The following is a 113223-nucleotide window of genomic DNA, read 5'->3' on the forward strand; positions in this document are numbered from 1 at the left end:
ATCAATTTTAGGTTTCTACATTACATGATATACTGTATATACTATATATTTTGATAGGCGAGGGCCTAAACGGATTGTTGTTGTGAAGTGATTTAAATTAGTGGGATGTCATTTTTAGTTGACCGTTTTATATATTACAAAGGGTTTTATTTTCTACCCTGGTTTTATAAAAATTGTTTACCATTTTTATTAAATTCAATCTATTGTATTGGTTTATTCATTTTCGAAAGAGTCTTACTTTATAGTTATATTATAGCTAGACAATTGCCATTGTTGAAATTACCTTTGTATATTGTTTTCTTAAATTTTTAAATTTTTAAATTTTTAAAATTTTCTAAATTGTTATATATTGTTTGAACCATTTTCCCGGTTCTTTGCCATTTGCTCTATGTGTGATGTATGCTAACTATTGTACTGCAACTGCAAATACGCATTACCTTCTTCTTGCTCAATTCTAAAAGTGCTTACATTCCGGTTTCTGAAAACTCATTTCAGTATATCAAGAAAAACCTGTCGGTCGATAGTTTCAAGCATCGAGATTCAACTTCATTAACTGTAAAACTTGGTCAGATCAGTGGCGTAACGTTGCCTGTTGGCGCCCCCGCCGAAAATGCGCCCCCCTGTTGGCATCCCCTCCCCTGTTGACGCCCCTCCCTAAAATCGGTCAGAAAAGGAGGCTCTATCCCGGGACACCAACATTTTTTGGGTTGGCACCCAGGAGAAAGCTGCCTTATTCTTTGTATTTTGTCTCAAGTATTATAGCATCTTCTACCACTCTGTTTTTTCACCGTCTGTAGACTTGTATGTTGCCCAGATAATAATTTGACATGACTGTATTGGATTTTCTGTAACATCAGTTACTGTTCTGCAGTAAGCTTTTTTAATAATTTTGTATTGTATATTGAAGTATTCAGATTGTTTGTATATTTGGAGTTCTATATATTCTTATAGAAATTTTAATATTTTATGATTTTTCATCTTTATTATCTTGAATATCATTTTGTTAGTCTGATGAGTCTCATACATAGATTTCTTGTGGTCATCATCTATTTTTCATATGTTTTGTTAGAAAACCTGCTAACCTTTCTTGGATATCTTCTTACATTAGGTGTATCTGCCTTATTTAGTCAGGATTTAACTTGCAGCTATAAACTTCCGTTTTTACTCCAGTCCAAGGCGAGATGCACGATCTCTACTGTCATTTAGGTATCATTTACAGCTGAGCATAAGGGTTAAATTTAAATTATTTAACCTTTTGGTGCTGTATAAAAATAACATTAATTTATTATTAATATTATTAAAATTGAACAAATTAGATGATTTAAGAGAATACGCCGGTAAAATCTATAAAAAATGTGTTTCCAGAGCAAAACGCGCAGTTTTGCTAGTACCTCAGCTAAGTTTTTCAAAATTGTTCCACATTCATACGACGATTTTGCGCCCCCCTCAGATGGCGCCCGCGCTAAGGGCGTGCCCAGGGGGGGTGATGCAGGCGGTCACCACCTCCTTTTTGAAATGTTGACCTATAATTTTTGTAGAAAATTTACTTTTATAAAACTTTTCACAAAACGACATCAAACACAAGTATTATTTTAAAAACAAATGTACTAAGTTCGAACTAATTAATTTAGGCCGTTACACATACCTTGTGCATACATTTTCCACGGAATGGCTGCCCCAATTCTAGGTAGCCACTTCTTGATGGTTGGGTGGAAATCGATGAGGCTGATGACCCATGAGGCTCGAGATCCAATGAGTCGTTGTAACTGTCAACTACCGTCACACGTAGACTCAGCAATTATCGTAACAAATATGATACAATATGAGAAACCTAATTTTAGACTATTTTTTGGTCTAAAATTTATTAATGATTAATTACAATGTTTCTCGATTATCTCTAATGACCAAGTGTGTTATTAACTGCTTTGAACCTTCAGTATTGATATCCTATTGGTTTAGCATATAATTCAGTTAAAAAGTTTCCGGGGGCTGCACCCCTGGGCCTATGCCGCTGCTCGTGGCGGTAGCCTCGGAGCCTGCACTTTGCGCCAACTCCTTGCCTACCCCTTTGAAAAATCCTGTGCACGCCCCTGCCTCGTGCACAGTGGGGTCAGCGGGGCCCTTCGTTACGCCACTGGGTCAGATTACACTACCAAAACTATAATTTGATTTAATTCAAACCAATTATCGAATAAAATTAAATTACTTAGAAGACTGCTTTGCAAAAGTATTACATTGAGGCTCAAATTAGCATATTGCTTTTTCTGTCACTGAGTGACTTGCTATCACAACTCATTCGAGGAATTATATGTATCACATCTTAACTATTGTTTGGTGTGTTACTTTTTTTTGGCTTTAGCTTTACTTTAAGTCTTATTGGTTTTATCCATAAAATTGCATTTTCATTGACATTTATGTAACTTGGAGTCGGAGAAACTTTTTCTGTAGCTTATAATTATTAGCTTTTATCCTTCCTAGATACCAAGACATCTTGTCGCTGAACTTTACCTCGGCCTATTAAAAAACTAAGACAATTTCTGTAGGAAATACAGCTACTGACAGCTGATATTATGACCTGATGTCCCCACTCAGAGATACCAGCTTAAATTATTATTTTGATGATGAATTAATGCCTTTTCTTGTTCTGTCCAATAAATCACTACAAACTCGATAGGTCACAGAGAAATGCTTGGCTGTACCAGAACAGCCCTGAAGAGAACTTCCACTCTTATCTCTCAATGTCGTCACTATGCTTATACAGCTGAACATGAGTCCATGAAAGATAATTTGACGAAACTCATAGAGAGAGAAATTAATCCGCATTGTGACAAATGGGAGAAAGATGAGATATTTCCTGCTCACGAAGTTTTTAAACTTCTTGGTCAGTTACTCATTAAAATCAACTGAACAGATATAATTTCAGTATTTAATTTGATTAGATGAATTAAATCAAATCAAATATTTGATCCAGACCCTTGATAATCATTCAACCTTCTAAGCTTTATTTGTTATTTATTAAATGTATTAAACTGATCGAAAATATACAGGTGATAATGGATATCTTGGAATTTCAAAACCTGTCGAGTATGGTGGCCTTGGTTTAGATTATAGCTATGAGATTGTTGCTGCGGGGGCATATGCCTCAATCAATTGTGGTGGTGTATCTATGGCCATTGGTGTTCAATGTGATATGGCAACCCCTGCATTGGCAAAATATGGATCTCACCATGTGAAGGAGAATTTCCTCAAACCAACTATTGCTGGTAAGATTTAAATCAATTATAAAAGAATTCTAATTGTTTTATTAACTTGATTTATGTTTAAAACATCAGCTCATATTACTTAAAACATCACTTATTGTACACGTCATTTTTGTAATGGGCCCACTTTAACTAGCCCAGATTAACTAATTATTGTGAAACAAAGAGCGAATAAGTCTATTATAATTAACTTAAAGGATGAGGGGACCTTAGAAAAAGTTTTTTTCTCGTGCAAATCCTTTTATTACATTAATCGTATAAACCACTTTAGTGAAATCCGCAAAGTTGTATTTCATTCGCGCGCCGAGATATCCAGCCAAAACAATTCGAACCTGTGACGTCAATTATGTGAGTTGCTCTGATCCGCGCATATAGAAATACAGGTAAAATGAGCGTGCGGGCCGACTAAATTACTAATTAAGAATAAATTAACAATTCACGATACTAACGAGCCTATAACCAATGGAGAGGACACTTTTTATGACCGGTTGAAAAAAGAATTATCACCCTACGATAACCATGAGCCGAGATACACCTGGAATAAGATTGAAGTCACACAGAAAGGCATGTAAATTATGTATATTTATAGCTCCCAACGTAACACCTAGCAACTCCCTGTTTCGTACCACAGTTGATATATCAACATGTCATATCAACACAACACGGTCCTAATAAAAATGGATCGGGTAGGTATGAAATGCATGTCTTCATTCCAGTTGGACAAGCACCAAGCACCAAGCACCAAGCTTTTAAGTTCTAACTCACTATGTGACACTACTTATAACGTAAGCAAGATTTGCAACTATTACACCAAGCAATATTATACCAAGCATAGCAGACGAACACATCCACATTTGTTACGCTTTACACTCAAGTCACAGCAAACTAAAACGGTAAATTATAAATGAGTGTACAACTAAAGGCCGGTACCCGCACAGTGTCAAACCGCACGTGCGTACTCAGATAGGACTAGAGGCGCCGAGGGCCAGCTAGTAAAATGTCTTCTACTACATCATAAATTCTTTTTAATTGTGTCCATATCGGGTTTCAAACAAGTCAAAACAAAATAGCAGTTTGTGGTTTAGTTAGCGGATGCTACTTATCTTAGCTATTTATAAATAGAAATACCTATACTACAACTACAAGAAAGCCTTTCTGAGTTACATTTAACTATTATTATTAAAGAGAATTATTCGTAACCTAGACTAATTCAGTGCAACCAAAGATACCGCTCTCGCAAACGCCAAAGGTAACACGACGTAATTAAAACAGAACAGAACGAAATGTTGACACGAGCAAAGGGTGCGCGCGCACGTTGGTCTTAACACATAAGTGACGTCACAGCCCAAAATTGCTATCAGCCAATAGGAGCGCGGCGTGATATTGCACGAATTATCGATTTCACAGTCCGGCGTATTTTTTGATTCTACACACTTTCCAGGACTTAAACGCGAATATTTGGAAGTAAATTCTAAGGTCCCCTCATCCTTTAATTATTGTTTATAGGTGACTATGTAGCCTGTCTTGGAGTGAGTGAAGTAGGGAGTGGATCTGATGTTTCAAGCATCAAGAGTAGAGGTGGGTTAATTGTTTTACATTTCATTGATATTCCTATGCTTTTTCTTCGTTTTAATAATCACTGTGCATTTATGATAATACCTATTTTGCAGCTCATGTTGATGGAAATGAGTGGGTAATAAATGGCGGGAAGATGTGGACAACAAACGGTACTCAGGCAGACTGGATGTGCATGTTGGTGAACTCAAATGATAATCCAAACCCTCATCGCAGCAAGTCTCTGATTTGTGTGCCCATGAACACTAAAGGTGTTAGTGTTCACAGGTAACCATTTATTTTCAGCGTGTAAATTTGCTAATTTATCATTTTATTTAAGTCTGTTTCCTTTTTAGTGTTTAAGATACATTATGTAAAATCAACTTATAGATACTTAATCGTGTTATAGTGGTTATAGAGGTAATTTACTTGCAATGTATTCAGAAAAATCAAAAAGATGGGCATGCATTCGTCAGACACAGCTGAAATAACAATGGAGAATGTGAGAGTTCCTCTTGAAAATCTCATCGGCGAGGAAGGCAAAGGTTTCCAGCAGCAGATGAACCAGTTCCAGAATGAACGAATGTAAGCAGTTCTTTTCTCTTTTGACAATATTTATTACAGATCCTTAATTTTCTCTTTGCAATTTCGCACTTTCGTTCAAATATCAATATTTATTTTTAATTGTAGTTGACAAAATGAGAGTCTCCACTCAGTGTGTTAAAACATAATTCTTTGTCGACGTTTCGGCTACATGCCTTTGTCATAAACAATTCCTCATAGCACTACAAACATTTTACTATGAGGAATTGTTCACGGCTTGTTGCGGTGTGGATTCTTTTAGCCGTTATATTTTATGTTTCTTTTGGACAAAAATTTGTGATCGTTGTTGGGTTTCAAGATGTTATTTGTTGTTGTTATATTTCGTAGTATTAATAGATTATTTTAACATTGTATCTTTGCAGCTATGTAAGTTTTCAGTACGTCCTGTTTATGACAAAGGCATGTAGCTGAAACGTCGACAAAGAATTATGTTTTAACACACTGAGTGGAGACTCTCATTTCGTCAACTACAATTAAAAATAAATGATTGACCCACTCATAAGAGCAAAACAAGATTACAAATATCAATATTGTTGTGAATGTTCACATTACATTGCTTATTCTACAGTAAAAATATTTACCGGCAAAGCATCTTAACCTTTTGAATTTCCAACTTAATAAAGTTATCTTCTCTCAGCTACGCAGCTGCTGGAGCTCTCCCTGCGATGGACAGAGCCATACAGGAGACAATTGCATACACTTCACAACGCCAAGCATTTGGAAAGAGTATACTTGATAATCAGTACGTTCACTACAGACTTGCTGAGTTACAGACAGAGGTTGAATGTCTCAGGGCTCTTTTAAACCAGGTTAGTTTCAATTTCGAACCTCAGTAAAGTAAGTAATGATTATAAGAGTGACAACAGTTTATTAATTCTACTTTTTTTCTTCTTTTTTTCAAATTATTTCCAAATAAAATATTAAATATGATTATATTCTGATGTTCTTATGAAAATATGAAGTCAAATTCTTGCAGTGTGTTGAACAGCATGTAGCTGGTGAAGACATTACTCCGCAAGCAACCATGCTGAAGTTGAAGAGTGGTAGACTGGTTAGAGAAGTAACGGATTCCTGCCTGCAATTCTGGGGAGGTTAGTTTCCCAAGTACTTCCAAGGGTTAAATCTTTTTTTTTGAGATCTATTTGGTCACAGCTATTTGGTCACAGCTAAAATGAATCTTGATAAATGCCGAGTGAACTTTACTGCCATTACAAGACATGCTCCATACTTTTTCAATGAAATTATTGAAGGAATGTATGCAGTTTTAAAGTTTGTAATTTTGCGAATTTTTCAGGTATGGGCTACTCAGACGATGTTATAATCTCCAGGCTCTACAGAGATACCAGACTCATGAGCATTGGTGGCGGAGCTGATGAGGTCATGCTCAATGTCATCTGCAAATATATGGGGATTGATCCTAGTTCCAGAAGTTAGAGACAACATTGTTAATTTATATAGATGTTTATTCACATTTGATTTAAAATGTGGTTTGTCTTCCTGCGAGAAATAAATAAGTAACATTGATGATCATGGAGTAATCATTGCTTCAGATAAAACTGTTGATTTTTGTGCTAATTACAGACAGGCGTTTAATTGTTATATTATATTCTACCTACCATGACCCTAAACGAGTTTATACATTTAACAGCTTGTTGATTAATTTATAAATGGAATCCTTGAATGATAAACCAGAATTGAAGATATTTGATGTTTGTAAAAATACAACATATTTTGTTTTACTTTATATTACTCCATTACTACTAAATAATCAAAGTTCAAGAGCAATAAAATTTTTGAATGAAATTAATTCAACCTTTGTTTCATGTGAATGGTTAGACACTAGCTGATTAGCCGATCTACTGATAACATTTAATTTTTAATTTTGTTAAACTATAATACTTCAATCTTTATGCCAGTAACCTAATCACATTTCGAAGGTTTTTACAATTTACATGCTGATTAAGAACTAAAGACTGATGAATTACAAAGTACCCTGCATTCTCCTGCTGATATCTGTCTCACTATACTACCTACTATCACCTGCTCCACCATTGTCAGATGAGCAACTCACCACTCATCTTAAGGACAAAGTAGTCCTCATCTGTGGAGCTAGTAGTGGTATCGGAGAAGAACTGGCTTATCAGTTAGCTAGGCATGGAGCTAAACTAGTTCTGGTAGCAAGAAACCAAGATAAGCTAGATGTGGTAAAGGAAGGAGTGGTAAAGTTGGGAGCAATTGATGTTCAGACCATTTCCTTTGATTTTTCTGATGTAAAGGGTAGCAGTGGAGTCATCAATCAAACCATAGCCTGGTTCGGAAAACTTGACTATTTGGTTTCAAATCACGCTGCTATGATCCAAGGTGCATTCTTAGGGTTTCCTCATCAACAGGAGCCAGACTTCATTGAAAGAATATTCCGGGTGAATTTGTTCAGTCAAATTGAACTAGCAGTGCATTCTCTCCCACATCTTGAAGCAAGTAAGGGACATATGTTTTTCACATCTTCAGGGGCAGGAGAAACCCCTTTTTTTTCGATGGCAATTTACTGTTCCACTAAACATGCACTGAATGGTTTTTTCTATAGTTTACAGCAGGAATTGATGGCCAGAGAATCACCTGTGTCCTTAACCATCGGAGCTTTCGGATTCATCCAAACGAAGGATCTTAGTCAAGTGATGATTAATGAGGATGGTGAGAACGCAATGAGTATTCCTGCATGGGCTACAGGTGATGTAAAAGAATGTGCTAGAGGGATGATAGAATCTTACATCTCGAGACCATCGACCATGACATACCCTAAATTATCTAAAAATTTGGGTAGAGCTATGTGGTACTTTTTTCCAGTTCCTACATTCCATAATGCAATGATGGGTGCCTTCAAGCGTCCTGGTACGGTTGGTAATGGTTATCAAGAGTCACTGGATTTTGTGAATGAAGGGCGTGAAAAGAGGGAGAAGTTAAAATTCCAGCAAGGATATGGTATTTCTGATGTGTATATCGAAAGAGAGAAAAGTTGACGGCTGGAACACAGACACGAAAACATTTGGTCGTTGTCCGTTGAATCTGCATAATTTAAACATAGGCCATTCTGGAGGGGGATTTGTTTTAAAACATATAAAGGCATGATTTATTTACTTAACAAGATAAGGTAAATTAATTTTCTTTGTTATTTAGATTTATGTTTATAACGCAATTATTTTGTCTATGAATTGAGATGTAGCATTAATCGAACTCTTTGAACATGTTGAAGTGTGAGTTTTATCACGGTAGTGGTGCTAGCTTTTAAAAACGTAGCAGCTATTAACCAATCAGCGTGCAGTATGGCTGTCAGGTCTTAACACGACATTGATCATGTCCAGGATGTAGAAATACATTGGTCTGTGTTGAATTAATTCTCTTATCATTTTAAATTATTGACAAGTTTTCGTTCCCGATATATACCTACATTTTTTTCATTGAGAAATTTAGATTGTTCGGTTCTTTTGCCTTAGCTTTAGTGTTGGTTTGAAAATTGAAAATTATCTTTCAATACCCCCTCGTCAATCTACAGTACAGCAGTTTCATCAAGAGACAACATTTTTAAACAAGAATCGATACATTTGAATTTTAATATTATCAGGATTTGCTTTCGTTAATTAATTTTACAGATGATACCTTCATATTAATAAGTTTTTCATATTTAGAATTCATAGCTTATTCGTTTTCAATTCAAGTTTCAGTTATAAAGTTATAAATTGAAGATAAGGCATCATGTAGCCGGTGGGCCCGACATGATACGACACATCTCGACACGTCGGGGTTTTGTCGGGGTTTTGTCGGTGTTTGTCGGTGTTTGTCGGGGTTTGTCGGGGTTTGTCAGGGTGTGTCGGGGTTTGTCGGGGTTTGTCGGGGTTTGTCGGGGTTTGTCAGGATATGTCGGGGTTTGTCGGGGTTTGTCGGGGTGTGTCGGGGTTTGTCGGGGTTTGTCGAGCCTGGAGGCTACATGATGCCTAAGATATTTGATGTTTGTAAAAATACAACATATTTTGTTTTACTTTACTCCATTATTACTAAATAATCAAAGTTCAAGAGCAATAAAGTTTTCGAGTGAAATTGGTTGAACCTTCGTTTCATCTGAAGGGTTAGAAATTAGCCGATCTAATGATTACCTGTTATTTTTAATTTTCTCCATCTTTATGCCGGTAACCTAATCATATTTTGAAGGTTTTTACATGCTGATTAAGAACTAAAGACTGATGAATTACAAAGTACCCTGCATTCTCCTGCTGATATCTGTCTCACTATACTACCTACTATCACCTGCTCCACCATTGTCAGATGAGCAACTCACCACTCATCTTAAGGACAAAGTAGTCCTCATCTGTGGAGCTAGTAGTGGTATCGGAGAAGAACTTGCTTATCAGTTAGCTAGGCATGGAGCTAAACTAGTTCTGGTAGCAAGAAACCAAGATAAGCTAGATGTGGTAAAGGAAGGAGTGGTAAAGTTGGGAGCAACTGATGTTCAGACCATTTCCTTTGATTTTTCTGATGTAAAGGGTAGCAGTGGAGTCATCAATCAAACCATAGCCTGGTTCGGAAAACTTGACTATTTGGTTTCAAATCACGCTGCTATGATCCAAGGTGCATTCTTAGGGTTTCCTCATCAACAGGAGCCGGACTTCATTGAAAGAATATTCCGGGTGAATTTGTTCAGTCAAATTGAACTAGCAGTGCATGCTCTCCCACATCTTGAAGCAAGTAAAGGCCACATGTTTTTCACATCTTCAGGGGCAGGAGAAACCCCTTTTTTTTCGATGGCAATTTACTGTTCCACTAAACATGCACTGAATGGTTTTTTCTACAGTTTACAGCAGGAATTGATGGCCAGAGAATCACCTGTGTCCTTAACCGTCGGAGCTTTCGGATTCATCAAAACGAAGGATCTTAGTCAACTGATAATTAATGAGGATGGTGAGAACGCAATGAATATTCCCGCATGGGCTACAGGTGATGTAAAAGAATGTGCTAGAGGGATGATAGAATCTTACATATCGAGACCACCGACCATGACATACCCTAAATTATCTAATAATTTGGGTAGAGCTATGTGGTACTTTCTTCCAGTCCCTACATTCCATAATGCAATGATGGGTGCCTCCAAGCGTCCTGGTGCGGTTGGTAATGGGTATCAAGAGTCGCTGGATTTTGTGAATGATGGGCGTGAAAAGATGGAAAAGTTAAAATTCCAGCAAGGATATGGTCCAAATTAGGATATCTGATGTGTATATATCAAAAGAGAGAAAAGTTGCTACACAGACACGAACACATTTGGTCGTTGAAACTGCATAATTTAAACATAGGCTTGATTCTGGAGGGGGATTTGTTTTAAAACATATATATTATATGTAATGTAATGTGATGGAAATATTTTAAACGGGCATATCTTGTCCAAACCAAGGATGCACTACATGAAGAATTCGTTTTAATTTTGTTTGAAAAGCATTAATATAAAGGCATGATTTATTTAGTTAACAAGATAAGGTAAATTAATTTTCTGTGTTATTTAGATTTATGTTTGTAACGCAATTATTTTGTCTATGAATTGAGATGAAGCATTTATCGAACTCTTTGAACATGTTGAAGTGTGAGTTTCATCAAGGTAATGGTGCAAGCTTTAAAAAACGTTGCAGCTATTAACCAATCAATGTACACAATTTACTAATCAATTCCAGCATGGCTGTTGGGTCTCAATACGACATTGCTCATGTTTAGGATGCAGAAAAACATTGGTCTGTGTATCATTCAATTAATTCTCTTATCATGGAAAAATGGGCGATTAGGTTTGGCCTCTATACGGCCACTATACGGCCTCTATACGGCCTCTATATGGCCTTTATACGGCCTCTATACGGCCACTATATGGCCCCTACACGGCCGTATAGTGGCCGTATAGAGGCCAAACCTAATCGCCCAATTTCCCATTTTCCCCGTTACCTCTATTACTTTTACTGATGATAACATACCTAGAAAACATACCAGTTGCAACACGGTGTTGTTGAGCTGATATTCCCATGGAACTTATGAACTGTTATATTAACAGAATTGTGTCTCGCCGTTGTGTTTTATTAGGTATAGTGCTAACAAGAGACAATGCATTTGAATTTTAATATCATCAGGATTTGCTTTTGTGAAATAATTTTACAGATGGTTTCTTCATAAATATAACTTTTTCATATAAATTCATAGTTCATTCCTTTCTTTTTCAGTTCAAGTTTTGATTATAAAATAAGTGTTTGATTATTATCATTTTTATTAAATACATACGTTTATAGGTAATAATATAGTAAAACCCCGATTTACTGTGAAGTTCTGGGGAAAGGAAACAACTCTGGTAAATCAGGGTTTGTGGTAAATCGCGATTTTACTGTGCAGTCAAACTAATCAGATGAATTAAATGTTTTGAGTTTGATGAATTTCCGTATTTTGTATGTTATTTTATTCCAGTAAAACTTTCTTATGAAATGTGTTATTTTCATTGCTTAGTACTAATACTGTAATAATGTACTATTTTCCGTTATTCTAAGAAATCGGTTACTTATAAACACCTTAGTTTTGGGTTTAAAAATACACTTTGATTAAGAACCCCTCTGTTTAGTGGTGAAAATTTTCTAATGTCGCAAAATTTCACCAGTCATATAATGGGCAGTCACGTTCTATCTGTTTAACTGCTTAAATCAATCTTAACACTCATTAGTATTTCAGCCTAATGTCTGTATCAGTTCAACAGTGCTTGGAAAACGAGACTGTGGTAAGCGCAATATGTTATGCTTACTCTGTCGATTCTTACTCCCCAACATACCTAACAAGAGGTGACAAAATATTCAATATAAATCCTGCAGAAGACATCTCCATTTCAATTAATGAAACAATAGACATGAAACTACAATACTCGGACAGTAACTTTACTGCAGCTCAGTGGGCAGCTGGTAATATGAAGGTAGGGGCTCTTTACAAAGCTTTCTCTGGAGCTGCTAGTATGGCTGTTGAGACTACTGGAGAGTCTCAGTTTGAAACTGTACGAGTTGATGCTATTGGGGTGTGTACAAAGAACTGTATTACTACTAGAGGCAGCTTCAGGACTTGTCCAGAGAAGTTTCTGACAGAGAGTTTCAAGTCAGCTGTTCAAGAATTGACAGTGGAGGAGATTGAAAGTAGAATAGGGGTATTTTATGCGATCAGACTTCAACTTGGTGGGATGGTTAATAGATCCTATGTAATGGAGGCGACTGAAGATGACAACGAATCTAAGGTAACTGCAGAACTGCAAGCTGCATTTGGTGCGGAGTGTCTTGGAGCAAGCATCGAGGCTGCATCTACGTTTGAAACTGGACGTCGTTCATCTAACAGAAATGCAAAGGTCAGACGTGAGTGGAGGGCTCAAGGAGGTGATATTGATCTTTGGTTTCAACTTGGTACTAGTGGTGCAGCCCAACTTGGTACTAGTGGTGCAGCCCAACCCGAATTTTCATCAGCTATGGACATTGCTAGAGAATGGGCTCAACCTATCGACAGTACTAATGTGTACCCGTTTAATTTTGAACTGAGGCCCCTCTGGGAGCTGATCAAAGAAATCAATCCTGAGAAAGCAACAGAATTCAGGTTGTATCTGGAAGGCAAATGGGAAAAGGATGGAAGCAGACATCTACCTACAATGTTTCTTCCTACAAAGCTCAGAGTAATCCAGCTTCCTGAAGCATCTAAAACGTTCATAATAAACACATGTAAAGCTCACAAGTCTGCACTTGTTGAAGAGTCCACCAAGGCTCAGAGTTACTTAGACAGTCCCATGCATTTCATGGACAAGAAGTGTTCCAAGAAGTGGAAAGAATCTGCTGAGTCTGGTCAAGAGGAAGTTATGGAAGTTAGAGATCTCGTGTCTAATGATCCTGATATAACAGTTGAAGAACTCATTGAAAAGTTAGAGTTTAAATCACATCACCGATACGCTGAGTCCAACCGTTATCATGGTTTATGGGGAAACGATTCTAAACATTCAAACAAGGTTGAAAAGCTAAACAAAATCTTCCTTGACAAGGTAATCAAAAGATTAAATATAGATTTAAACAGACAGGTTGCAGTTGAAGAATGGCATGATGATTTAGACGAGTGTCAGCAGCAGGTATATGAAGCTACGGAATGGTTTAATGATAATCTGGGGTGTATGGACTCTGAGGATAAAGTAATGAATGTTAACAGGGCGATTGAACAAGTGAAAAACATTCAGGAATCACTGGATGGGTTCCTAAAGAGGCTTACAACAGAAATACAGGGAGAGACTACTGCCAAGAACTCTTAGTTAATTAATGAAGTTCGCCTTGGTGATACTGATAAGGGTATTGTATTATTTGTAAGGATATTTAAATACTGTATATTTGAGCGTGAGATTATAGAGAAGAGAGACAACCACAACATGGGAGGGCTGGCCTGACAAAACCACCCTATCAACTTCAAACAATGATTGCTACAATTCCAAAAGAGGTATTTAGGGCCTGTGGTAAATTTATTAATATAGGTCTTGAGATTGAAAACTGTTTCATTTCAATTCACACAAAATGATACAAAAACAGTGGATTTATTAATTTCAATAAGCCTTAAAACAAGCATTGTAAAAAATCAACTTAAGCAAGCTTTACTTCATAACCTTTAACCATCACATAGAAAATCCGCAGGATTGAATTGTAGATGACTACAACAACAATAAAATTTGCCAACAAATTACAGTTCTCTTGAATAGAAATTCGCTAACATGCATACCTCTTCAATGCTTTTTAATTTTCAACTTAGCCAATGCTGTGGATGTCAATTGCTACGTTTGTGAAATGTGAAGTACATACTCTTTGTATGTAGTAGACATATCATTTGTATCATTTTATTTAGATCTATATTGTTTCAAAGTTTATGAAAGTCATCTATAAAGTTTAGATAATTTTAGATAAGTTTTGATAATTTTAAATAAAGTTTTTTTGTCTTATCTGGTGTTTGATCTTTGCATAATATGTTTAAGTACCATTTTCTGGCTTTAGGGGTGGTTCACATATTACGTAATCAATATTTTAGCAATTTTTACCCCCCTCCGTAATCAACCGTAATCAAATCAAGACCTAACCCCCCCCCCCCCCCTTCTGACAGCAATATTAAGTAATCATGGCCTGACCCCCCCCCCCCCCCCCCTTCCCCTTTGACACTTTTCTTTACGTTTGATGCTACCCTGATCATAATGAGCCGAAATCATTGTTATTATATATCCGACCAAGCACCTTTCAAACTACTTAAGTTATAGTCGGATATCTGATCAATTTCTAAATTTTATCACTATCAGAGTGAAATTGAGTGGAATTTGAATTAAAAAATTGTCAAATTGTTATTATTCTAGAGGGTAAAAAATAAAATGTTGATTACATAATCAACAGCCAAATATACGATATATTTTCAAGCATAAGTTACTTTTCTTAACTTAGTATTCATGTTATTTTCTGGGATGACTAGTTTAAACACTGCTAAGTATAAGTTTTATCTTAAAAGCGGTGTTATTAAATTTCAATTAATCATTATTAGAACATTGTTGATAACATAAATTATTCACCATATAATTTTCTACCTTAAATAGTTAACACCCAAAAAAATATATTTTAATTTCTTTGAACTAATGAAAAACAACAGCTCTTGCCTAAAAGCAATCAGTCATACCATCATATAATTACTGTCTCTTAATACTGTCCTTCCTTGATCCACAACCCCTTAACCCAAGCCTGACACTTCCTTTCTAAATCTCAGAAAAATATTGTTGCCATTGTGTGCACATGAAAGCGAATAGCAAGAGTGCCCCTTTTTGGCCCATCAACTATGAGACCATCTGCAGTATGGTATGCAAAAATTACCCCAAATTTCTTTTATTAATTGTAAAGATTTTCAATAAAATTGGTATGAAAATGATAACTTCCATGCTATCCATTTTCCAAACAGCACTCAGACTCTTCTTCCTTGTTTTCAATCAGAACATTGTCCTTAGTCTCAGTATCCCAAAGCATGGCCAAAACAAACTGCACCACCGCAGATCCAACCATCAGAGAAACAACCGCCACGGGACTAACAGGGTAAATACTGTACGTCATAAAACTACCCAAAATCGCCCCAACCTCTCCGAAACAGCTGGTGAATCCTGAAGAGGTACTTCTCAGAACTGTAGGGTAAGCCTCCACAGCGATGTAGAACAGTGTTTGTCTGAATGCGGTAACGCATAATCGAACCATCATGTCGACTATGTTATTCAAGATTGTGTTCAGGTCAAAGTAAATCGAGATTGCATTCAACATGGTTAGAAATCCAAGACTCTTCAACATTAAAATTCTCCCTATTTTTCTTCCAGAAAGTCCTGCCACTATACTTCCCAATGCATCACCTGAAAATGCTACCAATGTTCCAATCAAGGCTTCTTGGTTTAAACTATTATCACATTTGTGCAATCCATGGGAACTTTTGTTGTAGATTCAAGACTTTTGTACGAATCTAATGGCAAATAAGCTGCAAATGTTAACCAAATGGAGTAGTTCAGAGTAAACATTGCAGTAACAAAAATTGTAGTTTTAGCATAGCCCTGACAGAACAATGCACAAATTTCCGCTCTTTTTTCGAGCTTCACTGCACCCTCCCGGAACACGACTCAGGAAAAGATCTGCAGTTCCATCTGTACAGCGTCCTCAAACTAAGAAGAGCCTCTTCTGTCTGTCCTTTTACAAACAGATATCGCGGTGATCCAGGGACAACTAACAAACCAAAAAGCCCTGGTAGCAATGGAACCATCAGAGCATCAGAGCTGCACACAAATAACGCCAGCCTATTTCGTTGAGAAGAAAGTATGCCATCAACGACAGAAATAATCCACCAAGTTGGGAAACTAAACGAAATAACAGAGACCGCAAGTTCCTTATACTCAAAACCGACAATCTCTACAGAGAGCACATACGAAACGTGGCCACTAACCCCATTGCAGATCCCTTGCAAGATGCGAACAAGTAAAAAAACCATTGCATTAGGCGACAGGGCTGCGATAAATCCACACAGAAGATGGGTTATCGATGTGATAACGAGAATTTTTTTGCGTTCATAGTTATCAGCGAGATTGCCAAGGAAAATACCACTCAAACAGAAAGTAATAGAAAGTGATGATCCGATAGCAGATTCAAAAGTGCTGCTCAATTCCCATTCACAGCTCAAATAAGGCATTAGAACAGTTGTTAGCATGTATACCATATTTTGAATCACCATAATGGATGCGAGGCTGCCCCAAACGAGACAGTGAGCCCTTCCTAGGCCTAATTCGTGGGTTAGCTCATCAAGGCTTTTTTCCGTGCTTATCTTTTCTCGTTCTACTTCGGAACTCCCGTATTTCACTGTCATATCTGAGTATTTATTGCTAAATCTTGATATTTTTTATTTGAAAATTCAATTAATTATTATATCTAATATAAATCAAGTGTTAAATTTCAGCCATGCAAAATTACAGTGACATATTTGGATATACTAATTGATAAATGGTACTGCAATATAAGTTACTTATTGTGTGGCCGGATGACAACTAACTACACTAGAAAAATAAACTTGATTATATGATAATTAATTCGGCTGAACGGACACATAGCAAGAGCCACATTAACGTTGGGGCCGTCTACCAAATTTGAATGACAAACATCAACAAGAAATCAAACATATCATAAATAATTATAAGTATTTTGCTCATTACAAAGTTACAATTCTGTCACAACTGAGAAGAACAATACTCAGACCCACTAAACTATAAAACTGTGCGCTTTAGGGTTTTCTTCGACAAAGACTAAGTAGGTGGTAATCCTGCGCGGTCGATCGCTTATTTCGAGACGTAATACAGCTTAAAAGTTGAAGACAAGTTCAATCAAATGGATCTTTAGACACTTATTCATCTTTCGTGCAATTATCTTGAAGTAAAGTTTTTTAGAATGGAAATACTTTTAGCTTTACTGATGGAAAGTTTCACGATGTTCTAGAGTCAGATCAACGTCATCCATTTAAGTGACAAAAGGACGCTACATGTCACAGAATGACTTGATTTTCCGTTAAAAGTAGCCATTAGGTAACTTCATGGCCTTAGCAATGTTTATTTCGTGTTGGAAGTAAATTATAAGCTCTCTGTGGAATTTGGCTAAACGTGGTATTGACGAAATTTACGAAATTACGTATAAATTGACAAAATGGCGACAAAATGGCGTACAAGGTCAACATTTGTAACGGAAACGAAACAGCGCGCCAAACAATGTAGACTGACTCGAACATTTCTCACGTGCGAGAGCTCTACTGCGCGTTCCACAGACTCTCTGGCGCCATTTCACCGAAACTGCAGTTGTTTTGCGACGTTTGTAGCTCGAGTTATAGTTCAAAATGTGTGCGAGTAGGCGTGTTTCTGACTTGACTCATATTATTGCGTTTATCAAATACACGGATATTTGTAAACTTATCATACTTGATGCTATCGTTTGGAAAAGTTATTTGTACATAGATTCCAGAAATTTTCATGATTGCATCATTTTATTACAATTTATCATGAGCTTTTGAAAACAGTCCGACGCTGAGCCCAAATTTCAGCAAAATAACGCCGTTTTTTCGTAACACTTTTTTTGATTCAAGGCCGTTTTAAAATCACGATATTCCAACAATGCAAGTTTTCCCAGAATTATGGCCGTGTGTTCTGATCTCATCATCGTTAGAACTATACCATGATACCAAAAATTTATAAATCCGAGAAACAAAATAATTATTGATTATCACCTAGACTAAGTGGGACTAAGAGAAACGAGCACGTTATGAAACAGATTTAAACTAGTGTAGCTGTGTAGTATATTTAACAGTAAGAAAATGGGAGCTATCTGTTGAACTTCTTTAAAGTGACAAAACTCTCTCAAAATAATACGAGGCTGTGCTGATTAGAGCTGCTTGATTCAGCTTAAAAAGACACGTCCAATTATCGCGCTTATCTCAGTAATCATTCCTACGATAATTATCTCGGGCATCCGGTATTAACCTCGGGCATCCGGTATTAACCTCGGGCATTCCATTCTCAGCAATAATTCGATTTTCATGCATACAATATCATTGTCTTCGCAACTGCGGCTATCGATCCTAGTCTCGCGTCCGCGGCTATCAATCAACTTTTAAATCATCGGACAACTAGCTCCTAAAATTCCGTTATCTTTAAAATTTATCGTTATCAGTATTTATCTTTATTCTTAGAACCGGGCTTTGGCCGTAATCATTCATCAATCATTTTTCAATCATTCGGTATCGTACTGTGTCATGCTGTTTAATAAATGATTCCGCTTATTTGACCAAAGTTTGAATCACTCCGGTTCTCTCAAAGAATTTAACATTATTTCATGATTTAAGATTAAAGGGAGATTTATCATTTTATTGTCTAAAAAAACTAAAATTACTAAAGAAACTAAAATTAAAAATCTAAATACACATGCGAACTCGATCTCTACAAAACTATGTGCCTCAAGCTCATTGGAGCATTTCAATGGTGCTAATCACCAGGTAGATAGTTAACAGGTAGCGAGGTAGTTGTTCGGTAACTATAGTAATTAGAGAATGATACTATCGAGAAGTTTTCAAAGGGAGAAACGGCAAACAAAGAAATCGGGGAAGGGAGAAAAATAACGACCTCATAGAAACACACATGAGACACACATGAAACACACATGAAAAGCAAACACACATTCAATGAAACAAGTGCGAAAAGCCCCCAATTAGATAAGGATCTTGGTCCATGCTAATTGCAGTACGGGTAAACCCCCCCTAAAATGTCACCCACCCCTTAAACGCCACTCTTGATTGATTGGATCCCATCTTCTTAGAAAGTATCTTACCTAATCATTTGTAACTCCTAAACATAAAAAATATCATTCAGACCCTGCCACATCCTGAAATTGAATCTAAATGATGCCATAAGGGCATTTTTTTCATTTTGTACGAATTTTTTACTTTTGAAAAAAAAAAAAACTCTGGAATTCATTAATATTAACTCAGTTTTGGTCTAGGATAGTGATATTTACATATTTTAGCAACTTTGTACATATGACTGGAGATATGGAAAGTTATACATTACTCAAAATTACTACCCTCCCTTAAAATGTCACCTGGCCGCCCCCTAAAATTTCATTTTATCAGATTCTGGCTTTGAGACTACAAGCACCATAAAATAGAGGTATCAGCCTATTAAACATCATATTTAGCATCTAATGGTAATATTGGAAAGCTTTGGCAGCTCAAGGAATTAGTTTTATTTTATTAATCGCAATAAACATCCCCTAAAATGTCTAATTATCCCCCCTAAAATGTCATTTTAACCTGATCAAATTACTCAGGCTTTTCCTAAGATGCAATGCATACTCACATTTCGTTAATAGTTGATGTTAATAATTAACAAGTGCCAACACAAGAGCTATTATCGCACACCATGCGAACAAAATACAAATTTGACATTTTAGGGAAGAAAAAAATGACATATTAGGGGGCATATCATAGGTTTACCATAAACTAGTAAGTACCAAAAACCGTAGTTTTTGACATTCAATTTTGCTAAAAGCAGTCAAATCTAGTCTATAGAGAAGGTCAGATCGATTACTGGGTTGGCTTAGTTAACTACAGGTCACTAAAATTGCCAAGATGCAGGATGATGTTAAAAATCCCAAAACATGCAATTTGCACAAGGTTAAAATCACGTTGAATCCATTTCTTTTGTGCCAATTGTTAGTTTATATAACTAGATAATCTAACTTCAGGTGTACATTTTGTTGACTGAGTTACTGTTTTGCCGTAAGTTCTGGGTATTCAAAAAAAAGTCCCCAAAATGTCACAAAAAGTAAATTGACTAAATTCCACCATTTTTTTTCAACAGAGAGAGAAATTCTGGTCGACACCTCTCAGAAATAGGTTATATTAGTCCCAGAAGTGGTTAAAATTAATAATTGAGCAACATTCTGAGTGCTACACAACCTGTTTTAGCTGACGTTTTAGGGGTAGTGCACGTGACATTTTAGGGGGTGATTACGGTTTTGAGGTACTTACTTTAGTGAGTGAATGTTTTCAAGTAGCTTAATGTTTTAATAAGACAAAACAAATAGTACTAGTGACAAAAGATAAATCAGGCCTCCTGTACATTTTGTAATTATCACACATATAGAAATGACATTTTAGGGGTGGTGTTTTAAAACGAACTCCATTTCAACGTCAAAAAAATTGTACCTGATTTTATTTTCAAATTTCCAAATCTTCCTGGCAGGCTAGAAAAAGGTTTAAATATTATTCCTAGACACTTCAGAACCCCGTAAATTTAGCCCTAACTCGGCAATCTGGGCCCAAAAAACAGGTGACGTTTTAGGGGGGGGGGTTTACCCGTAAGGAGTCGTTTAGGGGGGGGGGGGTTTACCCGTAAGGAGTTGTAATAAAGACCCAACCCCCCCTCCTGACAGCAATATTACGTAATCATGGCCTGACTTTTTTTACTTTGTTTTTCCCTGGAAACAGTTTTCTTTATGTTTGATGCTACCCTGATCATAATGAGCCGAAATCGTTGTTATTATATCCGGCCAAGCACCTTTCAAACTACTTACTTTAGCAGCCGGATTAGATAATATAGGGGGGCCAATGGCATAAAATGGAGAATTTAAAAATAAAAAAAAACCCAATTTTTTACATAATTTACTAGTAAAGTACGAAATAATTTAAATCAAATATTCATCTAAAATATAAATATCATTTCGAACACCTAAAGGACAATTTTTTGCCGCTAATCATATAATATTTCGACTTTCAACAATTTTCCAGCTTGAACACAAGAGTCCCCCCCCCCCCCCCCCCTTCAGCTCAGTAATGAACACTCCGGTAACGCAACTGACACTTCAATTTCAGTACCCTCCTCAGTTCTAGAAAGATCTTGAAAGCTGCAACGTCAGCAAGTAATTCAGTTCCGATGAAACATATCGATAAGAATGAATCCCCGTTCATCATTTTTGCAAAAATGTAAAATGAAGGTTACAAACAGACGTTTTTTTCAGAAAAAGAGGGATTTTGGAGATAAGATGGGGGGGATTTTTGAGATAAAATGGGGAAAGGCAGGTTTCGATTTCGTTTCCGTTTATCACACTTTGCAGTTTGTCATGACTAAAAAAAAACCGCGCACAGTTGCTTGCGGAGGGTTGCTTGCTTGAGATTTGTACTTGTATGTAGTACTGCAGTAGTCAGTGCATGGGCAGCGTGCCTGTATTTTAATGTGACACATGTATTGTTCACTAGTGTACTGATGTGTATAAAACATGAGTATAGTTCAGTTACTTCTTCCAATTTCTTAAATTACAGATACGGCAATTGACTTGGAGCACAAGTGTTTCCCTCTAATATGCGCTAGTTGAGCAAATTGAGAATCTCTGGCGCGGCGGTCAACTGGAATGTTAAGGAAAATGAATTACAAAGTGCCCTGCATTCTCCTGCTGATATCTGTCTCACTATACTACCTACTATCACCTGCTCCACCATTGTCAGATGAGCAACTCACCACTCATCTTAAGGACAAAGTAGTCCTCATCTGTGGAGCTAGTAGTGGTATCGGAGAAGAACTGGCATATCAGTTAGCTGGGCATGGAGCCAAACTAGTTCTGGTAGCAAGAAATCAAGATAAGCTAGATGTGGTAAAGGAAGGAGTGGTAAAGTTGGGAGCAACTGATGTTCAGACCATTTCCTTTGATTTTTCTGATGTAAAGGGTAGCAGTGGAGTCATCAATCAAACCATAGCCTGGTTCGGAAAACTTGACTATTTGGTTTCAAATCACGCTGCTATGCCAAATTTTGCATTCTTGGGGTCTCCCTATCAACAAGAGCCAGATTTCATTGAAAGAATATTCAGGGTGAATTTGTTCAGTCATATTGAACTAGCAGTGCATGCTCTCCCACATCTTGAAGCAAGCAAAGGACACATGGTTTTCACATCTTCAATGGCTGGAGAAAAAACTTCGTATCGGATGGCAATGTACTGTTCGACTAAACACGGAATGAATGGTTTTTTCTACAGTTTACAACAGGAATTGATGGCGAGAGAATCACCTGTATCCTTAACCATGGGAGCTTTCGGCTACATTGCTACCAAGGACCTAAGTCAAATGATGGCTGGTGAAGGCATTAAGATTCCTGCATGGGCTACAGGTGATGTAAAAGAATGTGCTAGAGGGATGATAGAATCTTACATCTTGAGACCACCGACTATGACATACCCTAAATTATATGCATATGTTAACAGAGCTTTGTGGTACTTTCATCCATCATTCCATAAGACAATGATACAAGCCTTCAAACATCCTGGTTCAGTTGGTAATGGGTATCAAGACTCGTTACATGCTGCAGATAAAAAGCATGAAAAGGCAAAGGAGTTGAAATTTCAACAAGGTTATGGTCCAAACGAGGGCGAGGGGAACTAAAACCGTTTGCGGCAGCACTTAGACATTTTATTGTGTGGTGTGAGTATTTATGCATTCGTCTAATTTTAGTTTATTTCAAACTTTTAAACAAAAAAGAAAAGAATACAAATTTTGCAAATTTATGAAAATGTAATCCAAGCACCAAATTAGAATTGGCAGTTTTTAGAGATTCTCAGAAGGGTCAGTCAATCAAAATTGAAAATACACATTACTGATTACACATAAAAATAAATCCAATCATTACCGTACCACTTTTATTTGATTTTACGGTCAAAATACGTTTAGTAAAGTAAGTTCAGAGTTCTTAGCGTATTTAGTATAAATACTACGAGGCACTCTAACACAATTAGCCTATCCGCCAATGCCCAATTCGAAATCAGTGCTCTATAGATAATTTAAGAGGGAAATTTCAAGTATAGGATAACAAGCTCTTAAAATAGGGTGATAGGATAAGGACCAAAACATTGACCCAATAAATTATACATCATACGAACTTTCATGGTAAAAATTATGTCATGTTGTAAAGAAAAATTTTGGCTGGGTTTAAGTTTTACAGACTGTTCGCACGAGATCCAATAATATTCGAAAATAATCGTACGGTGATTATAGCTCTTTAGATTACAGACATTCATTTAACTTTAAGTACAGCCATATTATATATATATATATATTCCAGCCGTGTGTTGCTTTAGAGTTTAGAGATCATGCCGCACGGTCTTTTAGTGCTGTAATAAAACTAAATCTATTACAATGGGACGTAACCGGATTAAGATCTAACCCAAAACCGGAAATAATCAAATTTTTGTTTTTTAAGTAAGGTTCAAGTCTGAAAATTATTAACGGTACATTTTTACTTCCTTCCTAACTTTCTAACTCGCTGTGATAATGTGTTTAAAGCTCTCTCGCACCAGTTAGACAGTTTGTAATATTATTTCAATGCAAGTTGTGTTTCAATAACGGGTTTTCCATTATCATTATTATTTGGTTTGTGATCTGTGTTAGGGTTTTTTTTCATGATGAGTGTTTTTTAAAGTGTTATATAATATTGTTTTGTTCTGTCGCCTCGCTAAGTTAATAATAAGAAGGCTGGTTTATGGTTTTGCCGCCTTATCTCCAATCTATTTACAGTACAGTGAAACTTACATGAATAAATTAATGATGAAATAGATTCAAGATAAAAAATCCAGAGCAGTTCATTGCAAAATTATCAGAACTAATTCTAATGAAGCACTTTTGTCTTTGTAACTAATGGTTTATTTTAAACAGGCTGTTCCATGAATTACAAAGTGCCCTGCATTCTCCTGCTAATATCTGTCTCACTATACTACCTACTATCACCTGCTCCACCATTGTCAGATGAGCAACTCACCACTCATCTTAAGGACAAAGTAGTCCTCATCTGTGGAGCTAGTAGTGGTATCGGAGAAGAACTGGCATATCAGTTAGCTGGGCATGGAGCCAAACTAGTTCTGGTAGCAAGAAATCAAGATAAGCTAGATGTGGTAAAGGAAGGAGTGGTAAAGTTGGGAGCAACTGATGTTCAGACCATTTCCTTTGATTTTTCTGATGTAAAGGGTAGCAGTGGAGTCATCAATCAAACCATAGCCTGGTTCGGAAAACTTGACTATTTGGTTTCAAATCACGCTGCTATGGGAAATAGTGCTTTCTTAGGGTTTCCTTATCGACAAGAGCCGGATTTTATTGAAAAAATATTCCGGGTGAATTTGTTCAGTCATATTGAACTAGCAGTGCATGCTCTCCCACATCTTGAAGCAAGTAAGGGACACATGCTGTTCACTTCTTCGATGGCAGGAGAAGCACCTTTGTATCGGATGTCTATTTACTGTTCCACTAAACACGGAATGAATGGTTTTTTCTACAGTTTACAACAGGAATTGATGGCCAGAGAATCACCTGTGTCCTTAACCATCGGATCTGTAGGCTACATTGCTACTAAGGACTTAAGTCAAATAGTTGCTGGAGAGGGTATGACTACTCCGGCATGGGCTACAGGTGATGTAAAAGAATGTGCTAGAGGGATGATAGAATCTTACATTACAAGACCACCGACCATGACATACCCTAAATTATATGTATATGTACATAGAGCTATGTGGTACATTCTCCCAGTCTCATCGTTCCATAAGACAATTATACAAATCTTCAAACCCCCTGGTACAGTGGGTACTGGCTATCAAGAAGCACTGGAGTTTGTCAACAAAGGGCGTGAAATTGCAAAGAAGTTGAATTTTCAGCAAGGATACGGTCCCGACGATGGGAAATGATATCAAATCTATTTCCAAGACAGTGCAACCGATATTGTTCAGCGGTAGATCCCATTTTCCAGCTGTAATTTGATTTAAACTGATGCGCCGTTCCAGAAACCGAAAAATCTCAAATTTCATCAAGGATAATATTATGTTCCAAACGAGGGGAACTGATATCATCTAACTCCCAACCATAAACTTTTGTACATCCATTCAGTCCTATTCAACCACTTGATATGCAGGTTGTCACAAAAAACACTTTAAATGATTTTCAATTGATATTTTTAATGATTCTTTAACTCTAAATGATAAATCAGTAAATGATTCTTTTAAATGATTTTCAAAAACGATTTCTTTCTGAAACAATGTTATGAGTTCCTGATCGGCTAATTATATTTTTGGATGATTTTTAAATGATTTTTAGAATTGAACAGATTTGTTTATAATATATAATATTACAAGGTCCTTTATAAGGTCATACTGGATCAAGGTACGCAATTTCTATCAGTAGTTCCAACCCTAGGGGGAAAATTTCTAAATGACCCTCAGGTGCAAATATATGACTTTTTGTATCTCGGCTTTTGAACTTTGTAGGGGCCTCTCTTTTAGCTGAAACTAACAGCTATGACCACATTAATATACAAGCTATAATCATAAAGCAACATAGGGTTTGTAGTGAGCTAGGTTTTGGAGAAATTCATTAAAAACTGTTTTATTACCTTCGTGCATCCTGAAATAGTGACATGAAACATGTACTTAATTTTGATATCTCGGGCTAAAAATGTCTTACAGACACTTGCAGCACAACAAAACGTTCAGCATGAACACATTCAGATAATTTTTATGGAGCAACACAATTCAGTTTCAGAAGCTTCTTCCAGCTATCTTATCTTATTCTCTAATTTATACCTCTAACCATACCGTTATTATAGCTACCACGAGTTGGGCTCTTGTCTGAAACTCCAACTAAGGTTTGGATCTTATTTCTAGATAGATGATGCTACCCATAATCTTGGTTTTGTAGCAGTATTTGTATTTATTTCTTATCTGCTTTAATAAAATTTAAATTTTACAAATTATATAAGACACTGACTATTGTATCGAAATTCATACCTTTTTGCTTATTTTAAGATGATATTATTATAATTCTCATTCCTATTGTTATTCTGGAAATAAAACTTTTGTTTTAGCGTAAGATAGCAACTCTAACTCTCTCAGATAGATGATTTCAAATAAAACAATCAACAACTTTAGGGAGTGTTATAAAGTTGTTGTTATCTATACTTGTGTATATTCACCTACAAGCATAACTGCTTGGCGTGATGAGGTAGATCTTTGATTGGTCGAAGGTCTTTCAACAACACAGCATCATCACTTCCATAGTAGTCCCGGCTTATGACGGGTTCATAGCGGTATTAAGCATGTTTTTCTGGGCCCAAACATTCTACGCTCCTACTATGCTATTGCTGGTCTCTTGACTAACTCCCCATCATCTGTCCATATGGTAGTGTTTCTGGACAAATAGATGGTATGCGATGCCCTCAGGCTGATCTCGGCGATCTTCTTGCAGGCCTTCTTCTCTTTGTTCTTTACGTTCAGGTGGTTCATAAAGGTTGGGAGGCTATAGTTGTAAGTGCCTCGAGCTCCCACTTCTACTGTCTGGAGCTTGCAAGCCCATCCGTTGGCTTCTATCTCTTCTGTCAGCTGCTGATATCTCTTCATCTTTCGCTTAAGATTGCCAAAATATGCAAATTAAATCCCTACAATCCTACTCAAAATATATTTATTTTCCTATCTTCAGGTATGTAGACAGAGTTACGAATCAACAATTGTACTCATAATGGAGAAAGTGGTTAATTCTGTACTAGCTAAAGTCGAAGAAGTGGACATGGAATTTGATTACATAAAAGTCGAAGTGAAGAAAGAAGAGTTGAGAAGTAGGACTGATGTCTTTGTATGTCCGACCTGTAGCGAACAAATTATCACTTTATCAGTAAAAATTATTTTATTGAGCATGTCAGGAACCGTCACCATAACGCTAAATCCCCAAAACGGGAATTGGAAGATAGATTCTCGAAAGAATCTATTGAGGTTTCTAGAAATGAAAACAATAACTCTAGATTAGAAAATGTTCATTTTGTTGAACATGATCATGATGATTTTAAAATAGAGATGAAGACAGAAGAGGGGGAAGCTCAGGACAACAATATGGAGTTTCTTTGTCCTGATTGTGGTGAGACATGTTTGGGGGAAAACACATTTATTGAACATATTATCAGGGAGCACCAAATTGACTATGATTCTCGAGAAATAGCAATTAATGAACCTCAAAGTAGTTCTGATGCCAACAAGGAACTTTCTAAATTCAATAGTAATATAAATGCATCCTCTGAGGATATCAATGCACTCATAAAAGTGAGAGAAAACCTCATCTCTCCAGGGATCTTAACATTCACACATTGGAGAAACCGTTCAAATGTCCACAATGTTCTTATGCAGCTGCTACAAAATCATCCATCAGAGTTCACACTGGGGAGAGACCGTTCAAATGTCCAGATTGCCCCTATTCAGCTACTCAAAAATCATGCCTCAATACTCATCTCAAAACTCACACAGGGGAGAAACCGTTCAAATGTCCAGATTGCCCCTATGCAGGTACTAAAAAATCATCCCTCAAAGGTCATCAGAAATCCCATACTGGAGAGAAACCTTTCAAATGTCCAGATTGTTCATATGGAGCTACTCAAAAATCATCCCTTAAAACTCATCTCAAAACTCACACAGGGGAGAAACCGTTCAAATGTCCAGATTGTTCTTTAAATGCAGCTGCTCAAAGATCAAGTCTTAAATTTCATCAGAAAGGTCATAAACCGCTCAGCAAGGGTACGTTCCAAACGAGGGGAACTGATATCATCTAACTCAAAAACCATAAACATTTATACATCCATTCAGTCCAATTCAACCAATGATTCTTTTACTGTAAATGATTCTTTTATTGTAAATGATTCTTTTACTGTAAATGATTCTTTTACTGTAAATGATTCTTTTACTGTAAATGATTCTTTTACTGTAAATGATTATTTTACTGTACATGATGGAAAGCTGTTTTTAAGAACTCAGCACGGGATAACGAAGTTCCTATGGAGCTACTGAAGAAACCAGTAACAGCTCCTTGTACTTCTTTTGAAGACCCAGCCATCAAGTCTGCATAAGACAACATTGTCAATTTTGTAGACAACTTCAAGCCCAGAAAACTTGAATCTAATATGAACCGCTATGAGAGTGAAGGGTATATGTGGTTGAAGAAGGCTGTCAAGGATGGCTTAATAGCCATAACATCGGCTGATAAGGGCGGTGCGATAATCATTGTCACCCCTCAGATAATCAAGGATATCACTTCTGCCAAAGTTGAGGACCCTTTGAGATACAGACCTTTGCAAACTGATCCTACTGGATCTTTGAGAGGGAGGTTGTTAGAGCTGTGGTCATCTGGTTTGGAGCGGAAGTATGTAAGTGGTGAACAGTCTAAGTGTGTGGTTGGTTTGATTCAGAAGTCTGATCGGGACACTCTTTCGCAGAGCACTTCAGATCTAGTCAAGCCCGATATTCCGTATGGTTACCCATACTGAAAATTCACAAGCTGACTGAGACTGAAATTAGAGAGAAAAAGATTCCACCCAGTCGATTCGTGACTGATCTCTCTAGAGGAGTAACTGCAAGATCAGATAAGTTTGTTGTTTGGAAGTGGTTGGGACCTCTTGCCAGGGATTACTGTATAGATCTTGTTAAAGATTCAACTGCAGCTCTCATAAAACTCGAGGAATTGACAATTAGTCGATACTTGGATCAGCTTCAGTATTGATATTGTTTCTCTATACGATTCTCTGCAACATAGCTTGGTGATGTCAGCCTTAGATGATGCTATGGAGTCGTGTAGACCAGATTGGTCTGAGGAGTTCAGGACTTGGCTGAAGGGACTGATACAGCTTAGTTTTGATTCGGCAGTCTTGAAGAATGCAGACAACTGGTATGAGGTCGTTAACGGTGTACCCACTGGAGGTATCAATTCAGTGGATTGCGGTAACATTGCTTTGTTCTTTGTCCTAAAGAGTCTGGTTTACGACCCGGTTGTTAGACCAGAGGAGCTCAAGAACCTTGATCGGTTTGTGGATGATATTTCGGGCCAAGGTATGTGGAGAGGTTCTATGATTGGTTTTGAAGAATGGGTAGGGTCATTACACAGTAAGATGGTTGATAACTATGGCTTAGATATTACATACGAAGTGAAACCAATCACGGAGTTCACTCAGTTCCTGGACATTCAGTACAAGTTTGTTGGAGGGAGACTCACAACAGATCTGTTTAGGAAACCTACTGACGCCAACAGGTATCTTGAATTCTCAAGTTTCCATCCACGACATACCTTCCGGAGTATAGTCTTCTCACAGGCACTTCGATACAGAAGGATAATCAATGATGACGTCTTGCTGGATGAGAGATTGGCAGAGCTTCAGTTGTTTTTTTAGCGGTCTTCATATCCTACTGATATGGTGAGAGAGGTCATCAGTGATGTCAGATCGATACCAAGAACTTTACAGTACAAGGCAAAGGACCAGGGTCCCCCTTCTTTCACACCATGGATTGTTACATTCGGTGCGGGCTATGAGGAAACCAAGGAAAAGGCTAAAGAGGCCAGTAACATCATCTCAAATAGCCGTACATGGAGCAGTGAGAACCCTGAGAGGATCCCTAAACTCCAAGTGGTGACCAGGCGAGCCCCTAACTTAAAGGACAATTTATTCAAGAGAAAAAAGCTTGCCTTAGGTTCAGAGTCAAGAACAACTGATCCATGCACCAAACCTGGTGAGAAGAAGAAAGGCAGACCCTGCCAAACTTGTCACCTTGTTAGTGGCAATTCCATGGTCTCCAATAATGGACGCTCAGTCAGAACTCAAGGTGGTAATTGTGTACGGCGCGACGTGCAAACTTTGTACTGTTAATAACGTATACGTGGGAAAAACAGTCACCAGCCTCAGCCAACGTGTGAATGGTCATCGCAGTAAATATTATGAGATTTTAGAGGCGAGTAGTAAGGGGAATGTGGAGACCCAAAGAGATTTTGATGACGAGAATGTTTTAGGGGCACATCTTTTTTCAGTTCATAATTTGAGGGAGAGATCTGATTTCAATGAAAGTTTCCATTTTGATATTTTGTGTTCTACATCCCCAGATAATATTAGAAAGTCAGAACAGTTTTATATTAACAAATTGAAGACACTTTATCCGTATGGCCTGAACAATGTGAATTCCATTTCTGGAAGCTAATTTTTCATGGTGTCCCGAATTTTATTTTTAATTCGTCCATTTTTTGTTTATATATGCAGTCTATCAATTTTTGAATTGCGTCTTTTTGATTTAATGAACTACTGCAGACTCCACATTATTATAGTATATGCCATTAATTTTGTTCCGATTTTAAACTATTCCATTTTGACGAGATGCTAAATTAATTTTTTGAGACTTTACTACATTTTTGATGAGAATTTTTGACATTTTCAAACTAACCATTGATGTTCTCAGATTATGTGACTGATTAAATGCTGAAGATAAAAGAAATATATTCATTTTGCTAAGATTATGTTGGCGTTTCATTGCTCAACAGCTGTTCGAAGGATCAAATTTAAGAATGATTCTTTTAAATGATTTTCAAAAATAATTCTTTCTCAAACAATGTTTTGGATCGGCTGATTATATTTTTGGATGGTTTTTAAATGATTTTTAATTGATTCTTTCACTGTAAACTGTTCTTTTAAATGTTTTTTTTTTAACAATTTTTTTGTCAAACGATGTTGTACATGATCGATGAAACAGTAGTTTAATCTTTGAGTCATTTTTCTTGCAAACATTATACCCATTGAATGGTGTGGTGTTCGTGAAGCAATCCATGAAGCTATTTAAGAGAGTTAAAGCATTGCTATTCAACAATTAACCAAAATTAACCTCTATAATAATCATAATGATAAGTTGCTTCATTCTTGCATAATTTATGAAGCAATAAAACATCCCAAAAATAATAATCATGTAGTTCACTATTAGCGGATGTGAGCGAGAAAAAATCGGAAGATAACAGAGCGGACACAATTATAATAGCAGTGAATGGTACGATACAATAGAGTGATGGCAGATGACCCCGCCCTGCTCCCACATGATGTTGACACTGACAGACAGAGGTTCCCTCATGCTGTGGTCTGGACTCCGCTCCCCCTCCTCAGGTACACAAGTACTTTCCCTTCTCAGGTACACAAGTACTTTCCCTCCTCAGGTACACAAGTACTTTCCCTCCTCAGGTACACAAGTACTTTCCCTCCTCAGGTACACAAGTACTTTCCCTCCTCAGGTACACAAGTACTTTCCCTTCTCAGGTACACAAGTACTTTCCCTCCTCAGGTACACAAGTACTTTCCCTTCTCAGGTACACAAGTACTTTCCCTCCTCAGGTACACAAGTACTTTCCCTTCTCAGGTACACAAGTACTTTCCCTCCTCAGGTACACAAGTACTTTCCCTTCTCAGGTACACAAGTACTTTCCCTTCTCAGGTACACAAGTACTTTCCCTACTCAGGTACACAAGTACTTTCCCTTCTCAGGTACACAAGTACTTTCCCTCCTCAGGTACACAAGTACTTTCCCTTCTCAGGTACACAAGTACTTTCCCTCCTCAGGTACACAAGTACTTTCCCTTCTCAGGTACACAAGTACTTTCCCTCCTCAGGTACACAAGTACTTTCCCTTCTCAGGTACACAAGTCATGCCGGTCACTCCTCAATCAGTTGTAAAATTAACACTTAACAGCGTAGAAATACTGGTATATGTAGACGAACAGTATGATATTATCCTTTACCACCACATTACAACCCTCGCACCACCCCTCCCCCCTTCTTCTTTACCACCACATTACAACCCTCGCACCCCCCCCCCCCCCCCTCCCCCCTTCTTCTTTGCCACCAAATTACCAACCTCTCTCTCTCTTCAGCTGGCTGTTCCCCCTGATCGGGCACACTGGTATCTGCACTACAGAGGGTGTTATCAACGACTTTGCGGGTCCCTACACCGTCACTGTGGACAACATGGCCTTTGGTGACACCACTAAGTACTGGCAGTTAGATCTTAGTAAGGTGGGAGACGTGGAGTGGGATGAGGCTGTGACAAAGGCTTCTCAGGAGTATCGCAACAGGATGGTGAGCATTCCACTTGCTTTCATCAGAACTTTGGAACTTTGTTCTTACCAGAACTCTAGAACATGTAATAGATGTATCATGACAGTCTATGATAAATTATAAAGTGTTGATAATTAAGAAATTGTATTATTCCCAGCACAATATATGTTGTGACAACTGTCACTCGCATGTAGCATACGCTATGAACCTGATGAAGTACGATGGGAAAAGTAACTGGAATATGGTTCACATTGCTATCTATCTGCTCATTTACGGAAAATATACTGGGTAATTTATAGACTCAGATTGATAATCGTATACTTGAGTTTTGGAAAAATTTAGGTGCTGAACTTCAAATAAAGTATCATAACCTCTCTAATTAACGCTGGATCAATGATTTCATTTCGACCTCATAAGATAGATACAAGGATAGATCCATTATATGTATCGTCACTAACATTTTCAAAATTTCAGATTCGGTGGATTTTTGAAGACTTGGTTACCTTTTATTTTGGTGGTTGCCGTGATTCTGATTGTTATCTTTGTGTTTTGAAGAGTTTGTCTTGACCCAAAAAAAGAGGAATCCAACGAGAGGGATGAATGTTATGTCGTATGATATTTTTACCTTGACTAGAATTTGGGTAAAAGTAGGTGGTAAATATATGAAAGTTGGAGTAGATCGAATATATTTATCTCTTAATAGAATTTAGCTCGCTATCATAATTCTAGTATAATGGTTCTTAAATCTTTAAATCTGGGTCCTCACTCCTCGATTTTGATTTCGTTTAAACTTGTTTATTATATAGTTAACATAATACAATTATGCTTATTATATTCTACTAGTATAGTTAAATGTTACTTTCAGATAGATTTTTTGTAATATAATCAAATATACATAACAAACTTACTCAGTCACTTACTGTGATGCTAAAACCTTAACAAGAGATATAATAAAACACTTACTCTCTAGTGATTTTTATTTGATATTATTATTTGAATTCGAAGTTGTAAATTATACGTAGTATTCGAATTAAAAAATGCTCGGGAAAAGAGAGCAGTTTCAGAAGTTTAGGTTAAACATTTAACAGTTCTTGCTTTTGAATTTATCTGCTGTTATCATTTGAAATTGAATTTCGTAACGATCTGTTAGTCTAATTAGAAATTTGTCGAATAATTAGATAAATCGAAATGTTTGTTTCCCAAATAAACAACCATAAAAATTAGAATACTCCCCACATGGTTTGTAAAACCATAAACCATATTACACTCTTTAAAATGTTATTTAAACACTCATTTGATTGCAGTTCACCATAACTAAAACGAATGTTATTGAATAGGAAGAAAACAAATGAAGAAGGGAAGATCTAGAAAAAGAAAAGTAACCAGCTGATAGTTATACTAGGGAAGAAGTCTGTAATATGGTCTACGTTATAAACATGATCCAGTAATAAAGTAAAATGCCGCAATGTATCATGGTATTCAGAATATTAAGGAAATAATGAATTTGTACCGCACATATTGTTACCACTGAGAATGACTACTTGAAGAAAACTGCCCGTTGCAGAATAAAAAGGTGAGGATGTCGTCAAGTTCACGTTGTTATATTTTAGTTCCGCTTCATGTTAAAGTCGGGGGAGCAATGTTTGTGGTATTTTTTAACGTATGTTGCAGTGGAAGTAAAACGTGCGGGTTGTTACTCCTGACATGAATGCAAAATCGCCCACGTTATCTTGGAAATAATATTTAAACGTCAGAAGATATCAGATTACTAATTCGGTAAAACGTTTCTACCTGCCTCTTGTTTCTACCTGCCTCTTGTTTTACGTCTTTTATTCTGTATAAAAGAGTATAATATGAAATTAGGGAATATGATATAATGAAACCAACTGCTAATTGGCCGTAGCTCTATTACCACAGTAACATATTGTGTCAGTTTTAATAGTTAATACCTGTATTAAGCTGTAAACCTCAACATTTGTCATGTTAAGACTAAAAATACTGATTGTTGGATAATATCCGGTTGGACAAGTGAAACAAGGAAGTTGTTTCACTTGTCCTTGTCTCTTCCAACCGGATATTATCCAATTATCAGTATTTCAATCATGAGACTAATAAACAGCGAACTACTCCGTTATTTGATAAGACTAAAAATGTAAACGATTGTTCTAATCGTATAAAACTTTCAGGTTGCAGTTCCGCGAACAAGAAATCTTACATGAAGCAGTTATTTTAATTGTTAATCTGAAAACAAGATTTGATGCAGAAGTTCAAAGAATTGGACTATTTGGAGTTTTAGGGGCGTGGTTACTCGCTATTCTCCCATTGCTTCCTTTAACTTTTTGTCTTTCTTGTTTGTGATAGTCTTTAATCGGGATTCCTTTTAAAAAGGGTTTTCTGCAAAGATAAACTATATCTTTTAATGAAACTTAGGTGGCGAAAACAAGAAATTGAACTTCACAAAACCTAGATTTTTTATTCGGTTTACAATATGTCTTTAATGACGAAGGCTGCGAAATGTTCTCAGTTCTGATAATGTAGAAATTAGGAATAATGTTTTTAAAAGTGGTGACGATGTTTAATGTTTATGTCATTATTCTTGATTTGATAGTGTGTATTTTTGTGGTTAAATTATTGATTCGTTCAGTAGTATAGCTTGTCGATTTTTTTATTCCTGTTTAACTTTGATTTCGGGACTTATTAGTTTCATCATCGACATTCGTAGTAATCTGAGCTTTATTAAACATATTTTATTTGGGAAAATGTTGATACTTGGGTTTCCACCAAATACGGGGAGGAGACATCACGTAACAAACCAGAAGTCTCACTACCGACACGTTTTTGTAACGCGCGGAACTTAAGATATTGATATTAACGCGCGCACGCGTGTTCGTTATATTTAATTATTACTGTATCTAATTTATTAAGTGCATAATCTAACCCTTACAAAGTTGCAAGTCCAATATATTGACTATTATGTAGGATTTTATATTTATCCTTCCAACATGTCTAGTAGATTACGGCCTGATACGTATCAAAGAGAGGTTACGATCGTCTGATATCACATAATAATATCTTGATGTGTAGTTCACTCAAAGAGACAGTATCTTGTATGCCTTTTGGCATAGCTGATCTTTCATCTTAAGCTTTAAATACTAGTCTGTATGGGTCGACATATTAAAAACCGATTAATTTAAAGACTCGTCTAATTAAACTTTCACTCCATTTGAACAATTATGCTCTTCTTGATCACTAATCAACATTATAACACTGCTCCATCGGTCCTCTTAGTATCTACTGATGAAGACAGCACCTTCACATTACACGGTTACCATCCAAATTTAATCTCAGAACTCTGATAGTAGGCAGGTAATCTCAAATGTGAAAATCTTGAGTATATTGGGTGTCGTTCACATTAAGTAACCACTTTTTGGCCAATTTTTACCATACATTTATTGAGTTATTTGTTAATTGACGAATAAATTGTGTTATTATAGCTAGTCGATGTCTCGAACGGTCGGTTTCGTTGCTAACAACGCAGCTAGAACAATGTCTACCATTACACCCGGAAGTAAAATAGACCCGGTAAGATACACAATTTTCTGAAATAAATTCTTAATTGTTGACCTTTAGCAATACATAATTTAAGGTCGACTAATCGATTGATAGATTGGATTGATACACTGTTTTATGATCAACTTTCAGAAAGAATTGTTCGTTGGAAGCGACCTATCAGAGAGATACGTCAAATACCGTCCTAAGTTACCAGTGGAACATGTTAAAACTATTGTGGAACTGCTCGGAAGAAGACCGGAAGTCTGGCTTGATGTAGGATGTGGACCTGGTACCAGTACTCAACAGTAAGTCCCCCTCTTAGCCTCCTCTCCTTAGATTACACATAACTATTGTATATAAATTAGATCAGAAGCTTTTCCAAATCATTTCCTAAGGCGAATTCTGATAATTTTTGGACCAATGTGTTCTGGTTATGTGACTTATGAAAATTCAAAACTTTTAGGATTATTGGTCACACTGACAAATTAGTAGGGATTGATGTAAGTGACACACAAGTAGCAGTCGCCAACAAAACGTTCCAACATCCTTCTTTATCTTTTGTTCAGGTTTGTTGTTCGAGAAACAATGCTATCCAGTCTTATATCATGATATCTTATTTCATTTCATTGAAAGATTTGTTCGAAGTATTGATGTGATTACAGGTCCAATGAAATTATATACAATTTTCCTCTTAAATTAGGGTTCGTGTGAGAAGTTGCCTGCTGAAGACTGCTCTGTTGATGTGATAACAGCTGTCCAAGCAGCACACTACTTCGACCTACCGGCGTTCTTCAAAGAGGTAAATTAACATTATCATCCTTGATTCGCATGTTCAATGAATACCGCATGATATTGGTGAATAACGGTGCTGAATTCAGGTGGGTAGGACCCTAAAGAGCAAGGGAGTTGTGAGTTTGATCTGTTACCCCGACCCTCACTTCCCCACTTCGCCCACCCTCACCTCCGCTCTCGACCACATCAACCACACCTACCTCCGTCCTTACTTCCCTGATTCCCGCAGCCACTACTTCTCCACCAAGTACTCCAACATCACCCTCCCCTTCACCCAGCACCACCAGCACTCTCTCCAGATAGGACTCCCTATCTCCTACCCTTCTCTTCTCGACATCTTATCCACCTGGTCTGGCTTCCAGAACTTGTGCGATGAGAGGGAGATAACCCTGGAACAAGGAGTCCATGTCCTGGATCAGGAGATGGCTGGGTTCATGACTGAGGAGTAGCCCGGTTCATAAAACAAAAATTTATCCAATAATTACGGCGATAGGCTTATCTGTTGTTCCTTAGGCCAAATAACTACCAAAAAAATTTTGAAGCTTCAACTCCAACCGGAAACACCCCCACATGCCACGCCCATTTTTTTCATCAATTTTTAACAGGTAAAAATCTTCATATCATCAATTTAGGCATGAAGGAGTGCTTTTAGTGCTCCAACAGTTTGGGGTCTAATAGTAATGGTAGAAAAAGGTTAACTTTAGTCAAAATCTCAAGTCTCCACGGCGCTTGGTTTAGGCGCACCAGATCTCGCGTCTCCGCCTCCGCTGCGTGATTGGTGGCGCCAGAACTAAAGGTCGTAGAGACATGAGACTTCAACTAAAGTTAACCTTTTCCTACCATTTATATTAGAGTAGCACAGATTCAGAGCTCTAAACACATTCCTTCATCCTTAAAACGACAATCATATGAATTTTGCCTGTAAAAGTTGATATCTTGATGTCAATTAACATCGTAAGCTTTTAAAACTAAAATTAATTAAATGAGTCATAATACTTCACACAATATTTACACACAATATGAAAATATAAATACAGGAAGTCTTTTGGATTCCACGTCTCCACACCCTGGAACTGTCAGAGGTAAGAACACTAGAACAGTCTTTTATTAATAATCCAACAATCATATTATATGAACCTTTTCAGTTGAAACTTCGTTGGTTGCATTGTGTTGCAAAATTTCTTGCATTACAATACTAGTGAAAATAAACATTACTGGGGGAATTTGCCCTCTTCCAAGCTCTCTTACAATGAAGTCGCATTCCGGAGACTAATGTTTATGAATGAGCAGTCACTGTCGAGAACGAGCTGGTCGAGTATTGGGAATATGCCATCTATGGCGTGGAGAATTTCCCCTCTTAGATACCGTGGAGAATTTCCCCTCTTCATGAATCCTACAAGAATTTAACAAGTATTCCCCCATCTTGGAGAGGGAATCAGTCCTTCAGCTTCAAGAAATTCAGTTTACAGAAGAGATTCATTTAGATGTTAGATCCATTACTGATAACTTGGTAAAGGAATTAGAACCAGATGCTACTTTGTTAGCTAATGCTTGGATATTTATAGTTATTTACTTAACTTTGTCTTGACGTATCAGTAAGAGATTTCTGTACCTCGTTATTTACGAAGAAATCATCAGACCTTATTAATAGTGATCGGTGACCCTGTCAGTGACGACTGACGAGCTATGAAGGAATCATTGGATCTCATTGATAATGATCCTGTCAGTGACGAGCTATGAAGGAATTATTGGACCTCATCAATGCTGATCCTATCGGTGACGAGTTATAAAGAAATAAAGACCTCATTTAAATCCTAGTTTGACGAAAATATTCCTCTGGCAACAAAATTCCTTTTGGCAACGAAGATTAGACAGCTTGCTTGTGAAGACTTGGCGATCCGAAAACCAGGGTACCTAAATCAGAACCTGCTGACTTCTTTAAAGGATCAGTTCCACTTTCCAGTGCAGGGACCGAGAAAAGTTCAATGTCGAATCCAAGAGACTTCCTGTATTTATATTTTCATATTGTGTGTAAATATTGTGTGAAGTATTATGACTCATTTAATTAATTTTAGTTTTAAAAGCTTACGATGTTAATTGACATCAAGATATCAACTTTTACAGGCAAAATTCATATGATTGTCGTTTTAAGGATGAAGGAATGTGTTTAGAGCTCTGAATCTGTGCTACTCTAATATAAATGGTAGGAAAAGGTTAACTTTAGTTGAAGTCTCATGTCTCTACGACCTTTAGTTCTGGCGCCACCAATCACGCAGCGGAGGCGGAGACGCGAGATCCGGTGCGCCTAAACCAAGCGCCGTGGAGACTTGAGACTTTGACTAAAGTTAACCTTTTTCTACCATTACTATTAGACCCCAAATTGTTGGAGCACTAAAAGCACTCCTTCATGCCTAAATTGATGATATGAAGATTTTTACCTGTTAAAAATTGATGAAAAAAATGGGCGTGGCATGTGGGGGTGTTTCCGGTTGAAGTTGAAGCTTCAAAATTTTTTTGGTAGTTATTTGGCCTAAGGAACAACAGATAAGCCTATCGCCGTAATTATTGGATAATATTTTTGTTTTATGAACCGGGCTACTGAGGAGGATAGAACCATGGATCATGTGCTAGGGTACAATTGTACCATGGTGTCCGCTGTCAAAGATTGAGATGTGACAAATTATATCCCTGAACTATTTCATCCCGCTGTTTATTATAAATTATCTTTGAACCTGAAGCAAAGATTGGAAACCGTGTTTCATACCTTTCCAAGCGATTTAAAACTCTATCTTAAGGGGACATATACAAAAAGCTTTTATGTCCCGAACAGGCTGTAACTTCATATTAAGAAAGTATACATTAAAACAATAAGATTTGATACATTAAAAATTATTTTTGAGGAACCGCACTTCCGAAAAAATAAATATTTTCTTTTTCGAAAATTTTGAAAATTTTGAGAAGTCTGTCACTGTTATACCGATATTTCAGTCGTTTTTAACGTTTTTTGGCCGATTTTTTTACTGAACATTACTGACACTCCGTACAAGAAGCCCTTCAAAGGATTTTATAATTAAAATATAGATGACGAAGTTACAGACCAAACAATGTCGAGAGAAGCAAAATTGAAATTTTTGTAAAAATCAAAGTTGTATATTTTACCATTCACCCAGGTCATAAGATATCGCTTTAAAAATTCTTGTGAGTGTAGCTGATGATCATATCCAACTTTATGGAACATGATTTCTCTCAGTTTTGAGTTTTAAGGTATGAAATGTGGCCTAAACGACTTAGTAAAATTCATCGTAAAAAAGGGCCAAACATGGCAGATTTAAGGCTTAAAATGCCTATAACTCAAAAAGTATCAGTTTTTTTTGAAATAATTTTTACAGGATCGTAATCAGCTTGGTAAGACGAATCTTTTAGTACCAAATTTATAATAGTTAAAGACACAAAATTTGTAAAAAATGTGTACAATTTGTACAACATTTATACAAGGGGGGACCCTTGTGTTCGAGCTGGAAAATTATTTAAGACAATTTGTCTTCTAAAATCACCTATTTGGTACTAAAAGATTCGTCTTCTCAAGCTGATTACGATTCTGTAAAAATTATTTCAAAAAAACTGATACTTTTTGAGTTATAGGCATTTTAAGCCTTAAATCTGCCATGTTTGGCCCTTTTTTACGATGAATTTTACTAAGTCGTTTAGGCCACATTTCATACCTTAAAACTCAAAACTGAGAGAAATCATGTTCCATAAAGTTGGATATGATCATCAGCTACACTCACAAGAATTTTTAAAGCGATATCTTATGACCTGGGTGAATGGTAAAATATACAACTTTGATTTTTACAAAAATTTCAATTTTGCTTCTCTCGACATTGTTTGGTCTGTAACTTCGTCATCTATATTTTAATTATAAAATCCTTTGAAGGGCTTCTTGTACGGAGTGTCAGTAATGTTCAGTAAAAAAATCAGCCAAAAAACGTTAAGAACGACTGAAATATCGGTATAACAGTGACAGACTTCTCAACATTTTCAAAATTTTCGAAAAAGAAAATATTTATTTTTTCGGAAGTGCGGTTCCTCAAAAATAATTTTTAATGTATCAAATCTTATTGTTTTAATGTATACTTTCTTAATATGAAGTTACAGCCTGTTCGGGACATAAAAGCTTTTTGTATATGTCCCCTTAAGCTGCGTCAAAATAAGTAAAGGCCACTAATTTAAAATTAAATGTCACCTAAGCTTCCGGCTAAGGTCAGAGTCAGAGCAGGACTCATTTTGCACCACATTCGCTGTTACCTTAATCTGCTACACTCTCAAGAGTCACAATTTGGGGAACACGGTTATTTTTCGTATCCTATCTTATATTTCAGGTAGATCGAGTTTTAAAACCAGGAGGAATAGTTGGACTCGTGTGTATTAACGGACCAAAATGTGTAGATTCCATCAGCATGAAAATGGCCTCAAAATGCATGTGGGATTTGATAGCTCAGTACGGTATGCCAGACAAGGTGCAAATGTTACAAGATAACTACAAGGATCTTGTCCTACCTTACCCCACCCGGAGAGATCACATGTTCGATATCCGGACCTCCTGGTCTCTTAGAGATTTCCTGGACGTTATCATGACATGGTCTCCGGTGAACAACATGATAAAGAGTCTGGGATTGTCGGTGGAGGAAGGATATGATCACGTGACTGAATTGATGAAGGAGAGAGGTATGACGGAACTAGACATGAAGTCTGTGTACACGTGGTCTCACCGTGTGCTCTGGTTACAGCTAGTAAATCTTAGTAACTCTCAAGTTTTTGGCATGTGGTAAATTTGGGCAGTCGTGAGGTCATTTACAATTTACATCTATTAATTTCAAATAGTTCATTTACAAAACCTGTATTTAGCTTATTCCTGAGGAACAAGGCTTCAACCAAAACCATTAAATTATGTTATTATGAATTATTACCTTCTGAATTTTAATAAAATTGTGCAATTCATCATTTTTCTTTCATTTGAACAATATGTATACGTTCATTTAGTTTAAATTGACTCTCAGTAAAATATACTATATTCTTGCCAAAATCTGAAATTTTCATGCAGCCTGTCTCATGCAGCCTGTCTCTTGAGGCAGTTTTATCTTCATAGATTTATCAAAAGTATTGTGTCTCCTCATGTTCTGAACCCGTGATAGGATTTCCCATCTCCTACCCTTGTCTCCTTATTCTCTGTAGTCAGGGTTTCAGAACTTATATCATGGCAGCAAACTATCCCCGGAATGCTATATGTCCATATCTTCTGCGAATAGACGGCCTCCACTTTAAGATTTAATTGTTAAACAAGCTTCCTGTCAAGCTGTAAGTCAGAGGTCAGGACTCTTCTTGCATAATATTCACTGTTATAAAACCTGCTACATCCTCAGAGCCACAATTTGGTGAACACAGTTGTTTGCTGTATCCTATCCTATATTTCAGGTAGATCGAGTTCTAAAACCTGGAGGTATAGTTGGACTCGTGTGTATTAACTTACCAACATGTGTAGATTCCAGCAGTATGCACAATGCCTCGACATGCATCTGGGATGTTATCACCCAATACGGTTTGCCAAAGAAAGTAAGACATGTACAAGAGAACTACAAGAATCTCGCCCTACCTTACCCAAATCGGAAGGATCACATGTTCGATATTCAGACCTCCTGGTCTCTTAAGATTACCTGGACGAATGTTTGACGTCCTCTCCGGTGAACAACATGATAAAGCATCTGGGATTGTCGATGGAAGAGGGATATGATCACGTGACTGAATTGATGAAGGAGAGAGGTATGACGGAACTAGACATGAAGTCTGTGTACACGTGGTCTCACCCGTGTGCTCTGGTTACAGCTAGTAAATCTTAGTGACTGAAGTTTTTGGAATGGGGTAAATTTGGGCAATTGCGATTGAGTTTAGTTTTAATTTAGTATTTTCATTTATATCTGACCAAAACAACTTATCAATTATGTAACCGTGGGCCAACTGGATTCAAACCTTTAAAGGAACTTTTACATTTTAAGTCCTAATATTAAGCTTCTGAGAAGTTAGTGAATTCCTTAAACAAAAGCGTTGTTTTTAACTTGTTAAATTTGACTTTCAATGAGATTGAGTACTTCATAATACTTTCCAGCCTTTTTATCTCAACAATATTTGTTTCTTTAGTTTTAATTGATTATCAGTTATATTTGACATTCGGAATGGGCGAAAATATCCAACCTTCTCATGCGAAATTGTCTCTTAAGGCAACTTTAAATTTAGAACTTGTGAAATTTGTGGGAACTCCCCGTAACAAGGGGGTCAGTGTCTTGAGAGATGATGCCTCACTGTAAGATTTAGAAATAAACTGAGCTTCTTGCTCAGCCCAAAATCAGAGTCAGTTCAAGAATCCCCTTGCATGGTATTCGCTGTTACCTTGGTCCTTGACCTGATACACAACTTGGCATACGGTTTTCGTATCCTATTTTATATTTTAGGTAGATCGAGTTCTGAAGCCCGGAGGAATAGTTGGTCTAGTGTCAATTAACTTACCAAGATGTGTGGATACCAGCAGTATGCACAGTGCCTCGGAATGCATTGACAACGTGATCGCTCAGTACGGCATGCCAGACAAGGTGCAAATGTTAGAAGAGAACTACAAGAATCTCGTTTTACCTTACCCCACCCGGAGGGACTACATGTTCGATATCCGGACATCCTGGTCTCTTAGAGATTACATCGACGTTGTTATGACGTTTTCTCCAGTGAACAATTTGATAAAGAGTTTGGGACTGACGTTGGAGGAGGGATATGTTCACGTGACTGATATGATAAAGGAGGAAGCTCTTATGGAACTAGACATGAAGTGTGTGTACACGTGGACTCAGCCATGTGCTATCGTTACAGCTAGTAAACCTCTAAATTAACTCCTATCAGTATCCGGAGTGTTTCAAATTGGAGGCTATTAGTTTTAGACGATATGATTGTGAGATCGGGGATGCCATCCAATAATGGGTCAAAATCAGTTGAAACTGACTTTAACGACAGAGGGATTAACAGATACCCTACCAGTCCCGTCGAAACTGGTAAACGAAACGGGTAACAATTAAGTAGAAACTGAGTAAAATATAATTTTATTTTGAATTTTAGGGATTGTACGATTTGGTAGCATTATTTATTTATTTTAATATTAGTTAGCATTGGTTTTAGTTTTGTGTATTACAATTTTATATTTCATAATTATTTGGTTATTGTTCATGGTTATAGTTAAAAGTATGTTATCGGTAGGTTTCAATGGTAATTAATTATTAAAAACAGAATAATTGTTTCACCAAATGTTTTTCTAACTTACCCACTTTACTGTCGTTTACAGATCAAGAATTCTATTAATGCTTTTCATGCAAACAAGATAAAACAAATTCTTTATGTCGTGCATCCTGGGTTTGGACAAGATATGCCCGCTTAAGATACTTCCATCGCGTTACATATATATTATTTTAATGAAAGTTATCCCATATTAACCCTTAATATCTCAAACTACAGGATGTACAGAAAATTATGTAGAAAGGAAGTGTTTTCTAAATTTCGGGGATCATCCGTCTTATCCAAGGCTAACTCTACTCAGGAATCTCTTACTTCCACATGGAACAAAAGGTAAGGCTCATGGTTAGATCTCGCACACGAGCGATAGAAAATAGAAATGATGCTCTGGCGCTAAATAATTTCCCTATTCAGAAATAATGAAATTAAATAATTTCATTATTTAATTTCACTGACTTCACTTTGTATTGTTATCCAGTACGGATGTACTCTTCACAAATTCCTCCCCTACACTGTACACTAACTGATAGCCTCTCTCTGATGTCTCGTCCCTTACTAGCTATCCCCTCACCACTCGCACATTTCGCACTCACAGTTAATTGCAGGTGGGAACAGTGTAAAGCAGGAGGAGGAGAGAAGGCCACTCAGCGTCACGTGATCAAAAACAAAAAGCTGCCTGTACGTGAGAAACTACAAAGACTCCTAGACCCAGGTACCCCCTTCTTGGAATGGGGACGACAAGCAGGGTTGGATCTGAGGTATGGAGATGTGCCTTGTGCAGGGAGTGTTGGAGGAGTGGGGGTGATTGGGGGTGTGTTGACCCTGGTCATGGCTAGTGATGCTACTGTTAAAGGTTAGGAACCACCATGTTAAGATTCGTCGTGTTGAAATTTACTGTTTTAAATTCTACTGTAAATACATATTATGCTCTATTGTGAACATGTATAGTTATACAAGTAAAATGTGTGATGAATGTATGGCAGGATGTTGTGTTACTGCTATTTAGAGTCTTGTATTCCCGAATATTCCAGGAGGAACAGTGTTTCCCATCACCCTGAAGAAACAGCTTCGTATGCAGGACATTGCTGACAAGTTTAACTTACCCTGTCTGTTTGTGGTAGACAGTGGAGGTGCCTACCTTCCTGAGCAGGTATGTATTTTATGTTCCACATTATCTGAACATGAACATGTAGATTTGTTACTTTTATTTTATCTGGTGTCGTTACAATTCCAAATAACGCTATGATATTTACTCCTAGGTGGAAGAAATTAACAGAATTCTGGGAATTTATTAACACCTGATATACGTTGTTATGTAGCCAACGAATTCATTTTAACTATGGATAAATTTTACAAACTTGAGGGTTTTTACCGTCGTATTTATATTTGACCGTTATTAATTCATGTCTGGGATCACCAAAATCAAGTACAAGCCGTCGCAAAAATAATGGTCAATTCTCTACCTGCATCTCTTATTACAACATAATATATTCATAAGCAATATGCAGTACCGCCAACCGTTTTTTGAAAATCATAGCGCATACTGAGATACATAGACACTAGCATCCAAAATGTCGGAGACACAATAATTGTTTCCACAATATGCCTACCGAAATCTGGAGACAGACTGCAACATTTCCGTCGTGCATGGAAATATATTTTTCCGTGGTGGATACGTAACGGTAAAACATAAAATCAGGTCGGTATATTTGCACCATTGTTTTTACTAAGTCACTATTTTGGGTGAAAATGGCATTTCTATTAACGGTTTCTGTTTTCAAGACATTCTATAATAGAATATTTCTCTAGATTTCATATGCATTCAGTCGTCCCATTAAGATTGTTTAAAAATTTGGAAAATCTAAAACATGAAATAAGGGAAATCTAGTTACAAATTGTAGCTTACCACTGATTTCCCAGGCTAATATATTCATCGAAGGTGGCAAATCATTCTACAGACAAGCTGTGATGGCTGCTAGGGGTCTCCCTCAGGTTTGTGCTTTAATTTATACATAGTATGTATAATGTATATTGTATATAGTTGGATTGGGAGTGTCAATATTGAAAGGTGTAATTACCGTTCACCATTTATCTTAAATATGTCGATCTTTGCCATTTTCGCTACATTCCTCCACAATGGTGATTCAAATTGTTCGCCATTTCCCGTCAAGATGTACAATTTATAATTTGACTATTTAATAACCACAAATAAATCACACCACCGAAGTTATGTGGCTAAACTAGATAATATCCCCTAAAGATATCTCTGGTATGTGGCTCCTGTACAGCTGGAGCCGCCTACTCCTCTGTCATGCCATCTCACTGTGTAATAATGAAGGATATTGGTAGTCTCTACCTCGCTGGACCCCCACTTGTTAAGGTTAATTTTCAAACACTTTCACTTTCACTTTGAGTTTTACGGATGCCATTAATATTATTATCAACATGGCATATCTTTCTAGTCTCTAATTGCGTCGCGTGGTCCTCTTGTATCTGTATTGTTTTTCCTTACTATTTTTACATAAGAAATAATCGTTCATATCAGTAGATTTTGTTATTAGATTTTTATTTATAATTCAGGCAGCAACTGGAGAAGAGGTGACCGCCGAGGAACTGGGAGGAGCTGATCTCCATTGTCGAGTTTCTGGAAGTACAGACTACTTCGTTAATGACTACGATGAGGCCATCAAGACTGTCAGAGACATTGTACATTTGCACTCAAAACTCTTTCCAGGTAAGATAATGCATTTTTATTGATTACGTATGGCGAAACATGTAATATTAGCGTTAGTCGAAGAAAAATAATTTCTGTCAAACAATAATCCTGTTAAACAAGAATTTCGCCGCGGTAACACCACGTACGATCAATTTTCTCTACAATGTAGTTGTGCCAGTGAGCACTTGAGCAGTTATTGTTTTAAGTAGAAAGTGTGACGCAGGTGACAATCGCGTGTTTGTTTTAAGCCATAAGCGTGCAGAATGTCACTTCATATTATTGTATCGTATGCCTGATGCCAGCTTTATCGACTGTTATTCTGTTTCATCTTAAATATTATTTGTAACATTCACTTATAAATTTTGATGCTAATTACTCGACACTCTCACGGCACCATCCGGACCTTGCCGCAATCTTATTTGCTTCCTAAACGTAAATACATAGTAACCTACCTATGTGACCTATGTTGAGTTTCGTCAAGACTTGACGGGGCCATCACATCTTCTGACCACCCCATACCGAAGTAGAGTCTCGCTCGTTGCGCCAACACAGCAGAGAGTTCGTATTTGGAGGAGTATATCCCCTGATCGGCGGCTTATCAGGGAGAGACAACATGAACTTTGTGAGCTTATCTTTGAAGTGCTCTAGATCTTGAATGACATTCAGATGGTAAGGGATTGCATTCCACAATTTAGGTCCCTGAACTGCAAATGAGTTGTCAAACAAGGTGAGGTTTGCTGTTGAACTGGTTCTACGTTTTGATGGAATTACTTCAAGGTTTCCAAGCCTTGGGCGTGAAACAAATAGAACGTTCAGATCATTGCTGGTCTTTCCGTGGAGGATTTTCCACATATGGTGAATGATGAATCGCTCCCGCCTTCGTTGAAGAGACATCAGAGATAGATAGACCAGGCGATCCCAGTAGTGGAGATCGCGCATTCCTGATATTCTGGCGGTGAATGCTTTCTGTACACTCTCCAGTTCTTGGATATCGCTGATTTTTGAGGGATGCCATAATGATAATGGACAGCAATATTCAATCAGACTTCGAACCATTGATTTGTATAGCGTCAGCATGATGGAGTGAGATCGTGTGTGAAATACACTGAGAACCCAGTTCTTGGATATCGCTGATTTTTGAGGGATGCCATAATGATAATGGACAGCAATATTCAATCAGACTTCGAACCATTGATTTGTATAGCGTCAGCATGATGGAGTGAGATCGTGTGTGAAATACACTGAGAACCCATGATGCTTTTTGGCGAGCTTTATCTGCAATGGCTCGTATGTGAGGGGACCAAGAGAGATCACTTGACACTATGACGCCTAAATCCCTGAGCTGATGTATTGGCTCAAGTGTAGTGTCTTTGGAAACTGAGTATTGATAGTGTTCAACCACAAATGGAAGTTCAGATAGCACATATTGGTGGTTGAATTTATGACACATGTACTCAAATTTGTCTTTGTGAAGGGCCATATTATTTCTTTCAGACCAGTCAATGACATTTTGCAGATCTTCTTGGAGGAGCTTGACGTCATGCTCCGATTTGATAGCAATGGATATACGAGTGTCATAGTACGATCTTTTTCAATTTTTTATTCTTAGTGCCATACTTAAAAAGTTATTACTAATCAGCCATTGCTAAATTTATCAGTTGATGCCTGATGTTATAATGGAATTTTTTGACAGCTTAACTTAAGCACCGGGTAATTAGTTTCACTAAAATAATACTTACATTGGTGACTAATACGTTATACTCCTGGAATCTATTTAAAACCGGTGTTGAGTTGTGTGCATGGTGTAACAGTTTTCAACCACCAAAAACTGGTTGCTATGCGTGTAATTAATTAACACATAACTTGCGCAAAATATACTCCTTCTAGATACACATAATTATAAGCGTGTGGTCTATATTGCGAGCAAGCAGACTTTTGTCGTCAACGTAGCGCCGTCGGGCCACCTCATATATCAAACGATATTTTTGCCTTCGGCAATAGTATGGAAACAAATTTATGTTTATCATTACATACTCATAAATCATAAACTTAACATAAAAATAAAATCGCCCATTGACATAGACAGAAATTAACATGAATCGACTAGAATTCGGTAAAATGTACATACAAAAGAATAATTGTAAGTTAAAAAGATTATCATGTTTTCATGCCGTTCATTACAGGACAATACAAAGAAAAACCCAATTTTCATGAAAGTGTATTGTCTTTACTTTTTAATTCAAGACTTTATTTGAATCAATTGATTAATTGTTTATGATACTCATTTTGTTTAAAAAAACCCAAGCTACATACTATATTCCATGCAATGGATAAGAAATGCGTATTGAGTATTGACCATTAACCAAAAAACGAGCCTTATAACAGATGAAATCTGATGAGCGCATGACTTGAACTCGAAAATTGGGCTTCAGCTCTATCAAAACTGCCTCATTGCTTTCTGTAAAAGATCCTCCCCTCTCTGACACCCCTTACCTTTCAAATATTTACAAATATCCTCATGCTCCTCTCTGATGGCGTCATCAAGAGCAGTGCCCTGCCACCTGTCAAGGAAGTTAACATCCACCTTACCCCTCTGCACCAGGAACTTGACAACGTTAAGATGACCGTTACTCGCAGCTAGGTGGAGAGCTGTTCTGTTGTCGTAGTCGGGCATGTTGAAGTCGACCCCGAGCCCAAAGTACCTCATGAGGAGGACCATGTCATTGTTGCTAGCAGCACCCAACATGTTGTTGATCTGCATCTCTTTCGTCTCCATCCTGTGCTTCAGTCTGGGGTCTATCTTATTGGCGTTTTCTAGGACCGTGTCAAACTGGTGAAACGCAAACTTCTCAATCAGTTTCTTGGCGAACAGGATGCCTCGGTAGCTATTACCAAGCTCATCTAATGGCGGACTCCACACACAAATGCCCATCAACCCAGGTACCACTATAAAGATACACCCAGCAACCCCCGACTTGGCAGGGATCCCAACATCAAAGGCCCATTCTCCCGAGTAGTCGTATATTCCACAGGAGTACATTAGGGACAGGGTGTTCCTCACAGCGTCCGCCGTGACACACTCTACCTTAGTGGTGGGACAAACCCCCCCGTTAGCGAGAGTAGCAGAGATAACAGCAGCTGAGTCTGTTGTGGCCTCTACAGAACATAGCTGGAAGTATAGATCTAGAGTTCCTGTTAGACTAGTGTTGTCCGGGAACACTCCGTGCTCTTTGAGATAATATCCAATAGCAAAGTTCCTGTCTGCCTCAGCCTTCTCTGATAAAAATGTGGCATTATTGAACCCAATGAATTCTTCGCCCGCCATTTTCTTATACTCCTCGGTAGCAAAATCAAACCTGTCTGCTATACTCTTATCTTTCTTCATTACACTACAGCAACTAATAGCCCCTGAGTTTATCATAGGATTGTGAGGTAGCCCATTCTTGTCTAGTCCGATCTGATTATATCCAACTCCACTGGGCTCCTTGCCCAAGTACTTGTGAACAAATTCTGGACCGTGCTCTGATACATTGATAGCATAGTTCAGTGCCATGCTACACGACTGAATACAGAAGGGTATATAGGTATCACCGAAAGAGCATCTCTGACCGTCCACAGTGCAAACTGATATCCCCAAGTAGTTTGGGTTTACTCTGGACAGCTGGGGTATATAATCCGCATTCTTCCCTCCTCGAACTGTCTTTAAATCCTCCCAAATCTTCTGAATCTCACCTTGAAACTCCTGAAAATCTGGAATAACCAGTTTTGAGCTTAGAGTTTTGTTGAGAAGAAGGGCACAGCTGCGACTAGCTTCCTTGAACTCCTCGACTGACACAGTTTTCTTCACGCCTATAAGGCTCGATATTTTCAGTCCTTCAGGATCAACCGACAATCTGTTCATCATCTCCTCAAGTCTGATGTCGGCAAAGGGTCTGATACCATTTCCCTTCAGCTGATTCAAGACTTCGTGAACCATAATACATTTACCATTTTCTTCGACAAATAAGTTCAGAAGCAAAGGACTGATTGTTATCTGATCGTTATGCTGCGTGCGAGGTGGTATAACCCCATCTTCCTCTACCCCATCTTCCTCTACCACAATTAGAGGCACTGTCATCACTGAGGCAGTATAGGAAGTTTTCAAATTAATAAAGCGGAAAATGTTGGAGAGGCCTATCAAACGCAAAATGTGTTTTGAGAAAATGAAAAATAAGGTAAGGTTTTGTAAACCTACAGTTTCTATAGTTACAGCTTAGAGATGATTGAAGTTGGCAATGGTGTGACACCGGCATGTAATAAGTGCTTTACTAAAAGTTGGGGAAGAACACATTTACTGAAATATATTCCCACTTTTGAGGATTGCATCGATATTAAGCGGACATATTATAACATAATGCATTCGTAAAATTGAAGATACTCGTTCCCTTTGTGTTCTTTAAATTTGAGTGCAAGTACTTATAATATCATATTATGATAATATATGCATATGATAATCTTCATACTATTGGTCTAGATTCTTATATTTTACTGCACGCCTTCGCAACCAAGCCTATTATAGTTTTTATACGTATTTACAAAAAGTTCACGAAACAAATAGCTAACAGATTAACAGCGACGTCACCTAATCCCGGTCGTTAACATCCAGTAAAGCTTTATTGTCTTTTCGATCAGACAACATTAATTGTTGAAAAGGGAATATCACGAAAGAATATCAGCTAATCAAGGAAAAAAGTTACATTAAAAAGTATGAACGGTTTCAACTAATGAGCTAAAGGTTGGACCCTATAAGTATGACGGACGTGTGACAGTGATTAGTCAAGTTTTAATTGGTCAATGGACAATACTAGAAGCTGATTGGCTAACCGCTGTCACGTGTACAATAATACATAGCATGAGGGAGAGGTTTAGATTAATGGTTAAAACAAGCAGGCTGAGGGCTCAACCCTCACTGTGTATCAGTTCACACAAAACCTAAAACTCTCCACTCTTATTGATAATGGTTCCACATCAGTGCTCACACAAGTTAACACTGAACATTACCTTTATATTATAAACTGGCAGGCTGCGATAGTATAGGGACTTGTCATCCCATGAAAATATAAAACTCTGCAACTTAAGAAAATTTGAGATCTGGCAACACTACACCTTAGCTACGAATGAAAAATACGGATACTATAATTAAACACTCGCAAATGTAAAATAGATTGTAAATTTCTTTATAGCATGCAGAAATAGCCGAAAACATAAATACAACTACATTACATATTGTTGTAAAAATACAGTAAACGCACAGTGACGGCACTGTGGCTAAAAAAACGTCAGAAGCTCTTGAAGACAAGGAAAATATACCAGTAAAAAGGATCCTATTGTGGGGTGTAACTGATCCTGCAAACCTAAAACTATATTTAGCGTCGTCATGTGTATGTTTCGTTGTCGTACGTCCTGACATTAAGAGATCATCGTCTTATAATGTGATTATTAGTATTTCATTCAGTTTAATGTGTTATACCGTATACGATCTTTATAATCAATAATTGTTTATGAAATGAAATGAAATGAAATAATGTGCTTATAATATATGATAGTGATAAAATATATATAATAATGATAAAAATGTAAATACCGTTAACATATTTTAAAATATTTACGACACATACACAGTATAATACTGCTAAGACAAATTTAAACGAGCTTAGTCGGGGCAAGAATAGAAATTTATGGGACCATCTGTGAATACATTCGTAAAAAAGGTTTCTCTAATTATGCGCATTTTAGCCGATCTGACGACCGGAAAACTGGTTTATAAACTGCTTTTCAAATTCAAACTACTTATTCTCGCTTTTTATATCGTTAAAATACAAAGATTTGGTACTGAGTTGGATACTAAATAGCACTTCGTCTTCATGTTTCGAGACACTATTCAGATTAGGGAAGTTTCTGGGGACACGGACCGTTGGATTGAATTCTAAGATCTGCTATCAATCCATCGGTAGCAAAGTATCAACTAAGGCGTATAAACCACCGCGAAGGCACAATTGTTCCCGCGTATAATAATGATACATTACTTTGGATGGAAGCAAGTGCAATTGCACTGGATTGTGGAGACAAACAGGCGGTATGCACAATGGCCCCCGCTTTAAGGATAATCAATCGACAGTAAAACTTATACTTCATGTAATACTTACTAATAGGATTTTTAGACAATGTTGGAGAAATCTTTTGTTTTTTGCACAGTTTACGGTGTGAAGCAGAAGATGTTTTTACCACGACCTAGATTATATTTGTACTGTGTATGATCCTGTTGATAATAATAATGATAGGATTTTTGAGCGCACAAAATTGTATACGACCCTGTTTACGAGCAGAAAAGGCCGCTCTCAAGTTTGAATTTAGCAATTTTTTGAGAATTTCAAATCACAGAATAAACATTTTTGGGCCTTAAACAAAGGGGCCATTAGCTGCAATTGTTGCTGTATTTAAGCATTCTGCGGAATACTGCTCAGATTAAACAACATTACCGCCGCGAGAATTATCGAAAAATCCCTGTTCAATTTTGCCTAACTAGGAACAGACCGAGGTTTAGGCTGCTGGACCAGAAATGGCCGGATATCAATCTAATTCCGGTTTGCCGGATTTTTCCGAACCGGGTGTTTAAAAGAGGAAATTTCAGGCTACCGGATCTTGCCGGAAATTTTAAGTTATTCTGACCTCTGATTAAATATCAAAGAATTTAAGAATTTTGAAATCTCCGATCTCAATCGATGAACTATTCGTTCATTCGTTTTCCACTTATCTCATGTTGTTTTCGATTAAGCCTTTCAGAAACACGTACATAAACATTAATAGTAACACAGCAACAGTTAATAAAGAAACGAATGTCGTTGTGATCCTTTAAGTTTAACTATTCACACAAAAGATTAATTATGAACCATCGGATCAAAAACACCGACCAATGATCATCTTGACCGGCAACGTATTTATATTCAGCCGAATTATATGCTTGATGGTAAATGGCTTAGTGGCGCAGTTCGTTAGTCGACCTGTCTTAAACGTGATATGCTGCTCAAATACGAGGTTGCGGGTTCGATCCCCGCCAGTGCCACTAGCCATGGGGTGAGCGGCGTTGCCGTTCTGCTAAGGGTTCCGATGGACCTATGCAGCCCCCCGGTCTACTCAGCCGAATGCTCGAGAAATCGTTTGTGAGGGTTAAATAAGATTGTCCATTGTCACTCTCCATGATCACCAAAAGTTACTAGTTTTGATGTATCTTACTCGCCAAGTTTAATAAAAGTTACTAGTTTTGATGTACCTTACTCGCCAAGTTCACCAAAAGTTACCAGTATCAATGTACCTTTTTCGTCGTGTTCACTAAATGTTACCAATGTTAAAAAATGTTACCAGTTTCAATGTATCTTTCTCGCCATTTTCACTTAAAGTTACCAGTTTCAATGTACCTTTCTCACCATGTTCGCTAGTTTTGAAGAAAAATGGTGATTGATAGTTTTGGTGAATCGAGTTTCCGAATTTTAAAACCTAGACTTTCTTTAAATATAATGAAACACATGTTTAAATGTTTCTTTTTATACTCAAAATCTGAGTTAATAACCAAAATATTGTTTTAGAGTGCTCATCGAAAAATTGGTGAAATTTTACAATTTGGAAACCCGATTCACCATAAAAATAATTCACCATTTTTCACCATTTTCACCATTGGATACCCGGCCCGCCACGTACACAGTACACGCCCAACACATTTATTGGGATTATTAGTATAGATGTAATACTAATAACTAACTAAGAGTTAGGAGCTGATTCAGACGAATGATCACTAAAAGTTAGTGTTGAGCTGACCTAAACAAGCGAATAGATTGAACAAATCATTATTACTTTATTAATAACATTTAAATTAATAATCAATCCCACATCTAAGTTAGTGTGTATGCCGTATGATGTAGAGATGAGAGACAGAGAGAGACAGAGACAAAGAGAGACGGACAGAGAGACAGAGAGATAGATAGATAGAGAGAGAGAGAGAGAGAGAGAGAGAGAGAGAGAGAGAGAGAGAGAGAGAGAGAGAGAGAGAGAGAGAGAGAGAGAGAGAGAGAGAGAGAGAGAGAGAGAGAGAGAGAGAGAGAGAGAGAGAGAGAGAGAGAGAGAAGAGAGAGAGAGAGAAAAGAGAGAGAGAGAGAAAAGAGAGAGAGAGAAGAGAGAGCATGATACACTTATTAAATTAATGGGTTGTCAATACCTATGCAATTACTAAAGATAACAACTAAAAGGCACTCTGGTGAGTTAAACCGGATTAATTATTTATACACAGGTGACAGGTGGGTACTACACTCTGGGTAAAAAATCATAGTAAGCTAGCGATCCAAAAATTTTAATTTTGTTGGGTTCTGATCCCGGTATGGCAGATATTGGAAATGAAAGCAGACAAGATCAAAAATTCCCAGTAGAACGTGTGTAATGTGTAATGTGTTAATGTGTAATGTGTTCACTGATAGTAACTGTTAAAAAGGACAGCCGTCACTTTTGAGTTTTGCATCATTTTGGTCTAAAAACACAACAAAAGTTTAAAAGCGTTTACAAACACAAGTACAACCAACAGATCTGATCAAGAGTTTCGGGTTAATGATTTGTCCACGTCATGATTGAGCCGCTCCTTGACAGGGTCTAGCTCTAATTAGGTATAATGATATCTTGCTTGCATGCCATGACGAAATAGATATCTCAATTACTTCACTTTGTATTATATCACAGACCCAAATCCATTACGTAAATGATTACTCTTTCAAGAAAATGATGACGATGTTATAATAAATATCGTCATCACTGAGTATAAGAAGAAACAATCAGGAATTTTCATGAAAGAATCATCAATTAGACTACAATTAAATTAGAATAATCGATTACCTAACTTATCGGGTATCGTCCCTGATAAACCACCTGTCCTATAAAATTACGGTTGCCAAATAGGAACCCCTGCTTAATAAGAACCCCTGCTAAATAGGAGCACGTTAAAGCGGCTGCTACGCTGACAGAGCCTCTCTAGTCCTCTAGAGCAAGGACAAAAGGAAATCGCAGCACGTGCGGAATTGCGGTTTTCCCATTCTCCGCGACAAATCGCGATTTTTGACGTTTGTAGCGACAAATCGCGATTTTCTCAGATCCTCGCGACAAATCACGGTTTGGGGCGACCAAAAATTTGAGCGGGCCTCTCGCCCAAATTTTTTGCAGACCAAATTAATTGCATAAATCTTTTCTGTCTGCTAAATTTTTTGCTAACCAAACTTTTGGCATTTGGCCTGTGGCCCTGAAATCTATAGAAAGATGGCTTTTTCTTCATATCCAAGTGAAATAATATTTGAAATTTTAGTTTTCTAATCTGTCATTCATGGCTTGACCAGGTAAAAAGGCTTATATTTTAAATGAATAGAAATAACTGGAATTAGACTTCAAGACCTTTGGTCCGGGTTTACAATAGTTCGCTACACACAATTATGTACACCTTTGTTTCCCCCAAAGCTAAGCGTATGTGCCGCTTAGTTTGATAGATCATGATGTAAACCTTCTAATTTTCTTCCAAACCTTTCGACCATCTGTTGAGGCGTCATAATGATAATTGTATGTGAAAGGGGTATGATAAGATATGCTGAGTGTAAGTAGACTAAACTATCTGATTGAGAGACTAAATATCACTATTGTATATCTATCATTTTGTACTGTGCCTGGTGCCATCATCACTGTATTTTTTAGTAGTTACTGGGCAGATCGTAAATTTCATAATGTGAAACAACTGAGACTACCACCTACATGCTTAATATTGAAAGCAAAATGACTGGAATAATAAGGAATAATAATGAAGTAAGGCAAATATCTAACTGACATTTTAGTGGAAAATCGTTCATTTTTCGAAGAATTTGTGCCCAAATTTTCGGTCGCCCAAATGAGTTCAAATTTTCTGCCCAAATTTTTCGGGCTCAAATAAATTGTGCTCAATATAATGGCACACAAATTTTTGGGAACTAAGGTATTTCAGTTCTCCGCGACAAATTTGCGCATTCTCCTTTAAATCTTCAGGCCAAATATCACGTTCTTTATAAGTATATGGAACCAATCACATCCACAGCCTTCCGAATGTATGTAGTTGTACGGACTGCAGAAGCTCATAATGATCAAGGTAGCATGAAACATGAACAAACGTAGTTTCCAGAAAATCTCGACTGAATTTTCTGTCCGAGTAATTCTCGATATGTACCTCTGACAGAGCTCCCGCCTGCATTCCGAGATCGAATTACAAGGAGGAACCCTCGAGTCCAAAATCGTATATCGAGAGGTAGGTACTACTAAAAGGTACGGACTTCAGTAATGTAAACCGAAAAAAATATGTCAGGCTCATAATGATCAGGGTAGCATAAACTGTGGAAAACAATTGGTTTCCAGGAATCCACTTTCACAAGCATTTCTTAACCCACTCGTCTGCTGACGTTACATTGTTAGCCAACAACGTCCCTAAAACTTGACACTAGACATAAACATGACCACTAGACACCCTAATCAATGTATGGAAAACTGCAAACATTCACAAGACGATGACTCACCCCTAATTGTGCGAGACTCACCCCTAATTGTGCGAGAAGATGAACAAAGGCAAAGAAGAGGAAATAAAATAATGTGTAATGTGTTAGAAATAAGGTTAGTTAGGAGTTAATTTATTAAGTGACATTGAATCATGAGATGTGGAACCTTGAGAACATTGATCAATTGTTAAGATAATCTATGCCGACAATACAACAGCTCATAAGATTAAGGGTAAAGGAAATATATCTACGAACGTCGAACATAGTGATCAGGAGTGTCTGCTTTATACTAGGACAATGAGCCCTCGGCCCTACAAAAGATGATCTTTAGAATTATAGTTAAGACGACTAGTAGTACAATTTGTGTAAACAGTAAAGGAACTCATGGTCAGTCTATAAAACCCATGAAAAGCAGTGTGCTCCATAGTCAATACCCCTTAGTCTCTAGCTTTGGTATCAAAACACGTGATTCGATCAAAGGTAATGTATTTGCAGAGCTAAGTTAGATGTCATAAATTCGTTAACTAGCTTGTTAGGGTACCGCGACAATTGACCCCCCGACAATTGGCCCCTAACCCTAACCCTAACCCTAACCCTAACCCTAACCCTAACCCTAACCCTAACCCTAACCCTAACCCTAACCCCTATGTAATTACACTGGGGTCAATTGTCGCGAAATCTAGGGCTTAGTACGACAATTGACCCCCCGACAATTGACCCCCTTTGTAATTACACTGGGGGTTAGGGTTACTGTTAGGGTTAGGGTTAGGGTTAGGGTTAGGGTTAGGGTTAGGGTTAGGGTTAGGGTTAGGGTTAGGGTCGGGGGTCAATTGTCGTCGGGTTAATTGTCGGGGGGTCAATAGGTCTGTGTGGCTTCTAGTGATAATAGAAAATTATTATAATTATTACGTAAGAATTATTATAAAAGTTATGTTTATATAGAAACAAGGAGAGTAACTTACATATTGAGGCACTTTCCTTGTACCTATCGAGAATGACTCAACCGAAATTTTTATAAATCGAAATTATTTTCAAAGTTTTCTGGAAACTGCTTTCGTTCATGTCTCATGCTATCTTGATCATTATGAGCCGAAAATAATTTGTCGGTCCGTACCTACATTCGGAAGGCTGTGGATTTGATTGGTTCCATATAATTATAAAGAACGTGATATTTGGCCTTCGGATTTAAAGGAGAATGCGCAAATTTGGTCCTCAGAGAACTGGAATAATCGCGATTTGTCGCGAGGATCTAAGAAAATCGCGATTTGTCTCGGCAAACGGGCAAGCGTCAAAAATCGCGATTTGTCTTGGAGAATGGGAAAATTGCGATTCTGCACGCGCCGCGATTTCCTTTTGACCTTGTTAAGTCTAGAATAGCTCGCTAGTTGTGATCAGACAGACCCTAACCGACTCGTGAACGGTGCTCAGTGTTTGAACTATAACCCCAATATTCTTTCTCTCAGTTCCACAAGTCACAACCCCACTGTAATACACATTTTTCAGCTCCAGAGGGTTGGAGCGAGAAGGTGGAGGAAAAGTGTTCCTTTTCTTCTGATGTGTCTCAGGTGAGCTTTTACTTAAATCTTTATATATTATATCTTGTTGTTAGCGACCACCATATATAGGGATATGATATCTGACAAAAGACGACATCGAATTTGATTTTTAATGTATACTAATTATACACGACCAATCTTTTATTATTTCACGAAGTTCTTTGACAAAGTAGCACTAGATTTGTCTCTTTCGGTGTTGAAAAAGAAAAACAATAGGAGTTGTCACTTCACCATAATTCTTTAGGTTCAATATATGACAATGGTACATGGAAACAATATCATTTACATATTCGACCATAACTTAGTAGATTACTAAATGTCGTCATTTTCATACCATAAACACTAGTACTACTATACACCCAAAACAATAGTTCGGTTATAGCCCCACTTTATTGTTAAAGTTCCGATTTGAAACAAAATGTAGCGACGTGATATTTTCGTCATTGTTGGAATATTCTGACGAAATTCTTTTACATCTTTTTGTAGATTCTCTTAGCTTGTGTACCCTTTGGTGATTCCAGGTGCTGAAATTATCTTTGTTCAGCCAATAATTAATATAACCTAAAACTGTTAATATCATTCGGATCATTGAAAAGCATTGACCAGCTATAAAATATCTCAAAAATTCACCACAGAAAATTAACATGTTTGTCAAACAATGCAAACGATCTACAATCTTAACAAGCTGAAGACGAATACACATGTATTTTGAAAGCTCCTGCTAAAACAAACTTTTCGTATCACTTATATATGTTTTAAATAATCCCCCTCCAGGTTAACACCCCTGCTATAATAATAAGGTCACGTGACAATAACTCACCAGGACCATGGTATTCTCGTCTTGCAGCTCTCTGAGAAGGGTGTAAGTAAAGTCCCCCGCGTTGTGTATCTCCTTGATCCGCGCCCCGTCCCACTCTGTACTGACCTGGCGGTCACGCAGATTACAATACAGCAGCTTACGATACGTTAACATATTAGAGTGTTGTAGATAAACTGTAGTAGTTGTAGAGTAATAGTAAGGTAAAGGGATTACTACGGAGTGCGGACCCTCTACCGGCCAAACCTTGTTAACAAAGCCGCAGTCAAGGTTCGGTGAACCATTTTACCTTCACACAGACATCGAACGCTGTAAGAAGATCAGACCTCGTTGTTGTAGGTAAACGTACAGAAGAGATACGAGTCACTAAAATCCAAAAAAACTAAGAAATGTTTTAAGTAAAATGTGCTCACCTCTGCTGTATCTCCTGTTACTTCCTGCTCGCTGAAGGACCCTCCCACGCTGTACTCTTGTTGTTTTCCTTTCTGACCTGAATATGAACATCGTTATAAGTTTTTTATGAATAGATACTGCTTTGGGATCATTTTTCAATAATGAAGCAATTTAGGTTCAATTTTAATTGCACAGGAATGTTCCTGGATACCTTTATTTATCTAATAAACTACAATACAATCAGGCTCTTAGTGCGAACATTGCTACTGGAGACAGCTCACTTTGACAGTAGTCTAACATTGCTACTGGAGACAGCTCACTTTGACAGTAGTCTTACATTGCTACTGGAGACAGCTCACTTTGACAGTAGTCTAACATTGCTACTGGAGAAAGCTCACTTTGACAGTAGTCTAACATTGCTACTGGAGACAGCTCACTTTGACAGTAGTCTAACATTGCTACTGGAGACAGCTCACTTTGACAGTAGTCTTACTGCAGCTTGTACTTCCCACACCCATAAGTAATAAGTATGACTATCATTTATCATTATTATAGTTTTAGCTATGGAACACTAACCTGTTGCTACGACAGTGACTGACATCTTATCCCCATCCTGCACGATGTGATGTTCTGAGCTGACCATCTTAGCAGCTTGTCTCTTCAACAGTCCCACGTCTGAAAATTGTGTTTTGATATTTTCGCAATAGATTTCTTCATGGTGAATAAAATTAGGGGATAATTAAGCGATGGGTGGGGACCGGGGGATACTCTAAGCGATCGTAAATGTAAATGCCATTTCCCGATTCCTGATAAGTAGCGAAAACTAAAAAGGTGTCGAATAAGTAGCGATTGGCAGTGGCACCTCTTTAGTTAGTTATTTACTGGTTTTTTTTATAAGGGCCAGACCGCGTGGTACCTAACTCAGAAAATTCAAAATTGATTAAAAGAAACCCGAGCCACGTCATGTACTAGAACTGCATATCGATTTCATAAGTATGCAGCCGTTCCATTTTCCCTAATTAAATTTGCGGGTATTAAGGATTCTCTTCCTGATTTTTCTCAATGTATATTGCTGAGTGCAATATTCCGAGAGATATTTTATATGAGCACATCTTGACGACAAAAAATAATGGATGATTTGATTTTATGAGCACCATTGCTCTTATAAGAATACTGTTAAGACTGAAGTGCAAAAACTTAAATTAGTTCTTTTCACAAAAACAAGAAGTAATCGCTGGAAATCTGTCTGACATGGGAAGTGTACCAACCTATGGATTTGAGAAAATCTTCAAAATTTTCAGATTTGTGCAGTTTCCAGTTTCCATTAAAGTTCGTCATCTTAAAGCTGGAGCTGTGATTTTTGTCAAAAATATCTTGACAAAATTTAAATGCTCACCGCACTCAGAAGGTTCAGGATACGAACAACGTTAAAATTAATACGATAATATCGATATTACAATAATATGACACCTCGACCCTATACATGATAAAATGACAAGTTCCTCTGGTACAGTCAGGGCTATCATTTACTACTACTATTACTACGGCTTGTATTCCATGCATGTGCCGAAAATATTCCATGATCAGTGCTCGTCGACAATAAAGAACGACTGAGATCATTAATTAATATTTAAGGGAAAACAACACAGATTTTAAGAAACAAAACAGGGCTAGGTAAAGACTACTCTCATATTGGCAGTACTGTGAACTTTAAGACGTGTAACTCGATCGTACTGCAACATTCAGGAACAATTCAGCACATCAAAGACGTTCCAATCCAGCCACTCAGATCAACTATCAATCGCCGATCAGCCTACTTTCAACCACTATCGACTACTGTGCAGGACTGATTAAATTTAATTGAACTTGAAGAAATATGAACTTTGATAAGTGATAACTGAAAAATTGATGCTATAAAAGTTTTTCTCAACCTTCATTGCCTAGTAACAAAAGCATGAAGCATTGTGCCGTAAAATGCGGTGGCTTTAAAATTGAATAAAATCACTGCTGCTGAGTACTGAACCTAGCACCTAGTCACCAGTGGTTTTGTGTACTTATTACTAGAAAGATTGCAACATGTGCAGCATGTAATAATAATACACAAATCAATAGAACAGCTGTTTGATTTAAAAGGAGCGAGTTCACGTTTAACGCGTATACGACATACGTGCGTCTAATTGGTGGATGATGTAACAAAATCCCTCAAACCATGAATATGAAAGATTACGTGGAGTTTTTACGGTATTTAACCGACGTCCCTGCTAAATTACAGTTCAGATAAGAAAACGATAAGAGCTCCCTCTTCTTCAGAAACAGCATCTTACTGGCTGCTGTATGATAAATTAAATATTTACCGCCCTGTTTATCAAGATGTAAATTTTAAAAACCCGCACCCTGGCACTGCCGGTTCTAGCATAATGTTTAATTAGGTGTGGCCCGACAGCTTTTTCATCAGACGATGGTAATCACATGATTTTAAAAAAACTTTTAAACAAAATCTTTATCATAATCGTATCAACCACGTTAATATCTTCACATGTTTCCAAAACTTTCTGCCGACTAACGCTGTTTTCAGGAAATAGGACTGGTATCGAATGTCGCTATGTAGACATCAGGAATTTGATACTGAGCATGTTTTGTATCTAGCCCTTATCCAAACTGAAAACCATATCAAATTGATTTTTTTTTAATAATTAAGTTATTCGAACTCAGCAAGCCTGAAAATGTTAAAGCGAACACTGGCTGATTTACAGCAGATCAGAATATTCCCGGTAAAGACCTGTCTGGTACGGGGCTCTGAAAACACATACTTGAAATGATAAAGATTTTGTTCCAGAAGCCTTTGAAAATCATGCGATTACCATTGATAGCAGACAAGTAACCGGACCCTTCCCGCATATCCCCTGGTTCTACCAATTGCTGGATATCTTACAACTTCTCCCTCAGTACTTACTTATGTCCTTTAGAAACCCGTCGAAGTCCCCATCTGTAGTAGTCCATTTCCAATTTCCGTCGAAATTAGTCATTTTACTGATAAACTGATATGGAATAGATAAAACGAAGGAAATTATTCGAACAAACTTCACAATTAAATTAAGCCAGCTAAAAAATGTTGAAAATATTTTATAATATTCATTTGAAGACTTTTACAATGCAAAGTGCTCGACTACAAGTTGGAGCGATATACAAAGGAAACGCCGAGACTAGCAAAGTTTGAACACGAAATAGATTATTTTGTGTAATTTAAATATCGCCAATCTTCGCGTTCTATTTGAATGTGATTTATAATTATAAACATGTTGCCAAATGTAGCCAATTTTCATGAATAACAGATCATGTGCTGGTAAACCTCTCGTACGGACAATAATACTTTGGGCAATATAATCAACATTTCAACATGAGATACAAATGTTATTAGGATAGATCTAGTATTCGGATCCCAACCGTTCTAAAAGGCCACCCGTTAGCTTTTCAATATCACCTCTCTAGATGATGCGTAAAACATTTGGTCACTATTGGATTTTTGCAATAAATGCAATGGGGGCGTTTTCGGCCACACCCTTTTTCAGGGTTTCGCGGTCACTCGAATTTTTGTATTTCAGTCCAAGAACAATGACGATACTCACAAATGGGCTATTGGACTGTTAACTAGAAAGGTCCTAAAGACTCATGAGCAACATAGCTTAATATGCGATGAAATAGTGAATATACATATATATAAGCATTATAAGGTATATATATTGCTTCATAAGTTGTATATAAATATGGCTATTAGGCACATTTTGGTGTATCCGGTATCGGAATAGTCTCTACGATGTTCTTGGGCTGAAATACAAAAATTCGAGTGACCACGTAACCCTGAAAAAGGGTGTGGCCGAAAACGCCCCAATTGCATTTATAACAAAAATGCAATATTGGCCAAATGTTTTACGCATCATTGGCTGGGTGGCCTAGTGGTTAGAGCTTCCGCCTTCTGTAAAGAAGGTTCAGGGTTCTAATCCCAGTGTCACTCAGTCTAGGGAGTAGCTAAGGATTCATTGGATCTATGCGATCTCCTCGGTCGACTCAGCCGAATGATAGGAAACTTGATTGAGGGTTAAATGAGGAGGGGTGCCTGTGCCAAAAGATCAAGAATCTTAGGATACTCCTTCAGAACATCTACAATGTAGTGTACTGTAAAACAAGGGCGGTCGAACTATTCGATGACCCTGTAGAGGAATCTACGAACTTTACAAATTAAATTATTATTATAGAGAGGTGATAGCCGTCGAGAAATCGCTTTTAACACAAAAAGCTGACGAGTTTCCCTTTCGTCTCGGACTATAGAGCAGCTAAACACAAGAGATCTGGGTAGAGGAAGTGAGGGATTATCGTCACCGCCGCATGAAGCATAGTGATGTGATTAATTTATACTCAAGGACATATTGTGTTTCAAATTTCAATTTAGATCACAAATTACATCTTAGATCACAATTCATTGGAACAAAGATATTTAGTTCAGTGACGATTGCCTACAATCCTATTGTATCTAATGTACTGGTGTATTTGTTTTGTTATAGCTTTATAGCACTTGGTGATGTTATTATGTAAGCCAATTTCTAAGTGCCAATATCCTGATCGCATCAAGCCTGTTTCAAATGATTTCATTCTACAGTTATGACTCTCCTCAAGGAATAACCCGTCAACCGCGCATTGGCTAGAAATTTCATCGGTAGAAAATGTTCCTGAAGAGTTTATACCAGAGAATGTATTCTAATAATATAATATAAATTCTAATTTCAATAATTTATTATACTTTGAAAATTGAGATGTTTCAGCTGTCTCCTTCAGCTTTAAAGTTAAACACTATTAAAAATTTGAGAAGTCTGTTGCATACTCATTGAATAGTTAAAACAATGTAGCTTGTTATTGGTTGGGACTCAGTACACTTAAGTTCGGACACGTGACTCTTCCGAACCAATCAGCTTGATGTCACGTATCTTACTACATTACCCACAAACAACAAGTAAATGCTATTTTCTATACTCACTGCAATCAGCCATGAATTCCTCGAAGAGATAAGAGTCTCTGAGTTTCCATTTTCCGGTAAAGTCGGTAGGCATTTCTTATCTCCTGTACCTATCAGTGATCTTTTCAGACTAAAAACTTACGTCGAACAATTATATGAATAATTAATAAGCCAGACAGAGCTAAATTCACTGTGAGCTAACATATAAGTGGGCAAAAAACTATATAATAATACAAATACAAATTGAAATACGGTACAATAATAGCGGTTGTACATGTGTTAGAAACACAATATGTCTCGACTCTCACAAGTTCCGATGACTGTGAGACTGTCCCACTGGTAAGAGAAACACAGGATTATCCCTGGTTTGATAACTAAGTTACATAACCAGCTTCATTACTCCCAACTCAATCTGCAGCCACTAAATCCCTCATCTCTTGAGCTGGTACTGGCATGGAACCACGCCACGTGGGACATTGCTCTAATATTTATATCGGAACAAATGTTGCTCTAACTCTGTGACACCTGATTTAGCGTGGCTGTATTTCAAAATTATTTGCTGAATTTTAGATTCCTCAAATTTTGCAAATGATTGTCTTTCGGGTATTGTCTTACGCGCGATACCAATCTCGCCAATAAATATCCTTAAACTATTACACCCGACTAACACGTGTCTTACTCCGCAAAACCATCGATAATCTACTACGCTAATCTACCTACGTAATCTTACACTTAAATCCAACGGTCTTTTCACTAATCTAAATTACAATATCCTAAAGAATGCTAACTACGCTTAAGCCGCTGCTGTAACTGGCTTATCACATTACACTATTCGCAAGTTAATATAATTATATCACCTCCTTAAGTTATAATGACGTAGTGTGACGTAGTGTGATGACGAGTGTGACAAGGAATATGAGCGGTCAGGCTTACTAAGATTCAATTACTGTCATATCAGTTGATACAAATTAGAACACCGGGCAATAGTCAATAAACGTCAACGGTCAAATAAAGGAACGTCCACGGAGACTGGAAAATGGAAAGTTTGAATGGTATCTTTCTGAAGTGCAAATGTCAAGTCTCTATACTCCAGACATATAGAGACATGGTTTTAATCGTTTCAATACACTGATACTTGGTGAAATTGACCGCAATTATACTATTATAGTTAGATTAGAATAAATTCTCTTTGTCACGCAACCAACAAATGTCGAGTAAATGTGTTAAATTAAAAATTAAAATTGGCCAAGGAATAAGAATTTTAGTGCCCAAAATTTGGACCCCCAAGTGGTGTAAAAAACGCGAATTAAATAGGTAATAATTATTTTAGTCTTTAGAGTCTTCCTGCTAGTATATACTAAACTGTACAACCAACATAACATTAACATATGTCATAACACGTGCAAAGACACTAAATTAGACTTCGGGTTGGACTAAACTGCAATCAGTGTCACGCGGGATGATTTTTTTTAAATGCTTCTGCGCTGGGAAAATATCCATTACGTTCAGCACTAACGATACACCAATTAACAAGTGAAACTAGCAGTAGTTTTCCACCTTAGGGGGGGGGGGGGGGTTGACCTGATTTTTTTGTGAAATTTGATTTCGAGATAGCAATTGACTTACAAACTAGGGCCTGTAACCGAAATTTTGAGGGGGTTCTGATATCGCTCAAAACAATAGAACTCAATAGGGTTTCAATGGTTTTTCAGAATCAACGTAGAATTGCATAATGATGTTTTGGAGTGGAATTTTGAGTCAAGCCATCAAAAAAATTTGGCGGCCAAATTCTGAAAAATGCCCGCCAATTTTTTTTGAAAATTCACATACGAGTTCAGGGTACCACTAGTTACAAGTAAAGCACCCAAAATCTGGGTTTTGTGCATGTTAAGATGATTTGGCATAATTGGGACCAAAAATGGGCGTGGCTGTCCGGTGGGCACCCGGAGTCTGGAACCCCCTCAAAAGTTTGGTCACAGGCCCTAGTTTGTTGGTCAATCGCTATCTCGATATCAAATTCCACAAAAAGATCAGGGTGATCCCCCCCCCCCCCCTACTTAATATTAAATTTTTACGACAAGCGCGATCCCTGGTAGTTAAGAACTACCGTTAGTTTCAATGTTTACCCCGTTAGTTGATACTCCTAGTTCACTCAGTTACCCAGAAATTAAAAATTAACCGCGTTGAAGCCCTTCCTAACCCTGTCGAAATGATCTTGAACTTAGCGTCTCATTTTTAATAATAATAATAATAAATTAAATAATTTGTGGGTCAGATTCAGCAATACCCAATGGGTACTTGCTGAATCACTGTTTTATACACTCTGTAGCCAGTTCCTGTATTCCGTCCCTTGTCCTGCAAGCCCTGTTTCTTGATTATACAGCATTTATTTATCGTGTATTACATTGTAGTATGTAATAAACATCTGTAGTAGTGTAGGATTGTTTGAATTTCTTTTTGCTAGGTTTTATAATTTTTATTTGTATAATTTGTGATTGTTTCTCCCGGTTTTCTTCCCTTGCGTAGCAAGCCCTGTCTCTCGTAAAAACAACCTCGAAAGATTTGTAGATACACATAGTCTCTACACCTTTACCCTCTGGTCCCTAGGGTCAGCTGATCCCGGGCCAGAGGAAAACTACCGACTGCCAAGGTTTGACGCCTAGGCAGTCGAGACCTCTTATTGAGACCCTTTATAATAATAAATAATAACTAAACAGTAATTTCTGTAAGTTATTTCCTCGCAATCTCCAGCCGCTATCTCATAGCGTTAAGTAAAATCACCGCTCAACAAGACCTCCAGTTAAACTACCCGTGAGATCATTACAAGCTTGCTTGTAGTTATACAATTTCACCGGTACCACCATATCATCTCTTTCCGTGTTCATTTAACGTATAATTGCAACTTTCTCAGATTGTTGCGGACATCGCAGACGAGGGAAATGTACTGAAATTCAAAGAACAGTTCGGTGCTGGAATCCAGTGTGCTTTTGCTAAATTAGGAGGGTAAGTGATGGAATCCAGTGTGCTTTTGCTAAATTAGGAGGGTAAGTTGACAACAAGAAACTAACAAAGTTGATTTCAAAAACATCGTTTTAACATTCTATAAACGAGCATATGGCATCTTCAATGATCGTGCTTTCTGAATAATCTTACATATTGTATAAACAATAAAAACAGTCAACAACATTGCACGATCCCTGGCGTGCTCAGAAATCAGTACCCAACCGTACTGTTAATTTTTTAACATGATAACAAACTAGTACTACATTAGTCATGACTAACACTTGGTCAAGCAGCTTTGTATCGTCAAAATCTTCTATTTTCCTCTCTACTTTAAGTTTCAATGAAAACTCACAGGTTGAAAGTTGGTATCCTAGCCGGTGAAGGAGAAATTGACGGGAAAGGTGCTCTCAAAGCTTCAAACTTCGTCCAGATCTGTCAACAGGTGATCTTTTCATCTATTAATCGGATCAAGAAATATTTTCAAAATATATGGGCTCTAAATTCTATTTCCAAAGTAAAATCTCACATTCAAAATTTAGTCGGCAATTCAATTTCCAAATAAATTGACTACGCATTCTCTTACAGACAGATATTCCTCTCATCTTTATACAAGGTGACGTCACAACTTCCTATACTCGAGAGTTGGCTTCCTTGATGAGAAGTGTTGCCATAGCAACCGTACCTAAGATAACACTGGTTACAGGGAATGCTGCAGGGCACGCTTATCTTGCTATGGTAATTTCAAATTTTAATACCGTGCAGCACTTCTAAAATTATAATCGTTAAATAGAGGATTTACCAATTTACTTAGACGGACAGATTAAAAGTTTTAATCCACAATGAGAAATGAAACTTCTAGTGCAACAAACTGTATAATTTCATATAAAGACTTAAACATAGTTAAAGATACTCAATTTCTATTTGAAAATGGAAATTTTGCAATAAAACCTACCGTTCAGTGTGGAGGTGGTCTATTACCTGATTTGAGTTACCAGTGGCCAGGAGCAAAAGTAACATGTGATGACGGTGAAAGTGATGACGTCAGATCACTTGACGCGTGGGATTGTTCGTCCAACATGGTATGTGATGACGTCATACTACCAGGGGAGACGCGGGAGACTCTAAGATTGAGCCTGTTAGCTGCATTAGCTTTCAGAAACACTGATCTGAGGACTGGGACTAATTCTGTACTGAAGTTTTAGCGCGGCCCCGATTTGTATTAAATTATTATTGAAACGAATGTTTAACCTTGATTTTATGTGTTTTTAATTATCAAACCATGATTTGTAACTCAAATGCATGAAGATTTGGGTATAATTTTCAAATGTTTAACTTTTATAGAAGTTTAAGGTAAAATCTATCTCAACATATAACTAACTATAACCTTGTATAATCTTTGTCAGATTTCAGTCAAGACTTGTCTCGCATTTTATTGTGCATGAACACAGATTTGAATATTTAATTTGTGCTATTTACTTTTATAGTGACTTATAAGTCACTTTCAACGAAGATACATCATAAAAGGTGTTTATTTTTACATGTTAATCATGATGTTTACAGATAATCCAATTGATAATGGGATAGTATTTATCATTCGTATGAAAGAATTTCGTTTCATTGCTCAAGAGCTGTTAAAAATCCAAATAAAAATGAAATGGCAAGAAAATGTAATTAATGAATTCTATAAACGAGCATCTGGCATCTTCACCGATCGTGGTTTCTGAATAATCTCACAGATTGTATAAACAGTAAAAACTGTCAACAACATCACACTCTTTAGGAATGAGCACTCATCGAACTGTAAGTTAATCATAATGTCTCTTAGATAACAATTAAGAAAAATTCTATAAACTCAGAAAGTTTTAGATAACAAATAAAAAGTCCTGATTCACACTTGGAGAAGCATCTTTTTCATCCTCGGATTGGTTTATATCTGCCTCCTCGGATACTTCATGTTGAGGTCCGGGTAGGGTGGTGCTAGTTTAACCTCAGGTTCTCCCTCACCCCCAGCTTCTAATCCCTCCAACTTCTCAAACATCTCCTCAACCTCATTTTCTTTCTGTTTCACAATCAAATCAAACTCAGGTGTCATAGCGAAGTCTGCGTTATCCTTTACTTTGTACCTGTGGGGCAGAAAGGGTTCAGTATCCATTTCTTTGTTGTATTCCCTCCACAGTTCCTCGTATTCTCTTTCAGTTCCAACCCTGACCATCTTCAACATCAGTGATCTGAAACCTTTGCTTGACTCCATATGCTGCTGTCTACGGGCGCTGGGTGCCAAGGATCCAGCAACAGCAGATACTAAAGTCGTGATAGCTCCCAAAGTGGCTGCTACGTAATGGGTGATAGGAAGAAGGGTCATGAGAGGGTCGTCATCGCAGAGACCGCAATCAAAGATAGACTCATAATGTTATGTGAGCTGTCCCATTATTGTGCCACTTTGGAGTGAGAATCAGCTTTAGCTTTTGTCATGTTTACGAATGATAACCAGTTTTTGGAGATACCCATGATTGTACACACCCTAGGGTTAACCAGTATATTAAAATGTTCGTTGGATTAGTGGAATGTAAGTGATTGGAAAACAAATGTGTATGAAATCGCATTCACGAGCCTATTAGACAAAGGCTTATATTATTATTATATATCAGACAAAGAAAACTGTGTACAGTTTGAATTACAAGAGCCTCTTTTCTATTCCTGATCACTCTTCTCGGTATCTATTCGGTATATTCCTCAGTGGAACTGGAAGACTGTAATCGTGACATGGCATGGCTACAATTTTCAGAAGATCGAGAAGTCTATCATCGATCTTGAGCTTGAACAACTAACACTAACACTAACAGTAACAGTTGGCGACCACTTATCCAGATCCTTACACTCATACAGTTACATTGTCGGACTCCTGATTCTATTTAATTGGAAATTGATCGGGCGTTAGACTTAGAGAGCTTAAGAGCCATCTACTTAGGACGTCCGACAAATAGGGAGGGGGTGGTTTTGGAATTTCAGACAAATCTGGACACTGACACCGACAGGGGTTGGGGGGTTTCTGAAAATCTGGACGTCCGGAAATTTGGGCAGAATTAACGAAAAAGTCCCATTTATTTATTTATTTCGACTCTTTGACACTAATTACTTTGTAATAATAATATATATAAGTTTAAATCCCTTTATTTTGAACGAGAAGTCGATTCCCAGAGCAGCTCATGAGACCCGAGACACAACTCGCATATTCTCCTACTGCCTTTTATACTTCATGTTGCCAGCCAGTCTGGCGACAATCCGGACGTCCGGGGGAGGGAGGGTGTTTTTTTTTAATTCTGACACACCGTACCCGGACAGGGGAGGGGGGTGACCAGGGACAAAAGGATTATTTTGGCCAAAAATCACGATACCGCGAATTTTAACCGACTATACATTAAATTATACATAAAATTTGTCGCAAATAATGGGGAAAATCGCGATTCCGTACATGCCGCGATTTCCTTGTAGGTCGATAACCTACCAGGACGCGCGCCGAGTTGGACTCGTCGACGGTCCAATATATGGAACAGATATTTTACCATTTACGAGTGTCGCCCGTTAACGATTTCCTTTTGTCCCTGGGGCGGGGTGACGTATGAAAATCTGCAATTTTGGCGGACGTCCTTACTCTTAGTTTTAGTACTACTAGATGGCCCTTAATATTAAAACTAAGTAGTGCACCATCGACAGTGAGCCGCGCATTGCATGCCGACTGTAGGATGGTTTTTTAGCGCTAATTTCGGCCAGCACAAAATTCTTGAAACACATGCTTATTGAGTAACTTTCCCTTGATCCAATTTTAACAAAAATTGGTAAGCTTACTCATAGACTTACAAGGAAAGTGTCCGAAAAATTTAAAGCATATCCAACCATTAGACATTTTGTTACAGCTAAAAACAGCGTATTTTGCCCCATTTTCATCACTTTATCAACTCCGATATCCACCAAATTTTTCGGACAGTTGTGAAAGCCCTATTGGAAGGTCGTCACCAATTTTCAGAATGATCTCATTCATATCATATCAAGGAACCGAAGATATATCAGAATAGTACGACAAAAATCAACGAATTTGGTCAAATTACGCGACTTTTAGTTTTACAGCTACTTTTGCTCCAAAAGCCACGCACCATCAAACATCAAATATGGATTATGGCTCCTATCCTGGGCAAAACTCACTGATCTTTCTAAAAGAGTATGAAAAATTTGGTACTGTGAAAATTCTCACAGTCTCTTGATCATTGATTGACGATGTTTGTAGGTTTACAACCTACCAGGACGCGCGCCGAGTTGGACTCGTCGACGGTCCAATATATGGAACAGATATTTTACGAGTATCACCCGTTAAGACGATGTCAACCCATCGAGATCGTTGCTCTGCGAATTGATTGACGATGTCAATCCGTCGAGATCGTTGCTCGACGATCGATGCGAAGCAAGAATGCTAGTTTGCGCGGCGCGTCGAAGCGGCGAAGTCCTCCAACTCTGCGAAGCAAGAATGCTAGTTCGCGCGGCGCGTCGAAGCGTCAAAGTCCTCTAAACAGTTTTTAGAAAACAATGGTACAAACATTTTAAAAATCCGAACAAGTTTATTTTATCGTGCACCCCCTATAATAAAACATGCACGCATTAACTGATTTGAGAAGCAGTAACAAGCATGACACCTTGAATTGGAGGACTTCGCCGCGCCGCGCGAATTAGCATTCTTGCTTCGCAAACTAGCATTTTTGCTTCGCATCGTCGATCAACACTTTGAACAGGGCTACTGAGTTTGCCTTGAGTCTTGGTTACTTTAACGGATTACGCTTAAAACATAAAATCTGGACAGGGGGCTAAAATAAAAGGCAAACTTTTTTATTTAGGCTTCTAACATTTTCAAATATTTTTTCGGTTTTCAAAGTCTGCACCTATGGCTATAATACTAATAGGGCCCCCGACAGTTGAAACCAACTTCAATCGTTGTATTTTCGGACGCTGATTCCGAATCACCCCCATGACATAGGGTTAAAATGCTCCCCTAACGAGATATTGGCGAAAAACTTGGAGGACTTCGCCGCTTTGACGCGCCGCGCGAACTAGCATTCTTGCTTCGCATCGTCGTCGTCATCGTCGTCGATCGTTGCTCTGCTTCGCAGAGCAACGATCTCGACGGATTGACATCGTCAATCAAGCGAAAAACTGTCTCGATCACTTGATATGACCGTATAAGGAAGTTAATAGTCTAATTTCTCGTTAGGGTTAGGGTTTCAGTGTATGCTTTTGTTAAAAATTGGGTTAGAGTTAGGGTTCGGATCAGATTAGAGGGCTAGGATTTCGAAAAGTCGTTCAGAACCAGCTAGAGACTGAGAACGGGTTGAAAAAGTCACGTGACAGTTGGTTGAGTGTACTTGTAGAGTGATTAATCATCATCCGGTTTCACCTCGTAATGCGATCTCGCAAGGTAAGCCTCCCCTTCGTAGTACGAGCTCGGAAGCGGGAGCTCTGCCTTCAGACTCAGAGCTAGGTACGTATGGAGAATGACTCGGACCAAACACTTTTGTGTTTTGATGACTTTCTGAGTCAAAATTGTTCAAAGTTTTTCTGAAAACTATTTTAGTTTATTATATGTTTTATGCTACATGCTACCCTGATTATTATGAGCCGAAAATTTTTTTTCGGTTTTCTGAAGTCCGTACCTGTAACATTCGAAAGGCTGTGGTGTGTGGGTGTGATCGGTTTCATAATCATATACTTATACTTATAGAAAACGTTATATTTGGGGGGGGGGGGGGGGGGGGGGGGTGACATGTCCGCCAATGTCCGCCTATGTCCTGTCCTTTTTGGATTCTATGAGATCACAAGCGGACATGTTTTTGGGCAGGGGTGTAGGAAGCGTAGCGGGGGGGCAGGGGGCCATCCCCCCATGAAATCTGGGCAAGGGGCCAAAAAGGGCCAATTTTTTAATTTAGGTTTGTAAGAACATTTTTAAGTCAAATATTTATAAGTCAAACATTTTTAAGTCAAAAATTTTAGAAGTCAAAATTTTTCAAAGTTTTTCTGGAAACTACTTTTGTTCATGTTTCATCTTGATTCACGATGTCATGTCAATCCTTCTCATCTCGCCGATCTGTGGTTGCGAGAAGCATTATTGGATGCGCGCAAGTTTCATGCTACCCTAATCATTCTGAGCCGAAAATATTTTTTCGGTTTTCGAAGTTCGATATACGATTTTGGAATCTAGGGTTCCCCTTTGTAATGAGATCTCGGAAGGCAGGCCTCCCCGGCCCTTCGCAATACGAGCTCGGAAGCGGGAGCTCTGCTTTCAGAGGTACGTATCAAGAATGACTCGGACCGAAAATTTTCTAAGTCACAATTTTCAATTTTTCAAAGTTTTTCTGGAAACTACTTTTGTTCATGTTTCATGCTACCCTGATCATTCTGAGCCGAAGATATTTTTTTCGGTTTTCGAAGTTCGATATACGATTTTGGACTCTAGGGTTCCCCTTTGTAATGCGATCTCGGAAGGCAGGCCTCCCCTTCGCAATACGAGCTCGGAAGCGAGAGCTCTGCTTTCAGAGGTACGTATCAAGAATGACTCGGACCGAAAATTTCTAAGTCACAATTTTTCAAAGTTTTTTTGGAAACTACTTTTGTTCATGTTTCATGCTAGTGCTACCCTGATCATTCTGAGCCGAAAATATTTTTTTCGGTTTTCGAAGTCCGCACCTACATTCGGAAGGTTGTACTTGTGGATGTGATACTGATCGGTTTCATATTGATATACAGTATACTAATTTTACTTATAGATAAACGTGATATTTGGCCCCGCTCCTTATACTAAATCACTCTCCCAAATTTTAAGAAAATTCTTGTGAAAAGGCCCTTTGGGTATGAAATTGATCTCCATCGGTGTATTTTTGGACGCTGATTCCGAATCACCCCCCATGACGTAGGGTAAAAATGCCGGCCCCGCTCCTACTAAATCGCTCGCCTGTAGAATGAAACGTGGAAAAAAGTGGTTTTCATAAAAACTTTGAAATAAGGCAGGCCTCCCGGCCTTTGTAACACGAGCTCGGATTCGGAATCGGGAGCTCTCGATACGAAAGGTACGTATCGAGAATGGCTCGGACCGACAATTTTCTATCAGAGTGAAATTGTGTGGAATTTGAATTAAAATATTGTCAAACCGGAATCAACCGTAAGAATTTAGAAACCCCCTCCCCCTCGGCTGTTTACGTAATACGTGAACGATCCCTTACAAAGGGGAACCCTCGTGTCCAAAATCGTATATCGAATAGTAGGTGCGGACTTCGAAAAAATATTTGACTTACAAAATCTTCGGTCAGAGTTTTTTTTCCCTAAATTTTTAGAAAACTTAATAAAAAATGTTGCCCTTTTTGGCCCCTATACCCCTGACTTGATCCTGAACTTCGCAAATTATTCCCTATTCTACTAGCTTAGCTAGCTATGTGCTTGTTCATTCGTCACGCCTCTCTGGCTCAACTGACTGATACGGGATATCAAGGTCACGTGACTACATACTGGACTCTAGACAGTGACTCAGCTATAGACGGTGATTATCACTGTTTCAGAGTCCACACTGACACAGTGGCTGCTTGCCAACATGAACAGCCCTTCCAAGCGCAGAACCGCTCCATGAGTTTTTACATCACGTGATATGTAGCGCATGTATTTCTAGTTCTTGTACCCAAGTAAAACAGTCCTTGACATCTCACTTCGCACCTCAAAATACCTTTAAAACAGGATCGGGGGGGGGGGGGGGGCCAATGGCATAAAAATTAAAATGGCATAAAATGGCATAAAATGGAGACTTTTTCTATGGAGAAAATGGAAAAACCCATGAGTAATTCTCCATTTTCTCCATTTTATGCCATGAATTTTGTCTTCGAAATTTCATCTTTAACACCATTTAACACCTAAATTGGACATCCTAACATGTTTATTTACGGTTACTAGGGGCGTAACAAGCTTATGAAAGCTCATAGTAGGCTACTAGATGCTTATACTAGGTTAGTAGAGGCACACTTCAGGCAAACTCATAATTACTCAGCCTATAGTGTAAAGTTATTTCTACAGGCTACAGCAGGAGTGAGTAATAGGGGAGAGTAATAGGCACTGAGAAGTGAGACATACATCCTCGACAGTCGAAACAAGCTCGCACTACAAAGGGGAGGCCTGCCTTCCGAGATCGCATTACCAGGGGGAAGTCCTCGAGGGGTAGGTGCAGACTTCGATAAACCGAAAAATATTTTCGGGTTATAATGAAGAGGGTAGCATGAAACGTGGAGAAAAGTGGTTTTTAGAAAAACTTTGAAAAATTTTGACTTAGAAAATTTTCGGCCCGAGTCATTCTCGATACGTACCTCTCGTATCGAGAGCTCCCGATTCCGAGCTCGTGTTGCAAAGGGGAGGCCTCTGAGATCGCATTACCAGGGGGAAGCCTCGAGTCCAAAATTGTGTACCGAGGGGTAATTTTCTAAGTCAACATTTTAAAAAGTTTTTCTGAAAACCGCTTTTATCCACGTTTCATGCTACTCTGTTCATTATTTACCGAAAAAATTTTTCGGTTTTTCGAAGTCCACACCTTCCCCTCGATACACAATTTTGGACTCGAAGTAATGCGATCTCGGAAGGCAGGCCTCCCCTTTGCAACACGCGCTCGGAATCGGGAGGTACGTATCGAAAATGACTCGGACCGAACATTTTCTAAGTCAACATTTTTCAAAGTTCTTCTGAAAACCACTTTTCTCCATGTTTCATGATACTCTGTTCATTATTGGCCGAAAATATCTTTTTTTTTAAATAATTTTTCTCGAAATTCTAAATTTTTCAGGTTTTCAATGGCATAAAATGGCATAAAATGGAGACTATTTCTATGGAGAAAATGAAAAAACCTATGAGTAATTCTCCATTTTCTCCATTTATGCCATTGGCCCCCCCCCCCCACAGGATCTATACTCTAAAGGGTGAACTACATAAAATGTGACTTTTTTGGAAAAGTATAAAACAAATTTTAACAAAATTCAGCTTATTTTCTTGTCCATTTTTGTCCGCTGATGTCCACTTTTGTCCTGTCCTTTTTGGATTCTATGAGACAAGCGGACATAGACGGACGTGGCCCCCCAATGTTAGGGGTCGTCCACATATTACGTAATCATTTTTACCCCCTCCGTAATTAGTTTTACACATAGCTATTGTGTCAAAATTACACTAGCGTAATCATTCGGAACCCCCCCTCAGCTGATTACGTAATATGTGAACGACCCCTTATTAAAATTCCAACCACTATTTGGTTAATACGCCATCTATGCTACTATTGATTTATTAAACCACCCTGGATGGACAGTTCACTGTCATTTATATGTAACGTCCTCTTTAGTCTCATCGTATTTGTCGTACCATATTCGTTTGTCCAGTTACTTCGGCCATGTGTTTAGTGCGTTTTCCAGATCAATTCCTGCAGGAAACACTATACTGCATTCCACTACATATTTCTCTTGGCATCGCAATGTGCATTCCAACGCTTTCAATATTATATCATCGATAGCGCGCGCACAGGGTCTACATCTACAATTGCTTAAAACTGCACGGCTGTTCTAGCGTGGATTCTAATCCGATAGGATTACGCCATTCCTGGTTGGACGACGTTCGCTGTCCTAGGGCGATCCGATCGCATTTCAGATCGTCGTCCGATCGCTCCTGATCGCTAGGCGCTCGGATTTTATTTTTGAGAGGCGATAGGATAAAAAAATCCGAGAGCCTAGCTCTAGGATTTTACGTTTCCGAGAGGTGTGCTCTCGGATTTATCATTTCCGGGAGATAAAATGCGTGTTGCGCGTTTCCGAACTCAAATAAAATTCCATCGAGATCGAAAACATGAAAAAAAAATTTAAAATATTAACTTTTAGTATGTTTTCATTCTTCCGTAAAATTAATGAGAAAATATAGAGAAGCAAAATTCATCATCATTGGATACGGCCATACTCGGTTGAATACACCCCATCTCGTTCGATCTGGAAGTTAAGCAACTGCAGGCCGGGTTAGTACTTGGATGGGTGACCGCCTGGGAATTCCCGGTGCCGTATCCTTTTGTTATATTTCCGAAGAATTGTTTTACTGAACAGAAGAAATTGTGAATGGCTTTTTCAGAATTGCAGTGGTTATTAAGAATAGCATTTTATCCTTAGCAATATAGTCTATGTTCAAACGCAAGGAAATGTTTCCAAATGTCAGAATAACATGGCTTAGAATAGCTACAAAGTTTTGTCTGAAAGGGCTTTGGTGTTTCATTCTAAGATCTATCTGAAACATTCTTATCTGCTCAAAATTGATTAGAATATATTCTTAAGTTAACTTGAAGAGTACTACAAGGTATCCTGAAGTTAACTTGAAGGGTACTACAAGGTATCCTAGAGTTAACTCAAAAATTACTACAAGTTATCCTGAAGTTAACTTGAAGAGTACTACAAGGTATCCTGAAGTTAACTTGAAGGGTACTATAAGGTATCCTGAAGTTAACTTGAAGAGTACTACAAGGTATCCTGAAGTTAACTTGAAGAGTACTACAAAGTATCCTGGATTTAACTCAAAAAGTACTACAAGGTTATATCCTGAAGTTAACTTGAAGAGTACTACAAGGTATCCTGAACTTAACTTGAAGAGTACTACAAGGTAACCTGAAGGTGACTTGAAGAGTACTACAAGGTAACCTGAAGGTGACTTGAAGAGTACTACAAGGTATCCTGAAGTTAACTTGAAGAGTACTACAAGGTATCCTGAACTTAACTTGAAGAGTACTACAAGGTAACCTGAAGGTGACTTGAAGAGTACTACAAGGTATCCTGAACTTAACCTGAAGAGTACTACAAGGTATCCTGAACTTAACTGAAGAGTACTACAAGGTATCCTGAACTTAACCTGAAGAGTACTACAAGGTATCCTGAACTTAACCTGAAGAGTACTACAAGGTATCCTGAACTTAACCTGAAGAGTACTACAAGGTATCCTGAACTTAACCTGAAGAGTACTACAAGGTATCCTGAACTTAACCTGAAGAGTACTACAAGGTATCCTGAACTTAACCTGAAGAGTACTACAAGGTATCCTGAACTTAACCTGAAGAGTACTACAAGGTATCCTGAACTTAACCTGAAGAGTACTACAAGGTATCCTGAACTTAACCTGAAGAGTACTACAAGGTATCCTGAACTTAACCTGAAGAGTACTACAAGGTATCCTGAACTTAACCTGAAGAGTACTACAAGGTATCCTGAACTTAACCTGAAGAGTACTACAAGGTATCCTGAACTTAACCTGAAGAGTACTACAAGGTATCCTGAAGTTAACTTGAAGAGTACTACAAGGTATCCTAGATTTAACTTGAAGAGTACTACAAGGTATCCTGAAGTTAACTTGAAGAGTACTACAAGGTATCCTGAACTTAACTTGAAGAGTACTACAAGGTATCCTGAAGTTAACTTGAAGAGTACTACAAGGTAACCTGAAGTTAACTTGAAGAGTACTACAAGGTATCCTGAGTTAACTCAAAAGTACTACAAGGTTATCCTGAAGTTAACTTGAAGAGTACTACAAGGTATCCTGAACTTAACTTGAAGAGTACTACAAGGTATCCTGAACTTAACTTGAAGAGTACTACAAGGTATCCTGAAGTTAACTTGAAGAGTACTACAAGGTATCCTGAACTTAACTTGAAGAGTACTACAAGGTATCCTGAAGTTAACTTGAAGAGTACTACAAGGTATCCTGAAGTTAACTTGAAGAGTACTACAAGGTATCCTGAGTTAACCTGAAGAGTACTACAAGGTATATCCTGAAGTTAACTTGAAGGGTACTATAAGGTATCCTGAACTTAACTTGAAGAGTACTACAAGGTATCCTGAAGTTAACTTGAAGAGTACTACAAGTTATCCTGAAGTTGACTTGAAGAGTACTACAAGGTATCCTGGAGTTAACTCTTATAGAGAACTACAAGTTATCCTGAAGTTAACTTGAAGAGTACTACAAGGTATTCTGAAGTTAACTCAAAAAGTACTACAAGGTAACCTGAAGTTAACTTGAAGAGTACTACAAGGTATTCTGAAGTTAACTTGAAGGGTACTATAAGGTATCCTGAAGTTAACTTGAAGAGTACTACAAGGTATCCTGAACTTAACTTGAAGAGTACTACAAGGTATCCTGAACTTAACTTGAAGAGTACTACAAGGTATCCTGAAGTTAACTTGAAGAGTACTACAAGGTATCCTGAACTTAACTTGAAGAGTACTACAAGGTATCCTGAACTTAACTTGAAGAGTACTACAAGGTATCCTGGAGTTAACTCAAAAAGTACTACAAGGTTATATCCTGAAGTTAACTTGAAGAGTACTACAAGGTATCCTGAACTTAACTTGAAGAGTACTACAAGGTATCCTGGAGTTAACTCAAAAAGTACTACAAGGTAACCTGAAGTTAACTTGAAGAGTACTACAAGGTATTCTGAAGTTAACTTGAAGGGTACTATAAGGTATCCTGAAGTTAACTTGAAGAGTACTACAAGGTATCCTGTAGTTAACTTGAAGAGTACTACAAGGTATCCTGAAGTTAACTTGAAGAGTACTACAAGGTATCCTAGAGTTAACTCTTATAGAGAACTACAAGTTAGCTTCAAGTTATCATTTATCTACTTAATTTAACCTAAACAACCTCCATGTTGTTGTAACCTGCAGGCAACCGTGGATCAACTTAAGATAAAGCGATGATATGATCCTGAAGTTAACTGACAGAAAGCATGAAGTTTCAACCTACAGTTAGATATGCGTCGTCTTCCAATTATATCGGTCCTGATATTTGAAATTTGATCGCCTCTCGGATTTGCTCTCGGATCCTATAGGATTTGAGTATCCTATCGGGTCCGAGAGCAAATCCTATCGGCACTCGGAATTGTTAAATCCTATCTCCGCTAGGATTAGCGCTCGGATCCGATAGGTTCTTAATTTCCTATCGGGTCCGAGAGCAAATCCTATCGCCTCTCGGAACTTACACATCCTATCGCCGCTCGGCGATAGGAATTCATCGGAGGTATCCTGGGGGGACTGGATCGGCGTTAGGATTGATAAAATCCGAGAGATCTCGGACGCGCTAGGATAAATCCTAGGGTAATCCTGTCTAATTAGAATCGCAGAAATCGACGTTCTGAACAGCCGTGACTGTATACTTTCCAAATAATCATGCTCACAATTCGTGCTTTATCAGCACCTAAGAGGGTGCGCGCAGTGGCACCATAAATAAATGCAGGTCTGTTCATTACTCATGACATCACGAGGTCAAAGAATAAGAAATGATCACACTGTCTGCAAGACTAACTTACTAGGTCCATCATTAACCACAGCTCCTTTTCTATACACAATTCAGAATCTTTGAGATTCGTTAAATCGAAAATTCAGGGACAGCATTAAAAATTCCATTTAAAGTCATACTATTTATAAATCATCATTCTTCAATCATGTTTTGAGTTGAAAACGATTTACAACTGCGATGAATTAATGGCTGAAATTAGTGGGGGAGGGGGAGAGTGATATCACTGCGATATCAATACTGTCATGATAATATCATCAATATTTTCATTTCAAAAAATTCTGGCCCTCCACATAATTTTGTCGTGCTTGCGAAGTTCCATGACGTTTTAACAGAGAGCCGATGATGTTGAAGAAACGTCACTGATCTCGGTCGATAGAAGTGTCATATGTTAAGGAAATCAAGTCGTCAGAAGTAAACAAGAATCTAAATTTCAAGTCGCTATCAATCTTTACATATTACATGATAATTGTGACCAAATTGGGCTTCGTTTAAAGTAAATCAGAAGATTCACTTGCTCGTTAAATATTATTATTTCTAGAAAAAGAGTACTAAAACAGAAATTTCTCAGCAAATCAGATATTAAAATTCAGGCTTGCTATTATTATTTAACATAATCATACGATATAAGAGACAGGAGATGTGACGACATATCATCATCATATTTTACAAAATCTCAACTAAGATCAAGATCATGTGATCCATACAATGTTATCAAGTGAACTTTTCTTAACTTGTGATCGATTAATCATCCATTCATACCACAAGATATACATGATATGTTATAGACTGGTGAAAAGTGAATTTATCAAAAATCGCCAACATAACATTTAATAATACAACAAAGAGTTCAATCAAACAACACACACGTATTCAAGTAAAAGAATTTCTTCCTTATTAACATGACCTGGCTATTCATTAATTAATCAATTATAACTATTTAGTTTTAATGATTTTGTCGCACGACGTTGCCGGTCATATATACTTTACTTCGAAGTTTGAACCAAGATATATACCGAATCAAAAAAGAGATGGGCGCGCTGAATATTTCATCATTTTTTTTTCAAAACAAACTTCATCATGTATACAATATAAAAATATTGTTATTGTTCGTAAAAATAATTTTAAAAGTGGAGAGAGACATCATATTAACGCAAGGTAAATGTATGTAAAATCAATCAGTTCCTCCACTCCTTTGATGTATAATAGTTCTCTTCGAGCTGCCTCCGAAACTGTGTTCAACAAATTGAGTTCCCGGTTAACGTATAAACATGCTGACAAAGCACAGACAAATAATCTTCTCATCTGATCTGTGATCCGGTCTGAGGGTGTATCACCCGATCTTATCATCAGATGATCTGAGCGCAATCTGTGTGCACTGTGCAGTCGCAGCAGTCGATTCCCATTCCGTACATAACAACACGCGAAATTTACACGTATCAATATATATAAAACTCTACAGGTCAGAATTTACTAAACCCCGCGAAAGGGGAGCTGCGGCGCCCCCATGTTCTGTTCATAAAGGTATCAGATGGAGGTAACTCGTGGCTTTGATTCTGAAAGTCGGTAAGTTCTTTGCGCTGCCTTACCCGCTCTTTGGACTCTGCCTCAGTACGCGCACGTGCAAACTGATGGTCTACTTCAATCAGATCCTCTTGGAGCAGGGCCAGCTTTTGATGAGATTCATCCACGAAGAGTTCCTTTTCATTGCTCATGGACTCCTGAAGTCGGTGGTGAAGTCTGCGCTGGTATGCCTGCAGTAGTTCCTGTTCCTTGTGTAGTGTGGCACGCACTTCCTCTTGTTCCGCAGTTTGGGACTCGTCTAGATTCACCTGTGAAATGGGTTTGCAATTTTAGTAAGTGCTAAGTTTAGGTTATTTATCCAAATAATGCAAAAGCTCAAAAGCTAAAAGCGAAATTCGTTAGATAGAGCTATGTAAAATAATGTTATGTAATTCAATATAAAGTAATGTAATGTGGATAAATAAAATAAGTGCTCTCAAGTTACAGAGATAAGGTGACTTAGTTTCTGCATACAAGTGTGCATGTCATCGTTAACATGTTACACGTAATAATGTTACAAGTTTATGCAATTATACCAGATAACTATCTCCAGTCAGATCCGTATCTGACTATCTCCCCCCCCCCTCCCACCACCCCAACTCCCAAGGTACCCAAGGTACCCAACTCTGTTAGGAATCATTTACATATTATTAGCTATTTTAAAGCCATCTCGGACCCCCTCCCCCTCCGTAAGCATGAGTATTTTAACTTTACCAGAACAACTATTCACCTGTTCACGCTCTAAGTGATCAGCTATACTCTTTGTGTACTGATCATTGAGGCTGATCATCTTCTGCATCTTGTCGTCCTTGAACTTCTTGATGATATCTTTGTGTAGCTCTTTTGGGCTGTTCCTCAGGTAGTCTTTTAGCAGCTCTTTGTACTGGGCACGGGGTGGAGGATTAGTCTCAGAATTAGAATTACATGAAATAATAAAATAAACAAGAAGTTGGTGCGGACGTTGGTGCTCTTATCATATCATGATCAACGCCCCTAACAACGCCCCTAGCAACTTTGGCATAGTTTCAAGCATTAGAGTACACGCTTTTCGTGAGCCACGCCACACGCTCGTTATGTACTAGGTCCATGTGCCTTGGGTTAGAACACATAATGGTCACCCTACTTCAGTCTTTACTGTATAATAATACTTTAATACAATCTGTCATTCTGACAGGTGTATCATGAGATAACATTCCACAACTAACCTGACTCTCAATAATCTTGCAAGTAGCCTCGAACTGTTTGTGGATTTGCTGTTTCTTGCGTCGCAGGTTCTTAGGTTGCTGTTTGTTTTGCAGTGCATGTTTGCGGCGCAGTTCTTTCTGAACTCTTTGGGTGTACTCCATCTGAAAGTACGTGACCTAGTGAGTGATGTAGGTTTGGTGTGGGATCTGAATTTAGAGTAATCATGATCTTACAGTGATCTAGATCTACGTCTTGGCTCATCATTGCGTAAATTAACCTTGAGTTGCAGGATGATCATAGCTCAGCATAATTTATAACATTACTGTGAGCCGTACACTTAATTATAACTTTATAAATATGGAAACTACCTCAACTTTATATTAAAAACAGTAGAATGGAATGAGGAATTAGAAGAGAGTGCAATGGTATGAGTAATAAGAGATGGCACATGAAGATGAGCACATGACTGATGAACAGGTGAGAATATGACTGATGAGATGATGCAGACGAGCTCTGTACGTGACTGTACGTGACTCTCAAACATTCACATGTTAACATCTCTCAAATTGCACGTTAAGTACCTGATTCTCCCACTCTGCAGCATGCTGGTCCTGCAACTGCTTTTGGCGCATCGCGTGAATCTCGCTCTGATGTTGCTCCTGCAGCGCGCACATGTCATGGTGATGTTTGCGTTTCATGTGCGCTAGGGAGTTCTTGTGGATCTCCTTCAGGTTCCACTCCTCTTGGAAGGAGTCGTTCTCCAGCGCGTGAGTAACTTTCAGACAGCTACCCCGGTGGTTGCGAAGTTCTTGTTCGTTCTCCTGAGAGGGACAGGAATTCAGTTTGTTGCACATTTTTATGGAGTTCGACACGGACGGCTATACTTCGTTGCGAACAGGTTCAGAGTTAAGTTAGTAAAATTGAATGAAACAGCTAACAAAAAGTATTGCTGTGTACGGTATGCAGCAGTAATATAGTGAAGTACAATATAGTGAAGTGCAGTGGTACTACATACTATACTAGTGGCAATATAATACAGATTACTCACTTACAGCTACTGTATATAACTGCTATAATATCTGCTAGTCAGGCATTATGTCATGTTTTAACACCTTTATTGTAAATATGTACAACTCTTTCTAAAACTGACAACACTACAAGTAAAGTACGAATTAGAGCTCCGTCCTGCGACCAATCAGGAGGCAGGTTCATGGAGACACTTCTATTATAGGCCAGGTCTCTGCAACACCTCCACGTACCAGACATTAAACTGCTTGTTATTGGACTGGTAATTAACAACTAATTATCGATAATTCAAGATTTTCTAAACAAGTTTGTGTTTACCTTCTGGACGGTATTCAGGTATCGCTCTTCGTTTTCGGTTAGTTCTCTTTTGATCTTGTCCTTGCTGACGTCTATTGACGATTTGCGACACTGTTTGGGTGTTTGGCTCATTTCTCGCCGCAGCAGTTCCTTTTTCTGGAGGTACAACTGAAAAAATATACCATGTTATAATCAATTTTATAATTAATTAATCGTGTATCAAACGGAATTGTACGCAAATAACGAATATAAATTCTAGGTACAATTATAGATATTACTACATGGGAGTGTAATGAAAGGTTTGATGTAGTGATGCTGCTACAACTCGTAAACGAGCACGCAGGAAAAACACACAATGAGATCATGACACGATGCACTGTAAATTATGTATAAATTAAGGAATGTGGTGTACATTACATGTACAGCATCTCAGCAGTGTGTATTGTACATGTTATAATGATTGCCATTAAGACTGTCGCAAAAAAGGATGAAACATTTGAGGAAATAATTACTATCAGTAATGTGACTCACACAATTACAAATGTGCTTCCCCGATCAAAATGTAACTTATTATAATACACTTATGTGACTGAATAGTGAATAACTCTCCGAGGTGTGAAACATTACATACAGTACGTGTACTAGTGCGTATTGTTGCAGGAGCGTGTGTGTGTTATGTAATATTAAGTTATATACTGTTGTGAGATTTGTTATTACTTATTCAAGTTAATAACTTAAGCTTTATCTTAATATACTTTACGTTATTGACTTATGTTTTATATATGTTTTAAACTTGTTTAACTTACAAATATGTTAAAATACTTGGAATGAATGCACTAAAGACATGTTATGACGAGTTAACTGAACGATAGAGCTGGAAAAATATCTTTAAAAGTATTGAAAGTATATTATATTAGACATTGATATCATATATTTTAATAGACACATAATTGGAAGACGTTCACATTGTCCTTTTTTAATAACTCACACAGCGCCGTCAAATGTACAACTAATTGTTGTGCTCATGTAGATTGGAAACGATAGTCACATACAACAAGGCCACAAACAAAGGAAGAAGAAATGTTCGTAGAAGAAGACATAAATGTAAAATAAAAAGGAAATAAAGTGTTGAACGTACTTTTTTAGTTTCCCCTATCCTAAACTTCTGAGTAGTTTCATACTTTTCGTTCAGAGTTTTTACAAACTTCTTCTCTTGCTGATTCACCTCTCTGAAAGACAAATTACATCATTCATCAAAGTTATTAATTGACCATTCATGGCGAGCATAGTTAATCAACAACGTCATAGTGATAAAACTTATCGTGTTATAATGAACATTGCCACCATGACGTCGTTTAGCTACGATGACCACTGTACAGTAACAAATTAGTAACTTATCGGACCTTATTTGGACGGACATTACATGAACGGACACAATTATGAACGGACATTAATATGAACGCTCGAAGGCATTGAAAACCATCAAAAATCCGAACTTTTTTCAATTTTTTAAATTTCAGCAAATGATTTTTAATCCATTTTTTATACAGTAAGTAAGAAAAGCAGTCATTAAGCAGTAAAAATGTTAAAATATGTGTACATGATCAGTGTCTAATATCACATATCATCTTCATCAAATGGGTTTTCGTGCATGAAATAGTCCATGCTTAAAGCATCAGTGATTTATAGAAACCTTTTTTAATCAAACTACCCCGGTCGCGGTCCTGCATTTCAGTGTTAACTTTTACAAGCCATTCGGCGTGAAGTGGTTTTATCTTAGACAACTTAAGATTAACCTTAATATCACATGGAGCTTTCATAGCACTGTTTCATTACCGCCCCCGAGTAATATGAACTATAACAACGTCGGACAATGTCCTTGGCAACACGATTTACCGTAATATCTAGAGGCTGGAACAAGTTTGTCATGTTGGCGGGGATTAGTTCATGAACTATGTTGTTGATTGCCATAATTTCGTTGACTTTTTTCCGCCAATTGACCCTTGAAAACATCATATAATTGTAGTAGTAGTAGTAGAGTTTTTGTGCCTCCAGCAGACCAAGGAGAACCTCTCCGTCGTTTACTTACGGCACAATAAAATTCTTAAAGTTGTCACATTCTGGACAAAAAGTTCGAAATGGAAAAATTTTTGAAAAAATTTCAACGGACTTTAACTTGAACGGACATTAATTGAACGGACTTTATTTGAACGGACATTAAGACTAGATGAACGCTAGGGCCTCCAGCGTTCAAGTAATGTCCGTCCAAATAAGGTCCGATAAGGTATCCAATCTACACTTTGCTTATATTACCGTTTTTATCTTTTCGGAATATACATTGTTGGTTGGACATCATTAAATCACATTCAATTAAATGCGAATTTACGACATCAATAACTAATTTAAAATGTATTCCACTTACCACTCATATATATAAAACTTACCTATCATGCGCAAGTTTATCGTCCCGTAACTTCAGTTTGAACTTGTCATGTTCACGCTCATTAGAACTCCGCAACGTTTCAAGATCCCGCTCCAAACTCCTCCTCAGCTCCTCTACCGCATACCTGTGTCGCTGCTCCAGCTGCTTCAACTGCTTCACGTTGTGCTGTCGCATCTGTGGGGAGGGGGTTTCATGTTATTTTCAACTTTTACCTTTTAATCTTCTTTTATCATCGTGTAATGGGTGCAGGTTAAATCACGTTTTATGTTCTAAACGAAACACAAATTAAAGATTAAAGGAAGAAACCTTTCAAAATATTTTGAATTTTCACAAATAAATTCAAATTGAAATTTCACCAGCAAAGTTGGTCTGGAGTCACCAGACAGTACCTGTTTGTAGACCATCATCTGATTCTTGATCTCATTTTCAGGGTTGTTCTGCATCATCTGTTTAGAAAGGGTAGCGTTCGGTTTGATAGTAGAGAAACCCTCGTGGGTAGGCCTGAAGTTGTCCCTGTTGATTTCTATCTCTGGTACGGGAGGGTTAACTATTGAGAAACTTATCTCCTCGTCATCCACCTCTGAAACAGAGCATGGTTATTGGTTAGGTAAACATTATACTGATACTTCAAGCAAAGTGTTCCTAAGTTAAATGTTAATGACAATGTTTGTTTTTCCATTTTGTTAAGATTATTGGTCAATGGTCACATGACATAATGTAATGGTTTGTTATCTCAACGCATTGCTGAACAGGGCCAACATGTTACATGAACGATCAATTATAACATAATCTAAATTGTTCCATCATAGAAACGTTGTAGACTGCGTCTGTAAATTTCGAGTTTTACGTGTAATTCTAATGCGAGTTCTAGCTTATAGCGGCTACCTTATAGCGGTCAGCTATAGACTCACCTGCGTTAGACACCTCCACCACACTGTTCCGCCTCTCATACTCATTATGCTCGTTATCTCCCATCATTCCATTCTCCTCTCCCTCACTCTCAAACTCCATGCTATCAGGGTCCTGCAGCGAGCCAGCACTTCCTGTACTCATAGAGTCGTTATCCTCATCTGTTCTCACATCACTTGTGTCCTGGTGTTACGAGTGTTACACAGTGTCGGCATTTCGGAAATATCTGGAATTAATGAAATTCCAACCACAATTTTGAACAAGGAGAATGTTCATCATGCATCGGCATTCGGGAACGCCTTCTTGTGGTTTTACAAATCGGTTTGAGTGTGAGGAGAATTGGAGCAGTGGTTATTTCTACAGAGCTCACACGAAACCAAGTGTACAATTTCCTCTATAGATGTTATCACCAGAATTCAATTACAATGTCAATACCATATGCCATAAAAGGCGATGATGCAAGATGCCATGTGTACTCCAATCAAGATAATTGACTGACGGGTAATTAAATGTAATTATTCCTCACTACAGCTGAAGCACCATTTGCAGCGCTTGCAGATTCGCATAATTTACCGCATATTTTGCATTTTTATGTTGAACAAACTTATACGGGTAAACCGCCCCTAAAATGTCACCCACCCCTAAAACGCCACTCTTGATTGATTGGATCCCATCTTCTTAGAAAGTATCTTACCTAATCATTTGTAACTCCTAAACATAAAAAAATATCATTCAGACCCTGCCACATCCTGAAATTGAATCTAAATGATGCCAAAAGGGCATTTTTTTCACTTTGTACGAATTTTTTACTTTTGAAAAAAAGCGCACAATTTTATAACTCTGGAATTCATTAATATTAACTCAGTTTTGGTCTAGGATAGTGATATTTACATATTTTAGCAACTTTGTACATATGACTGGAGATATGGAAAGTTATACATTACTCAATATTACTACCCTCCCCTAAAATGTCAACTGGCCGCCCCCTAAAATGTCATTTTATCAGATTCTGGCTTTGAGACTACAAGCACCATAAAATGGAGGTACCAGCCTATTAAACATCATATTTAGCATCTAATGGTAATATTGGAAAGCTTTGGCAGCTCAAGGAATTAATTTTATTTTATTAATCGCAATAAACATCCCCTAAAATGTCTAATTATCCCCCCTAAAATGTCATTTTAACCTGATCAAATTACTCAGGCTTTTCCTAAGATGCAATGCATACTCACATTTCGTTAATAGTTGATGTTAATAATTAACAAGTGCCAAAACAAGAGCTATTATCGCACACCATGCGAACAAAATACAAATTTGACATTTTAGGGGAGAAAAAAATGACATTTTAGGGGGCATATCATAAGTTTACCATAAACTAGTAAGTACCAAAAACCGTAGTTTTTGACATTCAATTTTGCTGAAAGCAGTCAAATCTAGTCTATAGAGAAGGTCAGATCGATTACTGGGTTGGCTTAGTTAACTACAGGTCACTAAAATTACCAAAATGCAGGATGATGTTAAAAATCCCAAAAAATGCAATTAAAACATGCAATTTGCACAAGGTTAAAATCACATTGAATCCATTTCTTTTGTGCCAATTGTTAGTTTATAACTAGATAATCTAACTACAGGTGTTAATTTTGGTGACTGAGTTACTGTTTTTTAAGTTCTGGGTATTAAAAAAAAAGTCCCCATAATGTCACAAAAAGTAAATTGACTAAATTCCACCATTTTTTTTCAACAGAGAGAGAAATTCTGGTCGACACCTCTCAGAAATAGGTTATATTTGTCCCAGAAGTGGTTAAAATTAATAATTGAGCAACATTCTGAGTGCTACACAACCTGTTTTAGCTGACGTTTTAGGGGTGGTTCACGTGACATTTTAGGGGGTGATTACGGTTTTGAGGTACTTCCTTTAGTGAGTGAATGTTTTCAAGTAGCTTAATGTTTTAATAAGACAAAACAAATAGTACTAGTGACAAAAGATAAATCAGGCCTCCTGTACATTTTGTAATTATCACACATATAGAGTTGACATTTTAGGGGTGGTGTTTTAAAAGTGACTCCATTTCAACGTCAAAAAAATTGTACCTGATTTTATTTTCAAATTTCCAAATCTTCCTGGCAGGCTAGAAAAAGGTTAAAATATTATTCCTAGACACTTCAGAACCCTGTAAATTTAGCCCTAACTCGGCAATCTGGGCCCAAAAAACAGGTGACGTTTTAGGGGCGGTTTACCCGTAATACCTAAATGTATTTCACATAATAAGTATAAGTTTAACAAATACGTATATGTTTACATTTAATAATATACAGACACTGACCCCGTTGTGGTTGTTCAGCATGAATATCTTGCGCGCAGCACGGTAACTCTTGTTGTCGAGTCTCCGAACAGCGTCCTTGGTCCTGGCAACCAACATGCTCAGAACAGTCTCCGGATGAGCTTCTACCATCAGGGTGTGCTTCAGTAGATCACACGCTCGGGGCCTGGGAACAGTCACGTACAGTGTGAGGGTATGCACGGAATGCTAATGACCGTGTGGCACGTGCTGAGTTATTACTCTGCTGACTGCTGGTTATGACGTAAACTACATACCGGAAATTGGGTGTTCAGCATTCAAATGACGTTGTTGTAATTCTCTTCAATCAAAGAACGAGTAATCATGATATAAGCCAGTCTTCAAGCTACATATTGGTGATATAAACAAATGATAGCTATGTCAAGAATGTCAGTAATATTACAAGTATGTCAGTAATAATACAAGTATGTCAGGGAATATTATAACATAGCTACCTGTCAGAAGCCTCCTTGACCAGACACCTAGCTATAAAGTCCTTGTAACAGGTTGACCAGGTAGATTGTGCATTGCCGCCCTCCCCCAATCTCGGGCTCTCATTCTGTGCTATATGATAGAGCGCCGCCATGGCATTCATATTGAAGAGCGGGGGTTTTCCTTCACTGAGCTCTATACAGGTGATCCCTAAGGACCAGATGTCAACCCTATCGTCGTATGTTCCCTCGTCCATAGCTAGTATAACCTGTAAGGAAAGAGAGAATGGTATAAATGATCTACACAGCCTGACACCATCTATCATTTGTTTTGAGGACAAGTCATAGTATAGTTTTGCGTTATGTTCGTCGCATATTTGCAATATATTGCATGAATGTGTGACGGTTACAAGTACCATGTACCCGGTAGTATTACCACAGCTACAGGGTCACCCATTTAACAGGAACAGTGATAAACTAGTACGCCTGATAGCTCTCTACTTTGCATTATAGCTGAGTGTAACTTGTAAGTGATAATAACAATATGTGAGCACGACACATTTGTGTTTAACACTTTTGTAAGCTGCATTACCGGAATGGTATGCATATCATATGACATATTTGCAATTTGCATATTATATGACATATTACATGCCAATTCGAATGTAACTCGCGTCGTTCAATACTATTGTACTTGTGCGAGTCACGTGGTTGTGCTGTCAACTGAAAGACTCGCGAGGAAAATCGAGAAAAACGTAGTAATGTGCATTATAATAATATGTGATTGGTACTTTGTGCTGACGATTCACGGAGAAAGAATTGTAATTGTTAAAATATTTAATTCTAAAGAATAAATGTACTTGGGGTGTACTTAGCATACTTTGAAATCTACAGATAACCCCGGATTACCGTGCTTGACTGGTGTATGTATAGGGCGTCTATTTGTCGGGCAAATATTTTCTGGATTATTCCAGAACACGGTAGATATTTCGTAATACAATCTTAAACATGAATGACAGTTTAATGTCAGTATTATGCAATAATAAACTTCTGGAAACTTCTGTGGTGTTCAATGCATCCTGGGCCGTGTGAAACAGCACCATATCTAAGGCCAACATGTTTATTGTTTATTATATATATAATAACCATATCCACCATCGCATCGTAATTTTAAAAGGAATACAATGTTTAAACCAAAGGAGAAACCTAACAATATCCAGTGAATCTAAATATAATATATCAAGTATTTATTAGGTACTATAAATCAATGATAAATACCTCAGGAGCCATCCAATAGGGAGTCCCCACGAAGCTGTTAGCAGGAGATCTGAGACTGGCACTACCAAAGTCAGCCAACTTCACCCTACCGTTAGCAGCTATCAAAATATTACCTGAAATACGAATGCCTTTAGTTTCAGACGGTTAATTTTATATTTATTGTACTCATTCGTATTTTTAGATTCAAGAATTACAGGTCACATACAATTTGAGCTTTGTACGTTGTATACATATTTCAATGCAAATAAACTAGTGTAAGACTAAGAGGGGTAGACTGAGAACTGCTCGGTGTATATTATAAAACAATGTGACGCAAGAACATAATTATATATAATATAATATAATATACAAGAATGATACAAACCTACAGCTATAGTGTAACACAGAACACTACACACACTACTGTAACAATATGAGTATCAGTAATCGAGTATTGATTGAATGTTTTGCCGGCTCGGGATGATCTACATTTTTGCTTTATACCGAGATTTGGCTGTTCTGGGATTTGTTGACATTGCCGGAATTTTGTACACGTCATTAGGAAGGGAACGACCCTTCTCACCGCTTTGAATTCAAATTTAAAGCAACATTTTATGACTAAGAATTGGAAATTTACTATTCTTAAAAAATAAAAACTTGTACGAATGAATAATTCTGATTATGGGAGGAGCAAATTATTAGAAAATCTCAGCTAAAATCACGGCCAAATTTAGCAGAGGTCGGGATTAAAAACTCGATTCCGACACTTCCGGGATCCTACTCGATTACTGATAAGTATGACAGTATAATTATGTCTTCATGCAGGACAGATTAGATTTTTGGGATATTTATTATTTTAACTACCGAAGAGTTAACTATAACATTCATATAACAGTGTACGTGACACATCTATAACGCTTGAGCGACTGTACCTGCTTTAACGTCCCTATGTATCATACTGTTCGCGTGGATGTAATCCAGGGCAGTTAGCGTGTCTTTAATCATGGCTGCTATCTCCGGTTCTGCTAGTGGTGACTTGTGGACCTCGATAATATCTGCAGCGGAGCCCAAACAGTATTCCATACTCAGCCAAACTGTGTGTCCTTTCAGGTAACAACCCTGCCAGGGATAATGTTGTTAGTTGGGTGTTTAACCAAGTTTGGTAGTTTGGTAATACTATGATCTATCTCGTGATGCGAATGATAGCGTTTTATGCACAATGGTAAGATATGATGGATAAACATTTTAGAACTACACTTTTTTAAAACTTATTTTTGAGCCTTACGTGTCAGATGGTCTTCAAAACCTCTTAAATTTTATATAAAGAATTCCATATCATGATACTATATTGTGACATGACATAAACTAAAAACGGTTGATATGGAGCTGAAGAATGGATCCCTTCAAAGAGAAGCCCGAAATTTCGAGACAAAGTGAGTCTGGGTATTATACTGGATGATACTGCAACTGGGTATGATGCTTTGTGTGGAGAACTCAAAAATTGCACTTCAGTGTCATAATATATATCTCAATAAAGCCTACATGTCAATTTGGATGACATCAGTGTTACATAAAGGACTATGTTGAAATTTAGTGAGTTCAGCTAAGAGTAAGACAGGTATAACTAACAAAGAAAAAAAGTGTTTTAATTTAGAGAATGTAGGTGGGTGTGGTCAATGGTGTGGTGGGATACGGTCACCTGTTTGCAGTCCTGTTTCAATTTAAAATACGAATCGTAGTCTTTTGTCAGTGGATGATAGAATATTTTTATGTGCAATGTTATGTCTATGATGCACATCTCACATCAAGAAATTATATGCACGTCAAAATTGTGTGTTTAAACACATTATTGATGAAAAGCAGTCTTGTTTATTTACGTACAGCAGATAAAATATAAGGCTAAGCTAAAACGTCTTTAAATATAATATTAAAGTTTAGCAACTTTACCTTGAATTGAATACAGTTTGGATGGCAGCACTGTTTGAGAAACTCTATCTCTTTCTGGATGTCCTGGAGTTTCTCTTGGGAGTTTTTGCCCGAGTAGGCCATTTTCTTCACTGCTACAATATCGTCATTATCCACCTGTCTGGCAAAGTACACATTGCCAAAACTTCCATGGCCAATCTCCTGAAGAAAACCATGTTTAAGGGTGTAAGGTGTTTAGTGTATTGGAGAATTATGGTGCTATTTACAGACGAAATAGACGTCATTTGGGTGTGGTTCCTTTTGACAGGTTCAAGTGATTTTATAGATATTTCTGACAGGTCGAATAGTGATTCTGGAATTGGATTGGTTGATGGTTGATTGATCACAGTCACATGTCAAAACACAACTTTCCCTATACGACCAATGTGAACGTATACAATATACATACATATTATGATATACTCATAGTTTAACCAAAAAACGGTGAATCATCATGCCAATTTGTACAATTTGGCTGAATTGTTAGTTAACTTTGTTCGGATCAAAATTAACAAAATAGGCAAAAAGTCCATAAAATATCTAAATTAAAACTGTACCTTTAGCTCGGTGAATATTAGCTCTGGGTCACCGGGAGTAAAAAGGTCTAAGTCCGGGTCTGATGCCCGCGGCATCAATCTCTTCTAACTCACACTATCTCGTCGGTGGGAATTACACTCGTCTGGCTAGTAGCCTTCATCAACCGACACTTTACATCCTTATTCTGTGCAAAAATCGGATTAGATGAAAGTTTACTTGAATCCAAAACTAAATTCATTTTGTTTTAGGTGAGTTGATATTTTCTCATCACAATTGTTGTTCCTACCGGCAATGTTCAGCACAATCAAGATATGTTTATTATTTACACATGCAAGGTAGAAGAAAGAATGAAAATTAAACGATTCACTGATGAGATCATTGAGAAGCAAGTGTGATAATATATAAGAGAAATAAGAGAATAAATAATTAGTCACCCAAATTTACAGTTTTAGTCTAAATTAATGATAAATCAGAAAAATCTCATTCCTTGCGAATGATAAAATAATTGGAAATGTCATCATAAAAACAATCGTTACATGCCTATTATTTTAAATGCAAACAGCCTCATCGGACCAGAAAAATTTGTGAAAATTAACTGAATAAAATCCGGATTACAAAGTATCCCATGAATATTAAGAATTGTGGAAGTTAACAATAATTGTGCAATCGAGAAATTAATAAATCATACTTCAATAAAAATCATATTTTTACAGCTGATTACAATGCAAAAGCAGTTAGCACCATGCAATAACTAGCAAACATTTATTTTGCAACTGTAAATTTTGCAAGCAAAGCGGGAAAGGGTATTATAACATGAATAAAATAGCTGCACGAAATTTAATCCAGAGTTGATGATGAATTTAACAATTCTTTAATGATGGCAATGACAACTGCTGCAGTGTTCTTAGCTGGGGAGTCCTCGAGTTTTGGAACATGAATGAAGACTGACTTTCCTTTTCCATTGCGCAGGGAATTGTGGAAACTGTACTGACACAAATATTGCCCTGCATCCTCGGAAAGCCTTACAGGAACAGGTAAGGATTGTTCAGAAAGAATTTGAACAATTTCTTTTAATGGAAATGCAGATCTAATGAAAGGCCACTTCCCATCTCCTGGTATTTTTTCTTCAACATCTTTGAGCGAATACTCAGTTTCATTGCACTGGCACTCAACTGAGACAAATTTTTCTGTGTAAACACCAAGATGAACGCAAAAAAGGGGTGTTTTTGTTTCCCAATATTTTGATATGAACTCCTTAGTGCTTTCATAGACCACACGGAGTTCTTGAAAATCGAACTCAATACCTTTTAAAACAAGTTCCTTACTCACTATTTTTAATGTCTCAGAACTGGCATTAACAGGATGATTGGCAAATGGGCCAAATCCAGTAATCAAAACACGACTTGCCATTTTCAACCTGGAGTTATTTTAATGAGCATTTACATGGATTTAATGTTCACTAAACAGGGTGTCGTATAAAACTTTTTAGTCCCTTTCTGATTCACAACTTATACTCATTTAAAACTGTATTCTAGAATTATGACTGTTTTCTAGAGGGGGACGTATATTTCCATCCACTGCTCTGGTCAGTTCTTGTGTTTCAAAGTAATTGCCATAAAATTAAGAATATTATTTTAACTTTCATCTATGTAATTGTAGGAAATCAAAAAGTGAACTATACTCATGTCTTGTACGCGTACAAATTCAACTCATGACATAATACATTCAAACTCCAAAGCTATTGTGTCGTCAAATAGAACATTGTCAATGACATGTGCAACTTTCAATGAATCTAAATGTAACTATACAAGGAAATAACGTAGGTCTAGCATGTAGCTCTTGGCCTGCAAATGTTTAGTATCATTATACCAATGCAGTAAACACAATACAAGTAAACGTTTAGATAAGAAAGAGTGAAACAAATTTTAGTGAAACAAATTTAAAATTTTAAGAGTGAATAAGTTACAACCAAGGTATAGTGAAACAATTTTATCGATTATGAATTTGATCCATGTAATTATAAATTAATATGATTAAATTTTAGGGAATTTCAATGCATATTGTGGGGCATATTTACGAACGATTGTAGGAACAAAAGTGCTTACACCGCTTAAGGGCATATACAGGGTGTTATATTGTTAACACCATCTATACATGAGTTTAACACAAATATTAGATATTACTATAGACACAGGTCACAGTGGAAACATTCAGCCTAGTGGCTATTAGATGGACCTTGCCAAAAGATCAAGAATCTTCTTAGGATACACCTTCAGCTTCAGTACGCCTAAATTGTATAACTGTAAACAAACTATTGATATATATATATATTAGAGCCTTCAAGGGCGGCGTATTAGGGAAAAGAAGTACACTTAACCAGATATCATGACCCCGATTACATTTGAAATAGTCAGTTCTCTATATACTAGCTCTTATAAGATATCTTCTCTGCAATTAGCAGCCAAAGACATATTAGCTCTATCCCGCAATGCTCAAGAAAAAGTGACAATGTGCTGAATGGCCAGAGACTGTCAGAGTAAGCCGTAAACATTCGTGGAACATTTTCAAGGCAAAACACATGACAAACATAATAGCCTAACTAAACAAGAGTAAAGGTTTCTTCGACAATGCTTTCAGATGTCAGAGGGGAATGTTATAACTCAGTTCGTCTTCAGATCCAATACAATAACTGCAGCATGCAATGATTATTACCCAATTGTAAGTATTAGCAACTAAAATTCAACTCTAAGGATTTATTGCTTATGTCTGTACCTAGATCTACTTTAACAGCTCTACAACTTTTTATTCTTCTTCTTCGATACTATAGACGAAATGATTGTTGTTATCAATTGTGAATGTAATGTTTGACGGATGTTACTCCTCTAAATTTTTTCGAAGTAGCGCGCGCCGCTTTCTTCTCGAAATGTTGGCCCGATGGCAAGTGCTACGAAGTAGCGCGCGCCGGGCCAAACCATTAACAATGGTCAAATGTAATGTGTAAAACATTTCACTGAATTTGCAGCTTTATTTGACATAAAACATCGCACTATTATTTGTTTCCAGATCACAACTTCGCCTATCCCGGTCTACAACGTCAAACGTGTAACAAATTCGGCTTTTATAATTTGACTTATACTATAGCTATTATACTTTGTCACCATTCACGTTACATGTTTTTCAGAATTGCAGCATGGCAATTAATAAATGGATTGATAAATAAATAATAAAACAATTTTAAAACTTTAACATTCAACTAAACGTTTGGTCGACGCCGCGCACGAAAAATTATCTTGGGTAAAAATATTTGGGTTCAATAAAAATATTGGTAAGCAAAAAGCTATTTGTCATACGTTGAATGACCCGCCGCGCACGAGTGCGCAGCTCCCCTGTATCGTAAAAACTCTACAGGGGGGTCACCGCGTGATACAAGGGGTCATGACGTGATACAAAAAGCTATAAGGACCAGCAAAAATTCTTTAATGTGGAAAACATGTTAGATGGGCAACATATCAAACGTTCACATAGCCATGTGTATACGGTTGCTCTAACCAAAGCCCTCTCGCTTGCAGTACAAGCACTTGTGAAACAACCGCGTCACGCAGTACGCATACACACATAGCTATGTGAATGTATACGGCGGTCACGAGAGGGCTCTGGTTATAAAGCAATATCAAACGCAAGGCAGTATTTGTAGCACGATGCGTTACTGGGCCGCGCGCGATGCGCAATCAATAATGCTTCTTCGATAGATCGGCGAAATGCGCTACTGGGCCTTGCCGAGCTGCGAAAAATTTAGTAACGCTAAAATTACATTTAAAAACAAGGCTCTTTGGTCAATTTTTCAGTTTTCAATTTAAGCATTATGACAACAGTTATATTAAAAATGACAATTCTGTGTTTATTTTTTTGTGAATAAACATTTTTTTGTTGCTTTGATGCTTTAAGTTTTTTGCTCGAGCGGATCTTGCTTTTGTCCATTGTCAATTGTTAATGAACTATAGGGCTAACATTTCAAGAGAAAAGCGGCGCGCGTTACTTTGAAGAAATTAAGAAGAGTAACATCCATCAAATCATGCTTCAAATGTTAATTCACAATTGCTACTTGTGTCGGATTTGAAGTATACTTTTAATAAATTTCTGTACCAACCGATTTAAGCCAAAGTGGCTCTTACAGCTTGCTTGTGAAAAGTGTATTTACTACCCACCAAAGCACAAAGCGGTGGGTTTTTTAAACATTTTTGTTTTGTGCAAGGTGCTGGTTAGTATTAGCTTTTTGCTGCCAAGTTTGTGTTATCTTAACGGGTGATACTCTTAAAATATCTGTTCCATATACCGTCGACGAGTCCAACTCTTGTCATACGTTGTATGACCCGCCGCGCACGAAGTGCGCGGCTCCCCCTGTAGCGTCGAAGACGCTACATAGTGAAACGACCGTGGGGGTCGCAACGTGATACAATCCAACTCGGCACGCGTCCTGGTAGGTTATAAACCTACAAGTGTTATCATACGTTGTATGACCCGCCGCGCACGAGTGCGCGGCTCCCCTGTAACGACCGTGGGGGTCGCGACGAGATACAAACAACAACGTTTGTGCGGCATTTTCACATTTGTTGTTAATAAGTTCACATAACATACTAGCTGTTAAAATATAAGACACAAAAATAACCCTACTATTTATTCACAGATAAATTAGAAACGTTTCAATCAAGATGGAAAAATTTCCTTGTGCGGAAATAATTTTGTTTAGAAGTGCAACATTTGAAAACTTCTTATGAAAGATTTTCATCATCATCATCCTTCCACCACCTGATTAACATATTTTGTGTTTGAACATGTTTAAGTTTTACTATCACTGTTGTATGGTCCTAGTGTGATCATACGTGCCCTTGGATCATTATCTGAAAGTTTTTGTCAAATCAATTTTTTTGTCTCCCAAGACCAAGAGGAATCATTATATCATGCTCCACAACTACAGGGGGCCAAAAGTCATTACCTATACGTTGGCCTAAGGCCTTAATAGCTCAGTCACTGAGTGCCCAATTGAAAACAATCCCCTTCAACAAATTTAATTCAGTGTTGTCGGCCCACAGGTTCCTCCTATTAACACATTTTGATTTTGGTAAATGTTTGCTGACAGAGGGGCGAGAAAGAACTTTGTCAATATAGACAGTTTAGATTTGAACTTGGAGCCGCAAGGCCAAGGGTGATTTTGAAAACTTTGATTTGTTGAAGGGTTTCGTTTTTTCCTTTTATATAGGGTCATTGTGACACTATGTGTATACTGTTCTTATCCATTATCATTTTACTACTTTCCATTATCATTTTACTACTTTCATTACGCATCAATATTTTTCCTCTGTAATCTACCTTTTCTTATCGCACTGAGCTTGTGATTTATACTGATCATGTCGCGACGAAATTCTGCAACTCCTACACCTAATACCTCTACACCTACATCATCCCAGAGGAAGAAACTACCTTCTAAAGCTGCTTCTGAGTCAATCGCTGACCCAGAAGCACCTTCTATCGGTATGTTGGGGTTTGGGGTGTCAGCGAATTACACGTTTGCAGCAACAACATGCCTTCACTTGTTAAGCTTACTGCCTGCTCCCGATTTAGATTTTGAGTTCGAAAGACTCCGCCTCCTTTCGAAAAGTGCTACTAAAGCAAGCACAACGGACAACAAAATTTCTTTTTTAAGAAAGCATTTATTAGGCCAATGTGCCCTAGACGCTGACGAGACAATGAACAAATTAACTGCGAGTCTAAAACTCATTTCATGTACCGTTAATGAAGAGGTTGAGAAGGCGGTCAACAGCATCACGGAACGAGCCTGCACTGCGATCCAGGAAGTCTCTGAAGAGTCCAGGAAGCAGACCTCTCTCATTGTTGAAGCAGCTAGCTCTCCACAGACTCTCCCCTTCCGGTGAAGTAGCAAGTATACCTAACCCACCACCTCCGGTAAGATTTTTGGACTGTGACTTTGGTGAACTTTCTTTTGATGAAATCTACCGCGAGCTTGACTTTAACATGAAACACCCGGGGGGCCGTTCAACGTCATATTTTGGCTCGGTACCTTACAGTTATGGCAGAACCAACCACCGTGCATCCCATGATAATCCCTTGCCGCCTGTCCTAAAGCGCATATTTGATTGTTTGCATGAATCCGATCCTGACATTACTCCCACGAACTACACCTGCCTATGTACTTACTATAAGGACGGGTCAGTTGGTATCCCATCGCATAGTGACAGCGAATCCAGCATTGTAGAAGATAGTCTGATTTACACTGCATCATTTGGCTCTACCAGAATTATGAGAATGTCAACGTCGACAGGCCCTTTCGTTGAGCATAACATTCCGCTTGAGCACGGCTCTGTCTTTGCAATGTCTCAATCTGATCAGAACCACTGGCAGCACGGCATTGAACGTGATCCTCTGTTAAGGCAGCCACGAATCTCGCTCACTCTTCGCAAGTTGAAACAGCCTGATCCCACGGCCTTGCCAGCACCTGCAGCCCCTTCTCGGGTCCCGCCTGTTGCACCACCTACACAGAAACAGTCACCAACGTCCCGTCACTCCAGAGTCCTCTTTATTCACAACTCAATACACCGAGAAAGGCCAGAATGGCTGTTCGATCAGATACCTGGCCACCGATGTCAAAAGCGACTTAACTATCAACTAGTAGACTCTCTGGAACATCAAAATGAGTTCAAACATTCTAAAGCAGTCGTACTTTCCTGCGGCATTAATGACCTAGCTAGGTATGGGCCAGTCGGCCAGGAGTCTAGCGGACAATTTCTGTCCCCGTTTTATAGACTCTTGTAACAATAACAAGAATACCGAGTTTATGTTTTGTGCTTTATCTATGACTAAATTTAACTGGTTGAATGCAGAGATTGACGCTTTTAATATCATGATGTTGAACCTGGCTAAGGATATTCCAAATCTGAGTTTTTTCGATGCCCATGCCGTGATCAAGCGTGTTAACTCATACTAGGTAGTGCGCCATCGACAGTGAGCCGCGCGTGCCGACTGTAGGATGGTTTTTTAGCGCTAATTTCGGCCAGCACAATTTTCTTCAAACAAATAGATATTAAGTATCCTTCCCGACCTCCGATTGCAACAAAAATTGATAAGCTTACTTATAGACTTACAAGGAAGGTGTCCGAAAAGTTTAAAGCATATCCAACCATCAGACATTATGTTACAGCTAAAAGCAGCGTATTTTGCCTCATTTTTATCACTATATCAACTCCGATATCCACCAAATTTTTCGGACAGTTGTGAAAGCCCTATTGGAAGGTCGTCGCCAATTTTCAGAATGATCTCATTCAAGGAACTGAAGATATATCCAAATAATACGACAAAAATCAACGAATTTGGTCAAATTTGGTCAAATTACGCGACTTTTACAGCTAATTTTGCTCCAAAAGCCGCGCACCATCAAATATGGCACCTAGGCGAAACTCGCTGATCTTTCCAAAAAGGTATGACAAATTTGGTATTGTGAAAATTCTCAATGTCTCTAGAAAACAATGGTACAAAAATTTTTAAAATCCGAGCAAGTTTATTTTTATGGTGCACCCCCTACTCATACTACGTATGGGACCGCAACGACAGACATGGCATCCACTTATATCACGAGGTGCAAAGGGTAGTGGCACATGAACTTGTTAACTGCGTTGGCAAGTTATGTGGATCTGAACAGAGACGTCACAGGAACTGTGAGTGGCTCTATCACCACAAGCCCAACAGTCTCTCCAGATATAACCGAAGCTGAGCGCTTTACAAATCATTGATACCATTCTGATTAAAAAATACGATACCATTTTTCTCAACTTCCAGTCCACCTTTAACAGATCGTTACCAAGATCGAACATATAATGAAATGATCTGATTGGTGGAATTTTTCTCATTATCTGATAAGCTCATCCATTATCAGTATCTCTTATCACCCAATCGCACACAAAACATCTTACTCTACAAATCTGTATCATCCTAAATCAATGAGATTTCATTACTCTATACAAAATTCAAAATTCACATACAAGTTTTAATACTTTCAACACTACTATATAACAAATAATTTGAGGTATGAGATATGATAGACGAGCGTAAGTGTTGACGTGCAAAGGACTGCTGTGAGTGTACTTGAAGATTACTCATCCTCCTCCTTCTCATCAAAACTATTCTCATCAAAACTACTATCTGGACTGAAGGTATTGCGTTTACAGTGTTTATTGTGCTTCTGAACATTGAACTCTTGATAATATAACTATGTCAAATAATCAGAGCTCAGACATTAGTCTCCACTCTTGTGAGCGCCCTTTAGAACATTTGAACTTTTCATTCCAGTCTGAAAAATCAGAGAACTGTAACAATTGTCTGTCAAAAGACATCAAGATTGACTTTTTAGAAAAAAAGTTGTCTTTATTGAATGAAATTATCAGAACTAGTGATCTCATTGCTCAGTACAATGATAGTCTCATATCAGATCAAACTCAAATACAAGAACAGAGTTTTAAGTGTGAAAATTTGCTGCCAAACTTGTCAGAGGAGATTGAATGTGAGATCATAACCATTACCCCTCAGTCACACGTTGTTATCAATCAAGTAGAAGCGTTTGATGTAGATGACATTGTTGTGGAAGATGTTGTATCGGACAGTTTGTTTGTTGACAACGATGTCGTGGACAAGGTTGTTCCACAGGAGGTTGTTGGAAACGAGATTGTTATCAGTGAGATTGTTGTTAACGAGGTTATGGCAGACGAGGATGATGTGTCTGATCTCCCTGTATCTACTGCTACTGGTGAATCACGGATCAACACCCCTAAGCCCAGAGACAAATATCCAAACTTGGTCCCTGCCCCTGTCTACGATCCTATAACACCGGGGCCAATGAATATATCTGTAACTTGTTCCCCATCACCAGTGAAACCAGTTACCCTACTAGATGATGGTCCATTCTCTAAATTTTCACTTGATCTATTAATGGAAGAACTTGAGTTCAGTCACGGTTTTAAAAACAGGAAATCGGTTTATTTTGGTGACTTTCCCTATGAGTATTCAGGTGCAACACATGACCCAAAAAGTGTACACAATGATTCCTACCTTGCTAAACTCAGCTCCTACATTAATGTGATATTACCCAATTTCAGACACAATAGTATTCTCGTCAATCTATATGAAACTGGAGCAGAGTTCATGCCAGCTCATAGCGATTCTGAATCATGTATTGTAGAACACTCTGATATTGTAACCATTTCACTTGGTGCGACGAGAACACTGCAAATTAGATCAAACGGCAGCAATGAAGTTGTGGGCTCTGTGCAGCTTCAGCATGGAGATGTCTTCATCATGTCCAAATTGTCTCAGGCTGACTTTCAACATGAGATACTGCCAGACGAAATGTGTGATGAACCCCGGATCAGCATCACCCTAAGACTGATGAAGCCCCCTAGGATCACTCAGTCAACTGAGTTTGGTCTGCGTTCACCGCCCCCACCCATCCCTCATTCAGGACACAAACTGACAGACTCTTCTTCACCTGCACTCTCAGTTTGCAAACAGTCAGCTAAAGCTTCACAAAAGTCTGTCCTATTCATAAGCAGCTCTATGTTCAGGTTTCTTGATGCGGACAAGTTATCATCGTCCACTGTTAGTGCTAGTAAACTGTTTTATCCTGGGGCTGATGCCAAAGTAATGTTAAATAAACTAAAAACTGACCTACACTCCGTTCCATCCCCATCTATTATTTATATTATGACAGGAACTAATAATGTGAACACAGTCTATTTTGGCTCAAAGTCACTGAAGGATGCAGCGGGTGACATTAGTAATCTCTTAAATTATCTCAAGTCAGTGTATCCGAATGCAACAATTAATGTTCTCAATATTCTTCCCAGGAGTACAAAAGGCCGCAATGATGTTGTGGCAGAGCTGAATAAGGTTATTAAGGATATGTGTAGCAAAGATTCTTGTTTTAATTACATTAGCACCCATAATTTATTTAACTATAATAGAAGTGGATTCAGGAAAGAATTTTATTTTGCCAGACCATCTGCAAAAATATCTGATAACTGTCACCTCAATACAAGCGGTGTTATTCGACTTGCTAAATTTCTGAAGTATTGGGCCCATAAGCAAGTTTGAATTTTCAGAAAGATTGTTAACATTTATTTCATCTAGATAAGGGATAATTACACATTGTTCCTCATGTTTATTGAAGTTTTAGAAAGTTTTGTTATTATCTCATACAAATTTGCCAGTTCTGCAATTTATCTTATTCTGACAAGTTTATAGCAGCATAAATTGGAAAAATTTTCATGCTCTCACAGCAGTTCTTGCATTAACCCGTGCATTAGTAAAATCACAGTTTCATACCATGCCAAAAAGCTTGCAGTGGGACATTGCAACATGCAGGGAGGACTAACAGGTATGCCAAAATGTCTTGAAATCCAAGATCTAATCTGGAAAGAGAAATTAGATGTTTTATGCCTGAATGAAACAAATCTTAAGTCGGATATTGACTCAGCCAGTCTAAACCTACCCAAGAATTTTACTTTTATCCGCAAAGACCGTCATAACGACAATGGTCATGGGGGATGTGGCATTCTCATCAGTGAGCACATAAAGTTTAAAATGATTCAACTAAACTTAGTTTTGCAATATGACCAAATCGAGGCTATTTGGATCCATCTTACAGATTGCAATATTTTCATCTGCTGTTTCTACAGATCTGAGTTGTTTAGTCCTCTTGACAAATTTTTAGATTATATGACAGACTGCATGATGAGTATAGGAAGTAAGAATGTTATTTGGCTGGGTGATGTAAATGTAGACCAAAACAACATCAGCAGTATGAACTATAAGAAATTAGACATTACAATGAAAATGTTTGGAATGGTACAGGTAGTTCAGGATATTACCCGCATTGCTAAACTAGGAAACAGAATCACAAAGACCACAATCGATGTTGTCATAACAAACACTTACTCCAAGTTTCTTGACTGCAAAGTCCTTGATGATTGTATAGGGGATCATCAGGTCGTAAAGTTCATTGTCGATTTCAATGTGCATAAGGCCTCAAAATTCAAGAAGTTACTAATAAGAGATCACAGCAAAATGAATGTTACTGCTCTTAAAGAATTTTTGGAAACTTGTGATTATAGACCAATAATAGATTCAACTAGTCTGAATGATGCAGTTGATGGTTTAAACGAACATATTGATCACTACTATGATCACTTCTGTCCAATTAAACAAATTAAGTGCCATAGTGATTACATCCATAAGCCATCTCCAGAATTTTTAGAAAGTAAGAAATTGAAAGGGAAACTTTACCGTAAATTTTTAACACACAACAAGAACAGACGTATACATCCAAATGGTCTTATACACTGTAATAAATGTGACTCATTATGGATGGCATATAAACGGCAGAGAAACTATTCAACCTATTTGTCTAGAATTAATAGGAAGACTAACTTAGCAACAGAACTGAAAGCCAAGTGTGCCATGAATGATCTAAAGGGTGTATGGAAAACGATAAAGACAGCATCAAATCTGCCTGTTAAAGCTAACAATATCAATAACAATCTTGATGCTGAAACCACCAATAAATATTTTGCTGAAATAGGTCCAAAGATCCAAGCAGAAGTGCAGCTGGAAAATAAAAATGAATTTCTATCTTATCTACAAAATGAGCAGATTGACAACGATACCAGCTTGAATAGCTTTACTGAAATAACTGAGTCCAATATCTTAGACTATGTGGCAAGTATCCCTTGTAGCAAATCCACTAATGATCATATACCATTGAGAGTGTTTAGACAAATTTTACCTGCATTTATTGCTCCATTAACACATCTTGTAAATTTGAGTTTATCCAGTGGCATCATGCCAAACAGCTGCAAGGTTGCAAAAGTCACCCCAATCCATAAGGATGGTGATACTGAGAATCCTAGTAATTATCGACCAATCTCAATTTTACCGATTCTTGGAAAGTGCATCGAATTTTGTGTGAACTCCCAACTGACTCAATATCTTGATGAAAAGGGAATACTTTCAGAGCATCAATATGGTTTCCGTAAAGATCACTCTACAACTTATCTCATGTTAGATCTGTTTGATCGTATATTTACTGCTAAGAACAGTGCCAAGCATCCTGCAATTATCTTCCTGGACATCAGAAAGGCATTTGATACCATGATATTCTCATTCAAAAGCTGAAGCATTATGGAATAAAAGATACTGCATTGAGCTGGTTTAGGAGCTTCCTCACAGATAGATTACAGCAAACTAGAGTTGGGAGTAGGATAAGCAGTTTACATTCATTGAACTCTGGAGTGCCTCAAGGAAGTATATTAGGACCAATTCTATTCAGCATTTTTATCAATGACCTGCCTAATGCATGCCTATTTTCTAAACCTTATCTATTTGCTGATGACGGTGCATTATATTTTGACAATATATCTAGAGGAAACTATGGTAACATCAAACAAGAGTTGAAATTAGTTATCAGATGGCTTCAGGCTAATAAACTATCCCTGAATAATGAAAAAACAAAACTAATGATCCTTGACTCTAAGCCTAACCTTGATGCCATCCTTGTTGAAATTTGCGATGACCTTACTTTGGTAATCTGTGAAACTAAATCCCATAAGTACCTTGGACTTATAGTTGACAGCAGATTGACATTTAATGAACATATTGATAACATTAAGAAAAAGATATCCAAAAGAATTGGTGCTATGTATAGATCGAAAAAACTTCTCCCTCTTAAGTTCAGGAAGATGTTTGCTAATGCACTATTGTTGCCACATTTTGACTACTTAGACACCATCTGGTCAAGAACATATAAAAAACGACTAGGAGAGTTAGATATCATGTACAAAAAGGTTGCTAAAATAGCCCTAGATGTAAACATCAGAGAGAGGTCGGTTAATGTATACAAAAATATGGGATGGCTTCCTCTCCATTTGAGACGACAGGTTCATCTTAGCTCATATATGTACCGTATAATCAATGAAACATGTCCAAAGCATTTTATCGGGAAATTCTCGTATATTTCTGGTGGATCACGTGAGGCAGAAAACTGCAATCTTTATACTCCTAAATCAAGATCTCACAAGGAGTTTAACTATCTAGGAACTAAGGCCTGGAACATATTACCAAAGTCCCTTAGAGAGTGTGACGACGTTAAGAAATTTTCTAAGTTATACAAAGAAACTCTTATGAATATGGTGCTAACTGATGAGAATTACCAAGGGGATAACTCTTACGATAAATTCATGATCCCACCCAACACTAGCCAATGTATCTAGGCAGTTATGTTATTTCGGTTAAGTTATCTCAGTACATAGGTGAATCCAATCTATCCCCTGCAATCAAAGTATTTCCATGCCTATTAAGCTATTACAGGAAATTAGGAACATCAGTGGAAAGGTGCACTGTCAATCATTATTGCTCCATACCTCCAGTCCTCCTGTTATGTGCAATTCTCACTGCTATGTATGCTCCTCATTTGTATCAATTATATTGATGCTACATTGTTATTGAATATGAAATAATTTTCAACCGTATTAATTTATTAACTTATTGTAAATAGCAAGTTTGACAAAGGGATTACGTTTATTTTACCCGGAGTTCGTTTAAGTTTAGTATTGTAAATAGTTAATTTGACGAAGGGAATACGTCTATTTTACCCTGAGTTATGTTTTAGTTCAATCTTGACACAATTTTAAAATTATAATTTAATTATTTTATATATATGTATTGTCCATAACTAGGGTGGCCTGCTAACAGAACCATGATCTGCCTTGATTCATCCTTCAGCACAGAGAAAAGCTCCTTTTTTTATACATTATGATTACAGAGGATCTGATATTTAGATATATATTGCTGTGCTGTAAAAATTGACTTTATTTATTTATTTTATTTAAATCTATAAATAATCAAGTACGTTCTCCTCAGTATACTCAAGCTCAGTGCGATAGTCCCTTATTACGTAAACGCTACAAACAAATTAAATACAAATAACACCTCACAAAACTACAGAACACAAAAGCAACCACTTTATTCGATTTCTATTTTTTAGCCAAATCAGTTATTTAAATCATACTGATAAGGCCCTAGATAAGTACACTTTATTTCACTTAATTATCCGATTTTAGCTTAAAATAATAATATAATTTACTTTTAGATCTAGATAGAAATCATATCACGATTCTGTAGCATACAGGACCTCCGGTTCTCGTGAAAGAATCTGATTTGAACTATAGTTTTATATACTATCGGTATCACAATCATAATATTTAGCTCCAAATGGAACCCACTGTTACATCTGAAAACAAAGTCAAGATCAAATGTTCAAGCTGCAGCGGCTGGTGTTACTCTATTAAAAATATTCGCACATGCTCATGGTGCCAAAGTAATGTCCATGTCAAATGTTTTAAGGATAATTTAGGCTGTACGAGTTGCTGTGAAAGTATCATTCCTGGATTTCACGCAACCTACTATGAAATCTATGACGACTACAGTAATCTTAATAGTGACATATTTAATCCGTACGATCAGAATAGTCGATTTAATCTTATTGGCGACGCCATGACCAACGAAGAGCATCAAGATTCAACTTGGAGCAATATTTCATCTTTCCTAACTAGTTGTCAGTACAAACAACAACGTAACGTGAAAAAATCTACCTGCTCTCAGCTTAAAACATTTTCTATGAACATAAGATCCCTTATTAAGAATATAGATCAACTACGTGATGATATTGAGACTTATGATAAGTATGATATATTGTGTTTTAACGAAACTAATTGTACTTTAGGGAAATTACCGAACGGAATAAACGATGTTACCTTAGATGGATTTCATGAACCATTTATCCAGGATCCAATTCGCCCATCTGGAAAAGGTGGGGGGCTAGCCATTTATGTACACAAACGTGTAGTCGATTATGATAAAATTGATATTTTCACTCCAAACCCTGAACCAACTAATACTAGTGGCGAATTCCAATTTATTAAGCTCCATCAGTGCAAAGGATACAACAGAACGAAAATAATTGGCAATGTTTACCGTTCTCCCGCTAGGAGACCTGAAGCGTTTCTAGAAATTTTCAAAAATACGCTGCACAACCTAGGGAGACACACCCGTAAACATATGACGCTTCATGGAGATTTCAACCTTGATTTACTGAAGCACAGCAGCGACCAAGCATGTCAGAACATTATAGATATTGCTTCCTCTTACGGTTTTATTCAAATTGTATCACGCCCAACTCGCCTAACGGACCATAGTGCCACGCTTATTGACCACATCTACACAAACAATCTTGAGGATACAATAAGCTGTAATGTCTTAACGACAGATATGTCGGATCACTTAGCAGTAGTCACTACAATAAATCTTGATAACACGCCAACCAGCAGCTACCGCTCTGCGTCTAACTCACAAAATGTATCTCAAACTGAAACACGTAGATTTAACGACACCAACAATCAACAAGAATTGCGCCCGTTGTTTTGTTTTGGCGGACGCTACATTTCCATTTCACATTTACTATAAATTTAAGTATAAGCTCCAATCAGCTCACTTCAATCTTCATGATAATAATATTGATAAATTATATTTATGCATCAAATACGGGAAACACTTGAAATTCAGTTCAATTGCCGTAGAACTTAACTTGTATCTGTAATTCAAGAAATTATCAGCAAAGGTAAACTATACTCGTGTACACATCAATACACTATGCGTGCCACGTACTAATTGGGCGTATTACCTAATAGTAATATTATACATTACATGCATCATATACATTAAAACACAGTCGCGCCGCGCATTCATAGATCACAGGCTATCTATACATCACATCTCCGCAAGCAATCCTCGCGCGCGCGCAACTTTTTCGTTGCATGGTAACGGACGGAATGACATCATATTCAGACCCGCCTACTGCTATCTCCAAAATCCACGTTTTTCTGCAAAAACCTCCATTCGTAACCTTTCACTATTGCCTTTTTTCAAAAGGGTGAAAAGGAAAAAATTCAGAGACTTAATTATAGATGAAAGTTGGCCAGAAATTTTTAACAATACCAATGATGCCAACGAACAGTTCAATAATTTTAATACGGCTTATAATAAGATTTACGAGTCTGCCTATCCTACAAAAAGACAATCACGAAGACAAAATGAACGTGTTAATCCGAAACCATGGATGCTGCCCTGGCTGGAAGAAGCTATAGAACGTAAAAATGAGTCATATTATGATTTTGTTAAGGAACCATCTGATAGCAACCGCAGTAAATATGACCGTCTGAAGAAGTTTTGTAATAAACACATCGATAAAGCTAAAAACAAGCACTTCAACAAATTTTTTGAGCAAAACAAAGAAAATTCTAAGAAGCAGTGGCAAATGATAAACAGTCTTCTAAATAGGAAAAAATCTAAACCTACTTCAATAAAACTGACTGACGAAGACGGCTCAATCAGCACTCCGGCAGCTGTAGCAGAAAAATTTAACGATTACTTCTCAAACATCGCTCCAAAAATTAAGTCTGAAATTAGTAGTAGGACCACTTTTGATCCTGGTGGAACCCAGAGCACACTTCGCAACGCCACTCCAAGTAGTATTTACTTAAAGCCAGTTACTGCCACTGAAATTGAGGACGTCATAAACCTGCTTAAGAATAAAGCCACACTAGACACTAAAATTGAACCTCTAAAAATCGCTAACAGTTGTCCCAGTTTTACTAGTGTACTAGCCCACGTTGTCAACAGTTCTTTTGAACAGGGGATCTTTCCACAGGCTTTGAAAGAAGCGAAGGTGGTCCCAATTCACAAAGGTGGATCTAAATCTGACATAAAAAATTACAGACCAATATCTCTTCTTGCTTCATTCTCTAAAGTATTTGAAAAGCTAATGCATAACCGAGTTTTAAGTTTTTTAGATAAATACAGCATACTATGTGAAAACCAATACGGTTTTCGCCCGGGTAGGTCTTGTGAACATGCTCTTCTCAACGCAAAAGACACCATTCTTAATTCAATGTCTAAAAAGCAGGTAACTTTACTTCTTTTAATCGACTTCAGCAAAGCTTTCGACCTTGTGGATCATTCCATACTCTTGCACAAGCTGGACCATTACGGCATAAGAGGTCAAGCCTTAAACTGGTTCAAGTCATATCTCACTAACAGGAAACAGTTTGTATCAATTGGCTCGTCAAAATCTTCAACCAACCAAATTTTATACGGCGTGCCTCAAGGGTCAATATTAGGACCTTTACTCTTTATAATCTACATAAACGACCTGCCTCAAATATCAGATATAGCCAATTTCATTATGTACGCAGATGATGCCAACATCTTCCTGATAGGAGAAAATCTTAATGAAGTTTACGATAAACTAATAACTCTTAGCGATGCTTTAGTTAAGTGGGTAGATAATAATTGTTTTGAATCGTTGTGACAAGGTAAACGCAAGACTAAAAGCTAAAAGCTAAACCAAAACCAAAACCCAGGTAGTCATCCTGAATAGTATATCGGTTAATCATACAATAAATTACTAGAATATATAACATCCCGTTCAACTAAAAAGTGTTAAAAACAATATAGATTTAATAATTTAACTGAATTCGTAAAAAAATGTGATATAAATCAATCGTACAAAATTTAAAATGTTTGAAAACGTGGTCAAAATGAA

The 113223-nt window shown here is 37.6% G+C and overlaps 12 protein-coding genes and 1 non-coding gene across 14 annotated transcripts; 9 read left to right on the top strand and 4 right to left on the bottom strand.

The window, feature by feature from the left end:
* Nucleotides 1-2650: 2650 nt before the first annotated feature.
* LOC134816425 (probable acyl-CoA dehydrogenase 6) lies at nucleotides 2651-7142 on the top strand. Its single transcript, XM_063825262.1, has 8 exons — nucleotides 2651-2881; nucleotides 3048-3263; nucleotides 4767-4838; nucleotides 4931-5102; nucleotides 5259-5399; nucleotides 6055-6226; nucleotides 6394-6508; nucleotides 6712-7142. Exons 1-8 carry the CDS (start codon nucleotides 2686-2688, stop codon nucleotides 6849-6851), a joined length of 1224 nt encoding a protein of 407 aa, XP_063681332.1. The 5' UTR covers nucleotides 2651-2685; the 3' UTR covers nucleotides 6852-7142.
* Nucleotides 7143-7341: 199 nt separating this feature from the next.
* LOC134816690 (hydroxysteroid 11-beta-dehydrogenase 1-like protein) lies at nucleotides 7342-8493 on the top strand. Its single transcript, XM_063825646.1, has one exon. The coding sequence runs from the start codon at nucleotides 7394-7396 to the stop codon at nucleotides 8432-8434; it is 1041 nt and encodes a 346-aa protein (XP_063681716.1). The 5' UTR covers nucleotides 7342-7393; the 3' UTR covers nucleotides 8435-8493.
* Nucleotides 8494-9453: 960 nt separating this feature from the next.
* On the top strand, nucleotides 9454-10687 carry LOC134816691 (hydroxysteroid 11-beta-dehydrogenase 1-like protein). The gene has a single exon (XM_063825647.1). It carries the CDS (start codon nucleotides 9653-9655, stop codon nucleotides 10664-10666), a length of 1014 nt encoding a protein of 337 aa, XP_063681717.1. The 5' UTR covers nucleotides 9454-9652; the 3' UTR covers nucleotides 10667-10687.
* An 11256-nt stretch (nucleotides 10688-21943) lies between these two features.
* Nucleotides 21944-22954, top strand: LOC134817395 (hydroxysteroid 11-beta-dehydrogenase 1-like protein B). The gene has a single exon (XM_063826535.1). It carries the CDS (start codon nucleotides 21944-21946, stop codon nucleotides 22952-22954), a length of 1011 nt encoding a protein of 336 aa, XP_063682605.1.
* A 1274-nt stretch (nucleotides 22955-24228) lies between these two features.
* LOC134817396 (hydroxysteroid 11-beta-dehydrogenase 1-like protein A) lies at nucleotides 24229-25339 on the top strand. Its single transcript, XM_063826536.1, has one exon. It carries the CDS (start codon nucleotides 24229-24231, stop codon nucleotides 25237-25239), a length of 1011 nt encoding a protein of 336 aa, XP_063682606.1. The 3' UTR covers nucleotides 25240-25339.
* Nucleotides 25340-31315: 5976 nt separating this feature from the next.
* LOC134816819 (transmembrane protein 222-like) lies at nucleotides 31316-33580 on the top strand. Its single transcript, XM_063825811.1, has 4 exons — nucleotides 31316-31493; nucleotides 32255-32459; nucleotides 32596-32726; nucleotides 32913-33580. The coding sequence occupies exons 1-4, from the start codon at nucleotides 31378-31380 to the stop codon at nucleotides 32989-32991; spliced, it is 531 nt and encodes a 176-aa protein (XP_063681881.1). The 5' UTR covers nucleotides 31316-31377; the 3' UTR covers nucleotides 32992-33580.
* Nucleotides 33581-35931: 2351 nt separating this feature from the next.
* Nucleotides 35932-37231, top strand: LOC134817398 (uncharacterized). The gene is made up of 5 exons (XM_063826537.1): nucleotides 35932-36020; nucleotides 36141-36295; nucleotides 36454-36556; nucleotides 36691-36789; nucleotides 36869-37231. Exons 1-5 carry the CDS (start codon nucleotides 35940-35942, stop codon nucleotides 37229-37231), a joined length of 801 nt encoding a protein of 266 aa, XP_063682607.1. The 5' UTR covers nucleotides 35932-35939.
* Nucleotides 37232-41245: 4014 nt separating this feature from the next.
* On the top strand, nucleotides 41246-69784 carry LOC134817399 (methylcrotonoyl-CoA carboxylase beta chain, mitochondrial-like). Its single transcript, XM_063826538.1, has 14 exons — nucleotides 41246-41593; nucleotides 42255-42503; nucleotides 43286-43653; nucleotides 44331-44441; nucleotides 44714-44961; nucleotides 45140-45258; nucleotides 46029-46100; nucleotides 46369-46488; nucleotides 46689-46842; nucleotides 58908-58969; nucleotides 68090-68181; nucleotides 68536-68623; nucleotides 68767-68916; nucleotides 69141-69784. Exons 1-14 carry the CDS (start codon nucleotides 41246-41248, stop codon nucleotides 69381-69383), a joined length of 2424 nt encoding a protein of 807 aa, XP_063682608.1. The 3' UTR covers nucleotides 69384-69784.
* On the bottom strand, nucleotides 48914-51113 carry LOC134816871 (glutaminase liver isoform, mitochondrial-like). Its single transcript, XM_063825872.1, has one exon. The coding sequence runs from the start codon at nucleotides 50939-50941 to the stop codon at nucleotides 49262-49264; it is 1680 nt and encodes a 559-aa protein (XP_063681942.1). The 5' UTR covers nucleotides 50942-51113; the 3' UTR covers nucleotides 48914-49261.
* Nucleotides 59180-65295, bottom strand: LOC134816609 (fatty acid-binding protein-like). Of its 2 annotated transcripts, none has more exons than XM_063825538.1 (5): nucleotides 65200-65295; nucleotides 60747-60845; nucleotides 60191-60267; nucleotides 59781-59885; nucleotides 59180-59484 (listed from the first exon to the last, which is right to left on the bottom strand). In XM_063825538.1, exons 1-5 carry the CDS (start codon nucleotides 65270-65272, stop codon nucleotides 59431-59433), a joined length of 408 nt encoding a protein of 135 aa, XP_063681608.1. In that variant the 5' UTR covers nucleotides 65273-65295; the 3' UTR covers nucleotides 59180-59430. The 2 variants fall into 2 exon arrangements, with proteins under 2 accessions (XP_063681608.1, XP_063681609.1); XM_063825539.1 differs by lacking the exon at nucleotides 65200-65295 and adding an exon at nucleotides 61439-61550.
* Nucleotides 69785-78172: 8388 nt separating the features above from the next.
* Nucleotides 78173-78290, top strand: LOC134817682 (5S ribosomal RNA). The gene has a single exon (XR_010160556.1). It is a non-coding gene; the product is annotated as a 5S ribosomal RNA (ribosomal RNA).
* Nucleotides 78291-81982: 3692 nt separating this feature from the next.
* LOC134816271 (serine/threonine-protein kinase TAO1-like) lies at nucleotides 81983-95694 on the bottom strand. The gene is made up of 15 exons (XM_063825028.1): nucleotides 95528-95694; nucleotides 94953-95132; nucleotides 93938-94124; nucleotides 93027-93139; nucleotides 91773-92017; nucleotides 91303-91465; nucleotides 88981-89161; nucleotides 88459-88649; nucleotides 88071-88243; nucleotides 86765-86855; nucleotides 85648-85794; nucleotides 84885-85124; nucleotides 84324-84464; nucleotides 83849-84001; nucleotides 81983-83387 (listed from the first exon to the last, which is right to left on the bottom strand). Exons 1-15 carry the CDS (start codon nucleotides 95600-95602, stop codon nucleotides 83019-83021), a joined length of 2649 nt encoding a protein of 882 aa, XP_063681098.1. The 5' UTR covers nucleotides 95603-95694; the 3' UTR covers nucleotides 81983-83018.
* A 205-nt stretch (nucleotides 95695-95899) lies between these two features.
* On the bottom strand, nucleotides 95900-96973 carry LOC134816977 (pyroglutamyl-peptidase 1-like). Its single transcript, XM_063826037.1, has one exon. It carries the CDS (start codon nucleotides 96915-96917, stop codon nucleotides 96345-96347), a length of 573 nt encoding a protein of 190 aa, XP_063682107.1. The 5' UTR covers nucleotides 96918-96973; the 3' UTR covers nucleotides 95900-96344.
* Nucleotides 96974-113223: the final 16250 nt, after the last annotated feature.

This window comes from Bolinopsis microptera, chromosome 6 (assembly GCF_026151205.1).
Source record: "Bolinopsis microptera isolate Bmic1 chromosome 6, MBARI_Bmic_1.0, whole genome shotgun sequence".
In the NCBI taxonomy this organism is placed as follows: Eukaryota; Metazoa; Ctenophora; class Tentaculata; order Lobata; family Bolinopsidae; genus Bolinopsis; species Bolinopsis microptera.

Bases quoted from the DNA above. Each gene is read 5' to 3' on its own strand.
- LOC134816425 (XM_063825262.1), top strand. From the start codon at position 2,686: ATGCTTGGCTGTACCAGAACAGCCCTGAAGAGAACTTCCACTCTTATC. The intron at 5,103-5,258 runs GTAACCATTTAT...CAATGTATTCAG, and splicing joins AAAGGTGTTAGTGTTCACAG to AAAAATCAAAAAGATGGGCA. The intron at 6,227-6,393 runs GTTAGTTTCAAT...AAATTCTTGCAG, and splicing joins TCAGGGCTCTTTTAAACCAG to TGTGTTGAACAGCATGTAGC.
- LOC134816690 (XM_063825646.1), top strand. From the start codon at position 7,394: ATGAATTACAAAGTACCCTGCATTCTCCTGCTGATATCTGTCTCACTA.
- LOC134816691 (XM_063825647.1), top strand. From the start codon at position 9,653: ATGAATTACAAAGTACCCTGCATTCTCCTGCTGATATCTGTCTCACTA.
- LOC134817395 (XM_063826535.1), top strand. From the start codon at position 21,944: ATGAATTACAAAGTGCCCTGCATTCTCCTGCTGATATCTGTCTCACTA.
- LOC134817396 (XM_063826536.1), top strand. From the start codon at position 24,229: ATGAATTACAAAGTGCCCTGCATTCTCCTGCTAATATCTGTCTCACTA.
- LOC134816819 (XM_063825811.1), top strand. From the start codon at position 31,378: ATGGTACGATACAATAGAGTGATGGCAGATGACCCCGCCCTGCTCCCA. The intron at 31,494-32,254 runs GTACACAAGTAC...CTCTCTCTTCAG, and splicing joins ACTCCGCTCCCCCTCCTCAG to CTGGCTGTTCCCCCTGATCG. The intron at 32,727-32,912 runs GTAATTTATAGA...TCAAAATTTCAG, and splicing joins ATTTACGGAAAATATACTGG to ATTCGGTGGATTTTTGAAGA.
- LOC134817398 (XM_063826537.1), top strand. From the start codon at position 35,940: ATGTCTCGAACGGTCGGTTTCGTTGCTAACAACGCAGCTAGAACAATG. The intron at 36,021-36,140 runs GTAAGATACACA...ATCAACTTTCAG, and splicing joins CCGGAAGTAAAATAGACCCG to AAAGAATTGTTCGTTGGAAG. The intron at 36,790-36,868 runs GTAAATTAACAT...TGCTGAATTCAG, and splicing joins TACCGGCGTTCTTCAAAGAG to GTGGGTAGGACCCTAAAGAG.
- LOC134817399 (XM_063826538.1), top strand. From the start codon at position 41,246: ATGGCCTCAAAATGCATGTGGGATTTGATAGCTCAGTACGGTATGCCA. The intron at 68,624-68,766 runs GTGATCTTTTCA...ATTCTCTTACAG, and splicing joins TCGTCCAGATCTGTCAACAG to ACAGATATTCCTCTCATCTT. The intron at 68,917-69,140 runs GTAATTTCAAAT...CCTACCGTTCAG, and splicing joins GGCACGCTTATCTTGCTATG to TGTGGAGGTGGTCTATTACC.
- LOC134816871 (XM_063825872.1), bottom strand. From the start codon at position 50,941: ATGACAGTGCCTCTAATTGTGGTAGAGGAAGATGGGGTAGAGGAAGAT.
- LOC134816609 (XM_063825538.1), bottom strand. From the start codon at position 65,272: ATGCCTACCGACTTTACCGGAAAATGGAAACTCAGAGACTCTTATCTC. The intron at 60,268-60,746 runs GTTAGTGTTCCA...GTTCATATTCAG, and splicing joins AGTCACTGTCGTAGCAACAG to GTCAGAAAGGAAAACAACAA. The intron at 59,485-59,780 runs GTGAGTTATTGT...AGATAATTTCAG, and splicing joins ACGAGAATACCATGGTCCTG to CACCTGGAATCACCAAAGGG.
- LOC134816271 (XM_063825028.1), bottom strand. From the start codon at position 95,602: ATGCCGCGGGCATCAGACCCGGACTTAGACCTTTTTACTCCCGGTGAC. The intron at 85,795-86,764 runs GTACGTTCAACA...ATATTTTTTCAG, and splicing joins GGATAGGGGAAACTAAAAAA to TTGTACCTCCAGAAAAAGGA. The intron at 83,388-83,848 runs GTGAATAGTTGT...CCCATTTCACAG, and splicing joins ATCACTTAGAGCGTGAACAG to GTGAATCTAGACGAGTCCCA.
- LOC134816977 (XM_063826037.1), bottom strand. From the start codon at position 96,917: ATGGCAAGTCGTGTTTTGATTACTGGATTTGGCCCATTTGCCAATCAT.